We start from the raw sequence: 144,179 nt of genomic DNA, 5'->3' as shown, positions 1-144,179 counted from the left end.
AGAGGTAATCTACAACCCTGTCCATCTTGTGTGAAGGGGAATTAAATAATGATGGAAAGGGAAAAGTTGTATGGCTGTGATGTCACTTGTCTAGAGGCCGGCAAAGTTGATCTATACCAGCACAAGAAATTTTCATCACTGGGACTCTGCTAGTTTTATGGGTGAAGGTGGTATAAGTGCAAGTTTAAATATCAAATTACATTCCAAACCTATTTACACTACAGTATTCTACAGACTGGTGCATGTGATACTGTTGATGGTCATCTTTCCAATGGATGGAGACATTAAACTTGGGTACTCGTAATTCTTTTGGACTTCACTGTTGTCTGAGCACAGACCCTTTCTTTAAGTGCTTCCTATCCCTGACAACACAAGCACAATATTACACTTTATGATTCCCTATCATAGTCATCAAGATTATGCAATTACACATCTAACACACCATATCACATGAGGGAATGTTGTAAACTGTATCCACTGGGGCTGAACCTAGCACAATAATGTGAGGTTTCTGTGCAATCTGAAAATTTAATGAGTGCAGGATTTTCATTAAAGAGCTGTATATGAAACTGAAACATTTTCACTAATATACTGTATAATTGTGCTTCTTTCCATATTTTAATGATAATTACATTTTATGATGCACTAGAAAAATTGAATACTATATCACGATGACACGTCATAATGGTTGACAGTGACTTCTGCTTTTCAACGTCACTCACGTGTCCTCCATAAAAAAGGAGAAGATGGTATGGCAATTTTGGGCTGTTAGATTTATTTGGGCTTGGATACTTATTTTTCGACAAAGATAATAAGAATTCACATACTGAGGAGAACATTTTAGATAACGGGATACTTGTTGTATACTGCAACAATTAACAAAGCTTTTCTGCCTTACGATGACTCTGCTTCTGTCCACTTACCAAGGATTATTGTCTTCAAGCTCAAAGAAAATGGAATGCATTTGATGCAACAGCCAAAATGCTGATCAGAGTCCTGTTGAATTTATTTGTAATGATCTACTTTCATTTGCACACCAGATCAATTTGTTTAAAAAATTGGTAACAATTATTCACCACAGTTAAGGAAGAGTGAATCAAATTAAACCTTCACTGTACCAGAACACAGTGAAAGTCTTCCCTGAAGATTAAGTGCTGTAATAAAGTGCTGTAAATAAAAAGAAAGAAGAGGACCTGAAATCTATTACAACTATAGATATACAATGACATAGAACAAGTTGATTGGTTATAGTAAAATTAACCAAACAAGTGAAATATCAAACAAAAATTGTGTCTTTTAACTAAACTGGAATGTCTGCAGAGGAGGGGAGCAGCTTACATAAAGTACGGTCACATTGCAATTGTTTTGAAAAGAATGTCAAAGATCAGCAGCACCTCAAACAACATCTGTACCACAAGGTCTTGCGTAAATAGTAGTGAAAGAAAATGAAATAAATATTAGAAAGCTACAAAACTTTAAAATAGTAACACACAGTACTGTTGAAATGAGCATAAGTAAGATGATGTCATATGTCGACAGCAAAATTAAAGACAGTACCTCAGAGTGGTAGAAAATGTTTTCTTCTTTTTTGAGGCAGTAGCAACGTGTCTAACATTTCAGGGAGAGGAATGTCTCATACTGGATTCACAGGGATCACCTAGACCTTATGTAAATAGTTTAGTTGAGTAATTGTAAGTGCTTTTGTATAAAGCTATTAAGGACTTTTCACACACAGTAGAAGTAATTGATCTCAATATTAATACACTGAAAGGTAATAGTTATATACAACATTCTTATGATGTATAAACATTTACAGTGTTATTTTAGGAGCACATAGCCCTGCAATGCATACTCAGAGATCACAGAGATTAACAGATTATACCACCATTAATATACCTCAGAGTAGTCAAAATGTATAAATGCTAAATAAGAACTACCAGTTCCTTGTGGTCAAATGGTTAAAATACTACTTATGAAAGTGACCTCAGAAAAAGTGCTAGTCGAGGTAAGGCAAGTAAAACCAACAAAATCATGCAAGTTAAAAACTGCAGATTTGAAAAACAAAAAGTGCCAAAATCAGAAACTCAGGAAAATAAGTGTAAAAATACACCAGGTACTTAATGGTCATAATTGCACTGTTAAGCTGTTTTATTTGAAAGTGAAGCATAGTATGGATCTAGTTTCCAAAAGAAATTACAAACATTGTATTGTAATAGTATGAAGAAATTATTGAAAGTGCAAATGCAATGAAAAGCTCTAAGTATCATACTCAGCAAAAAGATAGTAAAACTTGTCAGGTACCACATCATTTCAATCAGATGTTCTTTTCTTCACAGATGTAGCTTGTAACATCCAGGTCACGTAGCTGCATTTTCTTGATTTTGTCCTGTACTCATACATTTTCTCAAAATAGGAATACCTTCCCAGGCCTCCTGATCTTAACTACATAAGGCTTATGTTTGTCCATCTGTAGCCACTGTACTTTAGATAGGTTTGGATTTGCTGTGTTTATATTACAATCTGATGCTTTTTTTGAAATTGAAGAAATCAGATGCATTCATGTTACGATAAAAAATGGTTTTATTTGTCTTGGTTGGTGTATCCCATCCTTTACATCTCCTGGAACAATAAATCTGGCTGGGATGAGCTTCTGCAGGAATATGTTTATTACTTTAACTTCTGTATTCATTCATTCCACTTTTCAGGTTTTTCCTCATTGCTGCCACATTCAATTTTTCAGATTTTTCCTTATTGCTGTCACAGCACCTTCTCTTGTAATTTGTTGTTTCTTTGCATTCAAACTGTCACAGAAAATTGCTACCGCCTCCATTTTATCTAACACTGAGGAGTGAGTGCACAGTACATAGAGCCTTTCATATGTTAACAGCAGTAGCTGTTAAATCACATTCCATCTGTTGACTGCATTTGCTTCTACATTCTCATTCGTGGCAGTTTGAGCCTTTTACACTTTATTGGGATTTACATGTGAATTCCATTTTGCACAAAACCTCAAAATTCCTTATAATGGCACTATAGAGCCTCTTTTAATTTAAGTCTTCGATCTTGTGATGTTAAAATCTGGAGATAAATTTGTTCTTCTAAAAATGTAGAGATGTGAAGACTTTTGTGCAACTCTGGATTATTATAGAAACAGACATAATCAGAGAAGAGTAAGAAATGTATCACAATGACTGATTATCAAGGAAAGAACTATAAATGATGTTAAAAAGCTCTCAGATATACAAGACATAAGACAGTTGTGAGACTTACAGAAAGAAAACCCTAATGAGAGACACCAAATTCAGATTCCTCAAAAATGAAATTCAGGAACAAACTATCAAGATATGAAGAGATGGGATTCCACTAGGCATTGTCTGCACTCATAACGGCTGGGAAAGGAAGGTTGGTGGAGTTAATTAGTGTGAGTATAGCAGGTGGGTGTGGGGCCACACAAGGACAAATGACTGTTTTCATGAGTATGACTAGACCTTTTTTTATGATAAATAATGACAACCAGCTCTGCACCCCCACAAGTATCCCAACTGACTTAAAGATTTCTACATTGTGTACACAGAAGACAGGATGTGCCACAAAGGAGTGCACAAACTCCATAGAAATTGGCTTGGAAATATCTATTCTTTATCAAATATGCAGTCTATTAAAAATTAAATACACCAACTTATGGATGTCTATCCCATTGCATGGGCAAGGGACTTAAGCTGATGATATGTATGAGAAAAAGTACCACCACAGCTGTATCTTCAGAATGTCTTTGTTGTCTCACATGACAAGTTTCAGCAGCACATCGCCGCTATCCTCAGGCCCCATCACTGACAAAACAGTATTAGACTTCCTTGGCATATTTATTGTGGAGTCCTTTTTACTAGTACACATGGACTAAAGCCTGCCTGGTTAGCTGTGCTGTCTAACGCACTGCTTTCCGGGCAGGAAGGTGCGCTGGTCCCCGGCATGAATCTGCCCGGCAGATTAGTGCCGAGGTCCGGTGTGCCAGCCAGTCTGTGGATCGTTTTTAAGGCGGTTTTCCATCTGCCTCAGCAAATGCGGGCTGGTTCCCCTTATTCCATCTCAGTTACACTACATTGGCGATTGTTTCGCAAACACTGTCTCCACATACGCGTACACTGTAGTTACTCTATCACGCAAACATTTGGGGTTACATTTGTCTGGTGTGAGACATTCCTGGGGGATCTACTGGGGGCCAAACCGCACAATAACCTTGGGTTTGCTGTGGGGTGGTGGTGGGATGAGTGGACTGCTGTAGCCTGCTGTAGGGTTGTGAACCACTGAGGGCTACGGCGAGGACGAAGCCTCTCCGTTGTTTCTAGGTCCCCAGTTCCATACAATACAATACAAAACACATGGTCTAGGTTTTCTCACAAGGGACACTCCCCATTGCACCCACCTCAGATTTTGTGGTAAGATGGCTCAGTCGATAGCCCATCAAAACCTGAACACAGATCAAGCATGAAAACAGGAAGAAGCTGTACTGAAAAAAAAAAAGCAAAATGAAACAGTGAATGGTCAAAGTAAGTACAATATAGATATCAATATAATAGAGGGAAACATTCCACGTGGGAAAAATTATATATAAAAACAAAGATGAGGTGACTTACCGAACGAAAGTGCTGGCAGGTCGATAGACACACAAACAAACACAAACATACACACAAAATTCAAGCTTTCACAACAAACTGTTGCCTCATCAGGAAAGAGGGAAGGAGAGGGAAAGACGAAAGGAAGTGGGTTTTAAGGGAGAGGGTAAGGAGTCATTCCAATCCCAGGAGCGGAAAGACTTACCTTAGGGGGAAAAAAGGACAGGTATACACTCGCACACACACACATATCCATCCACACATACAGACACAAGCAGACATATCAAGTACAATATAGTGTAGTTTCAAGTAGTAGTGCCATCGTGGTCAAATGGTTATGGTGTTGGGCTACCATATGGGCGACCTGTGTTCAAGCCTAACTGCAACAAATGAATGTAACAGTTTCACAATCACACAGTTTCTCTGTGCACAGTCAGAAGATATGCTTTTAATGTTCTTGAAGTTGTGTTCTGTTTTGGAAGTTTTGGCTCTTGAATTCCTTTACTGTAACATAGTTCACACGTCTATTTGTTGTTTTCACTTCTGTGAGACGTCTATGTGCACTCTCACCTGCTCTCACTATTCATCATGTTTACTTGCAATGGTAATGTATTCTTATCACATGACCTATTCTACAACCAATGTATAAAATGACAACTGCCAGGACTACAGAAAGACAACAAACATTTAAATGATCAGATGGACAGTTCACACTTTTGTGGAAAAAATAAAGAGCGTGAGAAAGATTTGAACGTGTGTCGCCTGCATGGCAGTCCATAACCATCTCCACTTAACCACAATGCCATTAGTCCTATCAGCTCACACTATACTGAACTTGTTTTCCTTCAATAACTCACTGTATCTATTTTGCTTCTTTCTTTCTTTTTTTCTTCAAAGTTGAATACACCTTTTTCCTTTCATGCTTGTTCTGTGTTCACTTTTCAACAGACTGTCTACTGAGCCATGTTACCACAAAATCTGATGGTATGTGAGGGGTGGTTTCCCTTGTCAGGAGTCTCCTCTCGACATGGTGCCAAGTAGACACACCTGAGCAAAGCTAGCCCACGTGTACTAGTAACAAGGACTCCACAACAAATGCACCAAGGGAATCTAATACTCTTTTGGCAGTGGTGGGGCTGATGATTGTGATAATGTGTCACTGAAACTAGTCATGTAAGACAATAAAGACATTCACAAGATACAGCTGGGGTGGTACTTCTTCTTATATAAAATACACCAGTTTGAAGGGCGTCACATAGTTCAGAATCAGTTTTAGACTATGTGCTTTCAGGTATTGACAGGGAAAATTGTAAAATATTTATGCCATGCCTTTCTGATCATTACTGTCAGCTACTAATGCTAGATGGGTTTTGTAAAATCTCCAAAACTGCAGGCCTTCAGAAGTATCTTTTCAGAATGTAAAATACATACTTTTTCTAGGGCATTGGCAAATGAAACCTGGTATGAAGTGTATACGGACAACAATGAGGAGGCTAAGTTCTCTAAATTCCGCATATCGTTAAATTAATTTTTGAGATGGCATTTTCAAAAGTAGCCACCTCTACTAAGGCAGCCAAGGAAAATAAATGGATACCTGTGGGTATTAGAAAGTCCTCCCAGACACTTAGACTCATCAGTGCTTTACAAAAGCAATATACTAATCCACAGAGTCTAGATTACTGCCACAGGTATAAAGAAATACACAGGAGGGTACTGCTTGCTGCAAAAAAAAATATTCAATGATAAAATAATATATTATGTAGAAAATGAAAGTAAAGTAGTGTTTGGATGTCATAAAACAAGAAACTAGAAAAGGCACAAACAAGTATAACAACATACAAATCAAACAAACGTGGAGGCAGAATAAAAGAAAATTCTCAGGACCTGGAGAAAATTTTTAATGACTACTTCTCTGGTATTTGGAGATGTTGCCATAAAATCTATGTAAAACAAGTGTAATACCCACAATGACTTATGCAGCAAGCACAAATCAGTTCTTCACAACAGAGCTTTAAATCAGGAAGACAATAATGAAATTAAAAATAAGAAGTCAGCAGGTATAGATGAGGCTTCCGTCCTTGTTCTAAAGGCACACAGTGGTAGCTTAAAAGCTCCATTAACAAACAATAAATGAGTCCTTCAGTTCCTGTATCTTTCCAGAGAGCCTAAAGCATGTACAAGTTGTGCTCTTACTAAAGAAAGGTAATGTAGACAGTGCTGAAAACTACAAGCCAGTTTCAAAACTTTCTGCATTCTCAAAGACAACTGAAACAATAATGAAGGATAGACTAATGGGTTATATGAATAACAAACAATGATTTGCTTCCTAAGGGGGAGAAATATTGGGTTGGTGCAAATGCCAATAATATTTTTCCACACACCAGATACACATAACAGAGACTTTAGTCATATAAATATATATTCTCCTTCACTACTTACAAAAGCCTGCCAGCACAGGGATAACTTTTTGATTACACAACTGTAGAAATCACGTGGTATTGAGGCAATGAACTCATGAACAATCTTCATCCTGAAAAGAAATTCCTTGAAGGTTGTTTGAAAGAGAGCAGCAAATGTGGAAATCTGAGGCCATAAGATCAGGTGAATAAGATGGATATGGAATAACTTCTCAACCCAGCTCCTATATAGTATTTCTTGTCAGTCTAATAGAATGCAGATGGGCATTATCATGGAGTAGCATCACTTCAAGCAGTCATCCTGGTCATTGTTCTTGGATTGCGTCTGCAAGATGTCTCAGTTTTTGATAACAAATTTCAACAGTGATGGTTACACCTCGAGGAAGCAATTTGTATAACACCACACCGTCGCTGTTGCACCAGAAGCATAACATTATCTTTTATGGATGTGCGCAGGTTTTGTATAGGGAGTTGCTGCTTGTTTGGACTGAACCATTCCTTTCTTTTCCTCTTTTTTTTTTTGGGGGGGGGGGGGGGTGGGGTGTCATCAGTTTTCTGACATTGTGGCATGTCACGAATTCCTCTCCTTTGCCAACCGCTTCATCTCAAAGTAGCACTTGCAACCTATGTCCTCAATTATTTGCTGGTTGTATTCCAATCTCTGTCTTTCTCTACAGTTTTTGTCATCTACAGCTCTCTCTAGTACCAAGGAAGTCATTCCCTCATGTCTTAACACATGTCCTATAATTCTGTCCCTTCTCCTTGTCAGTGTTTTTCACATATTCCTTACCTCTCCTATTCTGTGTAGAACCACATCATTCCTTACCTTATCAGTCCACCTAATTTTCAACATTTGTCTGTTGCATAACATCTCAAACGCTTTGATTCTCTACTGTTCCAGCTTTCCCGCAGTCCATGTTTCACTACCACACAATGCTGTACACCAAAAGTACATTTTCAGAAATTTCTTCCTCAAATTAAGGGCTATGTTTGGTACTAGTAGACTTCTCTTGGCCAGAAATGCCCTTTTGGCCATTGCTAGTCCTGCTTTTGATGTCCTCCTAGCTCTGTCAGTCATTGGTTATTTTGCTGTCAGGAAGCAGAATTCCTTAATTTCATGTACTTCATGGCCATCAATCCTGATGTTAAGTTTCTCACTGATCTCATTTCTGCTACTTCTAATGATTTTCATCTTTCTTCAATTTACCCTCAATTCATATCCAGTCTGCAGCCCGTGGTCTCACGGTAGCATTCTTGCTTCCCGAGCACGGAGTCCTAGGTTTGATTCCTGGCGGGGTCAGGGATTTTCACCTGACTCGAGGTGACTGGGTGTTGTGTTGTCTTCATCATCATCATTCATCCCCATTACGGTCGGAGGAAGGCAATGGCAAACCACCTCCACTAGGACCTTGCCTAGTGTGGCAGTGCAAGTCTCCCGCATCATTCCCCTATGCTCTGTCAAGGAGTATGGGACTTCATCATCACCCTCATCATATTCAGTACTCATCAGACTGTTCATTCCATTCAGCAGATCACATAATACTTCTTCACTTCCACTCAGAATAGAATGTCATCAGTGAATCATATCATTGGTATCCTTCCACCGTGAATTTCAATTCTACTACTAAATGTTTCTTTTATTTCCATCACTGCTTCTTCGATGTACAGATTGAATAGTAAGGGTAAAAGACTACATCCCTGTCTTATGCCCTTCTTAACTGAGGGCTTTGTTCTTGGTCATCCACTATTATTATTTCCTCTTGGCTCTTGTACATATTGTATATTACCCGTCTCTCCCTATAGTTTATCCCTATTTTCTCAGAATTTCGAACATCTTGCACCATTTTACATTGTTGGACACTTTTTCAAGGTGAACAAATTCTATGAATGTGTCTCGATTTTTCTTTACTCTTGCTTACATTATCAACCGCAGTGTCAGAATTGCCTCTCTGGTTCTTTTGCCTTTTCTGAAGCCAAACTGATCGTCATCTAGCACATCCTCAATTTTCTTTTCCATTCTTTTGTATACGTACCATTCTTATCAGTGGTTTGGATGGCTGAGTTGTTAAACTGATTGTGTGATAAAGCTCGCACTTGTCTGCTCTCACAGTCTTTGCGATTGTACATATGGTATGTCGCCAGACTCATACATTCTACACACCAATGTGAATAGTCATTTTTTTGCCACTTCCTCCAATGATTTTAGAAATTCTGGTGGAATGTTATCTAACCCTACTGCCTCATTTGATCTTAAGTCCTCCAAAGCTCTTTTAAATTCTGGTTCTAATACTGGTTACCCTATCGTATCTAAATACACAACTGTTTCTTCTTCTATCAAATAAGACAAATCTTCCCCCTCACAGAGGCAGTCAAGGTACTCCTTCCGCTCTCTCCTCTGCATTTAACAGTGGAATTCACATTGCACTCTTAATGTTACCACCCTTGTTTTTGATGTCACAAAAGGTCATTTTGAATTTCCTGTATGCTGAGTCCATCCTTCCGACAATCATTTCTGTTTTAATTTCTTCACATTTTTCATGTAGCCATTTAGTCTTAGCTTCCCTGCACTTCCTATTTATTTCATTCCTCAGTGACTTGTATTTCTGTATTCCTGAGTTTCCCAGAACATTTTTGTACTTCCTCCTTTCATTGATCAACTGAAGTATTGCTTCTGCTATCCATGGTTTCTTCACAGTTACCTCCTTTGTACCTATGTTTTTCTTTCCAAATTCTGTGATGGCCCTTTTTATAGATGTCCATTCCTCTTCAACTGCACTGTCTACTGAGCTATTCTTTATTGCTGTATTCTTTATTGCCTTAGAAAACCTCAAGTGTATTTCAACATTCCGTAGTACTTCCATATCCCACTTCTCTGTGTATTGATTCACCCTGACAAATGTCTTTAACTTCAGTGTACTCTTCATCACTACTATATTGTGATCTGAATCTATATCTGCTTCTGGGTTCACTGTATTGGTAGGTAAGCAAAGCACTGACAAAAAACATTAGTGCGACCGCTGTATCGGCAAAAGATGTATTTTACTATGGTGGAAGGCAGAGAAACCTCAGTCAATTTTTTTGTCAATTAATAGAGAGACTCTGTCTTTAGTTCTTGTGGTGAGAAGACATTTTTCTCATGAATTAATGTGTTGTCTGAATAATAATCCTATGAAAATACTAAGTCTCAAAGTTCGTTTTTGTGCAAAATCACGAAAGTTTTCCTTTCTTCCGCACATTATCACAGTGTCAGGTCAACAAGCAGCCTGCATCGGAAGAGGAAGTCTGATCACGAATTAATGTTACACACACGGTCAAATCCATGGCAGAAGAAGACAAATATAACCAAGGATACCAGACGTAAGTTCACAACACCACTGGCTCACAATTTACGGGCTTTGTGAACTAAATGTGAAAAACAATTTATTTGCTTCAAAAATCATAAAAAAATCAAATATGTCCATGTATAAACCAATCTTTGTTTTGCACAACACCTTACAATTCAGTACCTAATTTTTGAATTTCTGTATGACCATGATGTAATTTAACTGAAATCTTCCCATATCTTCCGTCCTTTTCCAAGTACAGCTGCTCTTCTTGTGATTCTTGAACAGTTTTTTCCTTGTGCTAGCATAAAGACACAATTTCTCATCACCAATAATGATACAGTTCATGAGTCAGTTCATGATGAGCAAGCTGAGATCCACACATGGTCACCTGATGACTTTTGTGATTCTGAGCATGTGGTTCCCGATACACACAATTTTTGAATCTTCCCCATAGCATGCAAATGTGGTGTGATGGTGGAATGATCACAATTCATCATATTTGCCAGTTCTCAAGTACACAAACACGAATCATTGTGGATTAATAAGTTCAAATGAACTTCATCAAACAGTGTAGGTCTTCCTGAATGTGCGGTCATTAACGTCAAAATGATTCTCCTTAAAAAGAGAAAGTCATTTTCTTGCTGTACTCTGTCCAATGGCATTATCCCCATGAACAGCACGAAATTTTCTGGCTGCCTCTGCTGCTGTCAAACCCATTATTGAACTCAAACAGAAGAATATGTTGGAAATTTCCTGATTTCTCCACTCGGCACAAATGGCACATTTGTACTTCTAGTGTCCACAGCGCCACTTGCTATCTCCAAGTGACAAAATGTTGACTCAAATAGCAATGGTGAACTACAAATAAAAAAGAACACTCAATAAATAAGCCCATAGCAACTGGAATACCAGCATGCAGAACAAAAGTGTTATGAACTTGTGCACCAACCTAATACAGTATCAGCTATTACAGATTTCACAAAAGTGGTGCTTGAAGATTCTGACTGTGTCACTGGCATATTCTTTGACTTGCCCAAGACTCCTGGCACTGTTGACCACAAAATACTACTAAATAAGCTAGAAGCACTATGTGTAAGAGGTACAGCAAATGAGTGGCTTCAGTCTTACCTGCAAAACAGGGTGCTGAAGGTGGAGATAGTTCACCCATCTACTGAAGATAAATTTCTAGTAAAACAACTGTCAGACAAGAAACACATAAACACAGGTGTTCCTCGTGATAGTGTGTTGGGTCCACTTCCGTTCTTAATATACAGGGTGAACCGGAACTCCACCAACAAACTTTCAGAGGTTGTTCAGGGATACCTTCTGAATATTTTGGTATCAGGGATTCATGGCCTCTGACAGTTCATTATGTATTGTATTGTATTTATTGGTCCAGTAAATCTTACATGTACAGTACAGCACATCAGATATTGGACAGGTCAAAGTATATCTTATAATTAAAACACTTTAGAAACTAGAAAATTATGTTCACAAAATTTTACAGCACTTCATATACTGGGCAAGTCAATGTGTGAGTTATAATTAAACCACATTAGAAACTTGAAGTTTACAACTGAATACATGTATAAGCCAATATTAACGATTAAAGTATTTGCATGATCCTCACTTAAGCTCTAAGGATTTTTGAGGAACTCTTCTACACTATGAACTGACATGTACACTAGAGAATTACATTCACAGAATTTTACTTCATATACTGGGCAAGTCGCTATACAACTTATACTTGAACCCCATTATAAACTTGAGAATTACATCTGAATGTATTTATAGGCCAATATTAATGGTTACAGTATTTGCATAATCATCACTTAGACTCCCGAGGATTTTGGAGGAACTCTTCCACACTATAAAAGCAATGTGTCAACAGATATTCTTTTAATGCTGCTTTAAAATTTTTTACATCTGTCATTACTTTAATTTCTCTTGGCAATTTATTGTAGATAATTTTTCCATGGTGTAATGTTCCTTTTTGGCACAAACTGGTTTTTGTATGGAGTACATGAAAGTCAGTTTTCTGTCTTGTATTATGATGATGGACATTTTCATTTTTGGGGAGGATACTAGGATTTGTTATTGTATATTTCTTTATAAACATTGCACTTTCAAATAGGAAAATACATGGAAGGGGAAGAATCCCCATCCTTTTAAATAATGGTCTACATGGTTTGTTCCTTTTTATTCCAGCCATGATTTTCACTATTCTCTTTTGCATCCTGAAGAGTTTTAGGCAGGATGGCGAGTTACCCCAAAAAGTGATCCCATATTTTAGGACAGAATGTATATTAGAATAGTAAACTGTCATTAGACAGTCCTTATGACAACAGTTTTCTAGCACTCTCATTAAATAACACATGGTACTTAGCTTCTTTAATATGTTGTCAATGTGAGTTTCCCATCTAAGATTATCCTGTAGCCAGACCCCCAGAAATTTTGTATTAGGCACACTTGCAATATCCGTGTCTGACATCTGAATTCTTATATCCTCTTCAATGTTTCTCTTGATATTATGAAAATTTAATGCTACTGTTTTGCTTTTATTTATTATTAGTTTGTTTTGGTTGAACCAGTTTACAACATTTGTTAATGCTTCAGACAGTCTTGTCTGTAGAGTAATAATTTAATTACAATTTATTCAGTTTGTCATCTCAGTTACCTTTGTAATGAAGAAGACTGAAATATGCAATCATCAAAATGTACAACACATCCAGTCTCTCATATAACCCTATTTACAGTTGCAAAAGGACTCCAATGTGGTTACTGCCACTGCAGGAATAGCTCAGCATAGGCACCACTATGCTGCTCTTTCCCTGCATTTAGTGAAACTGCACATGAAGTGCGTATCGGTCAGCTCTTCATCAATAAACCTATCCATTATGTTTTGTATCATCGTTAATGTTCAGCTAATATTGCTGGACAAACAAACATGAGACAGAACAGTGCCATACTGAATGCAAGCTTGAGGTTGAACAGTAAAGTGAGAATTATTGTTGTCAATAGCAAGTGTGTGAGTGAGTGGAATATTTTTGTTTCAAAAAACAGGACACACAGCACATACTGTTGACATTTACACTACTGTGCACTATTTTCAGTGCAATATAGATGCAAAGGTAAATGGTAAATGGGGCAAGAAACCAAACAAACTGCAATCACTGTGTAAGAAGATGCTGGAGACTGTGGGTCCCTTATACCAAAATACTCAGAAGGTATTCCTGAACAACCTCTGAAGTCGTTCGGCGGAGTTCTGGTTCACTCTGTGTGTGTGTGTGTGTGTGTGTGTGTGTGTGTGTGTGTGTGTGCAAATGAAGCTCTCAAGGATGTTTATGACCAGGCAATATGTAATAAACTAACACTGAACATAAATCAAATGAACAGTGTGCTCTTCAGCATATAGAAGTAATACAATTCTGCCACATTAAGCCTAGTGATCAATTTATAGAGGGCATAATAAGCACAAGGTTTTTGGGGTGAATATTGATTGTCTGTAAACACTGAATGAATACAGGAAGATGGTGGCGAAAATAATGTCTTCTGCATGTATCGTTCTTAGCTTTCTGTCATGTATTGTTATGTACACTCACTTCTTAGGCATGAGATTCTCTTCTGGCTATCAAAGGTACAAAATGTGGATACAATTTTTACACTGGACAAAAGTACATAAGAATAAGAACTAGATGCAGTAGTAGGGTTCTCTGCAAAAAATTGCTTAAAAAACTGGGTATCCTTACTGCACCACAAGAGTACAACTGCCAATCTGTTATGCATATCAGAGGAAAATATATACTATGGAATTCACTGACATAATGCATGCAGAAGGTCCATCAGGAAAGAAACTTTTAAAATACATCTGTTTAAAAAGGCAGCTCAAATTTTCTTTATCACTAGTGCATACTACATGTCAGAGATTACTTAGAAGAACCAGAGTGGTGGTTAATAATGAAACTGGATAACTATGTAACCACGTCACATTACAAAACTGTAATGTGTTGCAAGCATATCATGTGCCAAGACCTATAGTGCATGATAGTAATGTCTTATGATTCTCCTGAGTTCAACATCTCACTCATCATGGGAGGATGCAGACTCAGTTTTGCAGGTGGACTTAGGGGATGACATGAAGACCAACACAGATTATAGTGGCATGTTTACTGGTTTGGAATCAGTTTTCTAAATGGATTAGAGTTAGTGCAAGGGGTATAGCAGCGAGTTTGTGGGTCTGGAGGCATTAGCGAGGGCCCTGACATGTGCAGTGATGAAGAGTAAAACTGTGTTTGTATCAAAGAATATTGTACAACAGTAATTAACTGAATGAGGCAAAGCAGTTGATAATACCCTGATCTCATATTCAGGAAGATGGAATTTTCTCTGTCTAGTCATCTGGATTTAGGTTTCCCTCAGACACTTCAGGCATATGCCAGGATGGTTCCTTCATCAAGACCACAGCTGAGCGCCTGTTCTCCTTAAAGTGCTCTCACATCTTCTGTCTGTATGTATATTTCTGAGCTATTTAATTTCATTGCATTATGATGACAAACATTATATAATTGTACGATGATCCCTGGATGAACGAATGAGCAAATAAATAGTTTAAGATAATATTGCTGATATTTTATGGCCCACAGTGACATAAACAGCAGATGTGTCACATTTTTAATCAGTATTATGTTGAAATAATAAATAAACTGTTATAATGCCAAAAATAAAGAGCATAAATAGCAGCACTCAGTGTGTAAGAATGCTTCCACATATTATCAACAAATCAAACAGGTGTGAATAAATAAATAACTTCTATAACATAAGAAAACCACTGAGGGCTAGATGGTATGTCTTCCAGGTAACAAATAGGCAGAGACTAATGAAAACCTGTGCCAGGCAGCTAGTTACTAAATACCAAACCCATGGTAGGTTCAGCATACCCGAAGGGCTGCAGTGATATCATTTCATGTCTCTGCAACTTCACTGAATATCTCCATTGATCCACTCATTTTATTCCTGTGCATTAATTTCATTTGATATTTATTAGGCTTATGAAATGTTGCTGACTTTGACTGGTCTCATGGAAAATGTAAACGATATATTTTCGAAAATAACAACTAACTCTCTGCAAAAGGACTGTCATTGAATTTAGATGAAACAATACTTGCAATTCAGTAAAGCACAAATTGTGACCACACTATTAGAAATGACACAGAATACTCTAAATTCTTAGGAGTTCCTAGTGATTTGAACCCAAACTGGAAGTTATATCTCAGAGTTCTTCCTTAATTTCTTAGCTCTGCAACTTTTGGATTAGAGATAAAATCAGATGTTAGAGACAAACATTTAAAAAAGTTGACCTACTTTTCCTATTTTTCATTTGGTAATGTCTTGCCACATTATATTTTAGGGTAACTTGTTATTGAGGGAAAAAAATTTACCTCTTGTTGACAGCTCTTTAACAGCTGGAGATACTGACAGTAGCCTCAAACTCCATTATGAAGCTTGCCGTCAGAGTTTTTAAACAACATAACATTCATACATATAATACTGAAAGTAGAAATGATGTATACTATCAATCACTCAGCCTTAATGTGGCACTGAAAGGAATTAGGTGTTTTCTACATGCTGATTATCCACAAGACTTTCAGCTGCATTTTTAAAAAACTTATTTCGATGTTTAACTCATGTACCTACAATCAATTTCAAGACAATATTGTCTTATCTTCAGGTATCTGTTATGTGTGCTTCATGAAATGAATGCCGTGAACACTGTTAACCATCATGTCGTCAAGGTAAGTACCTATTGTGCATCTGCAACGCAACTTGATAATTCATGTCAAACACCCTCTACTCTCTGTATCAAAATGAAAAATTCAACACAGAGAGCACTTGACATTAATGATCAAACTGTGGGGCACATACAAGATAGACATGACAGTTACAGAACTAACAGCATTTGATTCATCAAGCATGCCTAACAGGTAACTGAAAATGATACAATATTGTCTTGAAGTCAGCTGCACATACATGAGTTAAATACCAACACAAATTGAAATATGTGTGTGTGTGTGTGTGTGTGTGTGTGTGTGTGTGTGTGTGTGTGTGTGTGTGTGTGTGTGTGCACACGCGTGTTTGAGAGTGAGTGCACGTGTGTGTGTGTGTGTGTGTGTGTGTGTGTGTGTGTGTGTGTGTGAAGAGAGGGAGAGAGGGACTATAACTTACTGTATGTAATGAGGCATTATAGTTGTAAAATTAACTCATTCCATATCATAGTGAGAGCTCACAATTATGATCCACAGAACAAGAAATAACTAATTAATCGTTCACTAAATTCAGCCATAGAACTAGTGCTTACAAATGGCATTAGTGTAATGGATGTATTACATACAACAAACCACATTTCACAATAAAAAACACAGCGAAGAGAAACATATCCTAACACAAAATGGACATTATGTAATTTTTGCCTGTCTACTAAGTATAAAACAATGACGATGTTTTGAATCAGTTATTGGAGAGGCACAATTTGAAAACAGAAACATCTGCCTCAACTGAGGAACGTATGTAGTTACTGTTAAGTAAGCAGCTGACTGTCAAAGCTGCATTGCTAAGTAAGAGGTGGAGAATGTCACTTTGCGTGAATAATGTGGTGTGAGTTGTGTGGTATACAAATATGTGTTGCTGTTCAAAGCCAAATTTAAAAAAAAGTAATGTTATTATTCTTGTAATGTACTTAAACATTACTGTATAATTTTGTAAAATGACTCAAAGTCAAGTAAAGACTACTACTACTACTAATAATAATAATAATAATAATAATAATAATAATACTGATAACAGTGCTGTACGTCAACACCAATGTTTTCAGTTACAGCTATCAAATAGTCACTCTACAAATATGTAGTTCAAATCAAACAGTCTGAATTCCTACCTTGAAAAATGGATATTTTGAATCCTTAGGCAAATCAAATGTGGGGACTTAATAAGAGTTAAGCTGGGATCATGAAGAAGTAACTCAGTTGGTTAAGGATGGGGAAGAAATTGGGTATGGATTTATTGAAGGAAATACAAAATTGTTAAGGCTTTCGTGGCCACTTGTTGACAAACTGCCTATTGGCTTCTGTCTTGGGTTCTTCGGCCGACGTTCATCTAATGATTTTTCTGATGTTTCACCAGCACGAGTGACTGGCATTGTCAAAGCTTTACCCTCCATTGCCGGTGGTGAACTGGAGCCGAGTTCGCGGTCGCACACTATATGTACCTGGCGCGCCAACGTCCGAGGGCTTCTCCGCGGTCATTTCCGGTGCGGTTCTCCTCTTGCTACCTGCGACGGTCGTTCGCTGCAGTACAGGAAGCCAGGATCCGTTTACATTAAGGCTTTCCTCTTTCTTGTTGAAACTGTTTGCGTGTTTTTGGATTTCTACAGCTTCTCTGAACAAGCGCGTGTGATAGTGCTTCTCTACAGCCAGAACTTCCGTGTCGGCGAATTTTATTATGTGGTCGGTCTCATTCGGGTACGGCCTTTCTGCCATGCATTCCCAGAGTGACGGACAGAATCGGCCGTATATTGCGCAAACACGGCGTAAGGACGATTTTCAAACCGACAAGGAAGATCAAAGAGTGTCTTAGATCGGCGAAGGAGAAAAGAGACCCACTTGCAATGTCGGGAATATACCGTATACCATGCACATGCGGAAAAGTTTATGTCGGAATGACTGGACGATCAAGTAACACCAGAATCAAAGAGCATAAGCGACATTGCAGGTTGGGGCAGGTGGAGAAATCGGCTGTGGCAGAGCACACACTGAATGAGACCGACCACATAATAAAATTCGCTGACACGGAAGTTCTGGCTGTAGAGAAGCACTATCACACGCGCTTGTTCAGAGAAGCTGTAGAAGTCCAGAAACACGCGAACAGTTTCAACAAGAAAGAGGAAAGCCTTAAGGTACACAGATCCTGGCTTCCCGTACTGCAGCAAACGACCGTCACAGGTAGCAAGAGGAGAACCGCACCGGAAATGACCGCGGAGAAGCCCTCGGACGTTGGCGCGGCAGGTAAAATATAGTCTGCGGCCGCGAGCTCGGCTCCAGTTCACCACCGGCAATGGACGGTGACGCTTTAACAATGCCAGCCACTCGTGCTGGCGAAACGTCAGAAAAATCATTAGATGAAAGTCGGCCAAAGAACCCGAGACAGAAGCCAATAGGCAGTTTATTGAAGGAAACATTGTCACATTTTTATGAAGTTGTTTGTAAAACAACGTTTGCTAATACAAATCATAATAATCTTCTTTGTTGTCTAGGCTGTGTTTTACTGTTTCCATTCAAGTGGTGCTTCAATAACAATATTTGACTGAATGAAATTTTTACTCTGCAGTGGATGTGCTGATATGAAACTACCTGACAGATTAAAACTGTGTGCCAGACTGAGACTCAAATTCGGGACATTTGCCTTTCGTGGGCAAGTATTCTACCATCCTGAGCTATGCAGTACCTCATCTCCTATCTTCCACACTTCACAGAAGCTCTCCTGCAGACCTAGCACTCCTGGAAGAAAGGATACTGCAGGAGACATGCCTTAGCCACAGTCTGGGAGATGTTGCCAGAATGAAATTTTCACTCTACAGTGGAGTGTGCACTGATATTAAACTTTCTGGCAGATTAATACTGTGTGCCAGACCGAGACTCGAACTTGGGACATCTGCCTTTGTGGGCAAGTGCACTTAATCTGCCAGGAAGTTTCATATCAGCACAAACTCCACTGCATAGTGAAAATTTCATTCTGGGAACATCTCCCAGACTGTCACTACACCATGTCTCTGCAATATTCTTTCTCCCAGGAGTGCTAGTTCTGCACGGTCTGCAGGAGAGCTTCTGTGAAGTTTGGAAGATAGGAGATGAGGTACCGGTGGAATTAAAGCTGTGAGGATGAGTTGTGATTCGTGCTTGGATAGCTCAGATGGTACAGCACTTGCCTGCTAAAGACAAAGGTCCCGAGTTCAAGTCTTGGTCCAGCACACAGTTTTAATCTGCCAGGGAGTCTCAATATTTGACTGGCTCACTAGTGGCTAGCTTGCTTTGAACAGTGTTGTGGAACTATTTATCACCGTATTTACAATGATCTGATATCACATTTTTGCATCACTGTGCTTGGTGAGTAACAGTACTGAGAGGAAATATGAGCTACAAGTGGTGAAAGTAGGGTAGTGTCTGTACTCATATTTGTTCAGTTGTATCTGGAAAAATGGAAAAAGGGTCCTCATCAAAGAAAATATTAAGAATTAAATGAGAAATTTATACAAAACAGTGAGTGTTGCACTACAGTGTATAATAAACTTTTGCAACAATATCATGCTTCTTTTTGACAACCTCCAAACAACTGTACAACAGGCTAGTAGATGTAGCTTTTACAACCAGTCTTAGGATCTCCACTGAGAAGACAGAGTATGTTGGTCAAAATAAATGACACTAGCTGGAGGAAAAAGATGAAATACTGATAGAAATACCTTTGTTCAATAGCTGTGTCAAGGAAGCACTGCTGGAAAAAATTAGAAGATGAACATAAACTTTGTGTTGATACATAAGAATTTAGATAAGTATTCTTTCTGGCAAAAGAATAACAGTACTAAGTGATGTTATGATGTTTTTACACTTTGACCCATTCAGATCTCTGGGAGGGGACTGTCAAGGGGAAAATGACCATGAGAAAAAGATTGAATAACCAACAGAATGATAATGTTCTATGAGTTGGGATGTGGGAGTCAGAAGCTTCAGCATGGTAGGGAAGCTAGAAAATCTGGAAAGAGAAATGCAAAGGCACAAACCAGATATAGTAGGGTCAGTGAACTGAAATGGAAAGGAGACAAGGATTTCTGGTCACATGAGTATATGGTAATATCAACAGCAGCAGAAAATGGTACAACAGGAGTACAATCCATTATGAATAGGAAGGTATGGCACAGAGTGTGTCACTGTCAACAGTTCAGTGATAGGGTTGTTCTTATCAGAGTCGACAGCAAACCGACACCAACAATGATAGTTCAGGTATGCATGCTGATGTCACAAGCTGAAGATGAAGAGACTGAGAAAATATATGAGGATATTGAATGGGTAATTCAGTAAATTTATGCGAGATGAAATGGAATGAAGTTGTAGGGGAAGGAGTAGCAGAAATGGCAACAAGAGAATATGGGATTGGGACAAGGAATGAGAGAGGAGAAAGACTAATTGAGTTCTGTAATAAATTTCAGCTGGTAATAGTGAATACTCTGTTCAAGAATCGCAAGATGAGGGGGTATACTTGGAAAAGGCTGGCTGCTAAAGGAAGATTTCAGCTAAATTACATCATGGTCAGACAGAGATTCAGAAATGAGATACTGAATTGTAAGGCATACCTAGGAGTAGAAATTGACTAAAATCACAATGTAGTAGTGATAAATAGTAGGCTGAAGTTGAGGAGATTATTCAGGAAGAATCAATATGAAAAGAAGTGTAGCACAGGTACAAAGAAACAACGAGATACACTTGAAGTTTTCTAACGCTATAGATACAGCTCAGTAGGCAGTACAGTTGAAGAGGAATGGACATCTCTTAAAAGGGCCATCACAGAAGTTGGAAAGAAAAATAGAGGTAAAAAGAAAGTAACTGCTAATAAACCATGGGTAACAGAACAAATACTCAGTTGATCGATGAAAGGATGTACAAAAATGTTCCGGGAAACTCAGGAATACAGAAATACAAGTCGCTGAGGAATGAAATAAATAGGAAGTGCAGGGAAGCTAAGACCGAATGGCTGCATGAAAAACGTGAAAAAACCGAAAAAGAAATGATTGTCAGAAGAACTAACTCAGCACATAGGAAAGTCAAAACATTAAGGCTGCAACAGGAATTCCACTGTTAAATGCACAGGAGAGACCGGATAAGCGGGAAGAGTACACTGAAGGCTTCCATAAGGGGAAGATATGTCCGACGTGATAGAACTACAAACATTGGTGGAAGGGTCAATGAAATGACTATTCACTCTGGTATGTAGAATGTATGAGTCTAGCGACACACCATCTGACTTTTGGTAAAATATAATCCACACAATTCTGAAGACTGCAAGAGCCAACAAGTGCCAGAAATATCACACAATCACCTTAACAGCTAATAGACACAAGTTGTGGACAAGAATAACATGCTGAAGAATGTAAAAGAAAATTGAAGATGTGTTAGATGATAATCAATTTGACTTTAGGAAAGGTAAAGGTGCCACAGAGGCAATTCTGATGTTGTGGTTGGCAATGGAAGTAAGACTAAAGAAAAATCAAAACATGTTCATAGGATCTGTCGACCCAGAAAAAGTGTTCGACAAAGTAAAATGGTGCAAGATGTCTAAAATTCAGACAAAAATTGGGGCAAGCTATAGGGAGAGACGTGTAATATATAATATGTACAAGAGTTAAGAGGGAATAATAAGAACAAAGCACTTGGATTAAGAAGAATATATGAGAGGGATGTACTGTTTCACCCCTAGTGTTCAAACTGTACATCAAAGAAGTAATGGTGAAAATAAAAGAAAGGTTCAGGAGTGGGATTAAAATTCAAGGTGGAAGGATATCAATGATATGATTCGCTGATGGCATTGCTATCCAGAGTGGAAGTAAAGAAGTATTATGTGATCTGCTGAATGAAATGAACAGTCTGATGGATTGAGGGTAAATCGAAGAAAGACAAAAGTAATGAGAAGTAGCAGAAATGAGATCAGCGAGAAACTTAACATCAAGATTGATGGCCACGAAGAAGATGAAATTAAGGAATTCTGCTACCTGGTAACAAAATAACCAGTGATGGACAGAGCTAGCAGGACATCAAAAGCAGACTAGCAATGGCAAAAAGGGCATTCCTGGCCAAGAGAAGTCTACTAGCATCAAACATAGGCCTTAACTTGAGGAAGAAATTTCTGAGAATGTAATTTTGGTGCACAGCATTGTACAGTAGTGAAACAAGGACTGTGGGAAAACTGGAACAGTAGATAATTGAAGCATTTGAGATGTGATGCAACAGATGAATGTTGAAAATTAGGTGAACCGATAAGGTAAGGAATGATGTGGTTCTGCACAGAATCGGAGAGGAAAAGAATATGTGAAAAACACTGACAAGGAGAAGGGACAGGATGATAGGACATCTGTTGATGCATCAAGAAATTACTTGCTTGGTACTAGAGGGAGTTCTAGAGGGCATAAAATGTAGAAGGAGACAGATATTGGAATAAATCCAGCAAATAACTGAGGACGTAGGATGCAAGTGCTATTCCAACTTGAAGAGATTGGCACAAGAGAGGAATTTGTGGCAGACTGCATCAAACCAGTTAGAAGACTGGTGACTGAAAAAAAAAAAAAAAAAAAAACACACCACCAAAGCAGGAACACACTCACCTAATGAAAGAACAAGAACTCCCAAAAATTTAGAATGGGGTAAAGTTCCACAAGTTTTTAAATTTTATACTCCAGCATGAAATTTTAGTAGATGAAAATAATGATCACCATTTCATGATTTAAGCGGAAGCTAGTTTTTTGAAGATGTGTTGCTAAAACAGATTGAGGTTCAAACTACTCAAGCTTCATGAGAACTTATTGAAAGTGTTTTAAACTCTCTCTGAAACAACAGGACAATGTACATTTTTGTCACAACTTTATTTCATTTTATTGACAAAACACATCATCAATGGTCACTAAGAAAACATATTTACAATTTGGCTTGCTTTCTAGATTTAAACACAGTTTATTACAAAATATGTTGATTTTGCTTATGAACTGTTTTTATATCTAGAAAATAAGCCGAAATGCAAAAATTACAAACAGAGTGTTTAGTATCAATAAAACAAAATACCGTACTTTTGATGGCAAAAATATGCATTTTTTGGACTTGCAAAGATGAATTGAAATACCTTGGACACTTATGAAGAAACTATAGACAATGTAGCTACAAAAATGAAAAATTCCATTAAAAATATAGAAGCTTTCTTCTTTACTAAAGGAATAAGCAATGTTTCTGTAAAAATTAACAGCAATTGTAAGGGAAATGAGATTGATGTAGAACTTAATTCTGAAATGAATAGCCGGCCGGTGCGGCCGGGTGGTTCTAGGCACTACAGTCTGGAACCGCGCGACCGCTACGGTCACAGGTTCGAATCCTGCCTTAGGCATGGATGTGTGTGATGTCCTTAGGTTAATTAGGTTTAAGTAGTTCTAAGTTCTAGGGGACTGATGACCTCAGAAGTTAAGTCCCATAATGCTCAGAGCCATTTGAACCATTTGAAATGAATAAACAACCCACAAATAACCAAAAATTCCAGTGAGTGAATTAAAAATAAGCAGAAACAGAGCGAGAAATTTTGATGTGACTGAAAACTAAAAGGTGCAAGTAAATTAGGTACATTTAATTATTATTTAACCTATACAATCCTAATGAATTTAACATCGCACAAGTCAGATGAAATCAAATAACTTTAAACTCTACTGTAATAAAAATTGTTCTAAAATTCAAAGTAAACTGGAAACTAATTTTTCAGTGTTGAGGCAGAAAGCAGAGAAGCTCTCAAAAACATGAAGCTCTAAAACAAACATTCCGTATGGTGAGACTGCAGAAACTGTAATGCTGTAGTAACTGCTATGTTTTGGTGAATCTAAATTACAAGTAAGTTATTAATTGTTGCCATTCAATGTTGAGGTCTACATCTGTCACATGAAACCTCTCACAGTACCCAAAAATAACTCTCATATTAGGGCAGAAAGTGGCAAATAAACTATGTGTGAGCAATGACTGATGCTTCAAAGTCAAAATTTACAATGCCAAGAAAAGTCAAAATTTTAAACTCTGCTGAATTCTAAACATAGTAAAATAACAGTAAAACAGCTCATTTTTACAAAAAAAAGGGCTGTTATTTCTCTAAATATGCAAAACATATGCTGGATACTGAAATAAGTATATAATAATTACATAATTTTGTCACATTACATAAACAATTATTTCATAATTGCAACAACTCAATTAAGCTCTAAATTTACAAACCAAGAAACCCAGAATTTCCAAAAGCTATTTGTAGCAAGAGGGTAAAGCCAACAAACAAATGTGAAGTGTTAAAAGTGATGAAAAGCTTGAAACCTAAAATGTCAGTTGATGTGGTGCCAGTGTCTATCATAAAAATGACAGTTCCACAGAGTGCAAGACCTCTGGCATATGTAGCCAACTTATTAATCAGTGAGGGATTGTGTTCTGGAATGGCTGAAAATCCATAAAGTGAGTCATTATTTAAAAACTGTGACAAGCATTAGGTAGAAAACTACTGGGAAATATCACTCCTCCTGTTTTCCAAAATCTTACAAAAGTTGATAAAGCACAGGATCAAAAAGTATCTAAAGGACCACAAGTTGCTAAACAGAAATCAGTATGGCTTCCAGGCAGATAAAGGTATAGAAACAGCAGTAATGTGCTACACTGAAGAAAAAAAATCAAAAATCTAGAAAAAGACAATAGCATAGTAAGAATAAATTTCGATTCCTCCAAAGCATATGATACAGTCAGTCATTGCAATCTGTAAGATAATTTGGATGTGTTTGGTATTCATAGGACAGAGAAAAGTGGTTTGATTCTTACCTACAAAACGGAACACAGATTGTAGGGCTGATGTCAGCTTATTACAATCAAAAAATAAATGTAGTATCTGATGAAAAAAATAAATAAATAAATAAATAAATAAAAAAGAGGAAATAGGAGTACGACAAGCCAGTATTCTAGATCTCATATTGTTTCTTGTCTATATAAATGACATCCGCACCTTAGATGGTACAGCCAATGCTATACTATTTGCAGGTGATACTAATGTGATAATACATGCTCCAAAGCAAATACTGCAGACAATTTGTGATCAAATCCTTAAGAGTGTCTGTGGTGTCACTGCCAGACACCACACTTGCTAGGTGGTAGCTTAAATCGGCCGCGGTCCATTTAGTACATGTAGGACCCGCGTGTCGCCACTGTGTGATCGCAGACCGAGCGCAACCACAAGGCAGGTCTCGAGTTACGGAATAGCACTCGCCCCAGTTGTACGACGACATTCCTAGCGACTATACAGACGAAGCCTTTGCTCTCATTTGCCAAGAGACAGTTAGACTAGCCTTCAGCTAAGTCCATGGCTACGACCTAGCAAGGCGCCATTAGCCTTACATAGTTTGATAGTTATCGTATGAAATGTCTCATCAAGAACGTTGTAAACCAACAAAGAATAAAAGTTAAGTATTCATGGAGCTGCATACTTTTCTTATTAGAATTCACTACTTATCCTGTTCCAGAATTCACGCCAGTCAGCATGTGTGTACGCGTGCCTTTCTTTCGGCTATCCGTCACTGTGGACTGGCTGCCTTGTCAGTCCACTACAGTGTCCACTCTTGCTTCAATGCAAACAGAATTACATTAAATGCAAATAAAACAAATTATATGCACTTTGGGAAAATAAGGGGCAATGGCCTTGCCACAGTGGATACACCGATTCCCGTCAGATCACCGAAGTTAAGCGCTGTCGGGCGTGGCCGGCACTTGGATGGGTGTCCATCCAGGCCGCCATGTGCTGTTGCCATTTTTCGGGGTGCACTCAGCCTCGTGATGCTAATTGAGGAGCTACTCGAGCGAATAGTAGCGGCTCTGGTCAAAGAAAACCATCGGAACGACCGGGAGAGCGGTGTGCTGACCACACGCCCCTCCTATCCGCATCCTCATCTGAGGATGACACGGCGGTCGGATGGTCCCGATGGGCCGCTTGTGGCCTGAAGACGGAGTGCTTTGGGAAAATAAGCCAAAATGTAAATTATGATATGGTGTTGGGTGACAAAGTCATAGATACAGTGACATCTACAAAATTGCTGGTGATTCATGCTGATAAAAACTTAATGCAACTTGTTTTGCCTATTTTAGCTATTTTCAGTCTCTTGCAACATATGGAATACTATGTTGGGATACCATCACTTGCTGCCTAAAACAAATTTTTTTGCTATGGTAGACGATTATCAGAACAGTAACACTCATCCACATACACATAGCTACAATACCCAAAATAGCACAGCACTCTGTACCCAGTGAACGAAAAGAACAAACACTCAAAGGCATGTGAGCCATACTGATACAAAACTTTACAACTGACTGCCAGTCAAGACCAGAAAGTTAGACAAGGAAAACAAATTTAAAGCAGAATTTAAAAAAAAATTCTGTTTGAACATTGTCTCATTGGTATTGCAGACCAATAAACATTTTCTGGTGTTTATTATTATTATTATTATTATTATTATTATTATTACAGAATTTGGCTCATTATAGACTGCTTAGAACCTAAGACAAAGGTACAATCTCTTTCTTTTTAGCTTCCCAGAACCTCTTCATGCGTTGGCCGATGGCCTGCTTCTGTTCATTTGACGTCACCCTCCCAAGTAGCGAATTTCATCGTTGGGCAGGAAATTTTGCAGTATTGATCAATAGCCTGAAATTTTCCATATTCTGTATGGTCTTTTCTGTGACATTAAGTTTTCATAAGTCCTTTCCTTGTCTCTTCCAGCCATCTCCTGGTACTTTTTAATTTTGAAATGAAGTTAAAAATTTTCTTCGTTAGCCTATTTTCATTTATTCTGCACATATGACTGTAAAATTGTAATCTCCTCTTTCTTATTGTGTCCGTGATGGTTTCAATGTTTCCTTATGGACCTTCTTTACTTCTCTATTTTTGTTCTTTTGTGGTCCTAAAATTTTACTGAGTATTTTCCATTCTTTCTTTTCCAGTTCTTCTTGTTCACCTCTTTTATTCACTGTTAAAGTGCTTCTGGTCTAATTACTGTTGTGTAGTGTTTAATTTTTGCCTGGAATGATACTGTCTTTTATCATATCAGTTTTGGGCGAGTTTGTATGCTAATTCCATTTTCTTCGGTCTTTTCTTCCTTGTGGTGTAATCTAACCCATTTGATTGTATCCACTCTCTCAAGTACTTAAATATATCAACTATTTTGATGTATCTCTGTTGTGTTTAGGTTTAATATATGCCATTTTCTCATATGATATTAGTAGGTTGGTTGGTTTGGGGAGTTGAAGGGACCACCAGATTACAAAGGCCATTGGTCCCTTTTTCCATGACGATGAAACCCACAAGGAACATAAACAAGCAACAGAGGTAACAAGGGATGACACAGAACAAGAAAGACACAGACAAAAACCAGAAAACAAGGAATTAAAGCACAGAGAGTTGTACAGCAGTTGGCCGACCATGGAAACAAACAAGGAAAAGCCAACCACAAAGAGACACACTAAAAACCCCAATCTAAAACCGTAGGCCAAAGGCCAGACGCAACACACAAAAGGGACAAACCCTCAGATTGAGCAATAAAAGCCCCCTGATTGAATAAACCTCAAAACTAACTCAACTAAACTCAAAACAGCATCAGCTGCCTTGTGCCAAATCCAGCTGAAGGCCTGGGTGGTGCACACACCATGGGGGTATACGTAGATGGGCCCAGAAAAGAGGTGGAAGAGGGAGAAACTAAAGCCCAGAGAGAAGAGACCGTACTTGAACTGCAATTGTACACCCTGACCAGGGCCGCCGTTCTGGAAGATGGACAACCGAGTTGGGGAACAGAAGATGGTAATTGGGATGCCCAGGCAAGCTACAAACATGCACAGCATAAGTGGCCAGCAGTCATAGGCGCTGGATCCGCAACGGAGGGACAGCAGCCTCCACAAGTAGGCTGTAGACAGGGCTTGTGCGGAAAGCTCCAGTGGTGAGTCGGATCCCGCAGTGAAGGATGGCGTCAAGCAACTGCAACGGTGAAGGCAATGCCAAACCATAAGCCAGGCTCCCATAATCGAGACGGGACTGAATCAACGTGTGATACAGTCGGAGAGGGTAGACCGATCGGCACCCCAGCAGATGTGACTCAAGCAACGAAGAGCATTAAGATGACGCCAGCATGCTTGTTTAAGAAGCCAAATATGAGGAAGCCAAGTCAACCGGGCATCAAAAAGCAAGCCCAAAAACCAATGCGTCTCCACCACGGCACAACGTTCGCTGTCAAGATAAAGCCATGGCTCAGGGTGAACAGTGCGACGCTGGCAGAAATGTATGACGCAGGTCTTGGCGGCCAAGAACTGGAAGCTGTGCGTGACAGCCCAAGACTGTGCCCTGCAGATGGTGCCCTGTAACTGCCATTCAGCATCTGCAATGCCAGTGGAGCTACAGTAAAGGCAAAAGTCATCAGCATACAAAGAAGCCAAAATGGATGTTCCCACAGCTGCAGCTAGCCCATTGATAGCAACTAAAAAGAGGCAGACACTAAAGACGGAGCCTTGCGGGACCTCATTCTCCTGGACTCGGGAGGAACTGTTGGAGTGACCAACTTGCACGCGGCAGGAACGAAGCAACAGAAAGTTCTGAATAAAAATCGGAAGCAGGCTCCGAAGACCCCACCCATGAAGCGTGGTGAGGATGTGCTGCCGCCATGTTGTATTGTATGCCTTCGCATGTTAAAAAAGACAGCAACTGGATGCTGATGGTGGGCAAATACCGTGTGGATGACAGGCTTCAGGCAGAACAGATTATCGGTGGCAGAGCAGCCCTTACGGAATCCACCCTGAGATGGAGCCAGAAGGCCCCGAGACTCAAGTAGCCAACTCAACCTCCAGCTCACCAGGCATTTGAGCAACTTGCATGGAACATTGATGAGGCTAATGGGGCAGTAGCTGTCCACCTCCAGTGCGTTCTTGCCAGGTTTCAACACGGGGATGACGATGCTTTCCCATCATTGTGATGGGAACTCACTCTCAACCCAGATATGGTTGAAAAGGTCTACGATGTGTCGCTGGCAGTCCACCAAGAGGTGTTTGAGCTCTGATAGTGGATGCGATCCGGCCCGGGAGCCATGTCAGGGCAAGCGGCTACAGCACTTTGGAATTCCCACTCACTGAATGGGGCATCATACAAATCGGGATGGCGCATAATGAATGAAAGGCTCCAACGTTCCAATCACTCTTTCAGGAAGTGGAAGGCCAACGGGTAATTCATAGAAGCAGAACTCTGAGTATAATGCTCTGCTAAGAGTTCTGCAATCGTGTCTGATTCAGTACAGACTGCTCCATTCAGGGAAAGCTCAGGTACGCTGACGGGGGGTATGAGATCCAGAGTCGCCTAATCTTGACCCAAACCTGCGATGGAGAAGTACAGATGCCAATGGTGGAGACATACCTTTCCCAGCACTTCTGCTTCCATGGGTGAATAAAACCTTGGGCTCATGCACGGAGCCGCTTAAATGTAAGGTGGTGTTCCAGTGTTGGGTACCGCTTATGACGTTGGAGGGCCAGCCTGCAATCTCTAATCGCTTCAGCGATCCCCAGTGTCCACAAAGGCACAGTCCTCCGCCGAGGGGACCCGGAAGAAAAGGGAACTGCAGATTCTGCTCAGAAACGATGCCGGTGGTTATTGTGTGAATCACCATATCAATGGCTTCATGAGAAAGAGGCTCAATAGTGGCAATGGAGGCGAACGAGTCCCAGTCAGCCTCCCATCTGGGGAGGCGCCCAGAAGAGGGACGCTGTGGCAGTGACAGAAAGATTGGAAAGTAGTCACTACCGCACAAGTTGTCATGCACAATCCATTGGACAAACGGTAATAGGCCAGGGCTCAGAACGAAAGGTTGACGGCTGAGTATGTGCCATGCGCCATACTGAAATGTGTGGAGGCATCATTATTTAAAAGAGAAAGGTCGAGCTGTGCCAACACTTGTTCAGCAACAATGCCTCAGTCTGTTGCCACAAATTCACCTCACAAAGGGTTATGGGTGTTGAAGTCGCCCAGGAATAGAAAAGGTGGCGGCAGTTGGGCTATCAGTGCAGCCAGTATGTGCTGTGGGACATCACCATCTGGTGGAAGATAGATACTGCAGATGGTAACAGCCTGTGACGTCCACACTATAACAGCAACAGCCTCTAAAGACGTTTGAAGAGGCACATGGTCACTGTAAAGAGAGTTAAGGACGTAGACGCAGACACCACCAGTTATCCTCTCATAAGCTGCCCAATTCTTATAATAACCCCAACAGCCATGGAGGGCGGGGATTTGCAATGCCGGAAACCAAGTTTCCTGGAGAGCAATGCAAAAGAAAGGGTGAAAGCTGAGAAGTTGTCAGAACTAAGCAAGGTGGTGGAACAAATCACAGCAAATCCACTGAAGAATGACATCGTCCACAGCCAAAAAAGGTGTGAAGCAACCAAGGAGGCAGATTACGCTGCCGGGTCATCTACTGCCACTGAGGGAGAGCCTGACTCAAGAACCATTGCGTCTGAGGTAGAGGCGAGATTGAGGTCTTCGGGGGACGCAGAATCTCCACCTCATCCTCAGACACAGAGCTGGTAGGTAGCGGTGGTGGTGCGGGTGCCACCGCAATTTCCTTGGTCTTAGGGGTCTTCTTTCTTGACTTGTCTCACTGCTCCTTTGGTTTCTCTGGGTGGGTGGGCTTTGCGGATTCAGTCTCCGGGACAGGAGGATCATGAAGCCATAAGACCAGCTGCTTCTGGACACTTCAGCCACTGGCAGGCGTCAACCTTCCCACTAGGAGAACCCTGGGGAGGAAGGGAACCAAGGGACCCCTTCTGAGCGAGAGGAGCCGAAGAAGTGGTACGCTTCTCTGGCTTAGAAGGTGGACGTCTCCGATGGTTGGGGGGAGGGGGGGGGGGGTTGCTCCCGAAGTAGGTGGTGCAGGAGCAACAGGGAGAGAAGCAGCCCCCACCATCAAGGGGGTAGGTGTAGTCTTACAGCTCCGAGCTCTGAGAGCTAACTGGAATTGGTGCAATGGATGGGGCTGGAACTGCAGTTATAGTGGAGGCATTAGACGTTGTCATCCACATTGGATGAAGCCCTTCAAATTTCCGTTTTGCCTCTGTGTAGGTCAGTCGACCCAGGGTCTAGTATTCCATTATTTTCCTCTCCTTCTGTAGAATCCTATAGCCCCGCGAGAAAGGGGAGTGTTGCTCCCCCGCAGTTGACACAGATGGGGGGCGGGGCACATGGACTATTGGGATGGGACGGACAACCACAATCTCGACATATGAGGCTGGAAGTACAATGGGAAGACATATGGCCGAACTTCCAACAATTAAAGTATCGTATCGTGGGAGGGATATATGACTTGACATCACAGCGGTAGACCATCACCTGGACCTTCTCGGGTAATGTTATCACCCTCTATGGCCAAGATGAAAACACTGGTGACAATCCCATTATTCCTCGGACCCCGGTGGATGCGCTGGACGAAATGGAGACCTCGTCATTCTAAGCTGGCATGCAGCTCACCATCGGACTCTAAAATAAGATCCCTGTGGAAGATAATAAATAACCCTGGACTGTATTTAAGCTCTTATGGGGCGTGATAGTAACAGAAAGATCCCGCATCTTATCACAAGTGAGTAATGCCCATGACTGGGCAGAGGGTGCTATTTTGATCAAGACTGACTCAGATCACATTTTGGACAAGCCCTCCACCTCCCCAAACTTGTCCTCTAAATGCTCTACAAAGAACTGAGGCTTCATGGACACAAAGGATTCCCCATCAGCTCACGTACATACTAGGTACTGGGGAGAATAAGATTCGCTGCCATAAGTAGCCTTCCGTTCCTCCCATGGCATGGCCAGGAAGAGGAACGACTTGGGGTCGTGCTTCTGTGCATTGAATTGAGCCCTGGAACACTAAAGAGACTGCTGGTGGCTGGCCACCAGCAAGAGATGATGTACTACACTTCATTGCGGGTCATCCGCCCTGATGCCACCCACTCCGACCAAGGACTCTCTGCACGTGCGCCACTCAGGCGCAGCACGGGCCACCTGGCAGGATAGCCATTGCCAGGAATCCCAATGCACCAAGGAAATAGGCATCTACCCCTTGGCATACATGGGGAGTTAACGGCGGGGCATCAGCAGAGCGATCCCTTTGTTGTCAGGAGGCTACAACCAACAGGGTACATGGCGGCCCCACCACAACAGATTGGCTACCGTGCTGGATATCAAGTGCAAATAAGTCCATGGTCGTCTTCGGTGCAGAAAGCGACACTGCACAGCGCATGGTGGAAAACGCACCCAGGAAAGTGTCCTCGCTCAAAAGATGGAGAATTAGTGGGACTGCAATGCGACGACGAGAAAGGGGGCTAAAGATCTCAATGAACTATGGACACAATGGACCGTGTAAGGCACCCCCAATTGGCTCGCTTTTCAGGAAAATTTAGAAATATGGAGGTGAAACCCTAAGGGGACCATCACATAAAGGCCGAAATGTGAGACACTCCTTTTAGTCGCCTCATACGACGAAAGGCCGAAATGTGAGACACTCCTTTTAGTCGCCTCATGCGACAGGCAGGAATACCTCGGGCCTATTCCAACCCCCAGACCCTCGGGGGGGGGGGGGGGGGGGTATGATATTAGTAATCTGGTTTTAGCTGCATTTTTGTGAAGTGTTTCTATAATTATCTTTGCATCTGTTTTGTCCTTAGAAATTACTGCAATATCATCAGCAAAAGTGATACATCTCACCTCAAATCTTCTTCTTTGTTCTCCTACATGGATTCCTTCAATGTTTCTCTCTAGTAGTTGTTTATCCCACTCCTTCATCACCTTGTCTAAGACCAGATTGAAGAGAATTGGTGAGAGCCCATCGCCCTGCCGAACACCTGTGTTAATTCTGATAGGTTCAATTTCTCCTAGAAATTTAATTTTTGAAGTTTTATCTGTGAGTGTCAGTTCGACTAATTATCAGGTGGTTTTGTTAATACCTGCTTCTTCCAGTGTTAGTGTTTATATTAAGGCAAAACCAAAAATCTTGTCTTTGATTCCTAAACTTTTTATTATATTTGCAAATCTACTGGACAAGTGTTGTGCAAAATGAAATGTCTACTTAATTATTGTATTGTGTAAAAGGATTTGCTGGCAAGGCACCCGAAAGTAAAGCTCTATGGAAAACAGCCTTCACAATTATGATATCCTAAGTATACATGTATATAAAGTTGTATTACTATGTACTGTGTGATCTTGTACTATTCTATGTTACTATGTATTGTGTGACCTTGTATTATTTTCTTTGTAGTTTTTAATTAACATATTTGCATATTCTATTTCCTTGAAATGGTTTCCCATCAACTTACACGTACATTTGTGCAACATCCAAACAATATTTATTTTCGGCAGGTGGATAAATAAAAGAAATAGCTGTTTTGTTTGTTAAGGAACAAAAGTTGTACACCTGTAAACGCAGAGCAAATGAACTGATCTGCTGCTGTATAATGTTAATGCCAGTGCCAATGCCAACGAGTCGTACATTATATTCATGTTTAAACGTAATGGCTTGTCTTGTCGAAGATAGATTTTTCACTTGCACCTAATATAAATTCACAAAGCAATATAAGCTTGTTTTTCCCTCCCTTCCCCTAAAAAATGGGTTTCTCTTATTTGAGTGACCTTAATTATTATCTGTGAGGGTTAATCATAAAGATTTAGTTATCACCTCAGAAAAGGAAAGTTACACAATTACTTTTTGTTTGTTTGCAAGTAAATGTCATCTGCTGGGTACTCTTTGTAGTCTTTGTGTCAGAGAAATTCAGTACATTGCTGGAGGAGCAAAACAAAATGACAAATCTTAGTGATAAAGTGAAGTAGGCCCTATTGTGGAATGATTGGTTTTCTTTACTTGATGAAAAACGACACTCCCGCAATAAACGCTGCACTGTTGGATGTTACCGCAACTATGCATCATCGTATGACAAGGGTTAGGTGGCACAGACAGTCAACCACGTGTGAATGATTACAGAATAAGGTTAATACTTGTTTCATTACATTTCTTCTAGTCACTCCATGTTTAAATGTGAGGTAATGTCAAAAGCACAGATCTTATGTATCAGATGTTTATTACATAACTTATTTGTTAGAAAATTGTTGACATGAGTCAATGTGATAAACAGTAAGTCTTGTCCAGGCATGGTACCTCACATATGTAACACACAGATCATTAACCTCCCCAGCTAGTAACTGCACACAATAATGAAATTAATACCATTAATTAAAAAAGCTGATATGTAATGTTTTCTTTTAATTATGAGGCTTGAGAATACAACTCTTACACCAGTCTTCCAAAATATTTACTTCTCTTATATTTTTCGTGCAATTCTTTCCACTGGACAAAAAATTCGTCTACAACATAATACAATATTTTTCCAGAAAGAGATAAAGTATTCACTCTACACACACTTTCCACAAAAACTGTATAGGTATCACTTATAAACATGACGTTCATTAAAAAAGAAATTATGCATATGGGTATACATGTACCAGGTCCATTGCACAACAGTAATTTTGGCCTTAAGGCCCACATAATTGGAACGCATACACAGAAGGAATGTAAAGTTGTAAACACAGATGTAAAATACGACTGACTGACACTCCTACTACGTGGTATCTTAACTATCTTGAATTCTGCTTCCTTCAGATCACGATTTAATTTATTTGCTAAGGCCTCTTCCATTGACAGTATCTTGGTTTCGCTAGAACTGTCTGAAGATGCCACGATGTAAATTCTGGGACTGTAGACACTTGGATTTAGGCATCGCATAAGTCTTAGTATTTCGGCTGTGTGGCCACCGGAGCCAATTACGATCGCCGTTTTAATCTTGTTGCTGCAGACATGCTTATTGTACTGTGTTCTCTTAATTAAAATGTTCACTATTACAAACAAAATTCTCCCAATCAAAAGTAAAAGTAGTGACAACAAAAGTATTACTAACATCCTGAACTCTGCACGTTCGTTAATTACCTGATACACTGCACACCACTTCTACAATACAGATGCATATTTTTCTATTACGTTTACATATAATAAACGTAAACAAATCCAGCTATCGCAACAAAGATATTATATGGAAGACATAAATTATTCCACAGCAGAGATGCGAAAATTAGGATAAATCGCGCTGTACCTCTTGCTTAGACGATGCTCTCGATTGTAAAAACCTGTATTATTTGTAGGGGGAAAGATAACTGTTGGATTCTCTGCTTTTATTGTTCGTTGTTGTACTACTGCACATCGATTAGAAGTGTACATCTTTAATGCCATGATTTGACGTCTGTGAACTTCAAAGACAAGTAGACAAGAGACAACAGACCGGTAACGTGGACGATGGTGGTGGGGCTGTGACAGTGTTAAGTGTAAACTAAACATTGTGTTAAATTCAGACATACATTCTACAACTTTCAGCCGTTATGTTCAGAAAAGTTATATTCTAGCAGCTATTATATTATATATCATAATTGCTAGTTAACATTCAGTTACGAGCTGGACGAGAAAGAGTAAAGTTAATTAAGTAAACAACTATCAAGTAAGATATTAATTATCGTATATTATTTAGAATACTAAAATTGCGTGTAGCAGCGGAATGACTTCGTTCTCGAAAGGTGGTTCAGAAGACCAAACCTACACACATTTAGACCTTAGCGGGAAACTCATCATAAAGGTTTGTTACAACATAATCCTTTTCATTATACGTAGTTTTATTTTTGTTCAATACGACAACTGGAACTGTTTAGGTGTTCAGACAGCGTGGTTCTTTTAAGACACAATCTACCCACCATCATATAACTAGGATCACATCTGATGTAAATACTTCAGCCAAAAGTGTTAACCTCGGAGAGAAAGTAAAAATTGATTGTGAAAAATTATACATTCGTAGCTTTGGTGTCGGAGAGAAGTTAATGGTGAGCTATTGCTGGCTCATATTTAAAGTTTTCACATTGATTTTATATTGTTCCAGTTGTGGTAGCCATAATCTAGGTATTTAGAAAAGTCATAGTGATGTGAGAGCAATTTAATGAGTTTCCGTTTTACATAAATCAGATAGGTCTACGATGTGTAAACAGATTTCAGGGATTTGTAAACAGATGATATCATGTGAATATTTGATAGTTCTCTCTTATGCATATCAACATTTGATCTCTGTAACCTCCCTAACAGGGTTTGGGTAGGCTACATTACATACTGCTAGGCCTATGTCGCTTTCTCTTTCCAGTCGTGAACTGTATGTAGAAAGAATGACTATTGGGTAGCCTCTGCATGAAATGGAAACGATTTTGTTACTACGTTATTGTATTTCATGAGATGTATGTGAGAGGAAATTAGTGTTAGGCCTACTTGACTCCTTTGGGACCCCGAACCTTCGGAATTTTAACAAGAAGCCTCTCTATGATGCACTGACTATGTCTGGTGTGTCCAGAACTGGATTTGTATGAATATCTCAATGGTGCTCGCTCCCAATGACGAAATAATCAGCTCCTCATTAACTCTCCTATAGCTTCCCTACCTTATACTACCAATTCCAGATTGACGACCAACAACCAAGAACTGGTTGAACAATAGTTTCTTAAACTACCTCATTTAGCATACATATCATTACATTTCCTTAAGGGTTCTTTCATTGTATCTGTCTGGCATTTGCATTTTGTAAAACTAGTCTTTAGTGCTAATTTCCGAAGTTCAGTTGCCCAGGACATACTTTCCTATAAGTGTGATGCTTGTGACTATCCATTGATTGCCTACAGCGTAAACAGATTGAGTATTTCAGCATATTTACTCTTAGCAATTTCTTTGTCTTTAGCATCAGTGCCTGTCCATAGCCCAAGCATCAGTCTTCTGCAGGTCTTACTGCATTTTACCACGAGATTTTGGGGTAATGATTACTCTGTTTGCGAGGTAGCCATATGTAAATGGTCTTGTGGAACTCCTGACGCACATAGGGACAGTTGCATAGCACTTCCTTGGAGCATGTTATAAGCTATTTTCACATCTCATGACTTTTCTCCATATGCAAAATAGTGAATGCTGTTTGCTGAGACTCTTTCAGTCCAGTTAAAACTCGTTCAACTTCTGGAAAGTATTTTTACTCAGTGACAGCTTGGAATTGTATCAAAAGCCTTCCAGAAGTTAAATAATGTCAGGTTGATACCACTATTGCTGCTCTCTGAATCTTGTTGATGAATATAATGAACAGAATTTCACAAGTCACCATTGATAAATATAAACTCTGAACAGAAGTCTGTTGCCAAGGCAGAATACTCAGTTTCTGGTTGTGTGAATTGATGAGAAATTGAATTGGAAGAAACACATTGACGATCTACTGAAATGGTTAGGTTCAGCTACTTATGCTATTGGGGTTACTGCAAATTTTGGCGATAAACATATCAGTAAATTAGCCTACTTAGCCAATTTTCATTCACTGCTTTCATATGGCATCATATTTGGGGGCAATTTGTCATTAAGAGAAAAAGTATTCTTTGCACAAAAGCATGTAATCAGAATAATAGCTGGAGCCTACCCAAGATCACCATGCAGACGTTTATTTGAGGAACACGGGATATTCATGGTACCTTCACATACATATATTCATTTATGAAATTTGTCATTAATAACCCATCCCACTTCAAAAATAACATAGAAGTGTATAGCTACAAACCAGAAGAAAGGATGATCTTCACTAGTCTTGATTAAACCTCACTTTGGCACAGAAAGGGGTGAATTATGCTGCCACAAAAATTATTGGTCATTTTCCAAATAGTCTTAAATGTCTGAAAGATAGCCAACCAACATTTAAAAGCAAATCAAAAGAATTTCTGAATGACAACTCCTTCTACTCAATAGCTGAATTCTTAGATAGGAAGTAGTAACTGAAAAAAAAAGTGTAAGGAAAACTTATGTTAAAGTCACATGTTACACATCATTACGAAATGTTGTATTCATGACCTATGGAACAAGGATTACTGTATGTATGTAAATAGCGGAATCCCTGCTGATTTCCACGGAGAACATATTTGATCTCCTAATGGCAATAACGTGTAATTGTAAAACATTCCATTACTCTACAACAGAGTGGCACCAGCAGTCAAATGAATCTGTAATAGTATTGTGTGAAGTGTAGATAAAATGTAGGCATTTTCGTGTGAGAAAAATATGGCATATGCACTGCTTAGTTGTTATGTAGGTCTGTGTTTACACTACTGTTGCAGATGAAAAGTGCTGACTGCTTTGTTTGAGGGGTATAAATGGAAAGTTTCTAGAGAAAGAAAAATAACAAGCATGTTTGTTTGCACCCTCGGTATATTACCATATGTAACTGACACTGCAGTTCAGGTATCATCAAAACATAGAATATTCACACAGGAATTGCTCATGAAGTGTAGCGTATCCAAAATTGTTGCTGACTAATTTGTTGTAGAGGTGGTTGTCATCTTTGGATACTGATGTGAAGATCTTGGATTCAGTTCCAGATTGGAATTATCTCCGGGAATGTTATGAAAAGAATAGTTGCTACTCACCATATATCTTCATCTATGCTCTGCAAACCACTGTTAAGGTGCACGTCACATTGTACCGTTATTAGGGTTTCTTTCTGTTCCATTCATATATGGAGCACAGGAGGAACGATCATTTCAGTGCCTCTGTGCAGGCAGCAATAATTTCAATCTTATCCTCATGATCCCTGTGTGAGGAATACGCAGGGGGTTGTAGTGTATTCCTAGAGTCGTCATTTAAAGCTGGTTCTTGAAACTTTGTTAGTAGACATTCTCAGGATAGTTAAGTCTATCTTTGAGTCTTACATTTCTATTCCTGCAATATCTCTGTGACACTCTCCCAAGGATTAAACAAACTGTGACCATTCATACTGCCCTTCTCTGTATGTCCCCTGTTAGTCCTATCTGGTATGGGTCCCACATTTCCACATACTTGAGTAATATTTTAGAACTGGGTGCATGAGTGATTCGTTAAGCAATCTCGTTTGCAGACTTGTTTCCACTTCCCCAATATTCTGCCAATACAATGAAATCTACCGCCTATATTTCCCGCAGTTGAATCTATGTGATCATTTCATTTTACATCCCTACAAAGTGTTAGACCCAGGTATTTGTGTGAGATGGCTGATTCCAAGAGTGACTCATTGATATTATAATCATAGGATAGGCCTACTATGTTTTTTCGTTTTGTGGAGTGCAAAATTTTTCATTTCTGAACATTTAGAATAAGTTGCCAATCTCTGCACCATGTTGAAATCTTATCAATAACTGACTGAATATTTATGCAGTTTCTTTGGCAGTACTTTGTTATACTTAACTACATCTTCTGCAAAAAGCCTGATTTTACTATTAGGCTAATATTGTGTGCAAGGCCATTAATGTACAATATGACCAGCAAAGGTCTCAACACACTACCCCACAGCACATCTGAAGTTACTTCTACATGTGATGATGGCTCTCCATCCAAGATAACATGCTGTGTCCTCCCTGCCAAAAAGTGCTCAGTCTAGTCACAAATTTCACTTGATATCCCATATGATTGTACTTTTGACAACAAGCGTTGGTGTGGTATTGAGTCAAATGCTTTTTGGAAATCAAGAAATTCTGCACCTACCTGGTTGCCTTGATCCAAAGCTTTCAGTATATCACATGAGAAAAGTGCGAATTGGGTTTCACATTATCGATGTTTCCGAAATCTATGCTGGTTGACACTGAGGTGGTCATTCTGTTCAAGACACCTCAGCTTAGAATGTGTGCTAAGATTCTACAACAAATCAATGGCAAGGATATTGGACAGTGGTTTTGTGGATCACTTCTACTACCATTCTTGTAGACAGGAGTGACTTGTGCATTTTTCCAATAACTGGGTGTAGTTTTCTGTTCAAAGGACCTATGAGAGATTGTAGATAGAAGAGGGGCTAACTGAGCCACAAATTGAGTATAGAATCTGACAGGGATTCCATCAGGGCCAGGAGCTTTGTTCAGATTTAATGATTTCAGCTGTTTCTCAACACCTCTGACATTAATACTTATTTCATTAATCTTTTCAGTGGTACGAGAATTAAATTGGGGCAATTCTCCTGGGTTTTCCGTTGTAAAGGTACATTTCAAAATGGAGTCAAGCATTTCAGCTTTTGCTTTGGTACCCTCAATTTCAGTTCCTGTCTCATTCGCTAGTGACTGGTCACTAACTATGGTGCCAGTAACAGTATTTATATACAGCCGGAATTTATTTGGGCTCTGTGAAAGATCATTGACAACATTCTGCTAGAGTTAGTCACTGAAGGCATCAAGCATTGGTGTCTTGATGGCCAAACATGTTTCATTCAGCATCTCTCTCTCTATATATAGCCCTGTGCTTTGTTTTACACCTGTTACACAGTACTCTCCGTTTCTTTAGGAGTTTCTTTACAGTGACTGTATACCATGGAGGCTCTCTCCCATTATGAACTGTTCTACTGGGTAACTATCTATCCAATGCATGGTCAACTATTATTTTAAACAAGAGCCAGAGCTCCTCTATATGCTCCTGACTTGTGCTGAAAATTTCAAGTTCCTCATTGAGATATGAGACGGCTGATTTTTTATCTTGTTTACTGAACATATATATCTTTCTGCTTGTTTTAGTTGTCCTTCGTACTTTGGTAATCATTGCTGCCAGAACCATATCATGGTCACTGATACCAGTTTCGATGTCGACATCCTCAAAGAGGTCAGGTCCGTTTGTTGCCACTAGATCCAATATATTTCAGTGATGAGAGGGGTTTTTAGGTAGTTTTCAGAGAAGGCTTTTAGTAAAGTTTCACAGGATGTCTTATCACACCCACCACTAACAAAACTAATTTTCCCAATTAATTGTTGGATGATTAAAGTCTCCACCGATGATTGCAGTATGATTGGGGAACTTATGTGCAAGTGAACTGAAGTTTTTTCTAAAGTTTTCAGTTACATCGAAGATGAGTCTCATTGGCAATAGAAGGATCCAATTATCAATTTATGCCCACCCCAGATACTAAGTACTGCCCAAACAATCTCACATGCAGCTTCAGTTTCTACCTCAGTGGATAGGCACAGCAAAAAGATTGTACAACGCACACTCACGCTAATGCAACTCACACACATATGACTGCAGTCTCTGGCTGTTGGTGCCCTTAACAGCCAGAGACTGTGGCTGTGTGTGTGTGTGTGTGTGTGTGTGTGTGTGTGTGTGTGTGTGTGTGTGTGTGTGCGCGCGCGTGTGTGCACTTGTGTAAGTTCTGTCTCCAACGAAGGCCTTGTTAGCCGAAAGCTCATTTTCTGACATTCTGTTTGTTGTGCCTATCTGTGGCACAGCATCTCCACTATATGTTGAGTAGCAACTGTCCTTTTCATAATATTATTACATTTCATCCTGGATTTTTCATTGTTAAACAGTGAATGTGACAAGCAAGCCTTCGAAGTGCAAGCTATCAGAAGGCTCGCTCCAGACTGGGAGCTACGTGGCAGTTATTTATTCAAAGTTAATTTCATGAGAAAACTTGTAACTTGAGCAGTAAGCAGCATATCAGCATATGCCAAAAAGTTTTTCTTCCAGCCTTGACTGCACTAACACAATGAAAAGCCTTGAGTACTGATTTCAATGTGTTATGACCATCAACAATTGCTGTGTTAGTACTGAAACTGGTATTTAAGTGTGTGCATAAATGATAAAGACGGATAAAAGGAATGCCTTTTTATTTTCAAGAAGTATGATTTCTATTTTCGGCCAGTATGAGGAAATGAACATGTACAGATATGCTAAGATCTATTGCCTCAGAAACACTATGCCTGAATTATTGTGAAGAGGTCTTCCATACACTGGAGTTGATTCCATTATGTACTACATTTTGTCTGCTTAGCAAAGATACAACTCTTTGTTGAGATTCTATCCTGTTACACTAACCATGTTAGCATAAAGCGTCAGTGAAATGAGGTTAAAAGGGTCAGTAGTATAGCTTCATTTGTAATCGATGTTTCAGATGAGACCAAATAATACAGGTACAACACCCAAATTTTTATCTTGCTTTGTGCCCAAAGTACCAAATTTCCTCAAACTGAATTTTAAAAAACACTGTTTACGTTAGGGCCTACATTTATATTTTGTACTGTGGTTTATTCGGAAAAAAAAAAATTCAGTACTTCTCCCGATACTTGCTCGGATATCGATATTATCGTACAATTTGCATGTCACGTGGAACTATTGGTAGAATTCTGGGCTCAAGACTGTGTGGTAGTGCTAATACCTTAAAATGACACAAAATTTTTGTTTGCCAGCCATGAACAATCCATCTGGTATATATATATATATATATATATATATATATATATATATATATATATATATATATATATATATATAAAAAAAGAAAGATGATGAAACTTACCAAACAAAAGCGCTGGCAGGTCGATAGACACACAAACATACACACAAAATTCTAGCTTTCGCAACCAATGGTTGCCTCGTCAGGAAAGAGGGAAGGAGAAGGAAAGACAAAAGGATATGGGTTTTAAGGGAGAGGGTAAGGAGTCATTCCAATCCCGGGAGCGGAAAGACTTACCTTAGGGGGAAAAAAGGACAGGTATACACTCGCACACACACACATATCCATCCACACATACACAGACACAAGCAGACATTTGTAAAGGCAAACTCTTTGCCTTTACAAATGTCTGCTTGTGTCTGTGTATGTGTGGATGGATATGTGTGTGTGTGCGCGAGTGTATACCTGTCCTTTTTTCCCCCTAAGGTAAGTCTTTCCGCTCCCGGGATTGGAATGACTCCTTACCCTCTCCCTTAAAACCCATATCCTTTTGTCTTTCCTTCTCCTTCCCTCTTTCCTGACGAGGCAACCATTGGTTGCGAAAGCTAGAATTTTGTGTGTATGTTTGTGTTTGTTTGTGTGTCTATCAACCTGCCAGCGCTTTTGTTTGGTAAGTTTCATCATCTTTCTTTTTAGATATATTTTTCCCACGTGGAATGTTTCCCTCTATTATATTCATATATATATATATATATATATATAAAAAGAGCAACTTTCATGAGAATGAAAAGTATCAGTGTCTAACAGTAACTGATTTACAGGACATCTACTGTAACTACAAACAATGTGTGAGCTATGTGTTATATTTTTTGTTTTTACTTCTGTTAATCACTTGGTTATCTCAGATGCTACTTACTTTTAGTTGCAGACAACAGTTGTCAAGTACAGTAATGTAAGTATTGTGATGTATTTTCATCACATAATTTGTTTCTTCTTATAGTGTCTTTGTTATGCTACAGTGCATCTGACACATGCTGCAAAACTACTTAGACAAGTGGTAGCAAACTCAGCAATATCCATTAACAGGGAGCTTGTGAATACCTCTGGTGCAGCACCACACAGCAGTTGCTACCAAGGCATTACTGCATACTCTCTCATAGACATGGAGATCACATAGTGTTGTTTATTCGCAGTTGGTGCACTGGTATGAAGTTATCCACACTAAAGGATTCAGTCATTCTCTCATTTTGATTTTCCATTTTTTAAATCTGCACTGTGAGATAACTGTTATTGTAGAAACAAACTGGGTCAGCTAGTTGTCTTGACAGAAAGGGATCTGGTTGCCCAGCGTGTTGGTGAGGTGTCTGGGTGACTGCTGCGCTTCATCATGAAACTGAAGCATAAAGGTAAACACTGCATCATAGGGTACTAGTGTCTTTAAAGGTGCATAATGAGCTTCAGGGCCTCTTCCTGTACATATTGAAGCTGGCATATGTAAAAGTTAGTGGATTCCGTCACTGTGTGTTCCAGTACTCAAGCACTGGCCTAAGGAGTACTAAGTGTTAATACAGACAGACATTGTACTCTTGCATGCTCAGCTGTTTTGCTAGTCGCTTTGTTGTTCTGATCCAGATATAATATTTACTCTTCAAAATCCTCTTCAAAAGAATCTGATATGAAGGGAAAAAAAAGTAATAGGCACGTATGCTACAGCAAAGATTTTACATTTAAAAATTATTATATTCATATGCAGAGGACTAAGTGACACTGTCATTGAACTCTTTATTAATAAATAGTCTCCTCCTCCTATTTACAGGCTCAACTTGGAGATGATGTACGTAGAATCCCTATTCATAATGAAGCTATAACATATGATGAACTTGTACTGATGATGCAGAGAGTATTCAGAGGCAAATTGAGCAGTTCTGATGAAATTTTACTTAAATACAAGGATGAAGGTTAGTATCCTTCAGTTTGCTTTCTTTTTTTAAAATGTAGTGTTAGATACAGAGGAATATCCAATATTGTTGACCTTAACCAGTGATGTAGGAATGGTGACAGATGTTATAAACAAAATGAAGAATACTATGTGATATCAGTGGCAATTTTTCCAAAACAGGCTAAGTTACAGACAGATCTCGCACCTCACTGATGTATTTTGCTTTCACATTCATTCACTTCACCAAATAACAACCAAACTGTGAAAATACACACCAAAAAGTGATGTCACAGCAGTCATTAACTTTGCATGACTCGCCAATGCTACTCAGAAAAGTGTTAGCATTATTGAATATTCCTCTTGACTCATAGTATGTAACATTTAGTAGAAAAATATTATATTTCTTGTTGTAGCACGGTAAAAAAATTCTTAAAGGACAAATCTCTCTAAATTTATGCCTTTTAAGAGGGTGATAAGGTGTGGTCATAGTTATCTGAAATGTCGTGGTGGATCCAGTAACCAAAATTACATTTGAACTCAATGGAATTTTTTTTGTATATTCTTTTTCTTTTACATCTATTGTTTGTAAGGGAATTGAGTGTATTAGCTGGAATGCATTTTTTCACTTATATTCTGTGTTCATGTTAAATATATGCTATCCATATTGGAATTAAAAATCTTGGTTTCCTGGAAGACACTGTATAAATTACAATACATGAAGTACCTAAAAGTACCAGATCAGGTTTCAAATTAGTGTCCGTAAACTTTTAACCTTGATGACCATGTAAAGATTAGATTCCTAGTTTAGGGACTTACAGTCTTCGCTATTAAATTGTGATTCTCATAATGCTGTCAAAGTGATTGAGATAAACCACTCATTGAAATCTATGTTCACCGTAACTAAGATTTCACATTCATATTTGTTGACTCTGAACCTATGTATTAGTTTCCAAGATGGCCTAGTCCTCAGGCTTCATTATATATCAGTCTGTCGCCGCAACCTACATCAGAAAAATTATACACTACTAGAAAAATATTAGAACACCTGCCTGGAAGGATGACATTGATTTTGATCCGATGATGGCATATGCCACCTGAGGGATAGTAAATGTACTGATAATGGTTTCATTGTTTTCCACCAACATATAGCATAAATTCATAAATTCACTGTAGCTCCATTCATTGACATATGGTCACGACACACTACAGATACATAGAAAAACTCATAAAGTTTTGTTCGGCTGAAGCTGCACTTCAGGTTTCTGCCACCAGAGCGCTCGAGAGCGCAGTGAGACAAAATGGCGACAGGAGCTGAGAAAGCGTATGTCGTGCTTGAAATGCACTCACATCAGTCAGTCATAACAGTGCAACGACACTTCAGGACGAAGTTCAACAAAGATCCACCAAATGCTAACTCCATTCGGCGATGGTATGCGCAGTTTAAAGCTTCTGGATGCCTCTGTAAGGGAAAATCAACGGCTCGGCCTGCAGTGAGCGAAGAAACGGTTGAACGCGTGCGGGCAAGTTTCACGCGTAGCCCGCGTAAGTCGACGAATAAAGCAAGCAGGGAGCTAAACGTACCACAGCCGACGGTTTGGAAAATCTTACGGAAAAGGCTAAAGCAGAAGCCTTACCGTTTACAATTGCTACAAGCCCTGACACCCAATGAGAAAGTCAAATGCTTTGAATTTTCGGCTCTGTTGCAACAGCTCATGGAAGAGGATGCGTTCAATGCGAAATTTGTTTTCAGTGATGAAGCAACATTTTTTCTTAATGGTGAAGTGAACAGACACAATGTGCGAATCTGGGTAGTAGAGAATCCTCACGCATTTGTGCAGCAAATTCGCAATTCATCAAAAGTTAATGTGTTTTGTGCAATCTCACGGTTTAAAGTTTACGGCCCCTTTTTCTTCTGCAAAAAGAAACGTTACAGGACGTGTATCTGAACATGCTTGAAAATTGGCTCGTGCCACAACTGGAGACCGACAGCGCCGACTTCATCTTTCAACAGGATGGTGCTCCACCGCACTTCCATCATGATGTTCGGCATTTCTTAAACAGGAGTTTGGAAAACCGATGGATTGGTCGTGGTGGAGATCATGATCAGCAATTCATGTCATGGCCTCCACGCTCTCCCGACTTAACCCCATGCGATTTCTTTCTGTGGGGTTATGTGAAAGATTCAGTGTTTAAACCTCTTCTACCAAGAAACGTGCCAGAACTGTGAGCTCGCATCAACGATGCTTTCGAAATTGATGGGGACATGCTGCGCCGAGTGTGGGAGGAACTTGATTATCGGCTTGATGTCTCCCAAATCACTAAAGGGGCACATATCGAACATTTGTGGATGCCTAAAAAAACTTTTTGAGTTTTTGTATGTGTGTGCAAAGCATTGTGAAAATATCTCAAATAATAAAGTTATTGTAGAGCTGTGAAATCGCTTCAATCATTTGTAATAACCCTGTAGTTGCCGTTTTGATATCCATGTTGATCAAACCTAATGGATTGTATTGTATTTTTCATTACTTCTCTGTAGACCCTCAAATTTATTTTAGATAATAGAAGAGATGTATTGAGATTAAATTTAATGCACAAAATACTGCCTAGTGTTGCTCCCTCGTCACTGGTTGTTGTTGTTGTTGTTGTTGTTGTTGCTATTGCTCTTGCTATTGCTATTGCTATTGTGGTCTTACATCCCAGAGTCTGGTTTGATGCCGCTCTCCATGCTACTTAATCCTGCGCTACCCTCTTCATCTCTCTCTGAATAACTACCACAACCTATATCCTTCGTAATCTGCTTAGTGTATTCATCTCTTGCTCTCCCTCTAAGATTTTTACCCTGCATGCTTCACTCCAATACTAAATTGGTGATCGCTTGATGCCTCAGAATGTATCCTACCAACCGATTTCTTCTTCTAGTCAAGTTGTGCCACAAATTCCTCTTCTCCCCATTTATATTCAGTATGTCTTCATTAGTTACATGATCTGCACATATAATCTTCAGCATTCTTCTGTAGCACAACATTTTGAAAGCTTCTATTCTCTTTTGGTCTAAACTGTTTATTGTCCATCTTTCACTTCCATACATGGCTACACTCCATACAAATGCTTTTAGAAAAGATTTTCTGACACTTAAATATATACTTGACATAAACAAATTTCTCTTCTTCAGAAACACTTTCCTTGCCATAGCCAGTCTACATTTTATGTCCTCTCTACTTCAACCATATCAGTTATTTTGCTCCCCAAATAGCTGAACGCATCTACTACTTGAAGTGTCTCATTTCATAATCTAATTCATTCAGCGTCACCTGATTTAATTCAACTACATTCCATTATCCTCATTTTGCTTTTGTTGATGTTCATCTTATATTCTCCTTTCAAGACACTGTCCATTCCATTGAACAGTTCCTCCAAGTCATTTGCTGTCTCTGACAGAATTATAGCGTCTCCAGCAAACCTCAAAGTTTTTATTGCTTCTCCATGGATTTAAATTCGTACTCCAAATTTTTCTTTTGTTTCCTTTACTGCTTGCTCAATGTACAGATTGAATAACATTAGGGATAGGCTACAACCCTGTCACACTCCCTTCTCAACCACCGCTTCACTTTCATGACCCTCGACTCGTAGACTCGTGTAACTGCAATCTGGTTTCTGTACAAATTATAAATAGCCTTTCGTTCCCTCTATTTTAGCCCTGCCACTTTCAGAATTTGACAGAGTATTCCAGTTAACACTGTCAAAAGCTTTCTTTAAGCCTAGAAATGTAGGTTTGGCTTTCCTTAACCTTGCTTCTAAGATAAGTCGAAGGGCCAGTATTGCCTTATGTGTTCCAATATTTCTCCGGAGTCCTAACTGATCTTCTCCGAGGTCAGCTTCTACCAGTTTTTCCATTCGTCTATAAAGAAATCGTGTTAGTATTTTGCAACCGTGACTTACTAAACTGATGGTTCTGTAATATTTACACCTATCAACACCCGATTCCTTTGGAATTGGAATTATTGTACTCTTCTTGAAGTCTGAAGCTATTTTGCCTGTCTCATACATCTTGCTGAACAGATGAAGAGTTCTCCCACGGCTATCAGTAGTTTTAATGCAGTGTTGTCTACTCCCGGGGCCATGTTTTGACTTAGGTCTTTCAGTGGTCTGTCAAATTCTTCATGCACTATCATATCTCACATTTCATCTTCATTTATGCCCTCTTCCATTGCCATACTATCGCCCTCAAGTACATTGTGCACAGACCCTCTATATACTCCTTCCACCTTTCCGCTTTCCCTTATTTGCTTAAGATTGGTTTTCCATCTGATCTCTTGATATTCATACATGTGGTTCATATTCCCCCAAAGGTCTCTTTAATTTTCCTGTCGGCAGTATAAATCTTACTCCTAGTGATATATGCTTCTACATCCTTACCTTTGTCCTCTAGCCATCCCTGCTGAGCCATCTTGCACTTCCTGTTGATCTCATTTTCACCTGCTTAATTTACTGCATTTTTTATATTTTCTCCTTTCATCAATTAAATTCAATATCTTTTCTGTTACCCAAGAATTTCTACTAGCCTTTGTCTTTGTACCTAATTGATACTCTGCTGCCTTCACTGTTTTATTCCTCATAGCTATCCATCCTTCTCTTACTGCATTTCTTTTCCCTGTTCTTGTCAGTCGTTCCCTAATGCTCTCTCTGAAACACTCTATGACCTTTGGTTCTTTAAAACAGTGGAAAATCCAGGGTGGAATGTAAAAATATTATGAAAAGGAAAGGTACTACTCACTATATAGCAGAGATGCTTAGTCACAGACACAACAAAAAAAAAAGACTCTCACAAATAAGCTTTTAGCCAGCAAAACTGTCATCAAAAATACAGTAGATCACACACACACACACACACACACACACACACACACACACACACACACTCTGAGACATGATCCACACATGACGCACAGTCACGTGTGTTTCTTCTGTTTTAATCTATAGTTCATAATCAATAAATTGTGGTCAGATTTCACAATTGCCCCTGGAAATGACTTACAATTTAAAACCTGGTTCCTAATTCTCTGTCTTACCATTGTAGAATCTATCTGAAATCTTCCAATGTCTCCAGGCCTATTCCACGTATACAGCCTCAATTCATAAATCTTCAACCAAGTGTTAGCTATGATTAAGTTACGCTCTGTGCAACTGATGATGGGATTCTAAGGATGTAACATGCTGATGACATTCTGTTTGCAAATACCTTTGTGTGTTCACACTACTTCAACTGAGAATCAATATTCATTCCTAGACATTTTGCATTTGTTACACAGTCTATAGAGGTGCCATCTACATTTAACTTAACATTGTCATTTTTCGTCTTCAAATTGAAATTCATAGCATTAGTTTTCTTTATGTTCAGCATCAATTTATTGCTTATTGATCAACCATAAACTTCCTTGAGAGTTTCATTTGCTTTCTCTGCAAGGAGTTTTCTTGTTTTCTCGGTGACTATAATATTGCTGTCATGAATGAAGAGAATTTTTTCACCATGAGTACCACTACTGGGAAAGTCACGGATGTATATCAGACAAAGTATTGGTCCTAATATGCCATCTCACGGAACTCCTATATTAATGTATTTTGGTTCTGATCAGTGTTTTACTAAATGTTTAGATCTATTTGAAGTATGTGTTATCTCTACTCTTTGTACCCTATCTGTTAGGTATGATCGAAACCAGTCATTAGCAACCCCTCTTATTCCTATTGCTTCTAATTTATTTAATGAAATCTAGTGGTCAACTGTATCAAAGGCCTTAGAAAGATAAAAAAAAATATGTATGTGACACACTCATCTTTATCAACAGCATCAAGTACAACTTTTGTGAATTCTACTATGGCTGACTCTGTATTTTTGCCACTTCGGAAGCCAAACTGTGATTCGCTTAAAGATTGTATTTATTCAGGTAATTTATTAATCTGTCTTTCATAATTGCTTCTATTATTTTTGAGAATGGCGACAGCAGGAAAATGGGCCGGTAATTTTCTATGTCTTCTGCATTACCTTTCTTAAGCAAAGGTACAACTCTTGCCTGTTTAAACTGCTCTGGAAATGTCCCTGATGTGAAGGATTCATTTATTATATTTGGTAAGGGGCCTTGTATAATCCCTTTGCATTGTTTTATTACACACATTGATACTTCATCTAAGCCAACTGACTTTTTAATTTTTGAAGTGTTATTGACTTCATTCTCTGTGATTGGAAGTAACATCATTGTATTTAGTGCAACATTATTTACAGGTGTTATATTTGTTTTGGGGAATTTTTGCTGTAACTTCTCTGCAGTACTTGAAAAATGCTTGTTTACATAGTTTGCTAAGTGTTGTGGATCATTTATTACCTTATCCCCCTCCCGTAGCAGTATGTTATTTGCATTATATATTATTTTGTTATTAAATGACTTTTTTTGCAGCAATCAGCACTTTCCTATAGATCTTTTTGTATCTATGACAGAAATTTAAGAATTCTGGATCATTGCACATCTTTTTCATGGAACTGAGGTGTTTAAGTGTTTGGGAGGACTTCTTAATCCCTGCTGTTATCCATCTCTTTTTGTGAGATGTTGAAACAGATATGCATACTTTTGGAAATGCCTTTTCAAAGTTAAAATTAAATAATGTGGAGAGTTTAGAGAATTTCATATTCACATTGGTTTCTTTATACACTTCATCCCAGCTTTGTTTTGCTAGTTCTTTTGAAAAATCTTTTATTTCAATTTCTGATGGATGTCGTTTGTAGGCTTGTAGTTTAGGGAATGATTTGATGCCTGATTTTACTGTTGTTATTTGACAGAGATGGTCTGATAGTCTGAGATCTTTTAGAGCTACATCTCATTTTTGTGGCCACATGGTCAATTACTGATGCAGTCATTGTAGTAACGCTTGTTGCCTGTTGACCAATAGGGACATGCCAAATCTTTGAAGGATATTTATGAAGTTGCTGCTGGATTCATTTGTGATATTAGCGCTGATGTTAATGTCCCCACAGAATTATGTTGATCTTTGTACTTGAGACTTTATCTAGAACTTCTGTTAATTTTTTGAAAAAAGTTTCCGCACTACTGCTGGGAGATTTATACACACACAAAATTATTAATTTCTTGATGATATAAAGCCCTGTTAATTCAGTAGCTGATATTTCAGAGTGTTTGTCTTCACTTACTGTACTGATGTCATGTCTTGATTTGAACTGTGTTCCTTTTCTGAAATAATTGCATGATCCTCCATCCCTTGAAGCAGTTCTGCAGTAGGAGTTTGCCCTTTCATATAATGATAATACTACATGTTGGATTTGTGTGTGTCTACACCAGTGCTCAGTAACACAAACTACTGTGCAGTTCAAAGATCGGAGCTCAACTTCTAATAGTTGTATTTTATTTTTTATTGATTGCATGTTTTGATGGAGGATTGTTAAGCCTGTGAAATGCCCCATGCCCCCCTGCGGGTTCGGGGGTAAGAATAGGCCCGCGGTATTCCTGCCTGTCGTAAGAGGCGACTAAAAGGAGTCTCAACTGTTTCGGCCTTTAATATGATGGCCCCCCTTAGGGGTTTGACCACTACCTTTCCAAATTTTCCGTTAGTGCATACCATTTGGGGAAGGACGCCTTACGTAGTGCATCTTAAATCCATCTTGCCCTACGATCTGGCACACCCGATATTGTCATGGAGTTGGATTTACATCGAGCTTCCGGCCACATCCGCTGCAGTGTGTTCCGGATAGCATACATTCCCTCCTTTGTGCACTTCCATCTTTGCCCTCGTGATGTACATGGATATTTCGACACCCGACGTCCAGCACGGTAGCCAGTTCGTTGTGGTGGGGTCGTCATGTACCCTCTTGGTGGTAGCCCCCTGACTACACAGGGATCGCACTGCTGATGCCTGAGCTGCTACCTCCCCACATATGCCGAGGAGTAGATGCCTATCCCTCTGGGGCATCGGGACTCCTGGCAAAGGCCATCCTGCCAGGTGGTCTTTGCTATGACTAGGTGGCGCCTGTGGGGAGAGCCCCTGGTCGGAGTGGGTGGCATCAGGGCGGATGACCCGCAATGAAGCGTGGTACATCATCTCTCGCTGGTGGGCCTCCACCAGCAGTCTCTAAGCAATCGAGGTCTAACCTCAATGGAAAGAAAATTGATCAGAGATTGTTTCCCTCCCTGGCCACTCCATATCGCTGGTGGGCCTCCACCAGCAGTCTCTAAGCAATCGAGGTCTAACCTCAATGGAAAGAAAATTGATCAGAGATTGTTTCCCTCCCTGGCCACTCCATGGGAGGAACATATGGCTAAAGAAGGCAGTGGAGATTATGCACCCCGATACCTCGTGTGTACGCGAGTTGATGGGGAATCGTTTATGTCGACCAAGCCCCAGTTTTTTGTGGAGCATTTAGAGGACAAGTTCGGGGAGGTGGAGATCTTGTCCAAAATGCGCTCTGGGTCGGTTCTCATCAAAACAGCATCCTCTGCCCAGTCACGGAGGTTGCTCACTTGTGACAAGTTGGGGGATGTTTCCGTCACCATCACTCCCCATAAAAGTTTAAACGTGGTCCAGTGTATTATATTCCACAGGGATCTCCTACTGCAGTCCAACGATGAACTACGCGCCAATCTAGAACGACAGGGTGTTCACTTCGTCAGGCGCGTCCATCGGGGTCTGAGGGATAATCAGGTAGCCACTGGTGCCTTCATCTTGGCCTTCGAAGGTGATGTTTTACCCGAAAAGATCAAGGTGATGGTTTACTGCTGTGATGTGAAGCCATATATTCCTCCTCTGATGCGGTGTTTTAAATGCTGGAAGTTTGGGCACATGTCATCCCGCTGTACTTCCGGCATCACATGTCGAGATTGTGGACGTCCTTCGCATCCCAATACTCCATGTGCTCCGCCTCCCATCTGTGTTAACTGCGGAGAACACCATTCCCCCTGCTCACCGGACTGTAGGATCTTCCAGAAAGAACGGAAGATAGTGGAATATAAAACCCTGGACCGCCTGACCTACTCTGAGGCTAGGCGGAAATATGAGAGGCTCCATCCTGTGCCAATGACGTCAACATACGCCGCTGCTGCAACGACGGTTCTTCCATCTCCTGTGTCGTCCCGCATGGTTGGTTCTGTGATTGGTCAGAATCCATCATCCCCCTTGATTGTGGGGGCACTTCAAACCCTGTTGCTCCTGCTCCATCTTCTTCAGGAGCAACACCCTCCCAACCATCGTGGACATCAGCTCCCCCTTCCCAGCCGGAGAAGCGTAAGATTTCTTCGGCTACTTCGCCAGGAAGGGATCCCTTGGGGACCTCCCTTTGCAAGTTCCGACCAGTGGAAAAGCGGACACCCGCAAGTGGCTGAAACAACCACCAGTCCCTGGTCGTAGAGCCTCACGGTCGTTGTCCGTCCCTGAGACTGACCCAGTGAAGCCCATGAAGCCTGAACCACCGAAGGCACAGCGCGACAAGCAGAAAAAGAAGAAAGTCCCCAAGACCAACGACATTGCGGTGGCACCCGTCCCACCGCTTCCTACAAGCTCTGCGTCTGAGGACGAGGTGGAGATTCTGGCGTCCGCTGAGGACCTCGATCTCGTCGGTCCCTCAGACGCCATGGATAGTGCTAGCACCAGTGCTCAATTGGAGGCAGCAGGTGACCCAGCAGCGTAATCTGCCTTCCAAGTCCCGTCACGCCTTTCTTAGACATGGACAGTACCATCCTCTAGTGGATCTGCAACGGTTTCTTCCACCATCTAGCTGAGCTCCGACAACTTATCAGCCTTCACCCTTTCTTCTGCATTGCTATTCAGGAAACTTGCTTTCCAGCAATGCGAACCCCCGCCCTCCGTGGCTATTGGGGTTATTATAAGAACCGGGCAGCTTATGAAAGGGTGTCTGGTGGCGTCTGCATATATGTCCTTAACTCTCTTCACAGCGAGTCTGTACCTCTACAAACAGCTTTAGAGGCTGTTGCTGTTCGGGTGTGGGCGCCACAGGCTGTTACCGGCTGCAGTCTTTATCTTCCACCGGATGGTGCTGTCGCGCAGCATGTCCTGGCTACTCTGATGGCCCAATTGCCGCCACCTTTCTTGTTACTGGGCGACTTCAACGCCCATAACCCTCTGTGGGGTGTGTCAGTGGCGACAGGTCGAGGCGCCACCATTGAGCATTTATTGGCACAGCTCGATCTTTCGCTTTTAAATGATGGTTCCTTCACACACTTCAGCGTGGTGCATGGCACGTACTCCGCCATCGACCTTTCGATCTGCAGCCCTAGCCTCTTACTGTCTGTCCAGTGGAGACCTGTGTGGTAGTGACCACTTTCCGATCTTTCTGTCACTGCCACAGCGTCAGTCTTCTATGCGCCCTTGCAGGTGGGCTATGAATAAGGCTGACTGGGACTTGTTTTCCTCCACTGCCGCTATTGAGCCTCTCTAGTGATGACATTGATGCGGTGGTTCAATCGGTCACCACCGGCATCGTTACTGCTGCCGAATCTGCCATTCCCCGTTTTTCTGGGTCCCCTCGGCGGCGGACTGTGCTTTGGTGGTCGCCTGAGATTGCTGAAGCGATTAAAGATCGCCGGCGGTCGCTCCAGCATCACAAGCGACATCCCTGCGCTGAACACCTCATCACCTTCAAATGGCTGCGTGCGCGGGCCCGCCGCCTTATCCCCCAAAGCAAGCAGGAGTGCTGGGAGCGGTATGTGTCCACCATTGGCCTCCGTGTCTCTCCATCGCAGGTCTGGGCCAAGATCCGACCCCTCTATGGCTATCGGACCTCTGTCAGCATCCCAGCGCTCTCACTGAATGGAGCAGTTTGTACGGACTCCGACGACGAAATTGCCGACAGCTTGGCAGAGCATTTTGCTATGAGTTCCGCTTCTGCGAATTACGCCCTGGCCTTCCGCTCCATTCAAGAGCAGATGGAACGTCGGAGCCTTTCGTTTTGCACCTACCATCGAGAATTGTACAATGTTCCATTCAGTGAGTGGGAATTTCGCAGTGCCCTAGCCGCTTGCCCTGATACCGCTCCTGGGCCAGATGCCATCCACTGTCAGATGCTGAAACACCTTTCAGTGGACTGCCAGCGACGGCTCTTCAACCTTTACAGCCGTATTTGGGTTGAGGGTGAGTTTCCGTCGCAATGGCGGGAAAGTATTGTTATCCCCATTCTGAAACCAGGCAAGAATCCTTTGGAGGTGGACAGCTACTGGCCCATTAGCCTCACCAGCGCTCTTTGCAAGTTGCTTGAACGGATGGTGAGCCGGTGCTTGAATTGGGTACTGGAGTCTCGGGGCCTTCTGGCTCCATCTCAGGGTGGGTTCCGTAAAGGCCGCTCCGCCGCCGTCAGTCTGGTGAGCCTGGAGTCGGCCGTCCGTGCTGTCTTTGCCTGCCGTCAGCACCAGGTCGCTGTCTTTTTCGACATGCGGAAGACGTACGATACGACATGGCGTCATCACATCCTTTCTACACTTCATGGATGGGGTCTTTGTGGCCCTCTGCCGATCTTTATCAGAAATTTTCTGTCGTATCATACCTTCCGCGTGCAATTCGCGGCCTCCCATTGTTCCTCCCGAGTCCAGGTGAATGGTGTGCCACAGGGATCTGTTTTAAGTGTCTGCCTGTTTTTAATAGCCATTAACGGGCTCGCTGCGGCAGTGGGGACATCTGTCTCAGCGTCCCTGTATGCTGACGACTTCTGCCTTTACTACAGCTCTATTGGCATTGCAGCTACTGAACGTCAGCTACAGGGCGCTATCCGTAAGGCGCAGTCTTGGGCTGTAGCGCATGGCTTTCAGTTTTCGGCTGCCAAGACCTGTGTTATGCATTTCTGCCGGCGACACACTGTTCACCCGGAGCCGCGGCTTTATCTTGATGGCGAACTTCTTGCTGTGGTTGAGACACACAGGTTTTTGGGTGCAGTTTTTGATGCCCGGTTGACTTGGCTGCCTCATATTCGGCAGCTTAAACAGATGTGTTGGTGGCATCTAAATGCTCTGCGATGCCTGAGCCACACCAAGTGGGGCGCCGAGCGATCTACTCTCCTATGGCTCTACCAGGCGTTAATCCAGTCCTGCCTGGATTATGGGAGTTTGGCTTATGGCTCAGCATCCCCATCTGCATTGCGGGTGCTGGACCCAATCCTCCACAGCGGAATACGCCTTGCCACTGGTGCTTTCCGGACCAGCCCTGTGGACAGCATACTTGTGGAGGCTGGTGTCCCTCCACTGCGGTTACGACGCCAACAATTACTGGCTGCTTATGCTGCCCATGTTTTTAGCTTGCCCGGCCATCCAAATTATCGACTCCTGTTCCCGCAGACAGTCGTCCGTCTCCCAGAACGTCGGCCCAGTTCTGGATGTACGATCGCAGTCCGCGTCCGAGAGCTTCTCTCCGGGCTAGGGGTTTTCCCTGTTCCACCTCCTTTCTGGGCCCCTCTGCATACGCCGCCGTGGTGTGTGCCTCGCCCTTGCCTTCAGCTCGAATTGGCACAGCGCCCGAAGGACTCAGTCCCCCGGAAGCCTTCTGCCGCCGCTTTTATTCCATCTTAGCCATGTATCAGGGCTCTGGCGTTGTCTACACTGACGGTTCGATGGTTGATGGTTGTGTCGGTTATGCGCTAACTCTAGGGGACCATTGTGAACAACGTTCATTGCCGGCTGGCTGCAGCGTTTACACTGCTGAGCTGGTCGCCATCTTTCGAGCCCTAGAGTATATCCGCTCCTGCTCAGGTGAGTCGTTCGTCATCTGTATCTTCGTCATCACGACTCCCTGAGCGGTTTACGAGCTCTCGACCAGTGTTTCCCTCGTTCTCGTCTGGTGATGGCTATCCAGGTGTCCCTGCATACTCTTGCCCGTTGCGGCAGATCTGTGGTCTTTGTTTGGACCCCAGGCCATGTTGGGATACCCGGCAATGAAACTGTTGACCGCCTGGCGAAAGAGGCCACCAGTAAACCATTTCTGGAGATTGGCCTCCCGGCAACTGATTTGCGGGCACTATTACACCACAAAGTTTTCGATTTATGGGACACTGAATGGCGCAACCTGCCCGTGCCAAACAAACTCCGTCGTATCAAGGAGACGATGACTGTTTGGCGGTCATCCATGCGAGCCGACCGCAGGGACTCAGTCGTCCTTTGTTGGCTCCGTATTGGCCACACCCGACTGACGCACAGTTATTTGCTGCGTCGTGAGGATCCACGTCTTTGTCGTTGTGGGGCGTCCTTGACGGTGGTCCATATTCTGTTGGAGTGCACCCTTTTAACTGTGCTCAGGCAGACTTTCGCGCTGCCTGATACGCTCCTTGCACTTTTAACTGACGACTCTGCCATACCGGACTTAGTTTTGCGTTTTATTCGGGCAGGGGGATTTTATCGCTTAATGTAAGTGTGTGTGTTTTTGTGTTGATTCTGGCCTATGGCCTACGATTTTAGTCTGATTTTTTAATGTGTTTCTCGGTGGTTGGCTTTTCCTTTTTTGTTTCTGTGGTCGGCCAACCACCGTCACACTCTGTGTGATTTTAGTTCGTCTTGTCTGGTCTTTGTCTAAGTTTCTCTTGTTCTGTGTCGTCTGTCTTCTCGTCAGTTGATCGTTTTTATTCTCTGTGGGGGTTTTTAATATTTGGAAAAAAGGGAGCGATGACCGTAGTAGTCTGGTCCCATTAATCCCCACAACCTACCAAGCAACCAAATAAATGCCCCATGTTACTCTTTCCAATGGTTTGGTTTTCTTTGTGACATCTGGTATGTGTGATATTTGAAATGTTAAAGTCTGTCTTTTGAGTGATTGTTTCAGAATTTTTTAAACTGCTGTAGATACTCTTTAGCCAGGGGAACCTGTTGTCTGGTTTTATCCTTAAAAATACCTACTTTTCCTACCCAGGACAACAGGTATTTGACCATGTGCGGCCTGAGATCCACACCCTATACTTTCACGAATCAGCTGTACCAATCTTCCCTTCCCAGTCCTGATTAGGTGTAGGCCATGCCTAGTGAAACCCCATGTGTTGATAGTCCCAATGGGCAACAGAGAAACATGAGCAAAGTTGGCTGCCCTCATAACCATCCTTAACCCCACATTGATCCACCTCACAGCTCCATCAAGGTGTGGTCGATCATGATGCCGGAACAGCTCAACAGTGTATACGTTGGTGCTATGAGTTACGGAATCTGTGTTGTCCAGGTCACCACCTATGTCATACGCCTCATCCCTGTCCAAACTGTTTCCTGCGCCACCCACTATCACTACATGGTCCTCTTTTGTAAAGTCCTTACATAAAGACCCTAAGTCTTCTATCACATGACTTAGCCCTGCATTTGGCTTGAAGATACTGGTGGCCTGGTATTCTGCCCCTAAACTTTCCTGCAACTGAGGGCGTAACACCTCGTCTATGGCTACTACCTAGCAGCAGCACTTTCTTCTTCCAAACACTTTGTACACTCCTAGGCTTCTTGGCCTCGGTTTAAGTGTGCTGCATGTTTCCTGCTCCTCGTTCTACCCGAGGCTCTTCTCCTCTTAACTCTGGCAGTGGTAGATACCTGTTTTTGGTGTTGATAAGACTGTCAGATTGTGTTTTCTTTCTTCCTATCCTCTTACCAACTGCCAGTTCCCAACCACCCTCCTCCCCCCTATCTCCCTTGATCCTTATCAGTTCCTTCCTTGCTTCCTCAAACTGTGCCTGAAGGGCACAGATTTTCCTTTCCTGTTCCCCAATCAAAATGTTCCTACTGCATACTCTGCAGTTCCAGGAGAGAGCCTCTTCTGTCCTCCCAACATTCTCCCCACTGCATCCCCCTAGTGAAAATATTTCTTAAAAGACTGGCAAGAAATCCCTGTACTATCTACCCTATAACAGCTCCCACGTTTCTCACTCATGGTCAGTTTCAAAAGAATAATTAGTGCTTTAAATTTGCCACGGACGTGAGATTGGCTGTGTGTAAACAAAAAATGACACAAAGTACATTGCGTTTAGAGAATTTACACTGTCAAGTGTCTTTGGTCAGGTTTTTAAACATTTATAACTCAGAAAATTTAGGCGTAGATCGCATCTATCTAACTAGTAAACAATACTAAATTTGTTAGTTAAAAAAGATTTAGAAACGTTTAATTAAACTTTTATTGTGACAATACACACTGATGAAACTAGTAGCTGTCTTCTTTAAACGAATTTTGCACTATCAAGAAAACTTGAATAGAATTTTTTGTGTTTGTCACGCAAAATTTCCGGTTATGTCGCGATTATCAGGACTTCAGATAACACGAAGTTTTTCAAGAACAAGCTCTGCCGGGATGCTAATATTCAGTTATGTGACAAGAACAGACGCTACAGCAAGTATATGAAACAAAGAAAATTTAAATTTGACACTTTTTCCTCTTAAATAAGTTCTTTTAGCGGACGAAGAAAATACCTGTGATCTCAGTGGGCGGCCATCTTGTACTGTGCACACACAATGGAATAGTCAGTTATGGTTATTATACTTGTATCAGTCATTGGAAAATAATGTAGCTGTTGATATTTTCTATACTGTTTATTTTATTTTTATAATTTGTAACTGCTAATACGTGCTTAATATTGGTATGTGTATTCTGTATTTCAGACATGAACAATATTTTGTCACTGACTGTTTGCCAGTTCTGGCTGGTAACTAAGGTGAGTCTTATCCATATTTCTTAGTGGATTCAAATATATTTTAATAGCACCTTTAATTTGTTCACAGATGGTGATCTAGTAACAATCTTCGACAGTTCAGATCTCGCTTTTGCAGTACAGTATAGCCGGATCCTGAAACTACAAGTGTTAGTAGGTGGTGAGGCAACATTACGCACTAAAGGCTTACCTCCATCTCAGGTATCAACAGTGAGAAAAGAACTGCAGGAGATTCGTGACCGGGTGAATTACCTGCTGGACACAATTGAGCCCCGTACAGTTGAAGTCACTTCATCCACAAGTGACTCACGAAGTTAGTACCAAATTTTGATATTATAATAACATATGTTAATGATTGTGTGTTTCTATGCAACTTTATCAAAGTGAACAGCTCAGTGTTGTGCCACTTTAATGAGTTGCGGATGTCATTTTTGAAAGAAAACCTATTTCTCAATCTCTTCGACTCAGGAAACAACTATGTATAGTTTAACCCAGCTCTCTTCTCTTTGTTGGTTTCAGTTATCGAACAATCCACAAACAATTTGCGAAGTTGGACATCTATAAACAATGCATCAATTTGCTTAATAATAAAAAATGACCAAGTGGCTGTTAAAAACAATAAAAGTTACTTGACTTTGGTCTCATTGATGTAAAATTTATCTTTGGCCGGTTGTTTTGTTCGGTGACCTCACCTCCTATGCAGGGAATGGGTCATTGATTTTATATATGTATGGTGAAATGTAACAATGAAGCAGGGACTGAGATTTCTGTCCAGATTTTTAATGACTGTCAGTTTCTTTCACTTAACATAAGTCAAAACGGTTTGCATAATGCAAAGAAAACATTTACAAACACCAAAGTTCAGTACAGCTCATCATGACTGCTTGCATCTTTTTCTGTCTCAGCTGTACAACACCAGAGTCCAACCAACTACACCATCATGCAATTAACACTAAGTCAGGACTGCTTGTTACACACACAAATTAACAAGTGCATTGATTCATAAAGTCACAGTTCAGAGATGTTTGAATGCATCAGTCTTTTATGCTACAAAGATGTGTGTACAGTATTGATATGACTGAAATTATTTTCAAAGAGATTTACATGTATTTAACATTTCATTAATAAAAGCAATGATTGTAGGAAACAATACATGCTATATTTATGGTGTATCAAGAAGGTAAATACTTTAGCATTTCATTTATTGTAATCTACAATACTTTGCCAAAAAAATGAGGCGTGTTTAGCACTTCCATTACAACAGCCACCTCTTGCTTTATTTTTATTACATGATTATTATTATTATTATTATTATTATTAATTTTTTTTAATACACTGCTCCCTTGCAGACACACAAATGACGAACAACATTTTTAAGGGGAAAGATGGACTGTTCTGAAACTATTGTATGAATGACGTCCCTCCTTCACAGTCATCCCCAATCATTTCAAAATTAATAGTTTCTTTCAAGTGTAGCCTTTGGCTGAGACCATTGTATGGGCAAATGATAGTGAGAACTCATTACGTATGTCTGATAGTAGAATCGACACCACTGAATATTCATCTGCAAATTATATACTGTTTATTTAATGTATGCCATAATGTGCTGAGTTTAAACTGCCCCAATTTAACTAATTAGTTGGGTATTAGCATGTTCCATAGATTATAATTGCAGTTTCTATGATGTGGAATGAGCAAGTTTTATAATTATAGTATTCTTTCTCAGTGAAAAATATGTCAACATATTTGTGACTAACACTGCTGTTACAATTTATATTTTGTGGTGTACAGCATGGTATGTATGCTTAAACTGCTGTGGGCCAGTTAAATTGTCATGCTCTGCTACTCCACAGGTGCTGAGGACATGTTTAATTGCCATCCTTGGATTCTCCTGAAGTGCTGTTAATGTGTTACGTATCAGGTTCAGCCGCTCTCTCATGTCTGCTGACTAGTTACTTCCATATCTCAGTGAATAAAAAAGTTTTGATTATTTATCACACAACATATGTACATCTTTGCATGCTATCATTTGCAAAAAACCTTGTTTCAATATTGTGAACGATTTGTTAACAACCATATGATTCACGATGGGCAGGCACGGAAATCGGAGCATTGCACATGACCATCCTTTGGATATAAAAATCAATAACTCAAGAACAAAATGAGGTATCATTCTGCTCTAAATTTTAAATAAAATTTTGATATCTTATCTACATTTCATACACTGCAATTATATAAGCTAAAATCAGCCATACCCGAAGTTTATGCAGTGCAAACTCTTTAAAATTTTGTGCAAGGTTTTATTTAATTTGATGCAGTGTGTTAACTGTGACACAACGTGAAAAGAAATTCAGTCCTTTATCGAGCAAAGGTATCCAACTGTAAGATGCACAAGAATCAAATTTTTTCATGTAGTAGTTTCCTTAAAATTGAATAACAACCATGTCATGTTACAGCATGTCATAGCACTTGTACAGAAAGCAAATGGCAGTTATGGGTGAAGGCGAGTGAAAGGGGAGCAATGGTGGAGAAGGGAGTTTCAGTGTTGTAGCCTATCATTGATGATATAAAATATGTGCATTGAGCAAGGAGGAAAGGGGAATAAGAAAAATTTGGAGAAGGAATTAAAGTACAGGAAGAAGAACTACAGGGTTATTACAAATGATTGAAGCGATTTCACAGCTCTACAATAACTTTATTATTTGAGATATTTTCACAATGCTTTGCACACACATACAAAAACTCAAAAAGTTTTTTTAGGCATCCACAAATGTTCGATATGTGCCCCTTTAGTGATTCGGGAGACATCAAGCCGATAATCAAGTTCCTCCCACACTCGGCGCAGCATGTCCCCATCAATTTCGAAAGCATCGTTGATGCGAGCTCACAGTTCTGGCACGTTTCTTGGTAGAAGAGGTTTAAACACTGAATCTTTCACATAACCCCACAGAAAGAAATCGCATGGGGTTAAGTCGGGAGAGCGTGGAGGCCATGACATGAATTGCTGATCATGATCTCCACCACGACCAATCCATCGGTTTTCCAAACTCCTGTTTAAGAAATGCCGAACATCATGATGGAAGTGCGGTGGAGCACCATCCTGTTGAAAGATGAAGTCGGCGCTGTCGGTCTCCAATTGTGGCATGAGCCAATTTTCCAGCATGTCCAGATACACGTGTCCTGTAACGTTTTTTTCGCACAAGAAAAAGGGGCCGTAAACTTTAAACCGTGAGATTGCACAAAACAAGTTAACTTTTGATGAATTGCGAATTTGCTGCACGAATGCGTGAGGATTCTCTACCGTCCAGATTCGCACATTGTGTCTGTTCACTTCACCATTAAGGAAAAATGTTGTTTCATCACTGAAAACAAATTTCGCACTGAACGCATCCTCTTCCATGAGCTGTTGCAACCGCGCCGAAAATTCAAAGCGTTTGACTTTGTCATCGGGTGTCAGGGCTTGTAGCAATTGTAAACGGTAAGGCTTCTGCTTTAGCCTTTTCCGTAAGATTTTCCAAACCGTCGGCTGTGGTATGTTTAGCTCCCTGCTTGCTTTATTCGTCGACTTCCACGGGCTACGCGTGAAACTTGCCCGCACACGTTCAACCGTTTCTTTGCTCACTGCAGGCCGACCCGTTGATTTCCTCTTGCAGAGGCATCCAGAAGCTTTAAACTGCGCATACCATCGCCGAATGGAGTTAGCAGTTGGTGGATCTTTGTTGAACTTCGTCTGAAGTGTCGTTGCACTGTTATGACTGACTGATGTGAGTGCATTTGAAGCACGACATACGCTTTCTCGGCTCCTGTCGCCATTTTGTCTCACTGCGCTCTCGAGTGCTCTGGTGGCAGAAACCTGAAGTGCGGCTTCAGCCGAACAAAACTTTATGAGTTTTTCTACGTATCTGTAGTGTGTCGTGACCATATGTCAATGAATGGAGCTACAGTGAATTTATGAAATCGCTTCAATCATTTGTAATAGCCCTGTAAAAACTTTGAGGTTTGCCGAAGATATTGTAATTCTGTCAGAGATAGCAAAGAATTTGGAACAGCAGTTGAATGGAATGGACAGAGTCTTGAAAGGAGGATATAAGGTGAGTGTAAACAAAAGCAAAACAAGGGTAATGGAATGTAATGGAATTAAATTAGGTGACTTTGAGGGAATTGGATTATTAAATGAGACACTTAACGTAGTATATGAGCTTTGCTATTTTGGTAGTAAAATAACTGGAATATAAAATGTAGAATGACAATAATAATAAAAGCATTTCTGAAGAAGAGAAATTTAGCATCGAATGTAAATTTAAGTGTTTTGAAACAGTTTCTGAAGGTACTTGATTTGCGTGTAGCCTTGTATGGAAGTGAAACGTGAGCAATAGGCAGTTCATACAAGAAAAGAATAGAAACCTTTGAAGTGTGATGCTACAGGAGAATGCCAAAAATTAGTGGAAGGTGTGTGTGTGTGTGTGTGTGTGTGTGTGTGTGTGTGTGTGTGGGGGGGGGGGGGGGGGGGGTGGGCGGGGGGGGGGGGGGGGGGCATGCACACTCCCTTCAGACCAGTCTTCAGACTGAAGACTACAGCAACCATCACACTAACCGTAAAAAACACCCATGTACCATAACATAACCTTACTATTGGCACTACGCCTGATAGCAGATGACATTCTTCTGGCATTTACCAAACCGCCCTCCCATTGGATTACCAGAGGGCACTTGTTTCCAATCATCTACTGTTCAGTGGCATCACTCTTGACAGCACCTCAAGCATTGTTTAGCGGTAACTACAGAGATCTGTGGCTTGTGAGGAGCCACTCTACCATTGTACCCTGTTCCTTTTAACTCCTTATATTCAATTGTTGTGCTAGCTAGACGGTTGGTAGGGCTTTGGAACTTGTGACTGGTTGTTCAGTTGATTTCATGCATATTTTTTACAGCTATCCTCTGCAAAGGTTGGTGAGCCCTGTCAGCAAGTGAAGTATGCCAGATCTTGGTTTAGTTGTGGTCGTTTCTCTGCATTTCCACATCACAATCATATCACCAACAGTTGACTTGGGCAGCTTTAGAATGGTTGAAATGTCTGATGAATTTGTTATTCCGGTGACACGCAATGACTGGTCAACGTTCAAAGCCACTGAATTCTCCTGACTGACCCATTCTGCTGATACTGCTTCTTTAATGACAACACAGTACTACCTGCCTCCTGTTATACTGACAGGTCTGTGTTCATGACATCTAGTGATCAGTTCCACAGTACAAATTGGTGTTCAGATTCTTTGATCAGATAGTGTATCTCAATTCAGGTAATTAATTACACATAGAATATGATGGTTTAATTAACATCAGTTGGTTAAAACAGTGGCAAATTTCAAAATACTTTGCCTTGACAAAATATGTGTACAGATTTTTACCCTCCTAATCAACCAGTCATTTGATGTACATAAAAACAACATGCGTTTGATTTTTGTTTTCATAGGAATTGTTGTTTTTGTCTGTGGTTAGGTCTTCTATCTCCAGGTCAACCTTGATGTGCAGAACATCTGAGAGTATCAGCAGTGTGACTGGAATGACAGGTAATGATTGGTCTGGCGGTACAGCTGTGTGTCACATCATTTTTGCTTTGAGTAATCATGTGGTGGAAACGCTGATGGAAGGCACATTGGAGTGATTTAAGCAATGTTTTGTTGGTGTGGATGTTGATAAACCCACTGCATAGTTTTTTGTTGTTCAAACTCAGTATCACGTCAGACATCGAATGAAGTTGTAGTCTGGCAGGTGGGGACAGAACTGTCAAATAAAATAAGAATATCCATTGGAAATAGGGATATGGGTACCTATGAAATCCAGCTAAATTAAAATATAGAAATGAACAAGTGTATACATCTCAAGATACTAAAGAAAGTTAAAATTTATCTTTTTCCAGGCTTAATTAAGTTTTGTTGTTAGGTACCATTGCATAAGCAGCAGAGGCAGGATCAGCTGCAACAGTTTGTAGTACAAATGACTCCTTACCAGCAATGTAAACAGTGTTTCTGTAATTTAATTTTGTACTACTGATTTGAACTGTTATGCAAACTAGCCTGAATTGTCTTCCTTTTCATCCTCCTGCTTCAGTTGTTATCCTTGCAAACAATGATATAGGCCAAAATCTGTGATGAGTACAGTTTTTCTGCTGCTCTATTTCAAAAATTATTTTCTTATTGCTGAACTGCTAAAAATAACAGTGCAGTCTTCTCATTATTACAGTAATGCTCATACGTCTTTTTCAGCTGGTCAGCATGAGATGAACAATCCCAACCCGAATATCAGTTCGCGAGAGTTTGACCCTCTGCAACAGGCACATCAGAAAGCTGCTGAGAGTGGCCAGGTTGTCAAGGATGAGGTTTCGCAACAGCCACACCCTCCAGTAGACGGTAACTACTTCATTCTCAATATATAGTAATGTTAGTACACCCGCGTCATTATTCAGTATTTTGGGTGCCTGCATGTATAGGAGGGGAAGAATCTCAACTTATACCTTGATATTTATTAGTAAATTATTAAATAAATTTATTTCACTTTATATAGCTAAATTATTCTCATAAAACTCAGTTCAGTGTAACACACTGGTCTTCAAGCCTTAACTGGAAGGATAAAAAACAGTACAGCTGGATCAGTTCTCGTATTTTAATAGGCGATTGCTTCTTTCTCTGTCATCATAACACTGATTTCAAGCACCATGAGGAGAAGGCTACCACTGAGAAAGGATCCTGCAGTGATGCCAGTAAATTATTGTGGTAGGTGTCAGTAAAATTACCTGTAAAACTTCAACATACTAGATAACCCTTTGTTACAAAATTGTTATTCGGTAAATGCAGAGAATGGTCACATGATAGCAATTTTCAGAAAGATAATACTAAATCTAGATTTGATATGATTGGATGGATAAAAGATAAAAGAAATGTGCACACCAAGCAGCAGCAGGAAGAAACACGTATAAAGATTAGAGAAATATCTAAACTTTCGGAGCCAGTGGCTGCCTCTTCTGGCAGAAGGGTTGAAGGGGAAGACGGAGGGACAACGGAAAAGGACTGATGATGTTTAAGAAATTGGAAATGTTCAGAAAAAGTGGCCCAGAACCTCTGGTCATGGGAGGCTTACCGAACAGGGTGACAAGAACCTCACCAGTCCTTTTCCTTTATCCCTCTTCTTCCTCTTCAACCTTTCTACCAGAAGAAGGAGCCACTAGCTCTGAAAGCTTGCACAATTATTTGACCTTCATGTGCATTTCCTCCTGCCACCACTTGGTGACTAGATTTTCTCTGTCCAGTTATATTTTCAGAAATTGGCTATTTTCGTTGATAAATCTAGATTTGATATGAAATAAAATCTACCAACATCAGTGTTTTGTCGTTGAGAAACGGGTACATAAACAGTTTGTTAGCTATGTATACACAGTTAGGTTATTTGTAATATTTCTTACAGCAGTGGCTTTTGAGATTCATAGGTTTCCCTGATGTCAGACGCAAAATTGCACTTAAACCTTGCTCCTTTTCTCCTATGATCGATCTCTCTCTCTCTCTCTCTCTCTCTCTCTCTCTCTCTCCTCTCTCATATGTATATGTACCCTCAGAAGTAATTTTATATGAGCTGTCGTAGTTTTCACCCATATTACTTAATTCTCAAAGTCAGTGACTAAAATGTTTGTTCTTCTTTGCCATCAGGTTCATTGCCAGATGGTGGACGTGGCAGCACGCCAGATAGCTTGGGCAGCGCTGGGTCACGGCGAGTCTCCTCAGCATTTCCTGATAACCAGCAGTCTACCCCACAACCACCACCTCAGACTGGCTTTCAGCCAATAAATTCTGGTCAGCCACAACAAATGTACCAGTCTCTCCCACCTGACCATCAGCAGCAACAGCCTCAGCAGCAACAGCAGCAGCAACAACAACCACCACTGCAGCAGCAACAGCAGCAGCAGCCCCAGCAAGGTGGACAGCCTCAGCAACCTTTCCAACCTCAGAGTATGTAAAACTAACTTTTTCTCCTGATGTACAATCCATCGCCTACAAACTCTGCTGAAGCGTATTGTGCAGTGAATGATTATATCTGAAATAATTTGTTTGTGTGAATTGCTGACCCCAGTGTGAAATTACAAAAACCATTGTATTCTGAAAGAATTTTCCGAAACCTGATTCTCTTATGATGTGGCTTCATAATTTTTACACGAGCAAATGTACTGTTGATTGTACCGGTGAAAAAAATGGAACAAATGTCTGTAGATAATTCAATTTGTTCTCTCTCTCTCTCTCTCTCTCTCTCTCTCTCTCTCTCTCTCTCTCTCTCTCAATTCGTTGATGTCCCGGAATGTGACCATCCTTCTTATTGTCAGGTTATGCCATAAATCTCTTTTTCTCCCCAATTTCATTCGGTAGCTTATTGTTAGTAATGCGATCTACCCACCTGAACTTAAAAATTTTTCTACCCCGCTACACTTCAAAATCTGCTATTCCCTTCTTGTCTGAACTGTTTACTCTCCACATTTCACACCCATACGAGACTACACCCCAGTTTCAGGCAAGACTTCCTATCACTCAAATTAATGTTCAGTGTTAACAAGTTTTTCCTTTCTTTCCTATAGCCAGTTTGCATTTTATATTTCCTCTGATTTGGACATCGTCGTTATTTTATTGCCTAAATAGCAAAACTCAGATTCTACTTTTAGGGCTGGTTGTGTAAAGCAGTTGACCTTCATTTAACACAGTAAATGACCTCAGTTCAAGCTGAACTGGGAAATCTGTTTCATATAGATGTAAATCCAAACCACCACGCACAATTCCTGCTTCGTATTTATGGTAGACACTTTATTAATATCTGCAGTTGAAGTGCAATAATGATGTCAATAGCTGATTTTAGTGGTGTTGCCAAGTGTGTTTTGAGTTAAAAACAGTGAATTTCCCTTACTGGAGTCAAGGATCGTGTTATACAATAGAGCAGAGTACTGAACAGAGTTCAGTTTCTGAACTAAGAAAAAAAAATTACCTTCTGTCAGCATTCTTTCTACGATTGCTCCTTACTGTCTCATTTCCTAATCTGATTCCCTCAGCATTACTTGATTTAATTTGTCTACATTACCCTTGTTTTACTTTGTTAATTTTCATCTTACGACGACACTATACATTCCATTCAGATGCTTGTCCAAGTCCTTTGCTGTCTCCAAATAGAATTGAAATGTCATCAGCAAACTTCAAAGTTTTTGATTCTTCTCAATGAACTTTAATTCCTTCTCCGAATTTTTCTTTGGTTTCCATTACTGCTTGCTCAATGTGTAGATAGAATAACATCGAGGATAGACTACAACCCTGTAAAACTCCCTTCTGAGCCATTGCTTCCCTTTCATGTCCCTCAACTCGTATAACTACCATCTGGTTTTTGAACAAGTTGTAAATAACTCTATGCTACATGTATTTTACCCTGTAACCTACATAATTTCAAAGAGAGCTAACATATTCAACATTGTCAGAAACTCTCTTGAAGTATGCAAATGCTATAAACATAGGTTTGCCTTTCCTGACCCCATCTTCATAGACAAATTATAGGGTCAGTGTTGCCTTGCATGTACCTACATTCCTCCAGAACCAAAACTGATCTTCACCAAGGTTAGCTTCTGTCAGTTTTTCTTTTCTTCTTTAAACAATTTGTGTCTACATGTTGGAAGCATGACTTATTAAACTGATAGTTCGGTAATATTCACACCTGTTAGCACCTGCTGTGTTTTTGTAACTGGAATCATTACATTCTTGTTAAAGCCTGAGGATATTTTGCATGTCTCAGACATCTTACAGATTCATATAAACCGGTAAACCCCATATCCCGTTCTTTAAAGAATCGAACTTGCATGTATAAAACTACTTCAAACATCTGATTGCTTTACAAATGAGTTAATGTGTCAGGTATTTAAAATGAAGCACATAAACAAGAAAAAGTTGAGGAAAGGTCTGAAGGTATGTTTAAAGTTTGTTGCAAGTCACTAAGAGTTCTCATTCTCAAATACGGGATGAATACATTCTTGGTAATTTGCATGCAGTGAGTTACATTGCCTCAAGTCAGAAGTGCCCTTTCAAATATAATTGAGTTACTGTGTTAAACATTTAGTGTAAGATAACAGCTGTTAATGAGTAGGTAAGGACAGCATTTTAAATTTTTAAATTTGGTCAATAAGTGTATGGAATTTTGAAAATCAAATATTTGTTGCTCTTGGAAGCCTTTGGGTAGGCGCTGACAACTGGAACTGAGTATCCATTTTCTGGATTAGACTTTTAGTAACATAGATGTGTAAAAATGATTTCAGATTTGTGTTATCACCTCCAAAAGTCAAGCGAAAGGGATATGAAAATAAACAAGAAGGGAAATCAGGTGAGAAGAAACTGTTGGTCAAAACCTGTAGATGAAAATAGAATAAGGAAACAGCTTGATAGAATACAATTAGGATTCTTTATAAGGCGAATAATTCTTTTTGTGTGTAGTCAGCTGGTTTTTTTTGTGATAAGTGCTTATTAAAGAAATCAAAAAGTTAGGACATGGAGTGACACTGGACGTAGTTAGTAAGGTCTTTTCTGGACTGTGCCCACTGAATATTTATGCCCTTTTTCCATTATCTTTTACCTTGATTTTAGAGAACAAATGATTGCTAATAATACAGCAAGACAGGCAATTATTTTGATAGGTTACATCCTTCAGTTCACTTACTTTGTCTTCCACTGAATGTGATAAATCATGTACATTTCCATGTGACTTTGTTGTGGTTAACTATATGTAGAACAGGATGACTCAGCCCCATTCCACTTTTATCACGTTGTGTTGTGTAGTTGCATTTGATAAATTGTGGAACCTAAAAGGAAATGAATATTAAACTTTTATTACCATTCTCATTTAAGTTTACAGAATATGTTCTTGAATACTGCATTATGATACAGTTTCCTCAACTAGGACAGTGAACACACTGCTTTAAAATGTTAATTTCAAATTAATAATGAAGTTTCAAGGTGGATGTTAAGCTGTTCCTAATATCCGTAATGAACTTCTCTATAGTAGAAACTTTTTGGCAGATTAAAATCATATGACTGACTGAGGCTTAAACCTAGGACCTTTGCCATGCATAGACAAGTACTCCAACGACAGAGCTTCCCAAGCACAACTCATTACACCCCCCCCCCCCCCCCACCTCCAATTGTCCCGCCCCTCACAGCCTTACATCCACAAATACCTCTCTCCTGTCTTCCAATCTGTATAGAAGCACTCCTGCGTATGTAGAATGTCACTAAGCCATTTCACTGCTATATCTTTTCCCCAAAGAATAATAGTTCCACAAAATAAGCAGAACATGTGTGAAGTTCAAAGTGTAGGAGAGAGTTACTGGGATTTAAGATTATAAGGCTGAGTCACATCATCAGTCACACTTGGATAACTGTCAGTAGAGCATGTCCTGCTAAAAGCAAAGATGTCAGGTGCAATTCCTGATCCAGCACACAGTTTTAATCTGCCTAATGTTTCTGGTTTGGATATTTTAATCGACATGAAAGTGTAGTCTCTTACTCAAGAATTTTTGCAAATGACTGCTTCTTTTAAAAGCCAAATGACAGTGGATGATTTTGTTACTCATTATTTTATGACTAAGGGTAGCAAACATCTGTTGCCAAAAAAAATTGGTGTACAGACATTGAAAATAGAATAGAATGTGCCTGAGTGTTCTGGTGAAAATTTTAGTGTCATAGCTAATTGTCGATTCTTAATTGTTTATCTCCCTGTGTTACCACTGAAATCAGATTTTTGCATATATTAGTTGACCATAATATCATTGCACATGTAAACGGGGGCACTTCTGTCAGTTTATCATGAGTTTTTATCATGATATTTCATGAAGACACACTGAACCACTTGATTGTATATGCATAGCTGTCCTGAAATCATTCACAGTGTGATGAATTTTCTTTAGTTGAAACTGTACTTGTTTATTGTAATGTCATCGCGTGTTTGGAATAAGGACCATGGGAGGCCAAGTGCAATGACATCGTCATCAGTGACAATAAAATGTCATATAAGTCATTTCCCTGAAAGTTCAGATAATTGTCTTAAATGCTGCGATAAAGAGCATGGTTAAAGATCTCCAGCCATAGTTGTGACATTAATAGTTTACTACCCAGTCATAAGAATTGGTTTTCTTGTTAATGATAGTGACGCTACAACCAATCTTCTGTATTATCTTGTTCTGTGTAGTTCTGTGTGCAAAAGCTATGTTGTTCGAACTGAATCAGATTATCAGTGTCAAACATTTTATGTAAAATAATTTAGCTGAATTGTTTTTTTTTTTTTTTTAAATGATGTCTGGGAACTGGACAACTATTTTGTGATGTAGGTAAAGCAAGACTGTGATTATAGGAGGTATTAGATTGTTTTGGATTTCCAGCATACAGTGAAACGCTGCTTTTACACTTTTCAAAGAACTTCGAAAAAAATGGTGTAAATGTCGGAAATAATGTTTTAAGCTGTAAAAGTTATGTACAGGATAACCCCTGGCAATTTATGTATGATATACGTACATAACGGTATCAAGACTTGTCAGGGACTTGTTTATTATCTAATGAAGGTTTATTATCTAATAAAATCCGCTGATGTAGCTGGAACTGATACCTGTCTGGAAAGTAGGAACATTTGACTCAATTTCATATGTCACAATCGATGTTTCTGAAAGCCTGCATCTGTCATTCATTATTTAAATAATGAAATACAGCACTAGTTAAGTAGTTTTTCATGCTTAGCACTACGCGTTTTGAGAATTTTTTTCTTGTCAAGTGCAAACATGTACATAAGTATTTTGCATGGTGTTGGAATATATGTGATTCTTCGTCTCTTGCACTGTAGTCGTCTTTTTGAGGTTATCAGGTACTGTGCCTCATCAGTTATGAAGAAAACCACACACACATGCAAACTATCTCACTTTGTTTGTTTGTTTGTTTGTGTAACATCACAAAAAAATACATATTTAAATATTGCACTTGACAGTGAGAATAAACTTTCAAAACACATTTTGCTCAGATGCATAAAATACGTAACCAATGCTCTGCTTACACTAAAAACATTTGAGCAACTCAAAGTGAATGACGGTGTCAACTAGCACTCCAAGTGGCCATACGCCGAAACACACTAAATATTGTTTGACAAAGATGTTAAGATAATCACAGCAATCACGAAACTACGTTTGTGCAATAGAGACAGTTTGGAAATGTTTGTGATTGGTCATGACATCTTCATTCGAACGAACCTAGTTACTCCCAGGCCAAGTAGAGCTTGGTAGCGGTGGGAGATACGGACTGAATTGTTCCAACTTTTACACGTTTACCGATTCAAGTCCGCTGAGTACAGTGCCCTAAATAGTACCGGATGGTCAACATCATGCCAGCATCATTTTTTCTCCACAAATGTTTTTTCATAATGCGTAAATTGTGGGAAAATTATAAATATGTTGACACAAAACTGGATGCAAATTAACATTGTGGGCATAGGAAATTTGCCAGGACCGGTAAAAAAAAAAAAAAAAAAAATGTCATAAGCAGTGGGAAAACGTTAATTCCGGGAACGTAAAAGAGGGGTTATACTGTAGTACATTTTTTGTATAGTGAGCACCATAGTACTCACATCTACACGGTGGTGTCATGCATATAGATGCTTTAAAAGCTGACATTGTCAGTAAATGTAATTGCTTGTCTTAATGTAAGCCATTTAAGATTTTTCAAGGGTGTTCGTGAAGTGCAATAATTTCCTGTATTCATGCTGGATCAATAATCCTTTTAGATGCAGTACCAGCATAATGGATTACCTGTGCTTGGTGGAAGGTATCAAATGGTGTAAGGGAAAAAAAAGCAGTTGGCCTTCAGAAAATACTTCATCTGTGAAAATTGTTCCATCTCTCCGTACTTTGGGAGACACATGTTTCTATCTGGGAAATGTATACAATCAAGTGGATCAGTGTGTCATTATGAAATATCATGATGAAACATTTTGTTTCTGAATTGATATACTTTTCTACCCCTTAATTATTTACATTAACTTACCACCTAGCTTTTGCTCTGTCGAGCAATTGCATCAAAGCTACAGTATTCAGCTAGAAATTACAATGAGAAATAGTTCAGTGTTGTGTGTTTCAGATTTTCAAGTGATATAAATATACTATTATGTCTGTAAAAGTCGCTATTTGTGTGAAAGAGAGAACAAATTTGTTACAAAAAGAGGTGACAATATTACGTGGCAAGACAGACCATAGATTCGGCAGCAGCAGGAAACTACCGGCGACATGTGACCAGATGCAACCGTGCTCCAGTCACATGCAAGCTTGCAATTAGCAAAATTAAATTTATTGGTGACAAGAAAGAAAAAGCAATGACATTGTAGATGCTAAAGGTGACAACACAATTAAGCAAAATATTAAGCTGATAAACTCGATGTGCAAATTTTGTCATGAGGGACACAATGTTAAAATGAAGAGAACTGAAGTATTTAAGTCACATAAAGAGCAGCAGAGTGCACACAGTAAATATACCACTAATCATAGGGATAAAATTGTTATTTGGCAGCAGTTGCTGTGGTATCATGAACAATACCAGGAAATACCAACTATGCAAGAACTTCACAGCTGATGTACAGAACCGAACTTCAAAGCTAGCAAATAAATGTGTTTATGGAGAGAGTATGGAGTTGAGGATAGAAATCAGAGAATGGACTGAATGGTGATGTGGCTTACGGTGCAATGTACCTGACCCTAATGTTTACCATCGTGGGCCTTCATTCAAAAGATATTGTCCTTGGAGAGCAGACGAGACGAAATTAGATGCCGCCTCTTAAAATAATGGTGAGCTACGGAAAAACATTCTGGTGTAGTGAGTTTAACTTAGTGAGCTAATGCACTGAATGTTGCTGGTGCAGTCCTAGTTAGATGTCAGTTTATTTTTCTTCAGTGTTAGATAAAAAGTTCTCGGTTTACTTGTTGTGTCAAATTCAGTTAAAATCCTAATATTTCAATGATTGCCTTCATTGTAATCATCAGGGGCTACATTTGACTAGCATGAAACATTCTTATTCGTTCAAACAAAACATTGAGTTTATCTAACAGGCTGTACACGATCACTGCTGATCTTTTGAAATTCCTGTATTTAAAGTGACGAAGTAATTGTCCGCAGTTTGTTAGGAATGGCCCATGTAACTTTTGTCACATTTGCAAGTAATGTTATAAATACCTGTTACTCTCAGGCTAAGACTACCTTTAACAGGTCGTGACATTTCTTTAATTTTTCTGGGTCACCTTAAGATTGGTGTGATTCCTTGCCTGTTTAGGACTCTATCTTACTAGTTGTTGCACCACAGAATTGAAGCTGTGCTGTGTGTTGGTCCTCCTGGCCTTCTTTGAATACTGTCACATATTTGTTTCCTCAACAGTGTTGACGTAATATCACAGATAGAATACCCATTCTTCCTCCCAGGGAGTTCACGGTCCTTTCGTGAGATTGTGCCTGGCGAACATAGGACCCTGATCTATTGCAACCAATTCTTCCTTGCCTGGCTGCATTTCTTTCACACTGCCCTCCCTCCCTATCCTTGCTCCTTCCTTGTTGCCCCCTTGTTCCCCTCTCTGTGTTCTGATTTATATCAACCTGGCTATCCACCAGGTTTCCTGTATTGCTTGCAGTTTTGTTCCTTCTGCCCGTTCCTTCATCCTTTTTGACATTTAGGTCCCCTCTTGAAGTTTGACCTCCAAAATTTCTTGTTTTTTGTGTGAGCCATTTGGGGAAGAACTCTCCCTAGCATCTATGGCGTGGATTCCTCCCACCCCTCCCTTCCCCTCTCCCTTCCCCACTGTATTCCCTTTTCAACCTGCTAGGTCACCAGCACGTGTAGCCAGTGGGGCTGTTATGTACCAATATGGCTGAGCCCCCTGACAGCACAGGGATTACACTATTGATACCTGAGATGTTCCCTCCCCATGTATGCCAATAAGTGGTTGCTTGTCTCCTTGAAGCATTGGAACTCCAGCAATGGCCGTTGTGCCAGATGGCCCTTGCTGTGGCTGGGTGGAGCCCATGGGGAGAGCTCCTGGTCAGAGTGGGTGGTATCAGGGTGGGTGCTTGGCACTTGAAGCATATCAAGCTGCAAAAATCTGGCCGTTCTCAAATGGTTGTCTCTTAAATGATGAAGGATCATTGAATGCTGCTTCATGTGACTTGTCAACCTCCTCTTGCCTGACTGCACATGTGAGGAGGGCCAGTCTTGCCGTCTTGGGATGAAACACTTTCTCACTACCTCGTGTGTATTAGGACAGATGGGGACACATTCCTCTCCACAAAGCAACTTCGATTTCTTATATTATTAGTTGATCGTATGTAAATAGCAGTTGCCGTAGATTAGTGATTCCTTGATAATTATACAATTTCCAATTTCTTGAAGATTAATTATGAGTTACAATTGTAACGTGAACAGTGCTTATCCAGTTGCACTTGACATTGAAACTTCAGTGACGGCGGTGCATGTGGTTGTCCCTCCACCTATGTGGTGATTGCATTTTGGGTATGTGTCTTCGTGCTGTACGGCGGATCCTCTGTGTTGTGACTGTGGACACCGGCTCCATGAGGGAAGCCCCTGTGTTTCACCACCTGTGTGTCACTGGATTGCCTGGCTTACCAGAGAGAAAAGAAGATCCAACAATACAAGTCCCTGTCTCATACGGAGGCTCGCTAAAGGTATAAGAGATTCCATCCAGTGTCACTATCTTCAAATTTTTTCCTCTGTTACTTCGTTTCCTCCTTGTACTTCTTCTTTACCCCAGCCTCGTACCCCTCTCCCCTCCCCCTCCCTTCAGTTTCCAAGACCTCCTGTCCGGGAGCTGCTCCCCCTCCCTGGGCGAAGAAGTGCCCCCTTTCTTCGGCACCTGCCCCGGTGATTGAGCTCCTGGCACCTCTCTGCCTAGTGTGTCTCATGCTAGAAGACTCCTACCACCACTTGGCAACGAGATGCACCATCCGTGTGCCCCAAGGTCACCCGCTACTTTTCGGTTCCAGATCTTGCAGGCACCTGTCCTTCCCCTGTGCCCTGCCCTCCTCCACCTCTGGAAGAGAAGAAACATACGTCCGAAGACAATGCCCTCCTCCACCTCTGGAAGAGAAGAAACATACGTCTGAAGACAATGCCCTCCTGGTTCCTTCGGTGGTGCCATCTCACTCCTCACAACCTGAGTCTGACGTCTTATTTATGGATGACACCCCATCCTTGTCGGTATGACTACTGATTGAGTGAGATGACCTCCTCTCAGCTTCTTTATGTCTAACCTGCACTCATGCCACATGATCATTCAGTGGAATTGCAACATATACTATCATCTCCTACTGGAAATACAACGTCTTGTCTCCTCCTATTCTGCGTTCTGTCTTGTTCTTCAAGAAATGCATTTTCATGATGACCACTCTCCCATATTTCGTGGTCATCAGACATTCTGTCGGAACCGTGACAGTTAGGGGGAAGCATCCGGCGGGGTCTGCACCTTGGTTTGCTCCAACGTCATTAGGGACTAGATCCCCCAACATACCAACCTGGAAGCAATAGTGATTCAAGTGCAAACTACTCCCGCAATCAACATTTGCAAATTCTACCTCCCTCCAAGTAGGCCACTTCCATACATTGAATTGTCTACCTTCATCCAGCAACTCCCACCCCCATTTCTCCTCCTTGGGGACTTCAATGCCCACCACCCACTGTGGGTAGTCCACTTCAGAGAATAGGGGGTCTCCTAATTGACCAACTTATTATGGACCTCGATTCGTTTCCCCTAAATGATGATTTCCCTACACACTTCAGTCCCGCTCTTGGCACCTTTACTGCTACCGATCTCACGATCTGCTCCCCTGCCCTCGTGGCTTCCCTACGTTGGTCATCCTATGACGACCTTTGTGACAGTGACCACTTTCCGGTGATTCTATCATTCGCTTGCTGCCACCAGGTGGGCAGGCCCCCATGTTGGGCATCCCGCAGTGCCAGTTGTCCTTTATATACATCTGCTGTGCACTTTGACACCTCCCTCTCGAATTCCATTGATGTCAGTCACGCAAGGGCGACTCTGTCACTATTCTTCACGCTGCTGGCACTGCTGTCCCCCTACGGTGATGGACCAAGGACGTCCAAGCTCCATAGCCTTCTGGGCTGCCAGCGACGGTCAACTGTCCAGGGTCCTAACCTCCAAGGTGCTCTGTGCACTGATCCACTGGTCCTCGCAGAACCCCTCGCGACACACTTTGCGACAGCATCTGCGTCCTCTTCCTATCCTACCACCTTTCTCCAACAGAAATGCAGAGTTGAACAGAGCCCCCTCTGTTGCGTCCCGCACCATGCTGAGCTCTATAATGAACCTTTCACTGAAAGGAAATTCTTGCAGGTTCTTGCCCCGATTCCATTCACAACTAGATGATCCAACACTTGGACATTCCCCAGAGGCAACATCGCCTCAGGGTCTTCAACCGCATTGGTTTCACAGGTGCTTTTCTGTCACAATGGCGAGACAGTATAGTTATTCCTGTCCTTAAGCCTGGGAAGAACCCAACATCTCTCTGGTATGGTGCCTAGACCACAGCTTAGGACCGATCTATTCCAGGGTCCTAAGATCTGTCATCCCTACGGTTTTCCAGCATCTTGTATGTGCCACCCTTGCAGAGTTCCAGGGTGCCACCATCTTTTACACTGTTGGTTCTAAGACAGTCGATAAGGTGGGATATGCTTTCACGTCTCCCACTGGCTTAGAACACCATTTATTGCTGGAATCAAGTAGTGTGTTCACAGCAGAGCTTCTAGCCATTCACAGAGGCATCCTTTTTGTTTCTCAGGCCTGCCTCCTCAGTGTTTTAATTTAAACAGATTCAATGAGCAGCCTGCAGGCTATCGATCGATGCTACTCTTGTCACCCTTTGGTCTCTGCTATCCATAACCTTATATCTGCCCTTGGCCATGCCACCTGCTCAGTTGTCTTTCTCTGGGTCTCTCTTTGGCCAAAGATGGAGTGACATCTTGTGCACTACTGCTCATAGTAATAAACTGTGCACAATCAAGGAGTCTAATGCAGTTTGGCACTCATCCTTCCACTCTTCTCAGAAGGAGACCACAGTTTTATGCCATCTGTGCATTGGTCATACCAGGCTTATCCATTGTTTCCTCCTATGTAACGACCCTACCCCACAACATGGTTGTGGACCCAGACTGACAGTATCCCACATATTGGTGGAATGTCCTCTTTATTTGGCCCTTCATGGTAAGCATAGTCTTCTCCATTCCTTAAATTTAATATTACCAGATGATTCGTGGATGGTTGAACTGATACTCTGTTTCCTTCGTTAAAGTGATTTTTATTTCCAGATATAAGGTTTTACTTTACTCTTGGAGTGTGGGCAGGGTGGTTGTGAGTGGGACCTCTTTTTCAGTCTTCTTGGTCTGGGACCCCATGACCACTCCCCCATGAAAAAACCGCCCTTTTTTTCCAGTTTTTAGATTTGGTCTCAATTTTTATGCCTTTCATTGTGTGTGTTTTAATCTTCATTATTTTATTATTTGACTCCCCTGACTGGATCCGTCCACTTTTAGCAGACCCTCTTTCTTCTGTGACTAGTTTCGGAATTGTGGGACTGACGACGTCGCCGTTTGGTCTCATAACCCCTCTCAATTAATCAATACCCATTCTTTCTGAACACTGTTATCTGATGTTTAACCTCACAGACTAGGTATTCCTTTTCTAAAATAGCCCTGCCTGTGCGTGGGTGTTCAACACAGCTCACTTCTGGATGAGATGTGAATGCTACACCCACTGAGGTGCAGCTCTCCACGTGTTAGTTTTCTGTACACTGAATTGCAGAGTCATCCATCTGATTTCCATTTGACCACTGCATCTAAGAAAAGAAACTTCCCGGCCATCCTCCACTTCAGCTGTAAACCTTATGTTAGGATGCATAGCATAGTGAACCGCTGCAGCGCTTCTCTGCCATGAGGCCAGATTAAAAATGTATATTCAGTTTATCTGAAGAAGCAGGATATATGGAAGAGAGTGCTGTTCAACAACAGATCTTCAATATCCTCTGTGAAAAAAATGACTGGTAAAAGAGGTAAACCTATGGCTGGTCCATCAGTTATTTTATAATAATTGCCACCATACAGAAAATAAGTGATCTTAAGGGTGTGCCGTAATAATTTCTTGTGTTTAGCATCAACGTGGTTTCCCCTTTCCCAAAGGTACCAGTGGAACACATTTGAAAACTATCTAAATATAAAATACATATCAGTCGACTGGATGTTGAGAATGTGTAAACTATTGACTGCTCATTTCTTCCCTGAAATTTTAAAATTATTTTGGTGCACCATGAGGACCATTTATTTTTTGTGTAGTGGAAATTATTGTGAAACGAAACAGATCACTTTTCTAGCCACCCATGAAAATTAAAGAAATGTTGTGACATGTTACAGTCTTGACAAAATTATTTAATTGGATAGATAAAAAATCTACCTACCAAGTGGCAGCAAAACACACACATAAAATATGGTTGTAATTGGCAAGCTTTCAGAGCCAGTGGCTCCTTCTTCATGTAGAAGCATTGAAGGGGAAGGAAGAGGGGTGAAGCAAAAGGACTGGAGAGGTCTAGGATAAAGGGGTAGATTTTGGGAAAGTCATCCAGAACCGTGGGTCAGCAGAAACTTACTGACTAGATGAGAAGGAAAGACTTTATGTGTGTGTGCTGCCGTCACTTGGTGAGTAGATATTTTTATCTATTCAATTAAATAATGTTGTCAATAATTGATTGTTTTTGTTGTCATGTTATCGTCGTGGCGTGTGACAGTGCTTTATGGTGTTCCTTGGGAGCGTGGAAACAGTTTCATGGTCCAGTCTATACAGATTGTTGCCAATTGCTGCATTTAGCATCAGTGTAACCTTAAATATAGAAATTAAGAATAATCGGTGATGGCTGTTAAATATAAACAAGATTATATTTGGATACACGAGAATTCTTGTTCATGCAACAAACTATTGGGCCCATGGCATAAAGAAAGCAGTTGAAATCAGACTAAGTGAAAACATCTTTAATAGAGACTCTTGCTATGCATTTAGCAGTGCATAGAAGCATGCAGTTGATGAAGAAAGAGCACAGAGTAAGACTTCTCATTGTGTACTCTGAGGCGAGTGATTACACTGTAAGCAATTCTGAATAGTGGGTGCAAACATAATCTATGGATGCAGAGGACGCCACCTCAGTTCATGCAATTGTTGTGTTTCCATGATGTAATTCAGCCCGTCAGATACAGTCCTCTGCGCATAAAAGTGGGAGTCTTGCCAGGTTCATGACAGTCCGACTCTTACACTGACGATGATGATGGAGGCAATTGAAAGCTTGGGATTTTATCCAAATTTGATGCAACAACTAGACCTATGACTTTTTATCCAGGGCTCTGTCACGAGATGCTTCATAGCCCTGTTTCTTCATTCTTGCGCTACTTTCAGTTCTGATAATCCTTGTCATTACGTTTGTTACAGTATTGTACTGTGGAATTAAGAGATAAAATATAATTGATTTCTTGTTTAATATGCAACAGAAACACACAGATTTATTTATGGTGTTATGATTTACAATTTTTAGAGTAATAGTCACTGTAGAAACATTGGCAACTTCAATTGTTCTTGCACCATAAATGTCTCATCTTGCCACAGGGGTATCGAATTTTCAGTAAATTTCAGGGAAGTAAAATTGTTTATTAATTTTAAGCTTCTGCAACATTGGTTTCTTATGTGTGTAATTTTGTTCCCATAAACCAGCATCAGTTGTACCCTTTATTTTCAGCTCACTGACAAAAATAAAAAGTTTCAGAAAACTAGCATTAAATCCAGCTCCTCATATATGTCATTCTAATACCATACACACTTCGACAATGGAAAGCCCAGGAAGAATCAGAAAGAAGTCCCGGGTTTGATTCCCGGCCAGGTTGGGGATTTTCTCTGCCCGGGGACTGGGGCGTGTATGTTGTCATCATCATCATCATCATCATCATTCATGACAGTGACTAGATTGGACTGTGAAAAAATTTGGACTGTGTAAAAATTGGGACTGTATGGGCGCTGATGACCGTGCAATTGAGCACCCCACAAATCAATAATAATAATAATAATAATAATAATAATAATAATAATAATAATAATAATCAGCATCAGAAAGTAGGGTTCCAGTGCCTGGAGACATTGGCCATGTGTATGAGAGTTGTACTTGTGTGAATGTGTGTGGGTGGGTGTTCAACTTCAGAAGGACTGTATCCAGAAACTTACAAGTAGATATTTTAGCAGTATTTTTTCATTGTGTATTTCTGTGACTTAACACCACTTCTGTGTAGTGAATAGCAATCTTTCCGCTCCATAATACCAAAGCCACTTAGCTGTTTCTCCACTGCTCACATTATGCCTGTTTTTGGTGGACTGTGCAAGAATGTATCGTGTCCGTTTTCTGGGGATTACATCACCTGTATCAAGACCCTCCAGTGTGAATAGCTATAGTGAGAGGTAGCTGGCACCTTACACTACATTGCCATTTGGTTCATTCTCCTATCCCCATCCTGGAACCGCATCATCCTCTTGTGAGAAAATTGTTTTGTGCATGCCACTTGTTTTTAAAAGGTGCCAGAATAAGTGAATTGTCACGTGTGAACAGGACTTCGCAGTTTCAAAACTGCTGAACTATGTTAGATTTTTCTGAAATAATGTATCAGAATTAAAGTGGCCAGTGTCTTACTTAAGCAAAATATGGATTCGTGTATATTGTGCTGTGAATAAATGCTGGCAAAGTGTCCAATGGGTATTGTCAAACAGAAATGCCGATCAGCTTAATTGTTATAGTACACAAGGCATTGGTGTACAGAAGTGTAGCCTCTGGGCAGTGCTCTGCTCGTAAGGATACTGGAGTGTATTCTGTTACTGCCTCCCCTCCCTGTGTGTCTACTGTAAATATGAAGGTGCTGCCCCTGTGGCCCACGTACTCAGTTTGCTTTGCCTGTTAATGACTTTCTCATCACTACTAAAATTGTATGATCATGACGAGCCCATTTATCACCTAACAGGGAATGGTAGAAAATACCGAGTAGACTCTTAAATCCTACGCCAATCACTTTCATGGAGTATCTTGTGCATAAACTTGTTCTTGAGAAATAATTCAGGAGTGCAGTGAGAAAGCCATGTAAGGTGGTATGAAATTATGAACCACTAATTTATGAAGGTATAAATGCTGTAGGAAAGTTTTGTTACACTACAAATACTTTTGGATTAAAGGAGACCATTCACCAAAAAGCAGGAGTGTAGAGTTGTCGATAGGCACACAAAATGAAAGAAAACTTGCTAGCTTTTGGACTAATCCTCTGATGACGAAAAAATTCAAAACTGACACTGTTTGTACAGTTGACACTGTGCAGGGAGGTGTATGTGTGTTATTCTAGCTCATAAGAGGATTGCTCTGAAATCTAGCAAGTTTTCTTTCTTTTTGTTTGTGCCTATTGACAACTCAGTGCTTCTGCTGTATGGGGAGTGGTCACCATTAATCGGAAAGTATTTAGAGTCTCATGAAGGCATTGAACAGTTGTGGGGACATTTGAGCAGCTGTCAGCTGGTGAGAATATTGTGCAGCGGCTATAGCTTGACTGCTGTGGAAGCAGGCTGCAGGAAGCATCTAGAAAGACTAGCAGGGAGCAATTAATTTCTCTGGTGGTCAGAGCTAGTGTGGGAACTCAGTGGCATGCTTGTGGAGCATGCAGAGAAATTGAGGCTTCAGATGCATGAAATAGGGAGACAGTCTAATATTTAGTGAAAATGCATAAAACACCTTACACACGTGTCACAAAAAAGCTGAAAACAGCTTATGAATTGCGACAGTGAGATGAGCTCATGTAAACACAATACTTAAAAAGTTACCAACATTTATAATTATCATACTTTATGTAAATAGATACCTAATGAGCAATGAACCCAACAGCCAAGCAAGATTCGTGATGCATCATATGAAAGATTTTGTGTGTGTGTGTTTTTCGATCTTACATCTGCTCAATGGTGAGGTTATCAATGCCCTAAATGCTGATGATGTCAGCAATTATGGCAGCAAGTTTTACAAGGAAACAAATTAGTGATTCATTACAAACAATTTATTTGTGTATAAGCATATAATGTCATAACTGTGTATTCCTTCACATGATTGCACTGTCTCAGGTCAGCATGAGTATCCCCGTTTCCTTATCCAACTGATTCTTACGTTTAGGCAACTGTAATTTGATGTTCATAATGTATTTAAAGTTGTGTTATGACAAGTCAGGCTGCAGCTCTGAATGTAGCAAGAATTTCATTAAGTTATGTATTATTATTATTATTATTATTATTATGAGGTGCCAAAGTGACCCAGAGTATTGATTATATGACATTGATTATGTGTTCTAATATGTATAGATGTGAAATTTATGTTTAAATTTCTTGAATGGCGGTCGTTTTGAAAGTGTGTTGAATAGCATAGTGCCCACATGACCAGATCCTTCTAACAGTTTTCAGAGTAGAGCTTGAGGTCTTTTGTCGGGTGCTGGAGAGTGTGATAAAAACAGAGAAGTTTGGGCAACCAAAGTGCTGTTGGGCTTCAGACTTGGAATATTTTGTGATCGCGAACTGAACACATGGGAACATGTCAGGGCTTTGAATTACATTGACACAGAATTTTCAAACCACTTTTGGTGACTGTTTCTTTTTCAGTCACACGAACTTAACTCTGTTTAAATGTTTGTAAGCAACAGTGGAATTTAGTGATTTTGCTGCATTTCACGATTTGAATTGTGTAACAAACCTGTTTTGTATTAGTCGTGATAATCTGTCTCAGTGATGATGAACTTCAGATTACACTGTGAACCCTATGAAGTTTTGTGATCTTGAACTTTTAAGATTTTGCTGCTGGCTCTTCATGAATTAATATATGGCTTCATGGATTTAGCCCTGTTTTTAAGTGCTCTACTGGCTGGCACTATGTAACTACATTTCCTTTACTCATTTTAATGTTGTTCAGTTATCAATTCAATGTGTGGCCACTAGTTTCATGCATTTGTGTTTTTTAAATAAACTTTGGGTTGAAATTATAAACAACCTGCTGTAGATAAAAACATTGCTATACAGGTTCCTTTTAAATATTTATTTGTTGCTCATAACTTGTTTTATTTCTCTAATGTCTACAGTATTTTAGGACTTCAAGATTAATTTTATGTTAAAATATGGCCTTGAAAGCAATTGTATATGACCATCCCCTACTGATTTCAGTGAGTCATACTGAAATATTAGATCATCATGGAAAATCTTTAAGTGTAAGAAAGGTTTTCAGTGCAACTTCCCCACTTCAAATTCAATAGTATCTGAGTTGGTCTTAAGATTGGTCCTCTTATTTCCACAGTTCCTATTGCTAGATTTGTAATTTTGTGTTTTTATGTATTCAGGGCTATAATTTTATTGTTATTATTATTATTATTATTATTTTGTGCAGATTACCCACGTTACCCTGTGGCATTTGTCGGTGGGCCTGTAATGGGACAGCAGCAACCACCTCCACACATGATGGTGCAGGGTGCTTCAGGTCAGCAGCCAGGAGTGCCACAGAATGCTTATCAGCCATCATACCAGTACCCCTCTGTACAAACGTAAGTCACTGGAATATTCTGTATGAAAGTGCACAAAGAGTTGTTAGGTTTGTCAATTACACTACTGAATGATTGATTGTGATGTGTGTCAAACTTGGTTCTTGATAACATCAGTCCTTCCTGTGCTCACGTAGGCTGGGTGCAACCGGATAAGTGGTCTGATTTTCACACACTCTGTTTTTGTCATTGGTTTCTTAGTGATTTGTGTCCTCAGAACCTCTCCTCATATATGAAATACCAATCCCCTAACTCCAATACCAGGTTGGATACAGCCAGCATTCATTGCACAACAAGAAATCTTTCTCCTTCAGCACTTTGGCCCTACTACTCTTCTATCCTGCATCTTACCCAAAACTGCCCAGCTTTCAAGAGGAGATAAAACCTTTATACCTGTTATCATCAGTATAGCTTCGTGCTCAACATATCCCAGCTGTTTTCCTCCTGTGCAACAGTGAACCACTTTCTCTGTTATATTCCAAAGTATTCAAGGTTTTTTATCTTCCCTATCAATTTCTGTTTTCTTCCTCTCCTCTCCTCTTATCTGGTAATTTTAACCTATTGTTTCCCACACTTCTGATGAGTTGACGCATTTGATTCCCTCTAAACTGTTGTAATACATTCCTGTTAATGTCATAACCTTTAACAGCAACATAGTGAGGGCAATTCCTAAGACAGTATTAAAAAGACTTACAGTTTCCTGAATACCGTAGATTCTATACTATTTATTATTACATTATTATTATTATTATTATTAATTATTATTATTATTATTATTAAAATATTGAAAGTTGACTCACTGAGGTGGTCTGGTTACATGTAAGGGCCTGAAGGGTCCAACATTAAAATGTCAAGTAAATGCAGAAATAAATAAAAAAAATTAAAAAATGGTGAACATATATCTTGAACACATACAGTTGTCACCTACTAACAGACTACTCTGGCCATAAAAACTTCTATTAAGCTCTATAGCCTGTCCAAAATACTTGGAAATGACACTTTAGCAGGAACACGTGGAGAAACCGAGCAAAGTTATCATGCCCTGCCCGGAACACATGTAATCTTACATTTCATCAACTTGCTCAAACTCACTATCTATGTGATGTTCGAAGGTGGAACCACATCAGTATCTTCTGGAAGAGCTGTACTATCTTTTATTTGAGGTAACAAATTTTTAAGGCGATGTACAAAAAGCCTATGAAAACACATGTACTGACAATGTTACTGAATTTTTAATGTAGAGGGTAATTATTTTGTAATTGATTTAGAGAAACAATTATGTGAACAAAATCTCAAGAGTGGATCATATTTTCATTTGCCCCAAACTGGGATTTCATTGGAAATCTCTAGCACAAGATAATTTGAGTTAAGTGTGATGCATGATGCTGTGTTCACCCATAAAAACCTCGTCAGCTGTCCATTTGCTTTCATTGCCAGAAGCAGAATGCTAGGTTTATAATTAGCCCATTATTATGTTTTATGAGAAACCTATCAACTTATTTGTAGTAGAGCAAAAAATATTCCTCTTAATTGTGGTGAGGAAGCTTTCTGGTTTGGAAGGAGGATTAGGGGTATCAGATACACTACCTCACTAGTGCAGCAATTATAATGCAAACAGTGAGAGGGATTTCTTTTGTTCAATGAAGACTAAAGTTACTGAGATTAAATTAATTCGACTCTGTTGTTGAAAGCAGTCTTCTTATTAATAGTAAATATGTATGTAAATATAATTTTGCCATATGGGTACACTACCGTATTTACTCGAATCTAAGCTGCACTCGAATCTAAGCCGCACCTGAAAAATGAGACTTGAAATCAAGGAAAAAAATTTTCACGAATCTAAGCCGCGCCTGAAATCTGAGACCCGAAATTCGAGGGGAGAGAAAAGTTTTAGGCCGTACCTCCATATCGAAATAAAGTTGGTCCATTGTAACACGAGACACAATTTAGGTCGAATGGATGAAGATACAGCTACAGTAGTTTGGTTCGAGTTGTAAGCTAAGCAGTTAAGCTTTACGATGTAGCCATTGCTATGCGGCAGGCGCTCCATCCATATTTATTGGGTATCCTTCCTTTTTCACGTGCTTCATCTGCATTATTGTACTGTGCCATGCATTGTTTGTCTCATTCTGATAATGAGTGTTTACGACATGTCGCCGCGCGTGGCATGCCTTGCTTTTGTGCGCAAGAATTGTATCATTAGTGAAACAATGGCAAAAGACTGCTATTTGTTGTTACTTACACTGCTGCTTTCTTTGATAATGATCAACAAAAACCAAATAATAGACTGCATATGATAGAAAATGTTCTGAACGAGAGTTTAGTGAAAATTTTTCTCCGTTTGAAAATCTTTGTAGACGTCTCTTTAGTACATTACATTCCGCACAGAAATTAGTCATCTTAGATTTAAAAATCTAGTCAGTTGCCAGCTTCATTTCTGACTGTATCACTATCCAGCATAAGAATAATACAAATATAAACATGACATGATATGTATATTCTCCCACGTTTGCTGTTGTCTCACTCTAGTTTCGTAGTTTATTAGGCAGACACGATTTAAATGAGATAGCAGCAAACACGAAAGAATACATGGCATAATGTTTACATTCTTAGTATTCTTATGGTGAAGAGAATACGCATGTGATTCACGATTCATAAAAGTTCCTATTAGCAACAATCTCTTGTCACAGGTAGGAAAAAATTCAGAACGTAGAGTTGGCCATATTGACATACATCCCAAACAGTCTTGCCAGTCGGATTTTCGTAGTAGATTTTTAGTGATGACTTCAAATTCAGTGTGTATTGTTGTGGTCTTCAGTCCGTAGACTGGTTTGATGCAGCTCTCCACGCTTTTCTATCCTGTGCAATGCAGAGTAGCAAAACTTATAAAATAAGAATGAAAGTAACTTAGAAATTAAATGCTGAAATTTAAAACAAAATTTTATTAGGTTTGTAATACATCTTGTACGAAATGTTTAAAATATCAGTCATGATTCTGAATCACTATCACTCGATTCTTTGTTGCTCATTTCTTCATAGAGAGCATCGTCCTCCATACCATCTAGTGCATTGGATAGCAAACATTTTTAAATGCTTGTTGCACAGTCTGGTTTGGAACACACTTCCATGCATCATAAATCCATTGGCACACCTGTGACAAACTTCCACATTTTATGCGTCCTGTTGGTGTCAGTTGTTTGTCACTTTTCGAAAGCCAGTCTGTGCACATGCGTTTAAACTTGTCGCGTCTTTTACCTTTTTTTACTGACACAGAAGTATTGGTGCCAGCATTTATTGTTGTGCCTGCAAATCATGCCTGTGTAGCGCTACATATATTCGACGTCAGAAGTTAATTGTGGCAGCACCTACCAACATTTTTCAGGACTTCCGCTTACTTTGCACTCGATTCTAAGCCGCAGGCGGTTTTTTGGATTACAAAAACCAGAAAAAAAGTGCGGCTTAGATTCGAGTAAATACGGTAAGTGCACCCACCAAACATTCAGGTGACTCCACCTGTGCATTTTTTTGTTTGTTTGTGTGTGTGTGTGTGTGTGTGTGTGTGTGTGTGTGTGTGTGTGTGTGTGAGATTACAATGGTAAAACTCTACCAACATTATTTTTTTCACCTGTCACAGATCCTTGATGATGTGATCATTTCTTAAAAATGAATTTTTTTAAATAGCTTGCATATGATAGATTCCTTCCAGTTTTCAGGGGTGACTTTCCTAACAGTTGCTGACTGGCTTGACTGCAGACAGTGTTTTAGTTTTTTTATTGTTATTGCTGGCAGTGTTATCTTTAATTTGGGTCCGTATCAATTTATTGGCTTTTAAAAGCAATGACAAGGTGGCTGGACATGTTTTTGATAGTTCATCAATTTTGTATATGGGGAACTGAGGTATTAGATCCATAAGATCTACATTTTTTAAATTATCATTAACTTCAATATTCTGATGCTGAAGTCAATTATCTCCTTTCGCTGCTGCCATTCTAGGCCTCTTGTTAGTAGTAACAAATTGGTTGGAAGCATCATCAAACACTATTGTTGATGGTCTAGGCACATAATAAACAATCATTTTCTCTCAAAATGGCAGTGGTGTGGACAAGAGCAACATTGAATTTGCCCACTGAGTAACATTTGACAATCCTGCTTCTGACGCTATTCACTGTGCCACACCACACAGCACACACTAGTAGTAATGTGATCTCCAAGTTTTCTCATTGTGAATGATTAATGGTGTACAGTCGAGTTGTTGTTTCCATTTTATTCAAATATTATGACAAACAGCTCAGTCATCTTCTTCAGGTGCTGAGAGTTCTGCTGTTGATCAGTTTGGACTCCAACCAGACTGTGAGCTATCATTGGCATCAACTGTTATTTATAGTTGCTTGTGAATTCAACACTGTACCGTTATGTTTTACAGAGCCCAGACTGATATTCACATTTTGTTGCTTGTGGTGGCCAGATTTTTATAAACTGAGCGCTGGAGCCCAAGCTTTATTTAAATTGTAAACTTCATCCTTCTTTATTAGGTTTTCCATTTTTATTTCAATAGACTCCATAATTACGCCTTTTTATTCGGGTGTCCTGCTGACATTCCTTGCATCTTTCCTCAACAGATCTAACTGCTTGTGAGCCCCATGTAAGACAGTGCCATGTAAGACAGTGCCACATCCACGGAATGCAGTACACACCTGGCTTTTGGAAACCTAGTTCATCTGTAGCATTACACAGAAGACTTCTTACCGTTGTTGATGGGAGCAAAACACACTGGATATCATGTTTCCATAGGAGTGTAGCGATCTTTTCAGATATTGGTCCAACATGGGATAGATAGTGATTCTTGGCTGCTCTTTCTCTTTCTGTTTCAATGTCTTTCTCAGGTGTTCTTGATTTTGACAGCAATGTCTGACAACAAGAAGTAGTGTGTCACAACTTCAAGAGGAATAAATAATTAGGTCAGTGGCCCATGGAATAGTGGACATAGTTTTTACAATGTTCTGAGTCAAAATATATGGTGTTGCTTTTAGATTGGATAGATTCCTTCCAGTTTGTGATGACTGGGCAAATTTCTGGTATACACTATTGACATGAACATGTTGGCAAGACTACAGTCTTCAATGAATGATTTACAGTATTCTAGACCTTGTGTTTCTTCTCAATTGTTTATTACCTCTCTAAGAGCTAACTCTGATCAGTACTTTTAGATTAGCTTTGTTGTTAAGAAATAGGAATTATCCCACTTGGGGCTTTCATATGTGGTAGCCGTTGAAGTTGTTAATATTACTTTGTCATTTTTACGTCATATAAATAAGACGTCACTACTATAACATGTAAATAATATTTATAGCACCAAGATTACAGCCATATGTATCAATACAGCCGTGCACTTACGTTTGTAATTGTATCTCATCAACCATTAACAAATACTAGGATATTCGTACTCTTTATATTATGTTAAATTTAAATGTGCTGTTTAACATGAAAACTTTTGAGTCTTTTATTTGCTTAAATGCTTTTATGTACATGACATGTTTCACATACCTGTGTTACTTGCACTTATTCCTAAGTAATGTTCCAACACATATAACAGGATTTACATGCCTGATGATACATATCTCATAGATATCGCTTCAAGCCTCACTGGTTAATTACTGAGAGAGAGTAGAATAAGAAATTGCACTGTATTGTATTTATTCTGCATTGAGGCAAAATTACACAATTTAGAGTTGGCTGTGTGTTAATTTAACGTACAAAGCTGTATATTTACCTACTAAAATGTACTTTAAACAATGTCAGTGACTAGCTGGACTTAAATATTTATGTATGCAGCGAATATTATATAGAGGTTTGTTACTGTTTATGTTTGTGAGCAGGCAACTTCATTGTATACTAAGATAAACGGGTACTGCAAAGATGTAACAACTACCAAAGAAAATAAATTGCCCTAAACTTTCGTATCCTACTGGATACTGAGTCCAAAGACTAAAAGAGGTCACCTGCTTGTAACAGGAATTTCTTTGACCAAGACAATTTGACACTTAGCCAACTGTCATTCAGTCAAGATGGTGTACTCAGTAATGAAACAAAGCAGTAGGCTCTGCCAGAAATATCAACTCTTAGACGATGTGTCTAATTTTGTACTTTTAATATGACAGTATGCAATCTTAGGCAATTTATAATCCTTGTAAATAAGCATTACAAACATGGACTGTTATACAGTTATATCGCTTGTTATGTATCTCACTGTTATTGGCTAACCTGCTTTCAGAAAACACTTGGTAATGGCACTTTGAAGCCAAAATCATGATTGTGTAAGTGTAAATGTAACACTGTAAATAAACAACAGTCTAGTGGCAGTAATAACTTTTTATTATGACTGTGGGCCGGCATTATGAAAAAACTATTACAAGTGAGTGTCTTTTTATCATGCGTGTCTGCAACTTGACATGTCTTCTTTGTGGTAAGTAGCAATCTATCTTTTCCCACATTGCAGACTTCTTTATTTGAAACACTTAAGTTCAGTGGCAAATTTTAATTTGGTCACCATGGGCATTATCAAATGACAACACACACACAATTTTAAATGTTCCTCAGAGGTGAAATTTGTTAGTTGACAATGAAATAAAGTATTTGTTTCTAATAGACAAACAACTAGCTCTAGAAAAATGACTTCTTTCAGAAAATAACGAAGTCTTCTTCAAGAATGTAAGGAAAAGATAGATATGACACACTGAGTTGCAGACAGGCACAATGAAAAGACATTTGCACATTAGCTTTTGGTGAAGGCCTTTGTCAAAAAGGAAACATGCACTCATTCATTCACACAAGCAAACACCCCCCCCCCCCCCACCCCCTCCTCTCTCTCTCTCTCTCTCTCTCTCTCTCTCACACACACACACACACACACACACACACACACACACACACACACCCTCTCGGGCACCTCAGACCGGAATTTATTCTTGGTATGTGTTCTAGCCTTTACTGTTGACTATGACAAAATGAATGAATGAGTCATCACCATGCCAGTGCAAGATGGCAGATATGGTGGTTGGGCGCAGGCAACTTCATTGTATACTAAGATAAACAGGTACTGCAAAGATGTAACAACTACCAAAGAAAATAAATTGCCCTAAACTTTTGTATCCTACTGGATACTGAGTCCAGAGACGTTTTGTGCTATAACATTTATTATAATTTATGTTGAAAGGTGCTGAATGTTAGTAATATTGTAAAACAGGCCTACATAGCTTAAATAATGTGGACTACCATTTCTCATTTAAGCTATGAAGTGAAATTGTTGGTGGCAGCTACTTTAATGATGACCACCACAACTTGCGCGCGTGTGTGTGTGTGTGTGTGTGTGTGTGTGTGTGTGTGTTTACTTTTCTGACAAAAGCTTTGGCAGAACGCTAATGTGTAAGTGTCTTTTCAGTGTGCCTGTCTGCAACTTAACTGTCATTTTTACTGTATGTAGCAGTCTCTTTTCCTTGTATTGTTGATATTCCAACCTGAATTTTCCGTTGTTTGAAATATCTTCTTCGGTACTTCCCAAAAGTGTTCGGTGACTGGGTTCTACAACATGCTTTAGTATTCAGCAGTCTATTCCCATGTTTCTTACATTTACTGGGTTGTAGTTTATATTTTTGTGTTTTTGATGTTTTCACCACCACCACCATTCTATATGCACAGATATAGCTCCCATCAAATATTTGACAGAATGCAACGGTTCATTTTGTTTGCTAATATTTAGCTTGGAATCACTTTGTTGGTGCATGTTTATTCGTATAAATTCCTCATTGCTGTTAGTTTCCTAGTGGTAAGCTATCCTGTTAGTGGGTTTGAGTCGGCATTATCAACCAAAAAGATACAATGAGAGTTATCTGAAAGCTAAAAACTCTCTCTCTCTCTCTCTCTCTCTCTCTCTCTCTCTCTCTCTCTCTCTCCTCCCTCCCTCCCCCCCCCCCCAAAAAAATCCCTCTCCTCCCTCCCTCCCTCCCCATGACTGACCCCTTTTAAGATGAATGAAAAATAAAAGTATTTTGAAGTTTTTGTATTGATTTCAGGTATGCAGGTGCTCCCCAAAGTTCTGGTGGGCCTCCAGCAGTTGTTAGTGGTGCTTCACCTGGTCCTCGACCTCAGCAGGGCCCTCAGTCATTTTCAGGGCAAGAATATGGTCAGCAGCAAGGTGGATACATGCAGCCACGTTTCATGCAGCAGTCTGCTGCTGTTGGTGGAAATCCTTACAGCAAGGGTAGTGCCTATAATCGCCCATCGTCGCAGCCAGGCTATCAATAAATTGTCTATGTTTTTGGCTCACATACTGTATTGCAGCACGTTCCTATTATAAAATTGTTTATTAGTTGGGCATTTTTTCCTTGCAATGTATGTGCAATTATGCTCAGTAATTATGTCCTGCATGTACAGTATAGTCCCAATAAAATTGTTTAATATGTTTAGATTTTTATACTACTGCATGTATAAGCTCTATTTTTGCTTGTATCTGCAAAAGAAGATTACTAATATAGTTATATGTCAAGTAATTAGGTTTTATGATTGAACTTGATACATTGCTGATGTATTGAAATTTTTCATAACATTCAGTAACTTCCTGTTAATTAGTAAACTATATTCCCATTACTGTATAGTTTTTTTCTAAAGATGAGTGAAAAGTGAATAATTCAGAAAGGCAAAATGCTTATTTTGCATTACAACTTGATTATCCTGAAACTTATTCTCCTCCGACATACCTTGCAACGATATTACCAAGGAGACCATAGTGTAAGGTCATTGATGAATGTAGGCCTTCTGCAAATCAGTTGGGTAGAAGTAATTTGCTCCTCAATTTTGAATAACAGTATCACCCGTATGCAAAAGTAACTGGTCTAAAAAATGTGCTTTTTAATTAATAACATAGCTTTTTGGATGTCGATAAAATGAATTCAAAATCAACAATGCTGGAAAAGACAGATTTCCGTAAAGACATGTTAAGTTGCAGACAGGAAAAATTAAGCTTTTGCCCACAGCCTTCATCAGTAAAAGAAAGACACACACGGTTCATACACACAAGCAAGCACACCTCTGCACACAATTGCCAACTCCATCATCTCAGGCCGGAACACAACTATTGTAAGAAAAGTGCAAATGTCAGCATTTTGGGTGAGTTCTTGCTATATGGGTATTAGGCTGTAGTCTAATGCAAGTTCCTGTGCCTAATGCTGAAAAATATCTAGGCTATAAGGATGCAGTTAGAGTTTTCAAATTTAAACAACTTAAGTTTGAAAATTGTCTTTATAGACTGCGATTATTTTTCTATCATTGTGAGAGTAAACATTAGGTGCAAAACCTGCCTTAGACCACAGTCTAATACTGACAAAGTCTGCATTGTATGTAACATTTGCTTACCCTGTAAGCTACTTTAAGATTGTGTAATAAGTGTAATATAAATTTTGTTGCTAGCAGAGACGTTTTGTGCTATAACATTTATTATAATTTATGTTGAAAGGTGCTGAATATTAGTAATATTGTAAAACAGGCCTACATAGCTTAAATAATGTGGACTACCATTTCTCATTTAAGCTATGAAGTGAAATTCTTGGTGGCAGCTACTTTAATGATGACCACCACAACTTGCAGTATATGATGCAATGATGCAGCAGACTTGACATTAACATGAAAAATGTGTAATAATTGTTATTTGATAAATAAAGTACAATTTTTGTATCGTTGGCTTTTATTACTTCCACATAAAGTGAAGTAACATGGTTATTAAGATGATACACATGTTCAGAAGGAGCGAGGGTCAAACTGCTGCCATTCAGACATCCCCCCCCCCCCTCCCCCCTCCCCAGGGGGCTCATGGTTCTTTTGAGAGTTCATGCATGGCACACATGGGGCCCCAAGCTATTGCAGCTCATTCATTCCCTAGCTGCTTTTCCTTCTCCCTGCCCCCTCCCTCCCTAACCCTGCCCCTTCCCCGTTGCCACCTCCATCCCTTCTCTCAGTGTTTTGCTTTATGTCGACATGGCTATTCCCCTGGCTTCCAGTATGGATTGCAATTCTTTCCTTTTGCTTGTTTTTTCACCGCTTTGGCATTTCGGTCCCCACTTGAGGTTTGATCTCCACTTAAAAATTTCCTGTTTTTAGTATGAGCCATATGGGGAAAAACTCCCTCCCTAGCACCTACGATGTGTATTCCTCTCCCCTCTCCCTTCCTCACTGTAATCCCCTTCCACCTTGCTATGTCACCAGCATGTGTAGCCAGTCCGTGTGGTGGAGCTATCCCTATGGATGAGCCCCCTGACAACACAGGAATCACACTACAGATACCTGAGCTGTTCCCTCCAGGTTTATGCCAGTGAGTGGTTGCTTGTCTTCTTGGAGCATCGGAACTCCTGGCAATGGCCTCCGTGCCAGATGACCCTTGCTATGGCTGTGTGGTGCCCATGGGTAGAGCCCCGGGTGGGAGTGGTTGGTAACAGGGTGGATGCTTGGCACATGAAGCGTATCAACCTACAAAAATCTGGTCGTTCTCACAAAGATGTCTCTTCGAATGGTGAAGGGTCCTTAAATGCTGGCTCGTATGACCCGGCAGCATTCCCTTCCCTGGCTACCCCATGGGAGGAGGGCCAGGCCCGCCGTCTTGGGCTGAAACCTTTTCCCTGTTACCTCGTCTGTACTAGGACGGATGGGAACACATTCACCTCCACAAAGCCATTGTTTTTCGTGGAAACTATCGAGGACAGGTTTGGTGAAGTGGAGTCTATTAGTAAGATGCGGTCAGTCTCTCTGTTGATCAAAGCTTCTTCTGCCACCCAGTCCGCAGCTCTTTGTGTCTGTGATCATCTTGGCAATGTCCCAGTGTCTATCACTTATCACCCTCCTGAATATGGTCCAGGGAGTAATTTTTTATAGGGACCTCTTCCTGCAAACTGATTTGGAATTCCGGGCTAATCTGGAGCGGCGTGGCGTTCATTTTGTTTGATGTGTGCAGAAGGGTTGCAAAGACAACCGCACCGATACTGGCTTTCGAGGGGGATACAGATGTGACATGAAGCCGTACATCCCTCCACCTATGCGATGCTTTCATTGCTTCCGTTTAGGGCATATGTCTTCCCACTGTACGGTAGACCCTTTGTGTGGTGGCTGGCCACCCTGTCCATGCGGGAACCCATTTGTGTTCTGCCGCCTGTGTGTGTCAATTGTGCTGACCGCCACTCCCCTCGCTCACCGGACTGCCTGGCTTACAAGTGAGAAAAGAAGATACAAAAATATAAGTCCCTGGATCGCCTGTCTTACACTGAGGCTTGCCAAAAGTATGAGAGACTCCATCCAGTGTCACTATCTTCCACTTTTACCTCTGTTACTTCCTTTCCTCGTCCTCCTCCTCCTCCTACTACTACTCATACTCCCTCGTCCTTACCCCAGCCCCACCCCACTCTCCCCTCCTCCTCCCCTGCCATTTCCATGACCTCCCGTCAGGGAGTCACCCCTCCCCCATCCCAGCGGGAAACGTGACCTACTTGTTCGGCATCTGCCAGTGATCGGGAACCCTCTCCCCAGCGTCTCTCAGGCCAGAAGACTGTTACCACCACTCGGCCATGAGGCGCACCATCTGTGGGCCCCAAGGTTGCCCCGTCTCTTTCGGTTCCTGATCTAGCAGACACCTGTACTCCCCCGGTGTCATGTCCTCCTCCACCTCAGAAAGAGAAGAAGAAGAAGAAGAAGAAACATAAAACCCAAGAGAAGGCATCTCCGGCACCATCAGTTGTGCCAATTCCCCTCATGCAACCTGAGTCACATTTATGGATGTCACCCCATCCTTGTCGATGACAACTACTGACCAAGTGACCTGACCTCCTCCTCGGCTCCTTCATGCCTACCTTGGACTCTCGCCACACGATCATCCAGTGGAACTACAACGGCTACTATTGTCATCTAACAGAAATGCAACGTCTTGTCTCCTCTTATTCTGAGTTCTGTCTTGCTCTCCAAGAAACGCATTTCCATGACAACCGGTCTCCCACTTTACATGGTTATCAGGCGTTCTGTTGGAACTGTGCTGCCCCTGGGATAGCATCTAGTGGGGTCTGCACTTTGGTTTGCTCCGATGTACTTAGTGACTGGATCCCCCTACGTACCACCTTGGAAGTGATAGCAGTTAGAATGCAAATGACTCTGACAATCACTGTTTGCAGTGTCTACCTCCCTCCCGGTAGGGCACTTGCTTATCTTGCATTATCTACCCTACTTCAGTAACTCCCACCCCAGTTTCTCCTCCTTGGGGATTTCAGTGCCCACCATTCACTTGGGGGACTGTTACATCAACGGTTTGGGGTGTCCTAATCGACAAACTTATCATGGACTTCGATTTGTGTCTCCTCAACTATTGTTCCCCTACACGCTTTAGCATTTTCTCTGCTATCAATCTCGCGATCTCCTCCCCTGCCCTCGTGGCTTCCGTACATTGGTCATCCCATAATGACCTTGTGACAGCGACACTTTTGTTTCCCTGCTGCTGCCAGGCAGACAGGCCCTCACGTTGGGCTTTCCCCAGGCCCAGTTGGCCTTTATACATGTCTGCTGTTCGCTTTGACACTTCCTTCTCGAATTCCATTGGCATCTCTGCCCCTCTTCTTCATGCTGCTGGCACTGCTGTCCCCCTATTCACAGGGCTCCCTCATCACAGGCCGGTACTATGGTGGACCAAGGACGTTGGAATCGTTGTTTTATCTTACTGACTCTTTCGGGTTCGAGTTGGCACTTCACTCAGCACCCCTCGGATTCAGGAGAATGGTTTGCCACAGGGTTGTGTGCTAAGTGTCACACTCTTCCTCATTGTCATAAATAGGCTTGTGACCTCTGTTGGGTCTCTGGTTACACCGGTGTTGTATGTTGACGATTTTTGAATCTGGTGCAGCTCCCACTCGGTTTCTGCTGAGCGCCAGCTCCAAGGTGCCATCCGATGGTCCTCTACATGGACCACCGCCCATGGCTTCCGGTTTTCCTCCCCCAAATTTCGGGTTATGCATTTTTGTCGTTGACCCACAGTACAACCCGATCCAAAACTTTACTTAGGCGGCGAGCACAGACCCGTTTCTTGGGCCTTGCTCTTGATAAAAAGCTGACATGGCTGCCCAACATTTGTCACTTAAAGACTACATGCAGGCAAAAGCTTAATGCTCTCCGCTTCCTGGCCCACAGATCTTGGGGTGCAGACTGTTACACTCTTCTCCATCTTTACTGTGCTCTGGTTTTGTCCAGACTCGATTATGGTAGTCAGGTTTATCGCTCAGCAGTTCCTTCTACTCTGAAACTCGACCCTGTCCATCATTGTGGGGTGCATCTGGCTATTGGTGCCTTTCGCATTAGCCCTCTTGATAGTTTCCTCACAGAAGCAGGGATTCCCCCTCTACACATCCGACAGAGCCAACTCCTTGTTTCTTATGCAGTCACCATTCGCCAATTCCCTGACCTTCCTGTATACCCTGTGCTCTTCGTCAATGAGGGGTGTCTCCCTCCTAACACCCGCCCACAGGTGGGATTGCCGGTTGGCATGCCTCTCGCTACCCTCTGCCGGGATCTCCATCTGCACTTATTGGACTGCGCCCCGTGTCTTTCCTCCCGCAACCCCCCCCCCTCCCCCCCTTGCATGGTGCCTAGACCCACGGATTAGTACTGCTCTCTTCCATTGTCCTAAGGTCTCTGTTGCTCCAATGGTTTACCGACATCTTGTATGTGCCATCTTTGCAGAGTTCCAGGGTGCCATCATTCTTCACACTGATGGTTCTAAGACTACTGATAAAATGGGATACGCTTTCACATCTCCTACCAGCTTCGAGCACCATTTGTTGCCAGGATCATGTGTATTAACAGCAGAGCTTCCATCCATTTATAGGGCCCTCCTTTTTGTTTCTCAGGTCTGTCTCCATAGTGTTTTAATTTGTGCTGACTCCATCAGCAGCCTTCAGGCTATCGATCGATACTGCTCTCGTCACCCCTTGGTCTCTGCCATCCATGACCTTCTTCTGCCCTTGAGCGTGCCACCTGTTCAGTCATCTTTCTCTGGGTCCCAGGGAATGAATTGGCTAGAAAAGAGGATACTTACCTTTCCCCCCCCCTTTCCTTCCACTATTCCAGCTGCGGATATGCGGATCTACGTCAAATCTCTCTTTGCCCAACAGTGGAATGGCATCTGGAGTGCTACTGCTCATAGTAATAAACTCCGCACAATCAGGGAGTCTACTGCAGTTTGGGACACTTCTTTCCACCCCTCTCGGAAGGAGTCCACTGTTTTATGTCGTTTATGCATTGGCCATATCCGGCTCACCCATTGTTTCCTACTAAAGCCGTCGGCACACAGACCGTGCTGTCGAAAGTCAACATTGAGCATGCTACATTCAACGTGCTGCTGAATGCTCAAGAACGATGCGACTTGTGCATATGGTACGTGGGTCACAACGTGGTAAACGCGATCACAACGCACTCCAGCGGCAGTTGAGGGATGTTTCTAGTTCGTAAATCACACTGATTACTCAACGGGCAAGCGTAAAATTCCCACGTTAGCTCTATTAAAATGCACATTTCCTCCTTCGTCCACGAAAAGGAAAGTACCATGTCCAATCAATACGGACCCAGGCTTATAAAAGTTCCATTACAAACAGTGCGGTACAAATTTGGAATGCTTCTCCGCATAAGATGAACATTATTTCATCATTCCCACATTTTAATAAAATCACAAGGTCAGTCTTACTTGAAAACTGTTCCTACACAGTAGCAGAATCTTTGCAACATGTGAATTACGAAGTGTAAAAGAAAAAGGAGTAAAATATCTTTATACAAGTAGCACAAGCTGTCCTGTGGATTAAGCCAACTGCAAAAAAAGGAACTTATGTTTACATAGCATCATATATTATAGTATATACTTATATTAAACTAATAATAAAGTGTCAGAAGCTAATAAAAATGCGAATCTTAAGAAAAAAAAATTTGGGAGTGTCAAGTAGCGAACCATTGCCATCAATAAAATTCTTGCTATGGGATAGTGACGCTACTCATTACGCTAAACCAACAACACATTTCGTGTATCTATTCACATTATGTTACCCCATGCTGTAAACCTTAATCGTAGACATCTTACTAATTAAATTTCAATTATAACAAATTGTACCAAGAACAATGCGTTTTGGGTGGATCTTCAGTGTGTCGCTGCCTTCAAATAGCCTACTCTCATAATACGCAAGTTACAACAATTCTTTTGTCACGAATATAATGTTTCTCATTAACAACGGGTTTTCCAGTGATTCTTAATTTGCTGGTGTTTAGAATCTCCATACATACATATAGGCTTGAAATGAATGCCAATATGGTGCCTCACAACTCTGTACTGAAGGGAGACGGCGTGCGTGTGACGTAGGTGGCGTTGTGCCATCTCATTGGTCAACGCTCAGAAGCACGCTCAGAATATCTGACATGCCAGATATTGCTCTGCATGTTCGGAAAGACTCCCGAACGTGCTATTCCACACTATGACGTCAGAAACTCGGCACGCCCAACCTTCGGATGCATGGTCCGTGTGCCCACAGCGTAAGTAACAACCCACCCCCACAATGTGGTTGCGGCACCAGACTGACGATATCTCTCATACTGGTGGCATGTCCCCTTCTTTTGACCCTTTGTGCTGAGTATAGTCTTCCTGCTTCCTTAAATTTAATATTGGCAGACAATCCACGGATGATAGACCTGGTCCTCTGTTTCCTCCGTGAAAGTGGTTTTTATTTCGAGATGTAAGGTTCTCCTTTTGTCTTGGCCCAGAAGCGAGCTGGTTGTGATAGGGACTCCTTTTGTAGTCTTCACGGTCTGTGACCACATGACTGATCTCCCCCCCTCCCCCCCTTTTCTCCAGTTTTTAGATTTGGTGTCACCTTTTCTGCTTATACTGTGTGTGTTTAATGTTCATTCTTTTATAATTTGACTCCTCTGACTGAATCCATTCACTTTTAGCAGACACTCTTTCTTATGTAAACCCCTTTTGGAATCGCAGGACTGATGACCTTTCCGTTTGGTCCCATACACTCTCAATTAATCAGTCAATCAGACATCATCATATTGACTGCTCCAGTTGCTAATCTGTCCTACCCATGTCTTTACATGAATGTTTAGGTGTCATGTCTTTATATCCAATCCGGTATTAGTTTCTATAACTTGATTTTTCCCAAAGGCATGCAGCTTTACTGTATGGTTAAATGATGATGGTGTCCTCTTGGGTAAAATATTCTGGAGGTAAAATAGTTCCTCATTTGGATCTCCAGGTGGGGACTACTCGGGAGGATGGCGTATCAGGGAAAACAAAACTGGCCTTCCACAGATTGGAGTGCAGAATGTCAGACCCCTTACCTGGGCAGGAAGGTTAGAAAATTTAGAAAAGGGAAATGGATAGGTTTAAGTTAGATATACTGGGAACAAGTGAAATTCAGTGGCAGGAGGAACTGGACTTCTGGTCAGGTGAATACAGGGTTATAAATACAAAATCAAACAGGGGTAATGCAGAAATAGGTTGAATAACGAATAAAAAAAATAGGAGTGCAGGTAAGCTATTATGAACAGCATAGCGAACACATTATTGTAGCCAAGGTAGACACGAAGCCCATGCCTACCACAGTAGTACAAGTTTATATGCCAACTAGCTGTGCAGATGACAAAGAGATTGATGAAATGTATGATGAGATGATAAAATTATTCAGCTAGTGAAGGGAGACCAAAATTTAATAGTCACGTGTGACTGGAACTCGATAGTAGGAAAAGGAAGAGAAGGAAAAGTAGTAGGTGAATATGGTATGGGGGTAAGGAATGAAAGAGGAAACCGCCTGGTAGAATTTTGCACAGAGCATAGTTTAATCATAGCTAACATTTGGTTAAAGCATCATGAAAGGAGGTTGTCTCCATGAAAGTGGCCTGGGGATGCTGGAAGGTTTCAGATAGATTATATAATGGTAAGGCAGAGATTTAGGAACCACATTTTAAATTGCAAGACATTTCCAGGGACAGATGTCTACTGGTTATGAACTGTAGATTAAAACTGAAGAGACTGCAAAAAGGTGGGAATTTAAGGAGATGTGACCTAGATAAACTGAAAGAACCAGAGATTGTAGAGTGTTTCGGTGAGAGCATTAGGGAACGATTGACAAGAACAGGGGAAAGAAATACAGCAGAAGAAGAATGGGTAGCTTTGAGAGATGAAATAATGAAGGCAACATAGGACAAGTAAGTAAAAAGACGAAGACTAGTAGAAATCCTTGGGTAACAGAAGAAACATTGAATTTAATTGATGAAAGGAAAAAATATAAAAATGCAGTAAATGAAGCAGGCAAAAAGGAATACAAATGACTCAAAAATGAGATTGACAAGAAGTGCAAAATGGCTAACCAGGGATGGCTAGAAGACATATGTAAGGATGTAGAGGTGTATATCACTAGGAGTAAGATAGATACTGCCTACAGAAAAATTAAAGAAACTTTTGGAGAAAAAAGAACAACTTTTATGAATAGCAAGAGGTCAGATGGAAAACCAGTCCTAAGCAAAGAAGGGAAAGCAGAAAGATGGAAGGAGTATATGGAGGGTCTATACACAATGTACTTGAGGGCAATAGTACAGAAATGGAAGAGGACGTAGATGAAGATGAAATGGGAGATACTACACTGTGTTAAGAGTTTGGCAGAGCACTGAACAACCTAAGTCAAAACAAGGAACCAGGAGTTGACAACATTACATTAAAACTACTGATAGCCTTGGGAGAGCCAGCCCCGACAAAACTCTACCATCTGGTGAGCAAGATGTATGAGACAAGCGAAATTCCCTCAAACTTCAAGAAGAATATAATAATTCCAATCCCAAAGAAATCAGGTGTTGACAGATGTGAAAATTACCGAACTATCAGTTTACTAAGTCACGGTTGCAAAATACAAACATGAATTCTTTACAGGCAAATGGAAAAACTGTTAGAAGCCGACCTCGGGGAAGATCAGTTTGGAATCCATAGAAATGTTGGAACAATTGAGACAATACTAACCCTACGACTTACCTTATCTTAGCACTTGTAGACTTACAGAAAGCTTTTGATAATGTTGCCTGGAACATTTTCTTTCAAATTCTGAACGTGGCAGGGGTAAATTACAGGGAGCAAAAAGCTACTTACAATTTGTACAGAAACCAGATGGCAGTTATAAGAGTCGAGGGGCATGAAAAGGAAGCAATGGTTGGGAAGGGAGTGAGACAGGGTTGTAGTCCATCTCCGATGTTATTGAGTATGTATATTGAGCAAGCAGTAAAGGAAACAAAAGAAAAATTTGGAGTAGGAATTAAAGTTCAGAAACAAGAAATAAAAACTTTGAGGTTTGCCAATGACACTGTAATTCTATCAGAGACAGCAAAGGAGTTGGAAAAGCAATTGAGTGGAATGGACAGTGTCCTGAAAGGAGGATATAAGATGAACATCAACAAAAGCAAACTGAGGATAATGGAATGTAGTTGAATTAAGTTGGGTGAAGCTGAGGGAATTAGATCAGTAAATGAGATGCTTAAAGTAGTAGATGAGTTTTGCTATTTTGGGAGCAAAATAACTGATGATGGTTGAAGTAGAGAGGATATAAAATGTAGACTGGCAATGGCAAGGAAAGCGTTTCTGAACAAGAGAAATTTGTTAACATTGAGTATATATTTGTCAGGAAGACGTTCATAAAGTATTTTATGGAGTGTAGCCATGTATGAAAGTGGAGCATGGATGATAAATAGTTTAGACAAGAAGAGAACAGAAGCTTTCGATATGTGGTGCTACAGAAGAATGCTGAAGATTATATGTGTAGATCACATAACTAATGAGGTGGTACTGAATATAATTGGGGAGAAGAGGAGTTTGTGGCACAACTTGACTAGAAGAAGAGATCGGTTGGTAGGATATGTTCTGAGGCATCGAGGAATCACCAATTTAGTGTCCGAGGGCAGCATGGAGGGTAAAAATCGTAGAGGGAGACCAAGAGATGAATACTTTAAGCAGATTCAGAAGAATGTAGGTTGCAGTAGGTACTGGGAGATGATGAAGCTTGCACAGGATGGCGTGGCATGGAGAGCTGCATAAAACCAGTGTATGAACTGAAGACCACAACAACAACACCACATAATTAGTCCTAAGGCAGATGATACAAGCATTGTCAAGCAAAGAACTAGTAAAATATGCTTTTGCTAAAGATATTGCCTATTTGTTAAGCAAATGAGCTATGAAGAGCTTTTCTTCTGTGGTGAGCCACAGCTTCTAAGCGTTTAACAAAAGAATCCATTGTCTGTTGTAGGCTGTATTAAAATCATGTTATTAGCTAATTTTGGCTGTGAGCCATGATCAAGCTCCTGAAATAAACCAATGTGGAAGAACGTTACATGTCTGCATAGATCATCATGTATAACTCATGCAGGCATGTAACATTCTTCCATGTTGGTTTATTTTAGGTTCTCGATAATGTATCATGGTCGAAATTAGCTAATAGCACTATTTTAATAAAGCACAATACAGCCTACAATTGACAGTGTGTTCATTTATTAGTTAAATGAGCTTGCTTTAAACTTTTAAAAATATTAAAGTGATGTACCAACAAAAGTAACACATAGTTCTTAGTTCTTGGACATACATATTGATGAAAACTTAAGAGTAGAAAGACCACATAGCAGACATGTTAAAATGTTTAGACTTAGCCATTGTCCTCATAAGAGTAACGGCAAGCTTTGGGAAACCAGTAAGTTACCATATTTTCATTTAATGGTACTCTACAGATTACAAACTTTTAAGACACTGATAACTACCAACTTCAGTAAAAACTGTTCACAGCACAAAATAAAATAATTAGAATCGTATGTGGGTTCACACACGTACATCTTACAGGGGTCTTAAACTTTTTACACCATTGATGTTAACAGTGCATGGATTCACATAGTATGGAATGTTCCACACAATTGAGCTCCACTGTATACGAAAGTAATATGTCAGTGAGAGGATGCATGATGTGTAACCAGAGGCAATGAAATAAAGTACGTGTTTCCCATTCTTTCTTTAGATCTGGGCTTCAGAGTGGTGCTATCTAAGTTAGAAGTATCTGTTTCTGTAGATCATTATTTTTAGATTATAAATTACTGCTTATCACTTTTGACATGAAATATGGTTTTAATTTTACATATATACCTAAGGCAAGTAGGTGTGTGTTGCTACAGCACTCTTAAAAGGAAAATCCAGCTATGCTCAAAAACCAAAAAACGCTTTTCCATTATTTTCTACATAATTATTGATATTCAGTTTTATTTTATAAGTATATCATTACATTATTATAGCTATAATTTTATTGTTTTATTTCATTACTAACTGAGAGTATAGAAATAGAAGAAAATGTAAGAGAAATGTGACTGGGATTCACTACTTCAATAAAGGGGTTCTGAATATACATTACTTCACTCAAAAGACATCACCAGAAAATCAAGGAAAACAGGACATAAGAAACAGAATCTTTGATTGGCTGGGTTACATTTTATACCACTACGTTGACAATATTGAATAGCTTATAAATTTTCTTTCATCTATTAGTATGGGCACACTTTCATTAGGCTGTCATATAATGGGCCTCACAGTGAGGCACACTTTCATTGGACTGTCAAAGGGCAGGCCTCATAGTGAGGGAATGCTGTTGTCTGTTGATCAGGTGATGGGTCTTGAGTTTAAGCAACTGGGAATACTAATTGCAGTCTCGGTGATAATTTATTCATTAATGAAACTTGTCAAAAATCTACTGCAGTTTGAGAGTAATAGAGGTATTACACATACAGTACTAGAAGGAATAATGGTCTGCACTTTCCTCCAGCAAATGAAATTTTGGCTCACAAAGGAGTGAAATACATGGCTTAAAACTCTTTGGCAATCTCCTCATAAAAATAAAATGTCTGAGAGTCATCATAAATGTTTTCAAATATAAATTTGTTTCTTTTTCACAGCTTTCTCTACACCATAGATGAATTCTTGAATAGAAATAAGAAGTCAAATTCGAACCTATAAAACATGGAAACTCCAGGTAGGAATATCAACAATGTAGGAAAAGATAGATTGCTACTTATCGAAAAGAAGACACGTCAAGTTGCAGACAGGCACAATTAAAAATACACTCACATTTAGCTTTTGGCCACATCCTTCATCAGTAAAAACACACACACACACACACACACACACACACACACACACACACACACACAACAAAGCTAACTCCAGCATCTCAGGCCAGAATGGTGTCCTGAGATGCTGGAATTGGTGGCGGTTGTGTGTGCATGAGGTACAAAACAAAGATGCTGTGACTTACCAAGTGGGAAAGCACTGGTAGATAGACACAACAAAAAACACACAAACACGCATACAAATTTCAAGCCTTCGCAACCCACGGTTACTTCATGAGGAAAGAGGGAAGGAGAGGGAAAGACGAAAGGATGTGGGTTTTAAGGGAGAGGGTGAGGAGTCATTCCAATCCCAGGAGCGGAAAGACTTACCTGTCCGCTTCTGGGATTGGAATGACTCCTTACCCTCTCCCTTAAAACCCATATATGTGTGTGTGTGTGTGTGTGTGTGTGTGTGTGTGTGTGTGTGTTTTTTATGCAACTTGACGTGTCTTTTTTAGTAAGTTGTAATGTTATATTTTCCTACATTGTTGATAAACCTATAAACAATCCACATGTTGCCTAGGGATGGTGATTGTCACTGAAAAACTGGATTTTGGTTAGATAGTTTTTTTTATATGCCAATTTAACATGACTGTTAAAACTGCTCAAAATAACCTGTTCCTGAAACAACCATTTTTTGATTTTTTTATTCCTGTAATAAACATAGAAATTGAACAAAGATTGAGAATCAAAATATTAAATAGGCAAATAAAAGAAATCTTAGTCCATCCACCATTTGCTGTTTTTCTCAAAAAGTGATAAGTGGCTGAATACTACAAAAAATTGCTTGTATTCTCCTGCTGATTCTAATTTTTTTCAAACTCTGCTCAAAAACCATGTTGTAATTGTGGATCATACCATTATTTGGCCATTATGAATAGTCACTGCTAAAGGGTGAAAACAGTTTGAATATCTCTCTTTTTTTGTGTTAATGTGTCCATTTTATTGGGCTAAAAGCAGATGAACACATATTATGTAAATATAGGCAACAGTTCAGCTACTTTCTGTTCTTATTGTATACTATGGATGAACAGCTGCTAAGTTTTTAATTTACTACTGTTACCATAATTTTTTTTCTCTTTTATCGTTTTATAAAAATGGCAGAAAAATCTTTAATGTTTTAAAGTAAATGAAGCATCAAATGTCAATATTTCCAGACTAGGGTTGGTGCCATTCTGCAATACAGCAGATGTCTGGTGACGACAGCAAGAAACCACTGTATACACCAGGTGGAGGCAAGTCTCGCACACAGCACATACATGCATACCTTAAACCACAACACAAGGTAAAAGGGACATTATCACCTCAGCAATGCTGTACAATCCTTGTCCCATGTGCAGCACTGATCGTTTTTCCCATTTTTTATAACAACACACTATTTCAAACCAATACAAATTCAGCAAACAAAAGTTATTCCTTTTTTAATTTCCTTCATTTAGAAATGAAAAATTTTAACATTGCTGCTATGGTTAACTGATGTTTTGTTTTTTTGCCCAGTCATGAGCAAATTCTAAAAAAAAAAGCACCCATTATAACTGAGGACAGACAAATATCAAAACATATTGTTTATACAGAGCTAAAATACCAGTATCAGTTTTAACCAGTCAGTTTTTCCTATCCTTAATGTACCCATATAAATTTATACACTGCACATCATAAAATTTACTATAAATATGATCTACAGGGCATGGAACTAACTTTGTTTTTATTTTTTTGGTCAAATGTTTTTGTGGAGTGAAACAAGAATTCCTACGAATAACACAATAGGCTCCTGTCCAAATTTACCAATATGTTTGGATTAGCCAGGATTATGGTGACGAGTTTCTAGAATGAAGTATACGAAGCAGATAAGTAGGTACATCATGGTAACAAATGGGAACAGGTGTGGGAACAATGGCTCACTTTCACTCTCTGCCCTTGTTGTTGTGCATTGTTGAGTCATTTGTAGTGTCTAAGGTAAGTGCACTTGTAATGGATCTGGGAGATGTTATTTTTTTACCGTATTTGTCGATACTGAATTGAAAATGTTTTCTTATATTTTTGTCAGAATTTATTATACTTTGTCTTATTATATGTTAATTTACTTCTGTTTTTGAAAGTAAAAGCATATTGATTACTATTAGAAAATGTATCGAAGAATAGCAAAGAAACTGATTGTGTAAAATGTCTTTGACGTTGGAGTAGTCTTTGACTATAGTCAGTCCGAGTCGGAAGCTAACTCTTGGTGTGTGTTGACGGAAGAACAATGTGAAGGTCGCAGTCATAAATAATTTTGAATTATGTTAACTATTATTTTTGTATTATCTGAAAAGAAGAAACTACATTGGAAGAAACTGTATTTGAAACACCAAAATGAGAGAAACACGCTGAACCACGTCATTTTCTGCAGCCGACAACAATGCATTGTGGAATCATACTTAGACAACTGAAGCCAAGACTTATATTTGCTTGCAAACGTCTAATGGAAAAGGTACTGTCACGAAATGTGGCAAATTTAAGTTTATAAAAAAAAATAGTGACCATATTTTCAACTTGTGTAATAGCCGGGAAGGCATATTTCACACTGCCAGTTGGCTTGCAAAACATTTGGTTATGTTAGTTATCGATCGCTGGCACATGTAACAGTTGTATTGTATTCATTCAGGTGTAGTGGTGTACATATTTTTGTCATGAGTAAACGGAAACATACAATATTAACTCTCAAAGAAAAACTGAATGCTTTGAAGCAGATAGACAATGGTGAGAATGTATCTAAACTGTAAACGGAACTGGGTGTTGGTAAAGCAACCATTTGTGATTGGAAGAAGAACCGAGTGAAGCTTGAACAGTCCTATGCAACATCTTCGGGAAAAACACTCAAAATTCGGCAGACTTTGAAACAGTCCCAGTACAATAAAGTGGATGAAGCTCTTTTCCTTTGGTTTATGCAGGAAAGAGAAAGGGGAACGCCTCTGAGTGGAGCACTGGTTCAGGAGAAGGCTGTTTACCTGCATGTTTACTGAATGGTGATGAATCATTTAGTGCGAGTATAGGTTGGTTGCACAGATTCAAAAAATGTCATGGAATCCATCAGCTAACAATTACTGGAGAGAAGCTTTCTTCTGGCCATGATGCAGCAGCGGAATACTTGGCTGAGTTTGAAAAAATGATAAGAGAGGGAAAGTGTTCTCCCCAACAAATTTATAATGCTGATGAGACAGGCCTTAATTTTAGGGCATTGCCAACAAAAAGCCTGGCATCAAAAACAGAAGAGCATGCTCCGGGTTTTAAAATGTGCAAAGAGCGTGTGACCTTATTAGTGTGCAGCAACACTGCTGTTAATCACAAGCTGCCTTTAATGCTGATCGGCAAATCTGCTAGGCCCAGAACTTTTAAACACTGCAACATGAAGTCCCTGCTCATATATTATCTCAACCAGAAAAAAGCATGGATGGATGGTAAGCTGTTCAAAGAGTGGTTTCACAGCCAGTTTGTTCCCTCTGTTCGACGGTCTCCCTGTGCAATCCTTTTGATTGATAACGCACCATTTCGCCCCAGCACTGAGGAATTATGTGATGGAGAAATTGTGGCGAATTTTTTGATGCCAAATGTTACACCGCTTCTACAGCCGATGGAGCAGGCTGTACTGCAAACATTAAAACTGATTTACAGAAAACAATTTTCAAGAATGCTGATCCAAGACGATAGCATTCCTTTAGTGAACAAAATAAAAAAGACCAATATGAAAGATGTTGTTTATTGGGCCACTCAGGCATGGCAGAATATTTCAGAAAATACTCTGAGAAAATTATGGAGAAAACTGTGGACATCTCTTGATTTTCAGAACAATCTAGCTGAAAATGAAGAGGAAAATCTACTACAAATAACACGGACAATCCCTGGATGTGAAGAAGCTAGTGAAGGAGACGTAGATAAGTGGATGGCAGCAGATGGGGCATGTATGGAGAACCTTACTGATGCTGATTTAGTTGCTGTTGTGACTCAAGACCAGGAAGAAGTGGAATGCTTTGACAGAAGTGAGAATGAGCCTGAAAGCAACAAAGGAGAGCTGGTGCCACACAGTGACACAGCAGAAGCCCTTGATCTCGAGCTACGTTATTTGAAGCAACAGCCCACGGCTGCACCTGCTGATTTAATGTTTATGAGACAATGGCGCAACTATGCATCATATAATAGACTGTTTTCATTATGCCAAAACACAATGAATGAGTTTTGGTCATCTAAAAAGTAGGGATTAAATGTCCGCTGTATTTTATTAAGTTTGACAGCTTTTCTTTCATTATTATGCATTGTTTAAACCTAATGTTTTCTTGCCAATTTTTCTAATACATGTTTACTGTACTGGATAAATTAAAATAGTGTGTATGTACAGCAGTTTACCGCACAGTTTTCCATACTTAAACTAACATTTCTCATGTTCAGATTAACCGAATGTTCAGATTAACCGAATGTTCAGATTACCGGGGTATGGACTAGCGGGACTCTTCCATTCTTGAAAGTAATCAGGGTAATTAAAAAAACTTAATTAGTGTTTACAGGCAAAACTGTAATATTTCACAAGCTGCTGCTGCTAGCTACTATGAATGAAGTGTTAAAAAATATATCATTTCAAATTTCCCTCTATTTTGCCCATAAAAAATTACACTGAAGCAGTCAATATTTAACTGTCAGAATGGTTTCCTTCAAACTAAGAATTAAATACTGCACATTTTGAGAACAGAAGACGCTAGGAAAGCAAATTAGGAGTCAGTAAGATCACACTTCCTGAACAATAGTTGAAAAAAAAAATGGTCCAATGTTTTGTGAAATCATTTGCCTGTAAGTAAGAAATAAAACAGATTGAGAAACATTTGATGCACCATTGAATGATGCTTGGAATCGCACAGCAAATGAGGTGTGTCAAAAGTTTCTCTGATCTATCTCTTAGTTGCAGACAAAACATTTGACCACTTTTTCCAGATTTTTGTTTTATTTTATAGTGCTTTACTTTCTTCTTAAGTGCTCTTCACTCTTCAGTATTATGTTATCTACAGTACTAAATGACTAACCCGGGTTATGGCATCCACTCTAGTTGCAGGTTTCCAATCTAATGGTCCCCAGGAGCAACAAAAATTTTAGTTTTAATATTTTACATGATTATTGACAAATTTTAAATGGTGTCATAGTCTTCTTATTAAGAGATATTATGTTAATGGTTTAATACAGCAAGACAAACATTACAGTTAGAAACTGTGTCTTTGTTTTGTGGCAGTGTAACTCAGTGCGCGCAAATACCTAGACTACATTCATCTAGTATTTGAGAATGAGACCACTTAATGACTTGTATTCATACATAATTTCCAACCTTTACGAAATTTCTCTTGCTGACACAAACCCCCTCCCCAAATTATGAAAGGGAAAAAGTTTACTGCCTACTGTATTTTTGCTGTTCATGCAGTAAAAACTTCAGCATTAGGTACGACATTTTAATTTATTACTTCTCTTCTAGAGGTATGAAATTAAGTTTTAAGTTTGTTTGGAAGTCACTAAGTGCTCTCATTATCAAACATCAGATGAGTATAGTGTGAGTAATTCGTGCTCCACTTTAAGCAACAGCTAGTTTTTCACACATCTAAATATTTGATGTCCTACCTCCTGAACTGTGTCACATATAATCATATAATTTTTCAGGTACATTACATGATGTATATGGGTACTGTGTGTGAACTTGTTGGCAAATAAAGCCCTCTGTAAAGAAGTAATAAATTAAAATTTCGTACCTAATGCTGAAGTTTTTACTGCATGAACAGCAAAAATACAGTAGGCAGTAAACTTTTTCCCTTTCATAATTTGGGGAGGGGGTTTGTGTCAGCAAGAGAAATTTCGTAAAGGTTGGAAATTATGTATGAATACAAGTCATTAAGTGGTCTCATTCTCAAATACTAGATGAATGTAGTCTAGGTATTTGCGCGCACTGAGTTACACTGCCACAAAACAGGGACACAGTTTCTAACTGTAATGTTTGTCTTGCTGTATTAAACCATTAACATAATATCTCTTAATAAGAAGACTATGACACCATTTAAAATTTGTCAATAATCATCTAAAATATTAAAACTAAAATTTTTGTTGCTCCTGGGGACCATTAGATTGGAAACCTGCAACTAGAGTGGACGCCATAACCCGGGTTAGTCATTTAGTACTGTAGATAACATAATACTGAAGAGTGAAGAGCACTTAAGAAGAAAGTAAAGCACTATAAAATAAAACAAAAATCTGGAAAAAGTGGTCAAATGTTTTGTCTGCAACTAAGAGATAGATCAGAGAAACTTTTGACACACCTCATTTGCTGTGCGATTCCACTTAATGTCAAATATGTAAAATATTAACTCATTTGTAATGTAATCCAAATCTATTTTACACATGGAAGTTTTAACTTTTACTTTAATTTTGTGGTCAAATGGCCTTCCTGTAATCTGTTATCAGTTAACCTAAAGGAGGGAAGTTGTATGTGCCATGAATCACGCAAACTTTGTTCTTTGTGTTATTATATAACTGTTTATGTGTCATATTTTCTGACTTAAATATTGAGACTGACCCAGCATTTGCATAAATGTGTACGAATAACTATCTACTGTAGAAATTACATTCAGGGTGGCCAGTGTTCCAGACCAACACTCAATCCGACACGTGGATTCTGCCATGCGTGTGGGTCACGTTCCTGTCTCACAAGCTAGTGCCCTGTTTATAAAGTCATGCAAAGACAAAAGAAAATACTGTTACAAAATTTATAAAATATTCTAAATTTGTGGAAGCCCATAATTTATTGTCTGTAACAGGTACCTTAAACTTCCTCTTGTGATAGAACTTTTGATACGTGACTGTCTATGGCTGTTAAATATTTTGAAAAAAGCGTATGAGTGCCATTTGCTGTACAACTGTACATTTATTCCCTACTGCTTTCAGTTATTAACACAATCTTTACAGGAGGAAAACAGTGTACATCAGTGGATTCGCTGCTGTATATTGTTCTTCTTCTGTGAAAGTGGTTATAATAATTATTTTGATTTGAGGTAAAAGTGGAGAGTTCCTGCCTGTAACTGTCCTGCACGATAAGAATTTGCATTTGCTGGAATATACAACTGTCTTCATATTGCCCATTTATTTATCTCAGGCTAATAAGCAATAGAGCTAAAGTAAAGATTACAAGTTAATTCCTCTGCAGCAGTATAATAATCAAGAAAGTAACAAGTTCATCATTAGGGTCTTCAGTCAACCAACAAAGTCTGATGAATTAGCTTCATAACTGTTTCCAGGAAAGATTGAACACTTTTTCTTTTCATTTTTTTTTTTTTCAAAACATTTGGTTTTGGAATGGTGTGGACTCATTTGACTGATGATGTCGATGGTCAGAGGTCCTGTCCGGTTTATCAGGCCATGTGCTAGTAAGATTGTTCACTGCCTCAGCCGTGCAGCACGTGGCGTCTCTGTTGATAGCAGCAGCTTCTGAAACAAACAGATAAAGCACACTGGCAGCCAACAGGCCGTCAGTTTTTATATTAAGATATTTAGTTATTAATACAAGAGTGATTGTGTGGAACACAAACATCCAGCAAACATCAGCTGTAACAGTTGGCACAAAAATGTATATTGTTTTATTATTGTTTCACGTTGATAATATTGAGCCTTAGCAATAATGCAAATTAATAAAACTATCTGTCACAATTTTTCTTGGTTTTGATTATTTATTCAGTGTGTGTGTTATATTACTGATGTTTAATATGTAAATTTTACGAGTTGCACTGCAGTTTTGCATTATTATCATTACTGGAACTTCCAAACCTCATATGGGTACGTTGCTTATTAGTTCAATTTGAAAATGAACAATTACGTATGGCACAAACAAAGGGACTTAAAAAAAGTGAGTATTTTAAACTTCAAATAGAATGTTATTTTTATAGAGCCTTCGTTTCAGTATACAGTTATCTAAAGCGAATCTGACTGAAGCCTGTATGTGTCACAGACAGGTGTAGAGTACTTCACAGATTCAGCAGAAGCCTCTTGTGAACAACAGCAGAGGCAAGTTCATATAACAATAAGTTACAAGGAATGTATTCCTCTTCTACAGAGACTTATGTTATCTGCTGCTGCATCAGACATATTTTGTTTGTAATTGTGCAGTCTACAATACAATGAAGCTGTGTACCATTTTTAAAATAGGAGTTCTTGTTTCAATTCATGTTACAGTTACAAATGTACAGGCATCAAGAAGCTCCTAATTTCATCTTGAAAGAACGGAACTAGAATTTTAGGCACTTCCTAGGATTTAAACGTTTATTTTATCCTAAATAAATCTTTTTGGAAAAATGAAATTAATTTTTACAGTAATTAGAATAGTACTGGGAACTAAGCAGACACTCATACATTGCATACTGAATCGATGATAACCACTTTATTCCTGCTGCCACACATTTAAGTTTAGAATAAGTAATGTGGGATTCATTACACTCATGAAGCAGCCAATTGCAAAGCCGTTGAGATTTATTCTAAAGCAACATCTGGCACAAGCAAAGTGGTTCGGGCACTCGATTTTGTTCCAGGAAATTAAAATCGCAAATTTCCAGGAACTGGCATTTCAACCACTTGCGACATTAGATTTCGACGGTAGTTAGAACGTCATCGATTTGAAGACTTACTTAGAAAGCTCTATGAGGGCAATCATTACAACTCATTTTCTTTTCAAATCGCTAACATTTGTGGAAAGCAGTCACTGCTATATCTGTAACAGTGTTGCGACAGCAAATTTCGATTCCGCATTGTAGCCTTGAGTCAGTTTTACTTTCATCATAATTGACTATTATTGTGTATTTACGCGAGTGAAAGGCCCTGATTCCCCTTTTGCGCCTTCGTTATCGGTACACAATATGTAGATGGGTAAACCCCAGAAACAACAGATTAACGATTCGGAGGTTAATGATGGTTTTTCTCCAATCTGCATGAAAAGCTCTATACGATAAACGTAAGAAAATAAAACCTCTAATTGAATGTACACTTTTATAGCATCACATCTTCAATAACAACCTTAGAAACATTCCAGCACCGTTGCAGGATACGTCTACAGGACAATTATGCTCTCGTTGTTCTTTGCTTCTATAAAGGCGCCGAAACGTTTGGGAAAATAACAAAAAATGACTCAGTGCTAAAAACTACGAAGCTGTAGCTTACATTACAAGGGACACGAAGTTATGTTAATACCGTACACCATTATGAGTGTTAACTATATAAGCCTATGATCTTATTTTTGACACGGCATCTGTTGCTTGTTTCATGAGACTTGCGCACTGATAGCAAGCTGCTTGAGGCGTGAAGTGATTCGCACTGTGATTTGTGCCTATCTAATAGCTTGCAGCGATGTGTTCTATGCGTTATTTACAACTAGGATCCGATTTTCATTAAATAATAATTCGAATGCTACATATTCAGGTGCAACTGTTGCCCACAGACTTCGACGGCATGACTCAAAAATATTAAATTCTTCGAATACTAAGTAACAGATCATCCAGTGGGACTTGCTTCTCGTTCACTCCGTTCAACTTTTCTCTCGTGTTGGTAACCGTTACTGATAGCCGCGATTTCCTGCCCTGGTTTTTATGTTTCTCACCTTTTGTGTTGTACGAAAACGGATATTTTTACACGTGGGCAGTTCGCTTTCTCTTCGTTTTGTTTCCCAGGCTGAAAGAAAAGACAACAATAACGATGGCGTCAATGCAATTTGTTTCTCTCACGTGTGGCACTGTGACAAGCACAATATGACATGAAAATGGTAACTGTAGGCGCAATTCGCATCCGCAGCGGAGATTTTTCGTGAAAACGTTGGGATAAAATTGTAAGGAGTTTTTCGTATTAGCATGTAACTCAATTATCAACCTCTTAAATACAACGGGTGTACCAGTAAGAACATAGGCTACTGTAGTACCCTCCATCGATATTCGCACATTGATAACCGACGGGTCAGAGTCGGCGGACAAAACGACGATATTTGGTCGTCGCGATACATATTCGTCTGACTCTGTTACTTTACAAACAATCTATGTCTGCATTATCACTGTTTTTTTCTGCCTTCCAACGACGCCTGCACGTTATCAGTAGACGTTTGGGAGGTCGCTGGCCGCTTTACGCCCGATGGGTCAGCTACGTAATCTCTTTGCGGCGTTTTTCATTTCCTTTTCGACATTGTTGTAATTTTGGAGTTTAATAACGATTTTTCCCTTATATTGCAGTGAATATTTTTATTGCCTCCCATTTGGTCCTCGTAGTGGTTCCCAAGCTCCTTACAATGACATCTGAATCAATATCCTACCTAAATGCGTTTCCTAGCTACACCAGTGTATAGCTTTACAGTAAGTAATTCCTAATAGCTAAACAACCTGCGCCTACACTGGTATAACGTCACACGCAAAACAAATACTGTGTGACAGACACACATGGAGATAACGCATCCGTTGTGGACTCAGCCGTTGCTTGCGCATTGTTAGTTTTGTTGTTATTAGTAATTCAAATATGGCGGTATTGTCACACAAAACCGTTAGACAGACGAGCGAATGTACGTTTTCACCTCAAAAGTGCCTCACAGAGATTTAAGTCGAACGAAAAGACTGTATCCGACCGTAACAAATGTAATAACTAGGCTAAGTAAAATGTCGCAAAGCTACCAAAAAACGACCTAATAGGCTCTTTGGGCAGTGAAAAAGCGATGATATGTTTCCCGACGCGACTTAATCAAATTGAACGCCGGATCTCATGCTTTACTCGAAGGACCTTTCCTCGTTAATTACATTATCCATCACTTTAAACTCGACTGACTCTTTTATTACACTGTCCCAGAAGTTTGTCGCGTGCGTCGGGCCACCGTTGTGCTGTTCATAATTTGGTTGGAGTCCAACATTGATCTCCTGAGGAAGACAGTTAGGAAAGTAATCGAAAAATCGTGCAGACGAAATGACTACACTGTACAGTTGCTGTACTCTGTAGATGAAACGAAAATCCCTGACAGCAGGCAGTATTGCAGCCAGCTTCCAAACTCGAAGGTGCTAAAGACTGCCTTCAGTACTGCTTGAGAGCCATAGTCCCATTTAACTGCGGCGACACTGAGGCGTTGTCATGGAAACGTAAGCCGTTACGTAACGGGTCGTGATAGGCGCAGGAAACAGCCGGTCAAGCCCAGGAGGTCTTCTCTCGACGTACGGGCTATGTTTGGCTCTGATGACGAAGGCTCGAACTACTAAGAAAATATTTGTCCACGGGTGAACTGTGCAGAAATACTTTGTTCATTGTAAATTCAACCATAATGTACTCAAACGGTAAGCGATGGCAATGCACCACTGGAATAAGGCCCTATTCTCGTTTTAATTATTTCGTTGTCATTCGAGCGTGAATGACATGGTAGGGCACGCTAAGGCACTGTAACTCTTCACCGTTCTTGCCAAACACTGTGTTAAATGTTTAACTCGTATAGTTCTCATTCCAAATCAGAACGGACAGTCGCTTTCTTTTGCCGCATGTGCTCTTGTTGTTCCCATGTGACGTGGAAATATGTGAAGTTGATTCGTGTTTTGCAGTTAAACGTAGACGCGGAAAGCCGTTAAAAAACGTCGACAAACAGACTGCGGTTAATATCTTCAAGTGAGTTTTAGAAAAAAAATCTGCCGCTACAGATATGGCAGATTCGAGAAATACAGAATTTTACACACATTATTTCTTTCACATCGATCAGTAACGTTTTCAACAAGTGTCGTCGAACAGGCTCATAAAACTATAGGCCTATAGCCTTGACATTGGTCTCACGTACAATTTTGGAACACGTTTTATGTTCGCGTGCTGTGACATTTATGGAGACTAAAAATTCCTCTGTAGAATCAACATGGGCTCCGAAAACAAAGATGGCGTAAAACCCACCTTGCTCTGTTCGTCCACGAGATCCAGAAAGCAAGCTGATACCGGCATCTTCCGGAAAGCGTTTGATACAGTTCCGCATTGCCACCTAATGAAGAAGATATGAGCATACGGAATATCAAACCAACTGTGTGATTGGATCGAAGAGTTTCTAGCAAACCGAACACAGCATGTCGTTCTGAAAGGAGAGAAGTCTTCAGAAGTAGCCTAAAAGCGACTGCGGGCATGTCCTAAGGAAGTATTACTTTTCATAATACATATAAATGACCTAGTAGACAACATCGGAAGTTTAATAACACTTTGAACGGATGGTGCTATCGTATGTAGGGAAATCGCAACGCTGGAAAAGTTAGCGTAATACAGGAGAACCCTCAGAGGATGATGTTTGGTGCAGGGAGCAGCAATTGACCCTCAACATAAACAAATGTGACGTGTTACGAATACATATACACAAGGACTCTTTAATGAATGATTATTCGATTGCAGAACAGTCAATGGAAGCAATTACTTCCATAAAATATCTAGAAATATGAGTACGGAGCGATTTGAAGTGGAAGAGGTGAGGTAGACGCCAGACTGAGATTCATTGGAAGAATACCCATGAAATGCAGTTCATCAACAAAAGAAGTAGCTTGTAAAACACTCGTTTGACCACTACTTGAATGCTGCTCTTCACTCTGGAGTCCGTACCAGACAGAATTGATAGAGAAAATAGAGAAGATCAAAAGAAGAGCAGCTCGTTTCGTTACAGGTTCATCTAGCAAGCGCTAAAGCGTCAGTGAGATGCTCAGCCAAGTCCAATCTCGGGAAAGGACAATGAAGATAACATTATAGAGATTCCAGACCACACGGAGGCCAACCAATAATCGTTCTTACCACGAATCATACGCGACTGGTACAGGAAAAGCGGGAAATACTGTTGTACAAAGTACCCTCCACCACACACCAAACGGTGGCTTGCGGAGACTGTTCTCCCGTACTGTATCGATGGGATTTCAGTTTATACTGTTTGTCTGCCGTCCATAGTTTTTACGAATCACATACGCACCAATCGGCAATGCGATGTCCGAGCCACGAGACTGGAGCACAAACGTATTGTAGACCTCATTTTATACGTACGCGTCTATACTCCACCGGGCGTGATTTAAGTTACGCAGGAAGGAGACTCCACTGACGTAACTACAAACGCGAAGGAATATAAAGCGCAAAGTTTACTTCCATGTTAAAGACTTACGACGAACGCCGTACAGAAATTTCGTCGCAACTCCTGATTGAATCTGGTGCTGTCATCGACCCGAGTGACGGCACCCTCTTAAAGTATCGGTTCGATAAATTTACTGTTCGTCATGTTCAGACGAGTCCTGGCAGAAAGCTACTACCGTACGAAGTTGTCACCCGGCCACGACTCGATAAGAATTCATCTATGTGGATGTACGTTTCCTGCTGCTAATGCCCCGATAGAGCGCCACGCCGCGAATCAACTGAACGATGTGACTGTTCTCGAGAGTGGACGATCGGATGCCCACGAGCGGCCGACGCGTCGGTTTACCAAGTCATTCTCCCCGGCGATGGAAAGCCCGACTGTCAGCGAAGAGCAGCTTATATACCGAAGCAGGGCGCCTCCGCTGCTTATCGCTGCGGCCAAGGGCGTTGACCTATTTTCCCAGCATCGTCGCGCCAATATCACAGCCGCCGCCTTCACGCGGCGACCGCGCACGTGGCTCGTTCCTCGCGCTGTCGTCTTCTCCCCTTGCTACGGCCCTACATCCGAAAAGGAAACAGATGAGTACAAAACAGGCAGACTATTGTCCCGACTGTCAACAATGCTGCCGAACACACCGTGCAAAGGATTCTCAGAGACGCTACCAGACGCAAACTTTTGTCGATTGCTTATACTACACTTTCTTTCTTTCTTTCTTTCTTTCACTGGTGCCATGTCCTGTGCTGATGCAGGGTCGGAATTGTTGGGAACGGATTTGGCTAGGTTAGTGGAAAGGGGTGGCCGGATGCCCTTCCTTCCGCCACCCCGTACCCCCTGGGAGACGGAATTAGTGTACCCCTGCTGTCTGCGTCGAGTGTAAGTCATGGAATAGTGCGAACGTGTTCAGATGTCTGTGAGTCGTGTAACTGAGGCGGAACGTGGGGATCAGCCCGGTATTCACCAAGCGGGATGTGGAAAACCGCCTAAAAACCACATCCAGACTGGCGGGCAAACCGACCGACGTCGGTAATACGCCGGGCGGATTCGATCCCGGGCCAGTGCGCCTACCTGAGTCAAGGAAGCAGCCCATTAGCGCTCTCGGCTAACCTGGCGGGTTTGCTTATACTACACTCATGCTCATAAATTAAGCATAACTGCAGAATGTGGTGCCACACAACGTGGCACTACAGAAAACTGGCGCTAACAGCATAGGCACGTAGGGAACACACACTACACAGATCTGTAATTCCACGGTATTGGTGATAAGTTGGGAAAACCGTCCCGAAACACATGTGCTACAAAACGCCACTGTGTCCTGCTCATGTACCCCGACATCAATATGAGATATGATCACCATGCACATGTACACAGGCCGCACAATGAGTTAGCATGCTCTGGATCATGTGGTCGAGCAGCTGCCGGGGAATAGCCTGTCGGAGCTCCTGAAATGTCATAGGGGTTAGAAGACATGCAGCAATACGTCGACCGAGAGCGTTCCAGACGTGCTCGATGGAGTTTAGGTCTGGAGAACAGGCAGGCCACTCCATTCACCTGATATCTTCTGTTTCAAGGTACTACTCCACGATGGCAGCTCGGTGGGGCCGTGCGTTATCATCCATCAGGCGGAAGGTGGGACCCACTGCCCGACTGAAAAGGTGGACATACTGGTGCAAAATACATCCCGATACACCTGACCTGTTGTAGTTCCTCTGTCAAAGACATGCAGGGGTGTATGTGCACCAATCACAATCCCACCCCACACCATCAAACCACCACCTCCATACAGGTCCCTTTCAAGGACATTAAGGAGTTGGTATCTGGTTCCTGGTTCACGCCAGATGGAAACTCGGCGAGAATCACTGTTCAGACTATACCTGGACTTTTCTGTGAACATAACTTGGGACCACTGTTCCAATGACCCAGGTTTTATGGGTTCCCCTTTGACCAGGGGTCAGCAGATCTTCAGGCGAATAAACCACTTCTGTTCAGTCGTCTGTTGACTGTGCGTCTGGAGACAACTGTTCCAGTGGCTGCGGTAAGGTCCGAGCAAGGCTATCTGCAGTACTCCGTGGCTGTCTGCGGGCACTGATGGTGAGATATCGGTCTTCTTGTGGTGTTGTACACTGTGGACGTCCCGTACTGTAGCGCCTGGACACATTTCCAGTCTGCTGGAATCGTTGCCATAATTTGAGATCACACTTTGTGGCACACGGAGGGCCCGTGCTACGACCTTGTGTGTTTGACCAGCCTCCAGTCGCCCTAGTATTCTACCCCTCATCACGTCATCAATATGTGTTCTTTGAGCCATTTTCAACACACAGTCACCATTAGCACATCTGAAAATGTCTGCACACTTACTCGCTGCACCGTACTCTGACATGCACCAACACACCTCTGCGTATGTGGACTGCTGCCAGCGCCACCGTGCGACTACCGCAGGTCAAATGCACCGCATGGTCATACACCGAGGTGATTTAAACCAGCAAACCGCCCACCAGAGCGTTGTTTCACCATGTATCAGCATTATCCTTAATTTACGAGCATGAGTGTATTTAATGAAGCAACGTGTTTCGAAGCACAAACTCATCTTCAGGCTACGTTGACAACACGAAAAAAGTTTATCAAAACTGCATAGAGATATCAAAATTGTTCTTTACAATCTTTGCACGTTCTGCGCTCATCCTGCAGAGAAATAGAAGCATACTCTAATATGATAACTTACTCGTCCACTGTTCACCTACGATAATTAAAAAATAATAATTACTCATTTTGTTCGTATGAAGCTACATTTAACACAGGACATTTTTTCGCCTGCTTTTTTTTAAAAAAAATCTTATAGGACTTAACTGCTAAGATCATCAGTCGCTAAGCTTACACACTACTTAACCTAAATTATCCTAAGAACGAACACACACACCCATGCCCGAGGGAGGATTCGAACCTCCACCGGGATCAGCCACACAGTCCATGGCTGCAGCGCCTTAGACCACTCGGCTTCACCTGCTTGACTGAGGGTTTGTCTAGACGGATGGACTTTACAATCCCCAAACGTATTCACAGGAAAAAATAACAGGCAAGTATGTAAAACAATTTATTCGTAAGTTATTGTGAAAACTGCAGGCTCTTTACGTTAAAGTGATTAAACTGATCATATATTGTCTCTAGCAATTTATCTTGCAGATAAGAACACGAAGCCGGCCGCGGTGGCCGAGCGGTTCTAGGCGCTATAGTCTGGAACCGCGCGACCGCTACGGTTGCAGGTCCGAATCCTGCCTCGGGCATGGGTGTGTGTCATGTCCTTAGATTAGTTAGGTTTAAGTAGTTCTAAGTTCTAGGGGAGTGATGACCTCAGAAGTTAAGTCCCATAGTGCTCAGAGCCATTTGAACCATTTTTAAGAACACGAATACATAGCACACCAAACATCGATTATGAATTTAGCCTTTCACTGACAGTTAATAATAGTTTTTATCATATGTACAGGGCGGTCCATTGATCGTGACCGGGCCAAATATCTTACGAAATAAGCGTCAAACGAAAAAACTACAAAGAACGAAACTTGTCTAGCTTGAAGGGGGAAACCAGATGGCGCTGTGATTGGCCCACTAGATGGCGCTGCCATAGGTCAAACGGATATCAACTGCGTTTTTTTTTAAAAAAATAGGAACCCCCATTGTTTATTACATATTAGTGTAGTACGTAAAGAAATATGAATATTTTAGTTGGACCACTTTTTTCGCTTTGTGATAGATGGCGCCGTAATAGTCACAAACATATGGCTCACAATTTTAGACGAACAGTTGGTAACAGGTAGGTTTTTTAAATTAAAATACAGAACTTAGGTACGTTTGAACATTTTATTTCGGTTATTCCAATGTGATACATGTACTTTTGTGAACTTATCATTTCCGAGAATGCGTGCTGTTACAGCATGATTACCAGTAAATACCACATTAAGGCAATAAATGCTCAAAATGATGTCCGTCAACCTCAATGCATTTGGCAATACGTGTAACGGCATTCCTCTCAACAGCGAGTAGTTCGCCTTCCGTAATGTTCGCACATGCATTGACAATGCGCTGACACATACTGCCAGGCGTTGTCGATGGATCACGAGAGCAAATATCCCACAGAAAGAAATCCGGGGACATCAGATCCGGTGAACGTGCGGGCCATGATATGGTGCTTCGATGACCAATCCACCTGTCATGAAATATGCTATTTAATACCGCTTCAACCGCACGCGACCTATGTGCCGGACATCCATCATGTCGGAAGTACATCGCCATTCTGTCATGCAGTGAAACATCTGTAGTAACATCGGTAGAACATTACGTAGGAAATCAGCATACATTGCACCATTTAGACTACGATGGGTAAAATGGGGGCTAATTATCCTTCCTCCCATAATGGCGCACCATACATTAACTCGCCAAGGTCGCTGATGTTTCACTTGTTGCAGCCATCGTGGATTTTCCGTTGCCCAATAGAGCACATTATGCCGGTTTACGTTACCGCTGTTGGTGACTGACGCTTCGTCGCTAAATAGAACGCGTGCAAAAAATCTGTCATCGTCCCGTAATTTCTCTTGTGTTCAGTGGCAGAACTGTACGCGACGTTCAAAGTCGTCACCATGCAATTCCTGGTGCATAGAAATATGATACGGGTGCAATCGATGTTGATGTAGCATTCTCAACACCGACGTTTTTGAGATTCCAGATTCTCGCGCAGTTTGTCTGCTACTGATGTGAGGATTAGCCGTGACTGCATCATCATTTGTTGCAGGTCGTGGTTGACGTTTCAAATGTGGCTGAACACTTCCTGTTTCCTTAATTAACGTAACTATCCGGCGAACAGTCCGGACACTTGGATGATGTCGTCCAGGATACTGAGCAGCATACACAGCACAAGCCCGTTGGGCATTTTGATCACAACAGCCATACATCAACACGATATTGACCTTTTCCGCAATTGGTAAACGGTCTATTTTAACACGGGTAATGTATCACGAAGCAAATACCGTCCGCACTGGCGGAATGTTACGTGATACCACGTACACTTACGTTTGTGACTATTACAGCGCCATATATATATACATAAGAAAAGACGCCGATCTTGCCTAGGGTACTGGACGGGTCACAGGGGCGGATATGAATGTTCCATCAGATATGGTGGACAGCTGAGAATACAGAATAAGCAGTCCTGGACCAAGGTAAAACAAAAGCAGATCCACTTTTCGTCTATCTTGTAGCAAGTGGCAAAGTGGTCAGTGTCTGTTCACCAGTGGTGCAGCTGAAATTTATATCCTGGTCTAATCCTTTCAGTCTTAACATTCAGAGTTCACTCAATGAGTCTCCTCAACCCCACATGATTCCAGGTACAATTATCATGGATGACTTTGATAATCACAGTGTTACCCCAGGTGGTCAGCCCACCGCCAGTATCACTGGCGCAACTAGTCTTTCGGATTCTGGGGCAGCCAATTTAAGATGCAATGCGATCCAAAGAGGGAGTCGGAGTCCTCTGGCTAACTTAAAACTAAAAAAAAATACATTTTTTTGCAACACTTCACGTACAAACACTTCTGCAACCAAGTAAACCTCATAAATTGGAAGATACGTTAAAAGAACAGAAGATTCAAATTTCGATACTTCAAGGAACACAAATGGCGGACAACACCATGGATTTCGGAAATCATCGTCTTTTTAAGATTAAAACTGATGAAAAACGCTTAATAATACACCACCTTTGGGAGCTGCTTTTGCAGTCTCCAAAAATATTTTGAAATCAATAACGGAGGTAAAACCCATTAATAATAGACTAATGACAATTTCTCTTAAATGCACAAATAACAAATACACATTAATTAAGCCCATGTGCCAGTCAATGAGGATAACCTTAAAAAGCTGTTGAAGTTTATGAAATTTGAGAAATGTTAGAAAGCATCATCTCGAAAATTCCCTCAAACCATGTTAAAATTTTAATGGGTGATTTTAATGCTCAATTAAGTAAAGAGAAAAAATACAAGAAAACAGTGGGTGGATTTCCTGCACATAAATGGAAAAACTAAAATGGCCAAAGACTTGTTCAAACGCGCAAAAATTTTAACCTTAACATCATGTGAACACATTTTAAAAAGAACCCTTCTAAACAAAAAAATTTGGTGGGCATCCAATACATTTATTGGGGAATTTCAAATAGATCATGTAGCAATTTTATACCATAACTACAAAGAAATTTTAAATGTCCAATGTAGGAAAGGGGCTAATATTGATTCTGACCATTATTTAACTCAAATAAAAGTAAATATTCAACCTCAAAAACTCTTCAAAACAAAAAATGTTATCCCAAAACTTGACACTGTTAAAATAATCCCAACTCTAACAAAATAACTTGACAAAAGACGATCCAACAATTGGCAAAGCCTAAAAGAAAAGTTCATCAAAATACCACAAAATTTAATTCCTTTCGAAAGAAACAAAAATACCCTTGGTGTAAGGCGGATTGTGAAACAGCAGTTAAATCTAGGCATGAGGCATTCAAAAACTGGAATAGTTAATAATCGAAATGTTCTCAGTCCCGGTTTAGAACCCAGACACTGCTTAAATTTAGAATAAAAACCATCAGCAATGGTGGCCTAAGACTTGCAACATAAGAAGTCAACTGCCAACGGCCTTGTCAAAGAGAGCAGAGAAGCAAACTGAGGTTCTAGGCGCTCTCTTGCCCTTGGGATGGGAAATTGCTCCAAAAAGGTGGAAGAATCAGGAATGATAAACGGCTTTACGATGTAGAAGGCAATGGAAACCACTGCATTAAAGATGCATAATGTATATACACAGAACATGGCCTATCATTGAAAAAGTGTCATGATGACTGGCAAAAAATTCTGGATTACTCCCACATTCGGATCTCTGGGAAGGAACTGCCAAGGCGGAGGTGATATGTCAAAAGGATGGAATAATCATCAATGGGCTAACATTCTACGAGTCGGAGCTTCAAATGTCAGAAGTTTGAATGTAGTAGAACAGCTAGAGAATCTGAGAAAGGAAATGCAAAGGCTCAGTCCAGGTACAGTGGGTGTCAGTTAAGTGAAATGGAAGGAAGGTGTTTCCGGTCACGCGAATACAGGGTAATACCAACAACAGAAAACGTTATTACGCGAGTAGGATTCGTTATGTATGGAAATGTAGGGCAGATGAGCTACTGTAAAAAGTTCAGTGATAGGGTTGTTCAATCAACGCCGACAACGTTAATCAGTTTTTTTTTTGTCCTGTCCTCCTCAGTTGCGCGTAATACTACGGTATGTTGATGATTTTCACTTATGGACCGTCTGACAGCAACTGAATAAAACACAATTTTAGTGCCATACGCGTTTCGCCTTTATTTTCTGCAAGGCATCATCAGTGGCCTGTAATATGTACATATGTTAGCTATTTTATTTACATTTTTTGTCACTGTGCCTATAGGTTATAAACAGTTCTGGTGGTTGGTATTTCCTATTAAGTAGTAATGTTTTGAACTGTACTTACAGGTTGCGTAGACAGTTTCTTACATATTATGCTCCTGTTGCATTTTTGGTCTTGTTCTTCTTCCTATGAGCGCCAATTTGCTGTTTTTTCTGCATTCCACAGCACTATGCACTGAACGCTTTTTTTAATGCAATGTTTTGGTTTCTGTTGCCGACTGTCAAATGTTTTTGCCAAAGATCGAATATTACTGCCAAACTTATGAGTGTAAATATCGAAGTATCAGTGGTCTGTTCGTGTATGCATTTGTGTGTGCGCTTGTGTGTGTGTGTGTGTGTGTGTGTGTGTGTGTTTTGGTGTCATATTATTTTATTTTATTGTATTTAATTATTTATTTTTGTTTATGTCCTGTGTATGTGTGTGTGTGTTTTGGTGTGATTATATATATATATATATATATATATATATATATATATATATATATATATATATATATATATATATTTGTGCTGTGTATGTGTGTCTGTCTGTATTTTGGTGTTATGCAATTTTTTTTTTTTTTTTTTTGGGGAGGGTGTGTGTGTGTGTGTGTGTGTGTGTGTGTGTGTGTGTGTGTATTTTGGTGTTATATACTTTTTTTTATGTTATCATTTCCTTTATTAAGTGTAGTAAGGAGCCTGTGCTGATGTATGTTTGTTCATTTATCACATGTTTGTTTTCTGCTATGGCTTTCTGGATGTGGAAGTTCTCTTGCATTTGTATAAGATGTTTGTCATGGTTGCTTATTCTCATTATTTTCATTTCTTGTTCCATGTTTGTAGGATGATGGTTGTAGTGTTTTAAATGCTCTGCAAATGTGGAATGGCTTGTTTCATACTTCCAACATCTGATATGTTCTTTGTATCTTGTTTCAAAATTCCTGCATGTCATGCCTATGTATACTGCATCACAACTTTGACATTCAAGTTTATATATTCCTGATTGTTGGAATTTGTCCCTCTTGGTAGCTGGCTGGCTTAGGTGTGATTGAAGGGTTTGTCCAGGCTTATATGCTATTTTGAAGCCCTGTCTCTTTAGGATGTTTGCAACTCTGTGTGTTAGTTTATGTGTGTAGGTCATGGTGTACCATCTGGTTCTTTTCTGTGTGGTGTTGTCATTGTGTGTGTTTGTTGAGTGTGTTTGTAAGTTTTCAGCTTGTGAGTTCTTTTGTATTGTGGAAATGTTGTGTTTGTTTTTTATTTGTGTTTTTATTTTTTGATTGAGCCTGTGTACCACATGTGTGTCATACCCGTTGTTCCTAGCTATTTGTATGATCGTGTTCATTTCTTGTTCATAGTTTCTCTTACTGAGTGGGATTCTGTTTAATCTATGTAACATGTGCCTTAGTGCTGCAAATTTCTGGCTTTGGGGGTGGTTGGATGTGGAATGTATTATTGTGTCCGTGGCTGTTGGTTTTCTAAAGATGTTAAATGTATGTTTTCCATTTTCTTTTTTAATTGTAATGTCAAGAAAATTTATTTGATTTTCTTTTTCTTTTTCAAGTGTGAATTTTATGTTCTTATGAGCTTTGTTTATTTCTGAATGGAGTTCATCTATTTTTTCACTTGGCTCGTCTACCAAACAGAAGCAGCTACTATGAAAAGGTTAAAACAAAAGTTAACAAACAACAACGTATTAATAACAAGAGCAGACAAGGGCAATGTAACAGTACTCATGGAAAAAGAGCAATACATGACAAAAACCAAGGAATACATAAACACCAACGCAATACAAAAACTGAAGTCAGATCCAACTACACGATTCCAGGCAAATGTGAAACGAACACTGAAAAACATTGAACACACACTCACAGACAAACAAAAATACTACTTAACACAGAAAAACCCACAAGCACCAACACTCCGCAGTCAACCGAAAGTACATAAAGACGGAATGCCAATGAGACCTGTTATCAACTTCAAGAAAGCCCCAACATACCGCATAGCCAAACACCTCCAAAAGTTAGTTACAAAACACTATAAAGTAGAAAACAACAGAACAGTGATAAACACAGGAAACCTAATAGAAAATATACAGAACATACAGGTACCACACACAGCATCACTGATTTCATTCGATATAGAAAATATGTATACCTCCATCCCTATCACAGAAACAATAGAAATCATAGAACAAAATCTCTCATCCCACAGCAACCTCACCACAGACGCAATAAAAGAAATAACAGATATGCTCAGACTGACAACTGAACAAAACTACTTTCAGTTTGAGGAAGAATATTATCTACAAACTGATTGACTGCCTATGGGATCCCCAATATCAGGAACACTAGCAAACATTTTCATCAGTCACCTTGAAAATCTGATATTTGATAAGATAACCACAAATGAAAGTTTCAAAATCATATATTGGTACAGATGCGTGGATGACATTATTTGTTTGGTAGACGAGCCAAGTGAAAAAATAGATGAACTCCATTCAGAAATAAACAAAGCTCATAAGAACATAAAATTCACACTTGAAAAAGAAAAAGAAAATCAAATAAATTTTCTTGACATTACAATTAAAAAGGAAAATGGAAAACATACATTTAACATCTTTAGAAAACCAACAGCCACGGACACAATAATACATTCCACATCCAACCACCCCCAAAGCCAGAAATTTGCAGCACTAAGGCACATGTTACATAGATTAAACAGAATCCCACTCAGTAATAGAAACTATGAACAAGAAATGAACACGATCATACAAATAGCTAGGAACAACGGGTATGACACACATGTGGTACACAGGCTCAATCAAAAAATAAAAACACAAATAAAAAACAAACACAACATTTCCACAATACAAAAGAACTCACAAGCTGAAAACTTACAAACACACTCAACAAACACACACAATGACAACACCACACATAAAAGAACCAGATGGTACACCATGACCTACACACATAAACTAACACACAGAGTTGCAAACATCCTAAAGAGACAGGGCTTCAAAATAGCATATAAGCCTGGGCAAACCCTTCAATCACACCTAAGCCAGCCAGCTACCAAGAGGGACAAATTCCAACAATCAGGAATATATAAACTTGAATGTCAAAGTTGTGATGCAGTATACATAGGCATGACATGCAGGAATTTTGAAACAAGATACAAAGAACATATCAGATGTTGGAAGTATGAAACAAACCATTCCACATTTGCAGAGCATTTAAAACACTACAACCATCATCCTACAAACATGGAACAAGAAATGAAAATAATGAGAATAAGCAACCATGACAAACATCTTATACAAATGCAAGAGAACTTCCACATCCAGAAAGCCATAGCAGAAAACAAACATGTGATAAATGAACAAACACACATCAGCACAGGCTCCTTACTACACTTAATAAAGGAAATGATAACATAAAAAAAGTATATAACACCAAAATACACACACACACACACACACACACACACACACACACACACACACACACACACACCCACACCCTCCCAAAAAAAAAAAAAAAATGCATAACACCAAAATACAGACAGACACACATACACAGCACAAATATATATATATATATATATATATATATATATATATATATAATCACACCAAAACACACACACACATACACAGGACATAAACAAAAATAAATAATTAAATACAATAAAATAAAATAATATGACACCAAAAAAAAAAACACACACACACACACACACACACACACACACACACACACACACACACACACACACAAGCGCACACACAAATGCATACACGAACAGACCACTGATACTTCGATAGTTACACTCATAAGTTTGGCAGTAATATTCGATCTTTGGCAAAAACATTTGACAGTCGGCAACAGAAACCAAAACATTGCATTAAAAAAAGCGTTCAGTGCATAGTGCTGTGGAATGCAGAAAAAACAGCAAATTGGCGCTCATAGGAAGAAGAACAAGACCAAAAATGCAACAGGAGCATAATATGTAAGAAACTGTCTACGCAACCTGTAAGTACAGTTCAAAACATTACTACTTAATAGGAAATACCAACCACCAGAACTGTTTATAACCTATAGGCACAGTGACAAAAAATGTAAATAAAATAGCTAACATATGTACATATTACAGGCCACTGATGATGCCTTGCAGAAAATAAAGGCGAAACGCGTATGGCACTAAAATTGTGTTTTATTCAGTTGCTGTCAGACGGTCCATAAGTGAAAATCATCAACATAACGTTAATCAGATACACATGGCGACCTCGCGAGCAGAAATGAAGAGACAGAGAAAGTATGTGAGGATGTTTAATGGGGAATTCAACGTATAAAAGGAGAAGAAAATCTAATAAGCATGGGGGTTGGAACGCGATCTCAGGGGGAGGATTACGAGAGAATACGAAATAAGGATTACGGATGAGAGAGGAGAAAGACTAACTGAGTTTTGCAATACATTTCAGATGGTAATAGCGAATATTTTATTCAAGAATCACAAGAGGAAGAGATATACTCTTGTGGAAGACCTGGAGACAAGGGAAGATTCCTGTTGCATTACTTCATGATTAGATAGAGGTTCCCAAATCAGATATTAGATTTTAAGGCCTACCCAGGAGCAGATGTAGGATCATACCGTAATTTAGTAATTATGAATAGTAAAGTGAAGTTTAAGAGAGTGATACGGAAGAAACAGTGTGGAAGGAAGTGGGATACTTCAGAAATGCGGATCGATGAGACGCGTCTGAAGTTTGATAAAGATGTTTGTACTGCGATAAGGAATATCACGGTAGGCAGTTCAGTTGAAGAGGAGTAGACATTTCTAAAAAGGACGTTCGCAGATGTTTCATAGCCAGACATAGGCACAAGGATGGTACCTTCGAAGAAACCTTGGGTAGCGGAAGAAATACTTCAACTGATCGACGGAAGGAAGAAGTTCACTAAAAGACAAGTGTACATCATTAAAATCACTTAGCTATGAAACAAACAGAAAGCGCTGGGTAGCAAAGGCGAAATGGCCGCAGGAAAAACGTGAAAAAATCGCGAAAAACCTGATTGGGATGTAGAACAGTCAAAATAGCCGCCGGTAAAATTTAAAAAAAGCGACGGTAGTAACATTAAGAGTGCAACGGGAATTCCACTGTTAAACGCAGATAGGTGGAAAGTGCACATTGAAGGCCTCTATGAGGGGGGAGGGCTTACTTGATAACTTGATAGAAGAAGAAAAAGGAGTAGATAGGAAGAAACAGGGCATCCAGTATTAGAGCCAGAATATAAAAGAGCTCTGGAAGACTTGAGATCAAATAAAGCAGAAGGCTTAGATAACATTCCCTCGGAATTTATAAAATCACTGGGTGAAATGGCAATCAAGGGGCTATTTAAGCAGAAGTGTAGAGTCTATAAGACTGCTTACATAATATCAGACTTTCGGAAAAATTTCATATACACAGTTCCGAAGATAGCAAGAGCTGATAGGTGCGAAAACTATCGTACAATCAGCTTGACATCTATCGCATCCTACCTGCTGATAAAAACAACACACAAAAGAATGGAAAAGAAAACTGCGGATCTGTTAGATGAAGATCAGTTTGACTTTAGGAAAGGTAAAGGCACCAGAGAGGGAATTCTGACGCTGCATGAAGAAAAATCAAGATACGCTCATAGGATCTGTCGATCAAGGAAAAGCATTCGACAACGTGAAGTGGTGCAAAATGTTCGAAATTCTAATAAAAATACGAGCAAGCTACAGGGAAAGATAGGTGATATATGATACGTACACGAACCAAGAGGGAAGACAAAGAACGAGGTTCTGATTAAAAAGGGTGTAAGAGAGGGATGCAGTCTTTCGGCCCTACTGTTCAACGTCGAAGAAGCAATGACGGAAACAAGAGAAAGGTTCAAGAGTGTGGTTAAAATTCAGGCTGAAGGGATATCAATGATTAGATTCACTGATGCCATTGATATCCTCAGTAAAAGTGGAGAAGAATTATAGGATATGTTGAATGCAATGAAGAGTCTAAGGAGTACAGAAGACAGACTGAGAGAAAACCGGAAAAAGACAAAAGTAATGAGAAGAAGCAGAAATTATTATACCGAGAAACTTAAGATCAAAATTGGCGGTCACGAAGCCGACGAAGTTAAGGAAGCAAAATAAGCCATGATGGACATAGCAAGCAGGACACAAAAAGCAGACTAACACAGGCAATGAGGACATTCCTGGCCAAGATAAATCTTGTGGTGTCCAACATAGGCCTTACTTTCAGGAAGAAATTTCTGGGAATGTAGGTTTGGAGCACACCATTGTACGGTAGCGAATAACTGACTACAGGAAAACCATAATAGAAGTCAACTGAGATGTTTGAAATGTGGTGCTACAGAAGTATGTTGAAAATCAGGTGGACTAATAACATAAGGAATGAGGAGTTCTTCTTAGAATCGACGAAGAAGGAACACACGGAAAACGCTGACAAAAAGCAGGAGCAGAATCCTTAAAATGTGCTAAGGCATCAAGAAATAACCTCCATGCAACTGGTGGGAAGTGCAGAGGTTAAAAACTGTGAGAGAGGACAGATATTGTAATACATCCAGCAAATAATTGAGGACATGGAGCGCAGTTGCTGCTCTGAAACGTAGAGGTTGGAATTCGTGGCGTTCCGCATAAAAAAAAAAGCATGAAATGTAGCAACCTAGCTTAAAGGGGTGCTACTGGACTACTGCAGCTCAGCTGTAATGGCAACCTGTGACGAAGGATGTGACTCTGCCACAACCACGCACCCGGCTGTCCGGTTCGGAGCGGTTCCTAGCCGTGGGCCGCCCGCACTCCACTCTGTTTGGGTACTGGTGACGTCACATCCTGTCACCGACAAGACGTCGTCTCCTCGGTGCTGGAGCAAGACTTACTGCTCACAAACTGTGCTCCCTGTTGCATCTGACTATGGAATCCTCAGCACCATCATTATGTTTTTTTAGCCGCAGTCGTCAGTATCACGCGTAAATCAGACGTAAATTACGAAGCCGCTACTAAAATGTCGATGGAAAGACAATTACATATAGTTTCTTCTCGTAATGTTGATCAACAAAATGGAACAAAAAGTGGCGAGTAAAGTGATATATCACTGACAACAAATAAGCCACAGGTTCTGTAAACTGGCTCTTTCGGAATTTTAGCATCGGAAAGTGATGAAACGCGTCAGGCTTCGACGTGTAAAGACAGCAGAAGAGACAGCACAAAATTTAAAACAGAAAAGCTCTAAGAATATCTAAACATTGTATCTCATTCAAAATATATAGACAAAATGAAAGCTGCTGATGACAAATGGCATTGTATACGCGAATGAGTAACGTTATTTCGTTATCTATAGTTGATTTCTACTATAGCTTACAATAATCTAGTAAAGAATGAGAACAGCTATAAGGTCCATCCATACTACAATGAAAGTTTTAATTTCCGTTCCATGGGCCTCAGGAAAGGCAATTAAAAGTGGGGCAGTTCTTATAAAAGCAATTAGGACCACGTAATAGAGACAGGATCTGGGGACTTAGCTATCAGTAGTATGTAATTTTAAATTAATAATGAAAATGTTTGATACAATTTTTCCTTTTTATTCTTCTCCAAGTCTCGCACAGCAACGTTTGAATGAATGAAATCTAATCTTTTACAACTCTAGATCTTATCATAATTAATTCAGTAGTCTTAATGATTTCCAAATAGGTCATCTTGATTGTATAGATCGATGCAATGGAGACTGAACACCATTTGCGTGCTCTTCTCTCTGAAGGTGGAATTAACGTCTTTAACAAATTTAACAAATCCTCTTACGAAGGGAAAAACGTAAGGTAGACAGAGGTGTAAATTTGATCTTTATCTAGATTACTCGTCGAATTTACTACTTTAATCTTTATTTAAATGATATAATTTCTACCTTCGATGAAATGCAGAGAATATACAAAACATTACAGAGCTCAGTCGACAGCCCAAACAAGGTAGTGTACACTGTCTGCTATAATCAAGAAGTAATCCTGACAGTTATTACCTCCAAAATGCGATAAAATGTATTGACAGAAGGAAATACAGTATGTAACAACACAGACAACATAAATCGGGCTGAGATTACTTTAATAGAAACGCCCTACAGCGTGAGATGCTGGTAGGCCCTAAACGACCGTGTCAGTGAGCGCCGTAGGAAATGAATACCAGATTTCATGCAAATTTTTGATAGAAATAATCTGAAGTTGTATGAAATAGATTTTCTTTGCAGTTGTATTTTTATCTCATTCTTCTGTTCAGAATGCAGTAGATTTCGGGGCCCCAGGATCCCATCGTCAGATGCCTGTTCCAAATGCTCTGCACAATCAACCGTCTTCAAATCCCATCAAATTGTCCCGGATTCAGTCTCTAAGTGCATGTAACATCAAGCCTACAAAAAATTTAAATGTGTAGCCCATTAATCTCGAGTCCCCCGAAACTGTTGTCCCATAAACGCTAACTCCGAAATCGATAGCACTGTAAACTGACCGACATAACATAATACACATTTGAAAGGAAGATCCGTTTTACGCAATACAGTATAATAAAATATATTAATTTTGAGTGTATTTGTGCACACAATAAACCTTGTGTCGTCTCGCTGGATGAAAGTACTGAATCTGTGAACGGGCAAATGTGTCGTCAGTCCATAGGTTCATTTAAACTCCATGATGTTCTACTACATATGCTCCTGTTTTAGTCATTACGTCCATGCATTTCTCCGACTATGAACAGACTTGCTTAACCTATTACAAGGAAACCTACAGTTCACGTTTCTTCTACTCAACAAGTGCTCATAGCCCTTTAGGTATGCATTTTAGAGCCCATGTTTACTGTACATTTTTTATTGTTTTGGTAGATACTGCCACCTCTGAAAGTTGCCTACCCTACAATCCTAGCTACAACACTACCGGTACCATGTATTCCACTGTCGGAGGTATCACAATAGTTTTCGTTTATAATTTTCGACTAGTTCGTTCCCGGTACAGGGACCCTTATCTCAAATTGATACATTTACCCTTCTCCATCATCCTTGAAAGTTTGTAACAGCATCATGGAATCACGCTGTATACACATACATTTACAGGCGCCTGCGCCTGTAACTTTGAAGGTCTGTAGCGTCATTGGATGACGTTTCCGGACATGGGTTCCCACGTAAAACCCGATCTACTACGTTCCCTCTGTAACATCTAGCAGTGTGTAACACGAATTGTGAAATACCCTGTATGTGAAGTCCACTGCAGACATATGCTTTAGCATCTTGGCATTAATTTGATCGTTCCCTGGCACCTTCTTGGTTGTCATGCGTTGGAGAAAGTATCGGCCTTTCCGCGCTGTGGTAGTTGGAATCTCTCATTCTATGTCTTCAGCTTAAGCTGAGAGGTAAATGTGAAGTCGTTCCTTCACCAGTTGGACGTGTGCAGGGTTGAGTGGCTCCATCAAGGGCTTGAAGTTGTTTTCCAGAGTATTGACTACAGCGATTGCCTTGTGTTCTGGAGCGTATGGTTGTCCAGCAGTAGTTGCTAATGGGGTTATATGGGACCGTCCCTTTGTGAAATAGGCAAGATCCCATGCTGAGGCGTCAGGTTGAAGTGAGGCCACCTTATGTGTCCACCTTGATTCAAAATCTGCAGGGCACAAGGGCGAGCACTCCATCATTGTCTTCGGAACTCATGTTTCCTACAAAGGAGATTTCCGGTCTCCAGGAAAGTAGTAAGGCGTGAGCATAAAACATGTTCCAAAACTATACAACAGACGGACATTGGAAATATACGCCTATTGTTTTGTGCATCTGTTCGACGACCTCTCTTGAAATCGAGAATCTCCTGTGCTTGTTTCCAATTATTAGGAACGATTTGCCTCTCCAGCGACCTACAGTACAATGCTGCTAGTAGAGGAACAGGCTCTTATGCGTAATTTGTGTACAAAAGTACTGGCACCTCATTAGGTTCGATGATCTTACCTCTGCTTGGCGATTTAAGTTGCTTTTCTATTCCCTGCTCAGTTACATGGAGATCTGTCATTTTGACATTTATGCGACGATTTAAAGTAGGAATCACAGTAGTGTATTTCACAGTGACATACGTTTGGAGAAAGGTTTTTAGTATTTCAGCTTTCTCAGAGGTCTGGACAGATGGCTTCAATTCGTTTACTGATTTAACGTAAGACCAAAACTTCTTAAGATTTTCTGCAAGTCAGAAGATAGAATCTTACTTTACATATCATTGAACGCTTCACATATTGCTGCTGTCCTTATGTTAATTTAGGTTCCGTTATGTTTGTGTTGGCTACGTTACAATTTGCAGTGAAGTTCTCTTTCCTTTTGTAGCAGGTTTCTAACACGGCTATTGAACTACAGCAGGTATTTTCCACTCCTCACAATTTCGCTCGGCACATACCTCTTTATGGCGTAATGTATAATATTCTTCAAGATTGACCATTGATTCTCAACGTTTTCGTTCTGGAGATGAATTTTTGGTGTTGAACACTCAAGTAATCTAAAAATCGATGGCAGGCAATGAAAACCTTTGAACTTCATCTGTCTGTGAAAATTCGTAATTCCAGTAACCACTAACTCCATAATCAAAGAGAGATTTGAAAGTGGATGCATTTCTCTAACCTGTCAATTAATATGCTTCTAGTATACAGATACACATGTAGCATCTCTCTGTACTGTGCTGTATAAGCCTCTTCATTTCAGATTAGCTACTGCAGCTTACATCCTTCTGAAACTTTTTACTGTATTTCATCTCTTGGTCACCCTCTACGGTTTTTAACCCTCACACTTCCCTCCAGTACTAAACTGGCGATCCCTTGATGTCTCAGAATGTGTCGTATCAACGGATTCCTTCTTGTAACCAAGTTGGGCCACAAATTTCTCTTCCTCCAGTTCTATTCATTACCTCCTCATTAGCTAAGTGATCTACTCATGTTATCTTCAGCGTTCTACATCTACACCTACGTGATTACTCTGCTATTCACAATAAAGTGCCTGGCAGAGGGTTCAATGAACCATCTTCAAGCTGTCTCTCTACCGTTCCACTCTCGCACGACGGGTGGGAAAACCGAGCACTTAAATTTTTCTGTGCCAGCCCTGATTTCTCTTATTTTATCGTGATGATCATTTCTTCCTATGTAGATGGGTGCCAACAGAATGATTTCGCAATCGGGGGAGAAAATTGGTGATTGAAATTTCATGAGAAGATCCCGTCGCAACGAAAAACGCCTTTGTTTTAATGGTAGCCACTCCAAGTCACGTATCATGTCTATGGCACTATCTCCTCTATTTCGCGATAATACAAAACGAGCTGCCCTTCTTTGAGCTTTTTCGATGTCATACGTCAGTCCCACCAGATGCGGATGCCACACTGCACAGCAATACTCCAGAATAGGGCGGACAAGTGTGGTGGAAGCAGTCTTTTTAGTAGGCCTGTTGCATCTTTTAACTGTTCTGTCAGTGAGTCGCAGTCTTTGGTTATCTCTACCCACAACATTATCTATGTGATCGTTCCAGTTTAGGTTATTTGTAATTGAAATTCCTAAGTATTTAGTTGAATTTACAGTCTTCAGATTTGTGTGACTTATCGCGTAATCGAAATTTTGCGGATTTCTTTTAGTACTCGTCTGAATAACTTCACACTTTTCTTTATTTAGGGTCAGTTGCCACTTTTCGCACCATACAGATATCTTACCTAAATCATTTTGAAATTAGTTTTTGTTATCGGGTAACTTTACAAGACGGTAAATGACAGCATAATCTGCAAACAGTCTAAGACGGCTACTCAGATTGTCACCTATGTCGTTAATATATCAGGAACAATAGAGGGCTTATAACACTTCCTTGGGAAACGCCGGATATTACTTCTGTTTTATTCGATGACTTTCTGCCTATTACTACGAACGGTGACCTTTCTGACAGGAAATCACGAATCCAGCCGCACAACTGAGGCGATATTCAATAGGCACGCAGTTTGGTTAGAAGGCGCTTGTGAGGAACGCTGTCGAAAGCTGCAAATATAAAAATACGGAATCTACACTCCTGGAAATTGAAATAAGAACACCGTGAATTCATCGTCCCAGGAAGGGGAAACTTTATTGACACATTCCTGGGGTCTGATACATCACATGATCACACTGACAGAACCACAGGCACATAGACACAGGCAACAGAGCATGCACAATGTCGGCACTAGTACAGTGTATATCCACCTTTCGCAGCAATGCAGGCTGCTATTCTCCCATGGAGACGATCGTAGAGATGCTGGATGTAGTCCTGTGGAACGGCTTGCCATGCCATTTCCACCTGGCGCCTCAATTGGACCAGCGTTCGTGCTGGACGTGCAGACCGCGTGAGACGACGCTTCATCCAGTCCCAAACATGCTCAATGGGGGACAGATCCGGAGATCTTGCTGGCCAGGGTAGTTGACTTACACCTTCTAGAGCACGTTGGGTGGCACGGGATACATGCGGACGTGCATTGTCCTGTTGGAACAGCAAGTTCCCTTGCCAGTCTAGGAATGGTAGAACGATGGGTTCGATGACGGTTTGGATGTACCGTGCACTATTCAGTGTCCCCTCGACGATCACCAGTGGTGTACGGCCAGTGTAGGAGATCGCTCCCCACACCATGATGCTGGGTGTTGGCCCTGTGTGCCTCGGTCGTATGCAGTCCTGATTGTGGCGCTCACCTGCACGGCGCCAAACACGCATACGACCATCATTGGCACCAAGGCAGAAGCGACTCTCATCGCTGAAGACGACACGTCTCCATTCGTCCCTCCATTCACGCCTGTCGCGACACCACTGGAGGCGGGCTGCACGATGTTGGGGCGTGAGCGGAAGACGGCCTAACGGTGTGCGGGACCGTAGCCCAGCTTTATGGAGACGGTTGCGAATGGTCCTCGCCGATACCCCAGGAGCAACAGTGTCCCTAATTTGCTGGGAAGTGGCGGTGCGGTCCCCTACGGCATTGCGTAGGATCCTACGGTCTTGGCGTGCATCCGTGCGTCGCTGCGGTCCGGTCCCAGGTCGACGGGCACGTGCACCTTCCGCCGACCACTGGCGACAACATCGATGTACTGTGGAGACCTCACGCCCCACGTGTTGAGCAATTCGGCGGTACGTCCACCCGGCCTCCCGCATGCCCACTATACGCCCTCGCTCAAAGTCCGTCAACTGCACATACGGTTCACGTCCACGCTGTCGCGCCATGCTACCAGTGTTAAAGACTGCGATGGAGCTCCGTATGCCACGGCAAACTGGCTGACACTGACGGCGGCGGTGCACAAATGCTGCGCAGCTAGCGCCATTCGACGGCCAACACCGCGGTTCCTGGTGTGTCCGCTGTGCCGTGCGTGTGATCATTGCTTGTACAGCCCTCTCGCAGTGTCCGGAGCAAGTATGGTGGGTCTGACACACCGGTGTCAATGTGTTCTTTTTTCCATTTCCAGGAGTGTATTTGACATCCCCTGTCGATAGCACACATTACTTCATGAGTATAAAGAGCTAGATGAGTTTCACAAGAACGATGTTTTCTGAATCCGTGCTGACTGTGTGTCAATAAATCGTTTTCTTTGAGGTAATTCATAATGTTCGAACACAGTATATGTTCCAAAAGCCGACTGCATATCGACTTAAGTGACATGGGGCTGTAGTTCAGCGGATTACTCCTATTTCCCTTTTTGGGCATTGGTGTGACTTGAGCGATTTCCCAGTCTTTAGGTACGGATTTTTTCTGTGAGCGCGCGATTGTATATAATTGCTAAATATGGAGCTATTGTATCAGCACACTCTGAAAGGAGCCTGAGTGGTATACAATCTGGATCGGAGGCCTTGCCTTTATTAAGTGATTTAAGCTGCTTTGCTACACCGAGGATATATACTACTATGTTTCTCAGCTTGGTAGTTGTTCTTGACTGGAATTAAGGAATTTTTACTTCGTCTTCTCTGGTGAAGGAGTTTCGAAAAACCATGTTTAATAAGTCTGCTTTAGTGGCTTTACCGCTGCTGTCGCACTGTGAAGGTATTGATTGCGTCTTGCTACTGGTGTGCTTTATGTATGACCAGAATCTCTTTGGGTTTTCTGGCAGATTCCGAGACAGAGTTTCTTTGTGGGAATTATTAAAGGTATCTCGCATTGAAGTAAGTGCTATCTTTCGAACTTCTGCAAAACTTCGCGAATACTGGAGATTTTGCGCGCTTTTTTATTTCGCACGGTTTTTTGTCGTTGCTTCTGCAACAGTGTTGCACCATGGAGGATCAGTACCATCACTTATTAATTTATGTGGTATATATCTCTCAATTGCCGTCGATACTATCTCTTTGAAATCATTCCACATCTTTTCTATGCTTACATGATCGGGTCGGTTGGAGTGGAGACTCTCTCTTAAGAAGGCATCAAGAGCATTTTGATCAGCTTTTTTAAATTGACGTACTTTACGTTTCTTTTTGATGGTTGTGGGTGTTACTGTGTTCAGCCTAGCAGCAACTGCCTTGTGGTCGCTAATCCCTGTAAGCATCATTATACTCCCTATTCGTCAGGATTATTTGTTGCTAGGAGGTCAAGTATGCTTTCGCAACCATTTACGTTTCGAGTGTGGTCATGAACCAATTGTTCAAAACAATTTTCTAAGAAAGCATTCAGAAAAATTTCGGATGACGTTTTATGCCCGCCGCTGGCTTTAAACGTATAATTTTTCCAGCATATCGAGGGTACACTGAAGTCACCACCGACTTTAATTGTATGAGTGGGGTACTTATTTGAAATGAGACACAAGTTTTTTTTTTTTAATGTTCAGGAACTATATCTTCTGCGTTGGAGGGTCGCTAAATAGATCCAGTTAATAGTTTAGTCCGATTGTTAAATATAACCTCTACCCATACTATCTCGCAGGAACTATCTACTTCAATTTCACTACAAGGCAAACTACTTCTGACAGCAATAAATACTCCACCACCAGCTGTATTTGATCTATCCTTTCTCAATATTGTTTGGTCGCTTGAAAAAATTTCGGCTGAACTTATTTCCGGGTTTAGCCAGTTTTCCATACATATAATTATTTGAGCTTCAGTGTTTTCTATTAGGGCTTGGAGCTCTGGTTCTTTCCCAACACAGCTACGACAATTTACAACTACAATACCGATCGTTTCTACAATTACCTTACTGTGTTTTATCTGCCTCCTTTTTGGCGGACGCCCTTTCTGTGGTTTCCTGAGACCCACTAATCTAAAAAAAACGCCCAGTCCCTTCAACACAGCCCCCGCCACCCTTGTAGCAGCTTCCTATGTTTAGTGGACTCCTGACCTATTAAGCGGAACCCGGAAACCCACCACCCAATGGCGTAAGTCAAGGAATCTGCAGCGTACAAGGTCACAGAACCGCCTGAGCCTCGGACTCAGACCCTCCACTCAGCTCTGCACCAAAGGACCGCAGTCGGTTCTATCAACGATGCAGCAGATGGTGAGGTCCGCCTTAATCTCGCAAGCAAGACTGGCAGTCGTTACCATTTCCGCTATCCGCCCGAAACCAGAGAGAATCTCCTCCGATCCAAAGCGAGACACGTCATTGGTATCGACATGAGCCACCACCTGCAGTTGGCTGCACCCTGTACTCTTCGTGGCATCCGGGAGCACCCTTTCCACATACAGAATGACTCCCGCCGGTATGCACACGGAGTGCACACTGGCTTCCTTCCCCTATTTTGAAACCATGCTCCTAAGGGGCCCCGTTATGAGCCTAACGTTGGAGCTCCCAACTACCACGAAACCCACCCTGTGTGAGTGCCCAGACCCTGTGGGCCGAGAAGCTTTCTCTGGAACAGTGTGGATGACTTCATCTGATTCAGAGACTTCATCAGCCACAGATAACGCCTGATATCTGTTCAGCAGACGAACTGGGAGGCCCTATGATCGGCCCCTCGGTAAGTCTTTCATTGCCTGCCAGGCTTTGGGATTATTTCCCACTCAGCCACAGGTACGGGGTCAACTTCAGTGCAGGCAGTACCCTGGGTGGCCATACCAGTGGACTGATAGGGGGACACATGGGGCGTGCTCGACATCCCTCGGATCCCACATCCGATTCCACATAGTGATGCTCCTTGGCAGCAGCCTCAAGCACTGTGACAGAAGCCAACACTGCCTGGAGTTGTGAGCGGGGGTCACCAACTCAGCTCGTATCTGTACACAGCAATCACAGTTCCTATCCTATCCATTACTAAAGTCGCTCCTGTTTGAAGCTTGTAAAAATGCACTCATGCTCATAAATTAATGCTGATACATGGTGAAACAACACTCTGATGGGCGGTTTGCGGGTTTAAATCACATCAGGGTATGACCATGCGGTGCATTTGACTTGCGGTCGTAACACAGTGGCGCTGGCAGCAGTCCACATATGCAGAGGTGTGTTGGTGCATGTCAGAGTACGGTGCAGTGAGTAAGTGTGCAAACGTTTTCAGACGTGCTAAT

At 40.5% G+C, this 144,179-nt stretch overlaps 2 protein-coding genes and 1 pseudogene across 2 annotated transcripts; 2 read left to right on the top strand and 1 right to left on the bottom strand.

Moving 5' to 3' along the window:
* The first annotated feature begins 25,856 nt into the window (after positions 1-25,856).
* Positions 25,857-25,974, top strand: LOC124717403 (annotated as a pseudogene).
* An 8,322-nt stretch (positions 25,975-34,296) lies between these two features.
* Positions 34,297-35,567, bottom strand: LOC124782387 (UDP-N-acetylglucosamine transferase subunit ALG14 homolog). Its single transcript, XM_047253936.1, has one exon. It carries the CDS (start codon positions 35,186-35,188, stop codon positions 34,523-34,525), a length of 666 nt encoding a protein of 221 aa, XP_047109892.1. The 5' UTR covers positions 35,189-35,567; the 3' UTR covers positions 34,297-34,522.
* LOC124782371 (protein TFG-like) lies at positions 35,368-95,581 on the top strand. The gene is made up of 7 exons (XM_047253934.1): positions 35,368-35,912; positions 44,335-44,476; positions 60,192-60,434; positions 66,385-66,528; positions 67,819-68,118; positions 85,705-85,858; positions 93,925-95,581. The coding sequence occupies exons 1-7, from the start codon at positions 35,835-35,837 to the stop codon at positions 94,154-94,156; spliced, it is 1,293 nt and encodes a 430-aa protein (XP_047109890.1). The 5' UTR covers positions 35,368-35,834; the 3' UTR covers positions 94,157-95,581.
* Positions 95,582-144,179: the final 48,598 nt, after the last annotated feature.

Source organism: Schistocerca piceifrons, chromosome 1 (genome assembly GCF_021461385.2).
Source record: "Schistocerca piceifrons isolate TAMUIC-IGC-003096 chromosome 1, iqSchPice1.1, whole genome shotgun sequence".
Taxonomy (NCBI): Eukaryota; Metazoa; Arthropoda; class Insecta; order Orthoptera; family Acrididae; genus Schistocerca; species Schistocerca piceifrons.
Note: the sequence above shows the minus strand (reverse complement) of the source record. Positions and strands in the feature narration are given on the sequence as shown.

What these genes read in the sequence shown, in the direction of transcription:
- LOC124782387 (XM_047253936.1), bottom strand. Translation starts at nt 35,188, where the DNA reads ATGTTAGTAATACTTTTGTTGTCACTACTTTTACTTTTGATTGGGAGA.
- LOC124782371 (XM_047253934.1), top strand. Translation starts at nt 35,835, where the DNA reads ATGACTTCGTTCTCGAAAGGTGGTTCAGAAGACCAAACCTACACACAT. An exon ending in GCGGGAAACTCATCATAAAG is followed by an intron (nt 35,913 to 44,334) that starts GTTTGTTACAAC and finishes TCCTATTTACAG; the next exon opens with GCTCAACTTGGAGATGATGT. An exon ending in CAGTACCCCTCTGTACAAAC is followed by an intron (nt 85,859 to 93,924) that starts GTAAGTCACTGG and finishes TATTGATTTCAG; the next exon opens with GTATGCAGGTGCTCCCCAAA.